Source organism: Odocoileus virginianus, chromosome 2 (assembly GCF_023699985.2).
Source record: "Odocoileus virginianus isolate 20LAN1187 ecotype Illinois chromosome 2, Ovbor_1.2, whole genome shotgun sequence".
Classification (NCBI taxonomy): Eukaryota; Metazoa; Chordata; class Mammalia; order Artiodactyla; family Cervidae; genus Odocoileus; species Odocoileus virginianus.
The window spans coordinates 74,350,613-74,454,374 of NC_069675.1; the positions used below are offsets into that span (position 1 = coordinate 74,350,613).

Below are 103,762 nucleotides of genomic sequence, written 5' to 3' on the forward strand. Positions count from 1 at the left end.
GTCCAGTCAATCAGAAAGTCTGCCCTGAGTATTTGGAATTCAAATCAAGAGAGTGAGAAAAAGAGCCTCTCTATGTAGGCTGTCCCTCTGTGTCAATGCAGACAGGCTACACTGTAACAGAACCAAAAATAGCAATAGAGGTTTCTTTCTCCAATAGTCATCACAGGATGGTCAATAGGTTTTGGGTTTTTGTTGTTGTTGTTTTTGGTCAATAGGTTTTATGTAGCAGCAGCTACTCAAGGACACAGGCTGTTCAGGACAGACATCATTCAAATGTTGCCATCATCTCACCAGAGGATACAGTGACATTTTGGAGGATTTCACACAAGAAATATCAACTGCTCAGCCGGGAAGTGACACAGTATTTCTCCTCACAGTTCATTGGCCAAAAATACTCACATCCCCTTGGTTGCTCCCTTCCTAGGATTCCCCCAACCCTGGCCTATAAGAGAAGTGCAATCCTAACAAATGCCTTGAAGGTTAAAAGTAGAAACTATTTGAACAGCAAATAATATGGGGATAACATCGACTAGCCAAAGATTTGGAAAGATATATTAAAAAAAAAAGAAAGATGGAACCCCTGTGGTTACTTTTTCTGGCACAGATTTATTTAATGAAACTGCAGACAAAAATCACTTGAGCAATGCACCGCAAATGCCTATGCAAGAATTGAAATAACTGCTGCACTTTAACCACACTCACTGGAATTCTGCACACATAGAGCTGTACATTAGTAACAAGGGACAACAACACCTTGAACAAGTCATGTAGTGCCATGCATGTGTGCTAAGTTGCTACAGTCATGTCTGACTCTGTGCAACCCTATGGACTATAGTCCTCCAGAGTCCTCTGTCCATGGGATTCTTCAGGCAAGAATACTGTTGTAGGTTGACATGCCTTCCTCTGGGGGATCTTCAGACCCAGGGATCAAACCCACTTCTCTTAAATCTCCTGCACTGGCAGTCAGGTTCTTTACCACCAGCGCCACCTGGAAAGCCCCCATGTAGTGTGACTGCATTGTAATTATTCACTTATTTTGTGCATTTGTCGGTTTCCAGACTCTACAGTCATGTGTTAATATTGACCTCATTGGGGTTGTGTGAGGATTCAAAATGTTGATCCATTAGAAGCTCTAAGCACAGTCCAGTTCAGTCAGTCGTGTCCAACTCTTTGTGACCCCATGAACGGCAGCATGCCAGGCCTCTGTGTCCATCACCAACTCCCGGAGTCCACTCAAACCTATGTCCATCAAGTCAGTGATGCCATCCAACCATCTGATCTTCTGTCGTCCCCTTTTCCTCCTGCCCTCAATCTTTCCCAGGATCAGGGTCTTTTCAAATGAGTCAGCTCTTCACATCAGGTGGCTAAAGTATTGGAGTTGTGGCTTCAACATCAGTCCTTCCAATGAACACCCAGGACTGATCTCCTTTAGGATGGACTGGTTGGATCTCCTTTCAATCCAAGGGACTCTCAAGAGTCTTATCCAACACCACAGTTCAAAAGCATTAATTTGTCAGTGCTCAGCTTTCTTCACAGTCCAATTCTCACATCCATACATGATCACTGGAAAAACCATAGCCTTGACTCAATGGACCTTTGTTGGCAAAGTAATGTCTCTGCTTTTTAATATGCTGTCTAGGTTGCTCATAACTTTTCTTCCAAGGAGGAAGCATCTTTTAATTTCATGGCTGCAGTCACCATCTGCAGTGATTTTGGAGCCCAAAAAAATAAAGTCAGCCACTGTTTCCACTGTTTCCCAATTTATTTGCCATTAAGTGATGGGACTGGATGCCATGATCTTAGTTTTCTGAATGTTGAGGTTTAAGCCAACTTTTTCACTCTCCTCTTTCATCAAGAGGCTCTTTAGTTCTTCTTCACTTTCTGCCATAAGGGTGGTGTCACCTGCATATCTGAGGTTCTTGATACTTCTCCTGGCAATCTTGATTCCAGCTTGTGCTTCCTCCAGCCCAGGAGTGGCCTTTTCTAAACTCATTGGGTTAACCATTATATCTAGAAGTAAACCAAAAGCCGAGAAGGTAATAAAGAGGTACCAGTCAACTTCCAACTGCCAGCTAGAAGATGGTGCCTCCACTGAGATATTAAATACAAAAGGATCAAGTCTTCTTTACTATGTGTGGGGTAGATTATTGATTTGCCAGTCTACTTGTCTGCTTCTCCCTGGTGCTAGAAAACTATTTCATTTTCTCTACTGCATTTTTTGACAGACATATGCCACTCACCTATGTGCCAGGTGCTGAGGATATCAACAGTTCACAAAATGAATATGACTTTTGTCTTCATGGAGTTTAGGTATGTAAGCTCTGTCAGCTGCAAATTGGCACTTGCCAAGAGCATTTGCCAACAACTGAACAACAATAAGGGAATTAGCCATCTGCCTCTGTGGAGATTGAACCTTGTGCTATTGCAGCTGTTGACCTTCAACCACCCAAAGGAGTTCAGGGTGGAACGAGGCACTCTGTGCTCCAGGAAATCTGGTGGGACAGGTCTTTAGATGGTTGGATGTTTTTAGAAACAGATTTTATGTTCTCAATCCTTGCATCTCCTCATATCTAGAAAAGCACTAAATCCCTTCATGGTGACATCGGAGCCTTGTGACTACAGAAGTGAAAGTGAAAGTCGCTCAGTCATGTCCGACTCTTTGCAAACCCATGGACTGTATAGTCCATGGAATTCTCCAGGCCAGAATACTGGAGTGGGTAGCCTTTCCCTTCTCCAGGGATCTTCCCAACCCAGGGATTGAAACCAGCTCTCCCGCATTGCAGACAGACTATTTACTACCTGAGCCACAAGAGAGGCCCAAAAATACTGGAGTGGGCAGCCTATCCCTTCTCCAGCAGATCTTCCTGACCCAGGAATCAAACCAACATCTCCTGCATTGCAGGTGGATTCTTTACCAACTGAGCTATCAGGTAAGCCCTTTAAAAAGCACTGGATCCCTTCATGGTGACGTCAGAGGCTCGTGACAAGCAGAAAACCTTTTGTAAAAAGGAATGCCTAATTGTATTGAACTCTCCCCCTTCACCAAAATCTTATATATCCACCTTCCACTGTGGACTCTTTGGAGCAATCTCTCAGAGCTAGCTGAGGCTGCTGCCTCCCAGGCTGCAGTTCTCATTTTGCCCCCAAATAAACATAACAGGCAACTCTCAAGTCGTGCATCCTTTTTTTTTAGTCCACAGCTTAAAATATCTCTGAAATAGGGATATTCATCATTTTGCTACAGGGCCGACTAGCAGAGGCTGGGTATATTAATGCTAAGAAACTGGTCAGCTGAGACCCAACTTTTCCGTGAATGTGGGCAAACTAAAGGAAAAGATGCAACCTGTAAGAGAGGAAAAGGAAACATGGGCAGAGGAAAACACGGGGGAAAGACTTGGAGAAAGGGAAGCTTGAAGTGTATCAGGGATGATTAAAATAAGAGGCGGGTGAAATTCAAAGGAAGGAGGAAAGAAAGTTCCAGCACAGATAAAGCTTTCCGGCGCTTTCGCTGGTTCCGGGCCACCGGGTCCAAACCAGGGTCAAGAATCTCGCAAACCTCGCCACACCCAGTCACCCGGAGGGCCTCCGCTTCCCAGTGCAGCGCGCGGCGCTGCGCTATGACATCAGAGGGGGCGGGACTTCTTGTCCCAGTGACGCCTAACTCAGGTTTTGGTAGAAGGTGGTGCCTTCCGGGTGGACAGGTGAGGAGCTTCCTCCCACGTTCTGGGGGTGACTTCATAGGAGGAAGGACGGCGGGACAGGCACGCGGGAGATGCAGCCCTTTCTCTTAATGGCTCTCGCAGACCCCGTGCCGCCCTTAGTCAGACGGCCGGTAGGAGCGTGAATAACGGGGCCTGCGACCTCTTGGGCGCCCGGAGCCCTTTGGCCTGCCGGCCCAGCGGGAACGTAGCATGTGGACCGCTAAGGGCAGCCTGCCTGAAGGGAGTCTTATGGCGGCCCCTTTGGGGGAGTAGGGGGCCCGGACTTCGGACGGCTGATAGGGAACAAGTGACTAGAAGTGGCCAAAGTCTGGGCTAGGGAACCCAAAGGTCTGAGTGCTTGAAGTAACTAAGCCTCTAGCCTTGAGCTAGTCAACTCTGGGGCCGCCCTGGGTGTCAGTTTCCCACCTTGTCCATTGATGGTCTCTTTTGGTTTGGAATCAAGTTTCTCCTCAGGATCAACCGCCTTCCCGCTGCCTCTCAAATTTGTTACACCAGGTATCCTTGAGAACTGACTGTTGCACCAATCTCTGACTTGGCCCTCCTCTGAGCCTGGCGTGCTGCAGTCTATGGGGACGCAGCGTCGGACACGACTTAGCAACTTAACAACCACCACCACCATTTGTTTGAGGTTCACTCTAGTTGGTCTGATGGTTCTCCGTGACGTCAAGGTCAAAATGGCACTTGTTGCCTTGAACTTAAAGAGTGCAGCATTTTGGGAAAACAGTTGTGACTTTTGTTGCCTCTACCGCGTGTGATGCATCATGGTATTTTTCGGAAATAGTCCGTGTCTCATTTTGTCTTATGTATAAAATGGGGTACATTAGTAGCCAGCTGATAAGATTGTTTTCTTAACTGAGATACTTCATGTAACACTTGGAACAGTACTTTGCACATAATAAGCACTCAGTAAATGTCAACCCTTAAAGCAGGACCTGTCCACACCCCTGCACCGATTTCATAGCTCTCTTGAAGTTCTTTGCTGCAGGCTACTGGAGTTTACTGTAATCTCTCACCTTTGAGTTTTTTTATTTTTGCACACCAGACAGGATGCATAATTCCTTAGAGATCCATGCAAACTGTTGAGTGAGTCAATAGTTTGTTCCTTTTTCTTGCTGAGTAGTATTCTATGGTATGGCTTATCATAGTTGGTTTAGCCATTCACTTTTTTGTAATGTCTAGTTGTAGACTGTTACAAATAGAACTGTTGTGAATCTTTGCTTGAATGTTTTTGCGTGAATATGTTTTTATACCTCTAGGACAGATACCCAGTAATACGATTGTTGGGTAACAGGATATGCATTTAGTTAACTCATGTGTTTGTTTTTTTTCTTTAGTAGCTTAATAGGTGAACTACATTGATTGATTTTTGAATGTTAAATATACCTGGAATAGATCCCACATAACTCATCTTCTATGTTGCTAGATTCTATTTATTATATTTTGTTAAGGTATAGATATGAGAGGTGTTAATGTGTAGTTTTCTTTTTCTTTCTTTTGACCTAAATAAAGTTAGAATCCAATTAATATAAGCAGATAAACACCTATGCTTAGCTGAGTAAAGCTTACCTAAGTTGTGCAGATTGTAGCTACACTGTGTACCTGGTTTTTAATCCAGCGTAAGTCTTACTGCTTGTCAAAACTGACCATTAAAGATTGCTTGTAGGTGGTGCCTGAGGGCGGGGCCATCAACTTTTAATAATATATATTAGAACACATTGTCTCCTGTTAATCTGCCCATTGTTTGCAGCACTGAGTTACCCTGGGTTCTTAGGTAAGGAAGAAAGTAAAATTTTTCTTTACTTTTTTTTATTTGGCTGTGTAAGATTCAGAAACATAAGAGTGAAATAAAATAAAAAGATGCTTTACAATATGTACATTAACTGCAGGTTTCTCAGTGGTATTTTACTTGAAGTGTTTAGAGTTATTGTTAGTTTTTTGCTTGTTTTCCAATTTTCATAGACTGTTTGACTTTCATATCTGCTTGCATTCTTGTTAATTCTGTGGCTAAGCTCCTAAGATGTCATTTACTTTGAAGTTAAGTGTTTATGAGTTGAATATAGTTAATAACTTTGGATTCTCTTTCTGGGGCAAATCTTAAATTTAGCCAGTGTCCTCTCTGTCAGCACTCTAATTTAGTACTGTGTATAACAGTTAAATCTAATTGTTTCTAACACTTTATAAATGTCATAAGACCTTTATAAATATATTGTATCTTGTGATAGTTTTAGAGATTGGGCTACAGTGACATTTATTAGTGAACTAAAAATCAATTGAAAAGGTGAGATGATACTTTTATTTACTTAGTCAATGTATGTTAATATAATTTTGAAAGGAGTCCCCACTTCATAAGTGAAAAATTTTCATTCCAGATAGTTTTCCACTATTGACCTTTTGGGCTAGTGATTCTTTGTTGTGGGGGCCTGTCCTGTGCAGTGTAGGGTGTTAAACAGTATCCCTGGCCTCTACTCACTAGATGCTGGTAGTAATACCTCCCCTGATACCAAGTGACAATAAAAACTGTTTTTATTTTTTGCCATATGTCTTCTGGGGGACAAAATTGTCTCCCCTTGGAAGTCACTGCTCTAGAGAGACCTCACAGCCTAAGCATGGAAGTAGGGGGGACAAGTCCTCGAGAAATCTTCTGAGAGAGTATATTGAAACCAGGGGGAAAAATCCTTTCTTCTGCAGTGTCTCTCTTCCAGCCCATTCTTCAAGGTTAACATCATGTCAGTTGGCAGAGGGAAAATACTTAAAAGACCCAGATCCATTTGTCCAGAGAAGGCAATGAAGAGTGAATTTGGAGGCAGTGCATTGATAACTGGCACAAGGAGGAAAGCATTTCAAAAGTGGTGGGGGAGTAAAACATCGGCAAAGCTCTAGGAGCAGAAAAACATGAAGATAACTGAGGAACTGCAGGGACAAGACAGACCAGAGTGCAAGGTTAATGGTAAAGCAGTAAGAGGAGAAAAAGCTTGAGGGGAACTTATAATCTAGACTCTGGATGGCTTTGAGTGAAAGGAGAATAGTTGAAGAGGAGGATAGAAAGACCAATGAAAGTCTGGGACTTGGTCCTATTGATAGAGGCAGAGGCAGAGATGGAGGGCTGATAGAAGTAATTTGGGACTGCATTTTTGTACATATCTTGATTATTCAGAAAATTGTTTTATGGTTATTCAGAAAATTGTTTGTGATGTTATCTGATATTCTATTTTTTTCTACCTACCCATTTCATAATTTAATAATATAATGCTTTAATATCATAAAAATATAACATAAAGGGAAAAAGTCAGAGCTCATCAAAGAGTTCACTCTCCTTCTTTACCTTCTTATCTGGGAGAGTACAAGAGCAGTGAGAGCCTCTATTTCTTCACCAGACTTCACCAGGTCTCACTGTTCAAGCATATAGCTGTAGGAGAATTCAAGCAGAGGGGAAATAAAAGTTAGCCATGGATATTGTCAGTTTAGACTGGAGAGGAGAATGGTGGGGTTTTTGTTTTTTTTGGGGGGGGGTTGTTTTGATTCACACTCCTCTATCGTCTTTAATTTCACCAGACATGTCTCTCTATCTCCCTACTCTGGTGGTTTATTTTTTTTTTTAATCCAAAAATCTAGGGTAGCTAAATAATCATATTTTTCCCATAACTCTTTGTGACATTTCCTTCTAGGTATGTTGAATTTTGTCTTCTTTATTCTCGAATATTGCCTTTGGCTCAAGGTTTTATATTTTAGTGACTCTTCATATTGTTCTTCTCCCCTTACTCAGAAATGGACACAGAAATCAAGGAAGAAATTCCTGTGCATGAGGAATTCATTTTATGTTGTGGAGTTGAAACCCAGGTTCTAAAATGTGGGCCCTGGACTGACCTCATTAATAATCAAAGAGGCACGAGGCCTAAGCTGCTTATTTTCATTATTCCTGGTAAGTTTAAAAATCTGGATAAGATGACTGTATACAGATACATGTGACTATTTCTGATTTTAAAGAGAATTTGATAAATATAAAAATCCTTGTGGAAAGAAATAGAATCATTCAAACCATTGATAATAACCACCCTTAATACTTTAGTGGCTGAACTTTTTGTTTATCTTCTGTGCATTAACAGTATATATAATATACACATTTTAAAATCCTGATGTATACCATACGTAATGTTTTATAACCTGCTTTTAAAATTTTTTAGCAATTCTTAAAATAATTAGAACTTAGTCAAGTATTTCATTTCAAGATGATTATAAGGTAGAACATTTATTCTGAGATTTGTCAACTGGGTGATATGTGAATTTTGCTGAATCAGTGTCAGTCGAATGTTAGGGAAAGACACTTTATTGCACTTTTTAAAATTATGAGCTTGAAAAAATATATATATAGCAGCCTTAAAAATTAAAAATGAAATTTTAAGTATGTATCATTTTATAGCACAATATATCATGTACACAGCTAGGCCTATGGACTATTGTTACATTTCTTTTCTTGTACATTTTTGTTTGTTTTACCTATGTTAGTGTTTGTCTCTTTTATTTGCTTAGTTTTCTATGTTTCAATCAGTAATTTATCCTAAAATTATTCTCTAGAAGTGAAAAAATCTTCTCATATTCTGAGTAATCAGTTTTCTGTTTTGTTTTAGTTCATTTTTGGCACTACTGTGCCCAGAATTCTGTGTTCTTCCACTCCAGTCTAGACTGGTTGCTCTATGGGCCTCCTACACAAGGCCATCCTGAGGACTCCTTTTCACTTTTCTTTTGGGTTGGATTCCTTGTTTCCCAATCCCATATTTTTCTTGGTTTATTTCCCTATTTTTGGTGAACCATACCTGCTAGGAACTTCCTGAGAAGAGGTACATGGGAATTCATCTTTTAAAGGTCTAGCATGTCAGAAAATGTCTTAGAGCTCTAGGTTAGAGATGGTAGTTTCCTTAGAACTTGGAGTAAATTTTCATTCTCTTCCAGGGTTTGGACTGTTTTTGAGAAGTCTTTGTATTTTTCTGATTTTTTATCTTTTATGTGTGAAGTTCTCCCCCTCTGCTGGGAAAAAAACAGATCTTTTTTTAGATCTTTTCTTTGTTCTAAGATTCTGAAATTTTACAGTCAAGCCCAGAGGTGTGGGTGTTTTTCATGTATTGTATTTGGATTTTGGTGGACCTTTTTAAACCAGAAATTTTACTTCAATTCTCAAAGCTCTGTGTTCTTTTTTTAATAGTCTTCTGTTTCATGTTTTGTCGGTGCATAACCTTTTTTTTTTTTTGGCTTCTTGCATTATTAGTAGTTGCTGCGTTCTGTTTTCTGTTTCCATTAGTGTTTGTTTTTTCTCAAATGTTTGATAATCCTTGACTACCCTATCATTTTTAAGAGGAAGACATAAACAGTTGATTGGAAGTTTGTATTCAGGGGTGAGGCTTGTCCACAGGTGGCCAACCATCCTAGTCTGAGGGGTTTTCTAGGACACACGACTTGCAGTACTAAAACCATAACAACAGGATGGGCAAAATAGAATGGTTAGTCACCCTACATTATCCTCACCTTAAGGTAATTGGGTAGGGACCTAGCATTCACTGGAGGATTTCTAGCTTTCAGCATCTGTACCTGTTTTTTGAATTGTTCATTTTTCCCAGGAAGGACTCTTCCTAGCATCCCATTTGAGGGATGGATGCCCGACTGCTGGTGTTAGAGCTGAACAAGGGAAAAGAGGTTGGAATTTCAGTGTTTCTTCTTAGTATAGTGCTTTTGTTCTCAGCTGGGCTATGATTTCTGATCCAGAATCTCTCGTTGGTTTAACCTCTTCTGAAAATAAACTTCCAGTGTTCTGCCACAGTGTAACAGTCTTTTTGAAAAGCAATCTGTCAGCTTTCTATTAAAATTAAAAATACATGTACTCTGCCAGTAGTGAGGGAGAGTTTGAAATTATAGGCATGTGTTCTTTTGATGAAGCAGAGATTTGGAGGCTGTGGTAGAGTGTAGGATTGAGAAAATAATTAGAAATATTATATTGGACTTTAGAAGGGATATCTTTCTGAGGCTAGAATGAAGGAGGTGAAGTTGGTTACTGAAATGGAGAAGTGTGAAGGCATGTTCAGAGGAAATAAAGTAGTTCCTGCCTTTTAACCTCTGTTTTCTCTGTTAAGAGTTGAGGTGATCTGTGGGGAGTAAGGATGGCAGAGGGTGATTGTGACCTTGAGGAAATTGGCCAGTATTAAAAATAGCAAATATTCAGGATGAAAGAAATTATTGACCAAAAACAAGTAGGTAGATTTTGAGTAGGGCTGTGATCAAATACAGGTATATTGGGAGTGAAGTCTAAAAGGGCCGAAGGTCGAGCTGGAAAATGGCTATCAGAGTTGGGATGCTTTGAATGTAAACCATTTCTGGGTAATGAAGAGACACAGACCTGTGATTCTTTAAGTTGTCAGAAACAACAGTATCATCTAAGCACTTGTTACAAATGCAAATTTGGGGGCCCTGTCCTAAACCTAATGAACCAGAAACTCTGGGGGTGGGGCAATCCTTAAGAAGTCCTCTAGTGGATTTTTTAAATTTAATTTTTTGTTGGAGGATAATTGCTTTACAGTATTGTGATGGCTTCTGCCATACGTCAGCATGAATCAGCTATAGGTATACATATGTCTTCTCCCTCTTAAACCTCCCTCTCACCTCCCGCCCCACCCCACCCCTCTAGGTTGTCACAGAGCATCAGCTTTTAGTTTATGCACACCACCAGTCTAGGCTGTGGCTACTTGAATTGGTTGCTTAAGTTGGATATAGGTGAAGTTCTTTGGATATGATCAGGATAATGAATTATGGGACAAAGGTGTTGACTCAGTCAGTCCACCCAGATTTTGAAATCACCTAAGTCTGTGGAATGACAAGTGAAACTGACATCTCTTTTAAGGGTCAGGGTTTTCAGGGAATGTGTAAGAGTGACTAAAAAGTTGATGGATGGAAGTAGATGGCTTCAACCTTAGAGAAAGAGAGATTGTTCCAGTAGGATGAACTAGTAATGGAGAAACAGCTTACTTTATATATACCCACTCAGAGATGTTCATTCACCTACTCACTGGTATAAGGTACCAAGAATAGTGTGTTGCAAAAGCCTTTGCTGTCATTGAGGTGTAGGAAGTGTTAGAGAATAGTGAGGTCTCTGTTACACATGGACGTCACCAGATGGTCAGTACCAAAATCAGATTGATTATATTCTTTGCAGCCAAAGATGGAGAAGCTCTATATAGTCAGCAAAAACAAGACCGAGAGCTGACTGTGGCTCAGATCATGAACTCCTTGTTGCCAAATTCAGACTTAAATTGAAGAAAGTAGGGAAAACCACATGACCATTCAGGTATGACCTAAATCAAATCCCTTACGATTATACAGTGGGAGTGAGAAATTGATTCAAGGGATTAGATCTGATAGACAGAGTGCCTGATGAACTATGGATGGAGGTTCGTGACATTGTACAGGAGACAAAGATCAAGACCATCCCCAAGAAAAAGAAATGCAAAAAAAGCAACATGGCTGTCTGAGGAGGCCTTACAAATAGCTGTGAAAAGAAGAGAAGAGAAAAGCAAAAGACAAAAGGAAAGATATACCCATTTGAACACACTGTTCCAAAGAATAGCAAGGAGAGATAAGAAAGCCTTCCTCAGTGATCAATGCAAAGAAATAGAGGAAAACAACAGAATGGGAAAGACTAGAGATCTCTTCAAGAAAATTAGCGATATCAAGGGAGCATTTCATGCAAAGATGGGCTCAATAAAGGACAGAAATCATATGGACCTAACAGAAGCAGAAGATATTAAGAAGAGGTGGCAAGAATACAGAGAAGAACTGTACAGAAAAGATCTTTATGACCCAGATAATCACAATGGTGTGATCACTCACCTAGGGCCAGACATCCAGAAATGTGAAGTCAAGTGGGCCTTAGGAAGCATCACTATGAACAAAGTTAGTGGAGGTGATGGAATTCTAGTTGAGCTATTTCAAATCCTAAAAGATGATGCTGTGAAAGTGCTGCACTCAATATGCCAGTAAATTTGGAAAACTCAGCAGTGGCCACAGGACTGGAAAAGGTCCATTTTCATTCCAATCCCAAAGAAAGGCAATGCCAAAGAATGTTCAAACTACTGTACAATTGCACTCATCTCACATGATAGTAAAGTAATGCTCAAAATTCTCCAAGCCAGGCTTCAACAGTATGTGAACTGAGAACTTCCAGATGTTCAAGCTGGGTTTAGAAAAGGCAGAGGAACCAGAGAGCAAATTGCCAACATCCACTGAATCTTCAAAAAAACAAGAGAGTTCCAGAAAAGCATCTATTTCTCCTTTATTGACTATGCCAAAGCCTTTGACTGTGGATCACAGTAAGTTGTGGAAAATTCTGAAAGAGTTGTGAATACCAGACCACCTGACCTGCCTCTTGAGAAATCTGTATGCAGGTCAGGAAGCAACAATTAGAACTGGACATGCTATATTATCTAGGGTGAAACAGATCACCAGCCCAGGTTGGGTGCATGAGACAAGTGCTCGGGCCTAGTGCACTGGGAAGACCCAGAGGGATCGGGTGGAGAGGGAGGTGGGAGGAGGGGACAGGGATGGGGAATACATGTAAATCCATGGCTAATTCATTTCAATGTATGAAAAAACCACTGCAATGATGTAAAGTAATTAGCCTCCAACTAATAAAAATAAATGGAAAAAAAAAAAGAACTGGACATGCAACAACAGACTGGTTCCAAATAGGAAAAGGAGTACCTCAAGGCTGTGTATTGTCACCGTCCTTATTTAACTTATAAGCAGAGTGCATTATGAGAAACACTGGGCTGGATGAAACACAAGCTGGAATCAAGATTGCCAGGAGAAGTATCAAGAACTTCAGATATGCAGATGACACCACCCTTATGGCAGAAAGTGAAGAGGAACTAAAGAGCGTCTTGATGAAAGTGAAAGAGGAGAGTGAAAATTTAGCTTAAAACTCAACATTCAGAAAACTAATATCATGGCATCTAGTCCCATCACTTCATGGCAAATATATGGGGAAACAGTGGAAACAGTGACAGACTATTTCTGGGGGCTCCAAAATCACTGCATATGGTGATTGCAGCCATGAAATTAAAAGACGCTTGCTCCTTGGAAGGGAAGTTATGACAAACCTAGACAGCATATTAAAAAGCAGAGACATTACTTTGCCAACAAAGGTCCATCCAGACAAGGCTATGTCTTTTCCAGTGGTCATGTATCGATATGAGTGTTGAACTATAAAGAAAGCTGAGCACTTAAGAATTGATGCCTTTGAACTGTGGTGTTGGAGAAGACTCTTGAGAGTCCCTTGGACTGCAAGGAGATCCAACCAGTCCATCCTAAAGGAGATCAGTCCTGAATATTCATTGGAAGGACTGATGCTGAGGCTGAAACTCCAATACTTTGGCCACCTGATGGGAAGAACTGACTCATTGGAAAAACCCTGATGCTGGGAAAGATTGAAGGCGGGAGGAGAAGAGGATGACAGAAGATGAGATGGTTGGATGGCATCACCTACTCAATGGACATGAGTTTGAGTAAACTCTGGGAGTTGGTGATGGACAGAGAGGCCTGGCATGCTGCAGTCCATGGGGTTGCAAAGAGTTGGATGCAACTGAGCGACTGAACTGAACTGAAAGGAAGAGAGTCCGTTCTGAGAGAGCCAGGTTTAAGATACGGTGAAAAGATAGAAGGAGCATTCATTGAAGACACTGTGGAGAAAGGGAAGCTTAAAACATTTGTTTCTTAATTGTCTCATTGTTTTCTAGTGCTTTGGTCATTTTCAAATCATTTCATTTCCTGGTGTTCTTTTATATTTTCCCTTCTATTCTCCTTGCCACCCTTGGCCCTTTTCCTTGGATTTTGTGCAGGCTGTAGATTGGTGCTGCTCTTTAGTTTGTGGAATTCAGAATTGTATTTTGTCTGGGGGCTAAGTCTATTTGTACTGTGGGAAGAATTAGGATGACAGTATTTCAAAGATTGTTAAGCCACTATAGACCTCGTGTTTAGTCCATCTCAGATAGACTGACATAAACCTTTTATTTTAAATCACTTTGCTTACACACATAGCAAAATTTGTCCATCACTTTTAAGTTAGTAATGGTGATCATGAGGAATTTTTTATTGGAATCCACAGACTGAGGCGCTTTTAATTTAGTTTCATCTTTTCCAATGAACTTTCGTTGTAGAATTTCTGCTATTAACATTCTCGGACTTTAGTGAAATAAGCAAAAGGAGACTGTGTGGGTGTTCACATAGAACATATTGAATCATTATAGTTCTCAAGTGGTCATATGGGGATAGTGGAATCATGTGTCATGTCCTGCATTGTGAGTACACAGGTTGGAGTTGGAGAAGATAAGACTCTGTGGAAAACTCAAAGCCCAAAGTTCTGTCCATGTGACAATGTTCTCTAGATGCTATGCCACTTTAACCTGATATATGGTGGGTTTTGTCCCCTGCGAGGTTAACTATTAAAAGAAGGCAAAGTCTACAATTGCAGTGTTAAGTAGCTAAGGGTTCATTGGCAATTGGAGTCTAGAGATAATCACTACAGCCTCTGTTATATGTTGCTCAGGCATTTTACTATGTGTATGTTCAAGCTGGTGTTTATAACACATTTTGATATCCTTTGATAAAATGTACAACTTGCATTTCTGTACTGGAATGTTTTTGAGCATTCTTACACCTGGACATGGAGATATATATACATATTTTTATACACACACACATATATATCTGATTTTAGTTGTATAAACAAGACCCTTTTAATTTTCTCTGTGGTTTCCTAACCAGGAAGTTTAGTTCATGGTTCACAAAGTGTAACATAAGCCATAACATTTAAGTGGTGAAGTATGCAATGACATTTAAACATTTTGCATTATATTTTCTACCGCTGTCTCTAAGTTGGATCTTTGTCTTACTGGCCATTGTGTTCTCTTTAGGAGCCAAGTTCTTTATTGCTTAAGGGCCTTTGCACCTATTCCTACATCCTAGTATTCTTTTCCTCAAATCTTTACATGGTGGATTTCTTCTCATGTTTTGAGTTTTAGCTAAGTGCCACCTCCTTGGACATTTTTCTCAGGCCATCCTAATCTCCTCTGTCATATGATCCCATTTATTTCCTTCATAGAAGTTATCATACTCATGAGCTGTCTTATCTACCTGCTTAGTTATGTGAATATATTTGCCTACTAGAATATAAATTACAAAAAATAACTATAAAAGAATATACAGAAAATAAGCTATGTACTGAATGGAATGAATGGACATGGAGTGGCTGGCATTATAACTTACTTGCTGGAGATAAAATAGTAAATCAGAAAGATTAAGAGGATTTGATTAGGATCTTACAGTCCTTTAGGGAAGGAACTCAGACAAACCTGGAGATAGGGAGAGAAAATTGTTTGCTAGCAGTTCCATTATTAGTACTCATTCATTCTGGTATTATCTATCCCATCGTTGCGACTATTGTGTCTAAATCATGTAGTTGTTATCTTTGGACTTTCCCTAAAGTTAAACCAGTTTAACATCCTCTACATACTAAAGTTACAGAATTCTGCCTGTTAATCTATTTCACTTAAAAAATTTTAAATGTAGTAATAATAGTAGTAGTAATAAAAATAATAATGACTGTCCATTCACTACCCTTAATGATAATGTCAGCTGCTTTATAGAGCTGTTGTGAGATTAACTAAAACAAGGTATGCAGAAGATCCTAGACTAGGTGATTTTATGTTCTTTTAAGATTCAGTAGTATTATTTTTTTCTATATGCCCTTTCAATTTTCATATATTTATTTATCTGAGCATTTATCGTCTGTGTGATAGATAATACCAGTAACACCTTGGGCAAGCTACTTAACCTCTCAACCTCAGTTGCCTAATGCCATAACATTGAAACAATAATAGTACTAAACGAGTTAATGTATGTAAAACACTTAAATACTGCCTGCCATGTAAAAAGTTATAATCTGCCCATCAGCAGACAAATGGATAAGAAAGCTATGGTACATATACACAATGGAATATTACTCAGCCATTAAAAAGAATACATTTAAATCAGTTCTAATGAGATGGATGAAACTGGAGCCCATTATATAGAGTGAAGTAAGCCAGAAAGATAAACACCAATACAGTATACTAATGCATATATATGGACTTTAGAAAGATGGTAATGATAACCCTATATGCAAGACAGAAAAAGAGACACAGATGTATAGAACAGACTTTTGGACTCTTATGGGAGAAGGCGAGGGTGGGATGATCTGAGAGAATAGCATTGAAACATGTATATTATCAAGTGTGAAACAGATCGCCAGTCCAAGTTGGATGCATGAGACAAGCGCTCAGGGCTGGTGCACTGGGATGACCCAGAGAGATGGGATGGGGAGGGAGGCGGGAGGGGGGTTCAGGATGGGGAACACGTGTAAATCCATGAGTGATCCATGTCAATGTATGGCAAAAGCCACCACAGTATTGTAAAGTAGTTAGCCTCCAACTAATAAAAATAAATGGAAAAAAAAAAGGGTTGATTATTATTATTGTCTTGCCCTGTGAAGAAACCTATAAAGCTTTGCTTTGTTTGTTTGTTTTTTTAAAGACTTTTTTGATGTGGACCAATTTTGAAAGTCTTTATTGAATTTGTTACAATACTACTTCTGTTTTATATTTTGGTTTTTTTGGCTGCAAGGCATGTGGGATCTTAGCTCCCTGACCAGGGATTGAATTTGCACCCTCTGTATTAAACGGTTAAGTCTTAACCACTGGCCCATCAGGGAAGTTCAAAACTTTGCTCTCTGAAAGACATAAAATATTTGAATATTATACTTGACACTTCTAGAAGGTTATACTCAGTAATGTAGAAAATATAAAATATTTCTGTTTGTATAGAAATGAGATAAAATTCAATCAGAATTCCAAGAAGAGTTTTAATAATTTAAGCTGGTGAAAATAATTCTAAGGATCTACCAGTTACTGAAACATTAAAAAATAAAAATAAAAAAACCCAATGTGGTAATCAAGACAGTATGGTGCTGGCAAAGAAGAAAATGAAAAAATATTTGAAATTAGAATTAGCTAACAAATGTAATATTAAAATGCAGAAATATCACTTTGCTGACCAAGGACTTTCTAGTCAAAGCCATGGTTTTTCCAGTAGTCGTGTGCGGATGTAAATTGGACCATACAGAAAGCTGAGCACCTAAGAGTTGATGCTTTTGAACTGTGGTGTTGGAGAAGACTCTTGAGAGTCCCTGGGACTGCAAGGAGGTCCAACCAGTCCATCCTAAAGGAGATCAGTCCTGAATATTCATTGGAAGGACTGATGCTGAAGCTGAAACTTCAATACTTTGGCCACCTGATGGGAAGAACTGACTCATTGGAAAAGACCCTGATGCTGGGAAAGATTGAAGGCAGGAGAAGGGGATGACAGAAGATGATATGGTTGGATGGCATCACCGACTCTATGGGCAAGTTTGAGCAAGTTTCGGGAGTTGGTGATGTACAGGGAAGCCTGGCGTGCTGCAGTCCATGGGGTCGCAAAGAGTCGGACACAACTGAGCAACTGCACTGACTCACTGAATGAATGTAAGAATTCAGTATTGGATCAGAAGACATTTCAAATCTATGTAGAAGGAATGAGTTATGTAATAAATGCTCTTGGGACACTGCTATTCACTTGGAAAGAAGTTGGATTGCTTTGTACTTTACACTCAAAAATATTCCAACCTTACTGAAGATATAAAACAAGGATAAAACATGAGACAGTGTCATCACATCCACCATTGATGTTACAGTAACTCTGTTCGGATACACCCCTCTTCCCTTCTTTCTCCTCTTGCTTCACAGCAGACAGTTAATCAGCTGACCAAAGAACACAAAGATGACACTAGCACCATCACAAAAAGGAATTTGGAACTTGAGTCACTAGGTCAGAATGCAACAGTGGCCATGATAAGGCCATCATATGTTACCATCATGGCTGGACACTGATGGTGAATTTTAATACCTAACATTTATACAGTGAAGAATGTATTGAGCAGTGTTTAAGTACTTTACATATTTTAGTTCGTTTAGTTCTCACATGAGGTAGCATGCTTCTTATCCTGACTTTATGGACGATGACACCAAGGCCCAGAGAGGTTAAATAACTGGCCAAAGGTTACATGGTTGGCCAGTGGCAAAGCCAGGATGCCATTGCAGGTAATCTGACTCTAGAGTCTATACCTTTAACCACTTTGCTACACTGTTTATCTAGGAAACTAAGACATATAGATAATGAAGAAATCAGTAAAATTTGACAAGGGTGACAGAGGTTACATCAGTGCAGCAAAACCCTGTCATGTAATCACAAAGAGGAGAAAACCTAGTAGCATAAAGAAATAGATACATTGAGTGGACAAACATATTGATGGAAATGGTCTAGTATTTACAAAGGCATCATACAGATGATGACTGTAAGATGAAAACCCCATTTCACTCTTTTGCCCCTAAAGATGTATCAGATCAAATGTTTTTTTTTAATTACTTATTCTGTTTCTTTACAGCAAACCCATGTCAAAAATACATTCTGTACATACACAAGAAAGATCTATGTATATTAGTTGGTGTTCTTTTCCTCCAGAAATCAAATCACACGTTTCTTTACAATATAAGTACTTGTGATAAAAGACCAGAAAACTCTTAGTAGACCCTTTAACATTCTCTTTGTGAATGATTCTGACACTGATTGGTTTTTATGCAACTTGGTAACTGCTCACAAGCAAATGTGGAAGGGGCTTACAGGCAGTATTAATGATTTTAGGCAATGCAAAGACACTCAAGGGTGTTTAAGTAGAGTGCTGCTCTGATTTGATTTGAGGTTTGGAGAAATCTCTCCAAGTACCCTGATGCATAGATTCCAGGGGGACAAGAGCAGATAGAAGAGCCTTTAGGAGGGAAGTGGTAAAACTAACAGAATTGGACAAAGATGAGGTGTATTTTGGAAGCAAAGTCAACAGGACCTCTTGGTGAATTGGATGTAAAGAGCAGGGAGGAACCAAGAAAGACTTATGCTGTTAGGACTTGGTTTATGATTGGTGGTTCCACTTATTAAGTAGAGGAACATGGAGGATGAATTTGAAGCCACTGGTGAACAGAGCAGTAGGAGAAATTTTCTAAATGATAATTCCCAGGCTTAAGGTATATATAAAGGATATGAAAATTGAGTTGTACAGGTAATTGTTATTAAATTTGTATGGGAAAGTGTAAGGAGATACCTTTCTTTTTCAGTCTGTACTTTTTCCTGTGTAAGTTTATTGTTTTGGTTAATCTAAAAGTCTGTGTTTCTTTTCCTAGGTAACCCAGGTTTTCCTGCCTTTTATGTGCCATTTGCAAAGGCTTTGTATTCTGCAACAAAAAGACGCTTTCCAATTTGGATTATCAGTCATGCTGGGCATGTCTTAGCCCCCAGAGGCAAGAAGATTCTTACAACCTCAGAAGGTATGTCTTCGTTAACATTTGCTTTCTTTTACGGTAAATGGGTGTTCTTATTTCTAGAAAGCCTGCTAAGGTTAAGAGTTACACCAGTGGAAGCCTCTGCTTGTGGCATTATACCTGTGATGCCACATTCCAGTAACTTTAGGATTTTGGAGGTCATTTTAATCATTATGCAGGTAATTTTTTTAAAGTTTGGGCAAATTAAACAGTTTGGGACTTACTATCTCTGTTTACCAACTAGTAACCAAGTATATATTTATCAATCATGTACTGTAGTTGCAGGATTGTATTAAGAGGAATGGGGAAGTGTTACAAGACATGGTCCTTAGCCATGGTTCTTACTCTAGAGAAGCTCTTATTCCCACATTTGGAGAGTGACTAAGTGATATTCCCTGGCCTGTGATCATGTGGATACTTAGAGGGTAAACAAAGGAGAGAGTACAGGAGTTTTAACAGTTGAGTAGAATTTGAATTTCAAGGGTGGAGGTGGGTGTAGAGGTGTAACAGGCAGAAGGATTAACATGGGGGCAGGAGGAGAGAGTCAGTAGGTACTTGAGCGCTGGGCAGGGCCAGATTCAGAGGAGCCTTGAAAGCTGAGGGTAGAACTGTGTGGTAGATTGCTGGAAGCCTTAAATGGAGGAAGTAGATCAGAGAGCTACAAATTACCTGCTTTTAATTCACGAGTATTCTAGCATGTTCACTCTTCTAAAAAAAAAAATGAGTAGAAACAAGATAAAACAGTTTCTCTATGGGCATTCCCTAAGGGTGTGTGTGTATTCCATCATTGAGAACCTATGGACTGTATATAGCAAGCCAGGCCTCTCTGTCCATGGAAATTTTCAGTCAAGAATACTGAAGCAGATAACCATTTCCTCCTCCAGGAAATCTTCCCCACCCAGGGATTGAACCCACATCTCCTGTATTGGCAGGCAGATTTTTTACCACTGAGCTTCCTGGGAAGCCCATTCCTAAGGCTTCAGTTCAGTTCAGTTGCTCAGTCGTGTCCGACTCTTTGCGACCCCATGAATCGCAGCACGCCAGGCCCCCCTGTACATCACCAACTCCTGGAGTTTACTCAAACTCATGCCGATCGAGTCGGTGATGCCATCCAGCCATCTCATCCTCTGTTGTCCCCTTCTCCTCCTGCCCCCAATCCCTCCCAGCATCAGGGTCTTTTCCAATGAGTCAACTCTTCGCATGAGGTGGCCAAAGTATTGGAGTTTCAGCTTCAGCATCAGTCCTTCCAATGAACAGCCAGGACTGATCTCCTTTAGGATGGACTGGTTGGATCTCCTTGCAGTCCAAGGGACTCTTAAAGAGTCTTCTCCAACACCATAGTTCAAAATTTTTCGGTGCTCATCTTTCTTCACAGTCCAACTCTCACATCCATACATGACCACTGGAAAAACCATAGCCTTGACCAGACGGACCTTTGCTGGCAAAGTAATCTCTCTGCTTTTTAATATGCTATCTAGGTTGATCATAACTTTCTTTCCAAGGAGTGTCTTTTAATTTCATGGCTGCAATCACCATCTGCAGTGATTTTGGAGCCCAAAAAAAATGAAGTCTGACACTGTTTCCACTGTTTCCCCATCTATTTCCCATTAAGTGATGGGACCAGATGCCATGATCTTAGTTTTCTGAATGTTAAGCTTTAAGCCAACTTCTTCACTCTCCTCTTTCAGTTTCATCAAGAGGCTTTTTAGTTCCTCTTCACTCTCTGCCATAAAGGTGGTGTCATCTGCGTATCTGAGGTTATTGATATCTCTCCCAGCAATCTTGATTCCAGCTTGTGCTTCTTCCAGCCCAGCGATTCTCATGATGTACTCTGCATATAAGTTAAATAAGCAGGGTGGCAATATACAGCCTTGACGTACTCCTTTTCCTATTTGGAACCAAGGGTACCGCTTTGTTAATCTGAACTGGGAAAGAGGTGGCTCTGGCTTCATTGCCTAGTTTGCCTCTGTTTCTGGTATGCTTCTTCTATGGTGTGAGCATCTTCTTGTACTTAATCAAGCATCTAATGATAGAGGAAATCATGTGTGGTAGGGGAGGTATGAAGGGATAGGTGATATGGGAACTTTCTGGGCTAATCTGCTTAAATTTTCTACAACTCTAAAACCATTCAAGAAATAAAATCAAAAAATAAAACAAATGCTAGAGTTTTTTTATTATTTTAATATTTGCATTATAGTTTTTTCATTGTATTAGTTTAGACTCCCATAACAAAACCCATAAACTTAGGTAGCTTAAATAGCAGGAGTTTATTTTCTCATAGACTGGAGACTGTAAGTCCAAAATTAGAGTTTCAGTATAGCTGCTGTCTAATGAGAGCCCTCTCCCTGGCTTTCAGGTGATCACCTTCTCTTTTTGTCCTCACTTGACAGAGGGGCAGGGAGGGAGGGAGAGAGAGAGAGAGGAAGGATGAGAAAGCAAGAGTGAGAACAAACCAACAATCTCTCTGGTATCTCTTCTAATAAGGGCACCAATCCCTTCATGAGGGCCCCACCCTCATAACCTCCTCTAATCCTAGTTACGTCCCAAAGTCCCCATTTCCAAATACCATCACACTGAGGGCATGCAGTTGTTCAGCACAAAAATTTTAGGGGACACAAATATTCAGTCTATACAGTCATGAATGGGAATGTTATGTATCCATGTATTAATTCGATGACAAGTATTGGTCAGAGTATATATATAACATTATACCAGAGCAATAGTAGAACATAGAAATTATCTCTTAAAACATTTTTACTAAATATTTGTTCAAGTTTTAGTAGCTGCCCTTCAGTCCATCCTCAGAAGTATTACCTTATAGGTGTTAGAAGCAGGCCCTTTGAAGTCTCAATCCTGTAGAGCAGCAAAGGATAGGTTTCTCTTATAAATGGAAATTCTTTCCACATTCATGAATATCTGCAGGCATGCTAAATTGTTTTTATTTGAAGAAGTAGGTGACAGTTAAGAGGTCATTTCTGTTTTTATCCATGTCCTATTTTTGGCTTTTAACTGATACATATGGTCAAGACACATGGTAGTTATGGCAGAATTTGAGAAATAAAATTACCCTTGTGCATACAGAGTAGATACTCTGGTTCTGTAGTTAGTATGGGATTTGGTTCTCTTTTCTTTAGTCATAGATGAGACTATTCATGGGTCATCTCACTGTGAACATCACAACTCCCTGGCTCTTGACCTCTCCTCTGAATTCCTACATTTTGTGGTATAGATCAGCTTCCTGAAGTGTTAGTATTCCAGAATACTGTGTTAATTTTAAATTGACTTTAGCGTCAGATGCCAACTCTTTTTTTCCCCCACACTACACTGGTTTCTTTTATTTGTTCAAGAACTCATCTTGCAAGCATGGGCTTTGATTCTGGGAGTCCAGATTCACATACTTAGGAAGATAAAAGCAAACTGTGCTCCATGTACATGGATGAAAACTAAAGGCTCATGGTTAGTCACACTGTAATTTTAAGTTTCTGTAGCCTAGCAGCCAGAAGCCACAGGTCCTTTAGGTCCTTCTGGATGCCCCAGAGGGTATCTGCACTTTTCCTGAGTTAGGCAACCTCTTCATCCTTCAGCTTCTGTTTGATAAGACTGGTTAACTCCCGAGCATTCAGGATACATGGAAGACTCAGGAACACTTCATTATCAAAGCCATACATCCCCTTCACTGTTGTTGACACTGGGTGAATCCTGGATAGACTTTTCATCATGGATTCAATAAGATCAGCCACACTTAATCGAATAGCCCAGATGGTGTCACCTTTGAGCTTGATGACTTATAGGCACTTTTAACCACCATCTTATGCACTTCCTTCTAATTTTTGCTGTGATTATCTGTTCCCATTTCTGGATTCAGTTCCTGGAGAGAAATGCCTGCCACATTCATATCACTCCACACAGCCACACTTGAGTCATCATGTTCTCTAGAATTCATCCATAGCTGCTGGGATGAATGCCAAGTTTTTCAGCCATAAAATAGCGAAGTCTAGCAGAATCCACATTACATCCACTGCCAACCACAGGGTGCTTGGGTAATCCACTTGGTTTCCAGGTAACATACATGAGAATATCCACTGGGTTGGAACCACCAGTCAGGACTGTACTTGATGACCTGAGGAATGATGAACTTAGAGACACTGATGTTCCTTTGCAGCAGATTCAGACGACTCTGTCCCTCTTGCTGGCAAACTCCTGTAGTTATGCTGCAATCTTGAAATTTGCAGTGACAGAGTAATCTTTGTCTGCCATAGTCTTTGGTGTCTGAAGGAATAAGCTTGCGTGCTGCAGGTGCAGCATTTCTTCTTTGAGTTTGTCTTCCAAAACACCCACAAGAGCAAGTTTATTAGTCAGAGACTTTCCCAGAATGCTGATGCCACATGCGATACTGACTTGTCCAACACCCACTACAGTAATTTATTGTTTGGGACTGTTGCCTCTTCTGCAACTGATGGCAATCAGTTTTTCTTTAAGGGTTGACATTGTGCCCTGGGGAGAGAAAGTTCTCCAGATGGCTGTCAGGGTCGCAGAAGAAGATTAAGTCAGAAGCCTACATCTCCTAGGGTGCAGGATCTGCAAGGAAGGAGGAGGAGGCAACCTTGGCTGCCTCTGAGCTTCCTCTACTGTGATTCCAACTCTTGTTTAAAAATAGTTGTATTTACTTATTTTGGCTGTGCTGGGCCTTCTTCACCGCTGCGCAGGCTTTTCCCTAGTTGTGGTGCACGGGCTTCTCATTGTGACAGTTTCTCTTATTGCGGACCACAGGCTGTAGGATGCAAGGGCTCAGTAGTGGTAGCTCACTGGCTCTAGAGCACCAGTTCAGTAGTTGTGGCGCACCAGCTTAGTTGCTCTGCATCATGTGGGATCTTCTTGGATCAGGGATCGAACTGTATCGCACGCGTTGGCAGGTGGATTCTTTACCACTGAGGCACCACAGAAGCCAGATGCCAACTCTTTTTTTTTTTCCCCAGATGCCAACTCTTGAGAGTGCAATCTGAGATTTCTTTTTTCCTAATTCTGTTTACTCACTAAATCTTTGAGTACCTGCCTTTGAGTATCTTTGAGCCTGCCTCTTTGCTAGCACTTACAGAAAAATACCTCTGTGCTTAATGTACTTTACATTATTAGTTTAGTATTAGTATTAGTATTATCTCACCACCCAGACTCCCTTTTTAAAGCATTACATGTAAGATTACCCTTATCTTGGCTAATCTCCTCTCTTCAAAAACAGTTTCCACACTGAGTAGTGATCAGGTCCTTGATAGCAAGAACATCCAGACTGTTTCAGCTCTTCAGTTGCTCAGATTTCTTCTGTTACCATTTTCAGTTACTTTGTATTTATTTACCTAATCATGTTCTGTTTAGAATGATAAATTTATAGATTAAGTTCAGTCCCTCTATAAATTCCTTCAAAAATTCTAATTTCATTTTTTTCATAGGAACAGAAAAAATCCTAAAATTTGTATGGAGCCACAAAAGATACCAAATAGGCAAAATAATCTGGAGGAAGAGGATTGAAGTTCAGGTTCATAGTTAAAGTATCACACTTCCTGATTTCAAGCTATATTACAAAGCTAGTGATCAAAACAGTGTGACGGTGTCATAAGAACAGACCAGTGGATCCAAACAGAGAGCCCAGGAAAAAAACCATAATAAAGGCTCAACTAATCTTTGACATGAGTTTGGGTAAACTCCGGGAGTTGGTGATGGACAGGGAGGCCTGGCATGCTGCGATTCATGGGGTCGCAAAGAGTCAGACACAACTGAGCAACTGAACTGAGTCTTTGACACGGTCAACAGGAACACACAATGGGAAAAGGATGGTATCTTCAATAAATAGTATTGGGAAAACTGGATATCCACATGCAAAAGAATGAAAGAGAACCTATATCTTATACCATACACAAAAATGAACTCAAATGGATTAAGTTTAAGATCTGAAACCATTAAACTCCTGGAAGAAAACATAGGAGAAGAACTCCTTGACATTGGTCTTGGCAGTAATTTTTTTGGTTATGACTCCAAAAGCATCAGTAACAAAGGCAAAAGTAAACATTTGGGACCGTATCAAAGTGAAAAGCTTCTGTACAGCACAGGGAAGAGTCAACCAAATGAAAAGGCACCTATAAAATGGAAGAAAATATTTGCAAACCATATATCTGGTAAGGAGATAATTTCTACAGTATATAAGAAACTAATACAACTCAATAACAAAAGCACTGATAGCTTTATTTTTAAAATGGGCAAATTTTCCCAGAGAAGACATACAGATAGCCAACAGGTTTATGAAAAACGCTCAACATCATCAATCATCAGGGAGATGCAAACAAAGGCCACAATGATATATCACATCACACCTGTTAGGATGTCATTTCTCAGAAAGACTGAAGTTAACAAGTGTTGGAGTATGTGGAAAAAAGGTCACTCAAGCAGTTATCTAGGTTACCCAAGGCTTCGTGGGTAGAGGTGACAGTTCTTGCCTGGTTGTTTTGCTAGTAGCTGAGTCATTGCAGCTAGCAATATGTTTATTCAAAGTGGATGTCTCATCAGTCAAAAACTTAATGGCAGGCATGTATACTCACTGTGCGAGGTGATGGATGTATTACTTGGTCTGGTTGTGATCATTTCACAGTCTATATGCATATTAAGTCACCACCTTGTACACTTTTAAAAACAGTAATGTACAACCTAACTATATGCAGATTTTGTCAGTCATACTTCAGTAAAGCTGGAAAGAAAAAAAACAATTGTTGAAGCTGGACCATGAATATGTAGAGGTCTATTATACTATTCTCTGGACTTGTGCATGTTTGAAAACTTTCACTCTTACAAAAAGAGTTTAAAGAAAGAAAAAGAATTATAGAATCTTAAAGTTGAAAGTGGGTGCTCATGCTCAGTCGCTCAGGCGTGCGGACTCTTTGCAACCCCATGGACTGTAACCCTACAGGCTCCTCTGTTTGTGGAATTTTCTAGGCAGAGTGGGTTGTCATTTATACCTCTGGAGGATCTTCCTGACCCAGGGGTCAAATCCACATCTCTTGAGTCTCCTGCACTGGCAGGCAGATTCTTTACCATTGCACCACGTGGGAAACCCCTAAAGCTAAAAGTGTCTTCATTAAATTCCATCTTAAACCCTTATTTTTCAAGGAAGGAAAGTAAGGCCCAGCAGGGCTAAATGACCTTGTGTTGGTGAATGGTAGAATCTGGACAGGAGGCCAGCACTTCTGATCCCGAGGTCAGTGCTTTAGTCCTGTGGTAGCTCATCCCAGGTGGCTGGTACAGTGAATAGCCCTTCCGTGGTCACAGATTGTATCCTGGTCTGCTATCCTTTTCCTGCTGTGACTTGTAAGGAGGACTGGGTAAATGGAGTATTGATGAGATTATGCAACTTGGCAAATGCTTGCCTAAATCCCCCAAATGCTTTTTTTCATAGTATCTTTCTCTTTTTACGTGTATGTGTGTATATATTTTTCTGTGAATGCAATTTACTTGCGAGCCTTTTACACTTTGCTTAAGTACTAGGGTATGCTTTGAAAGGCAAGTAACTATGGATTACCTAACAATGAGAGATTTTGTGAAGTGAAATTGAATATATAGATTTCATTGCCTTGATTAAAAACATCTATTTCCACAACTATCACCTTCAAATGTTACTGAAAGTGAATCAAATGTGTGGTGTACATTTGCTTTACCTTGAAATAGTTGAAAAGATATGTATTTCATTGTTCTATTTCTTCATATATACTCAAAGAAAGTTGGGGGTTTATTACAGCAGTTTTTCCTGTCAGGAAATTTATATGTCTGCTTAGAATGTGCTTTGGCTATCTTTGTGTTGTGTTGCAACACAGAGGTGTTAGAAGAATTCTTAGGAAACAGGCTTGCTTTACATACTAAATCTCAAAATGCTGCCAACTGGCCTGTTCTCTTAAGTCTGGAACAAGAAGAGATAACCACGGATAGGAGGAGATAGGAAGTAGTGAAAATACCTCATAGTACTCTTCTTTCATGGTGTTGAAACTTAGTGATGATTAGCTAGTGTGTTATATTCCTACATTCTGACCTCAGTGAGAAATACCATCATAATAGAAGCTCCGTATTGAATTACATATTGAGAAGAGTACCCAGCTCAGCTATCACAGTAAGCCCTTAAGTAATACTTAAAGACAAAAACGTTGAACAGAATGTGAGTAGCAACTTTGAAAGCTGAAAATAGACTGAAAGAGTAACCCTCCATCAGTGGTTCTCAATTTTTGGCAGTTGTCAGAATCACTTGGAGGATTTATTGGAACACAAATTATTGGGTGCCACCTCCGGAGCTGTTGATTTAGTATATGTGGGGTGAGACCTGAGAATCTTCCACATTTCTAACAAACTCCTAAGTACTGTCTATCCTGGTACCACATTTTCAGAAGTCCTGTCACAGATCTTCACCAATAAAGATCTCCTGGTGGGGAAAACTAGTAGAAAGTATCTGTTGTTATGTTTGAATTTGCAGGAAATGTCTTTAATTCTTTATTTTAAATGACATCTGATTATTTACAACTTTATTTTGAGTATACTTATTGCTTAGCTTATGCTGCTGTGTGCTCTTGGAGTTAATGACTTAGTAATTAGAGCCTGGGTCCTTTGCTACTAATGAGAACAGTGCCATCTAGAGGCATTAGCCCAAAGGGCCACCACAGGGCCAAAAGAAACTGGTTTCTAGAGGAGGGTGAAAGGGCAAATTCATCCATCCTCAAGGATTTATCAACAGCCTACTAGATTATTGTGTGTGGTTCTACAGAGGTATACGAAGAAATGAGAATGCCGCCTTTTAGTGAATTTCCACCTGTGTTGTGAGTAACCCAAAAGTTCTATAAAGGGCAGATGGGGGTCTGAGCTTCACCAGTCGCCCCCATCCCCGCCCCCTCACCATTCAACCAAAGCAGTTGTGCTTTCATCCGTTTTACATACTGGAGGCTGTGTTTGTAAATGCACACTACAGTCAATTGATTTGGATAGGTAGGACAGATATATTATTCATCATCCAAGATTATTGTTCTAAAGTACAGGTTTTCTGACAGGCAGAATATGTTGTGAAAAATACATAACCACTGAGAGAAAAGACATAAGCTCTAACCACACATCAAATGTTAAAAGTATGTTTTGCCTCATATTAGCACATGTTAAAATTATGAACAGTTGGAAATAATATTCTAGTTGCGCCACATTATCACAGTCATAAATTGAGTGTAATTGGGAGAACAGATGTTCACCAATGTCAGAAGGAGGTGATTCAAGGGGGAAAAAGTGTGAAAAGAAAATTTGAGGAATTAAGAGTATAAACTCTTTCTGGCTTTGATTTACTATGGAGTCAACTTACTTGGTGGCAGATTCATTATCAACTATTTTAAGTCATTTGTTCAAAACGTGTAACATAAAAGCTAGAAATCAGGGTTTAGTTTCACCTGATAAAACATGAACTAAAAAAATTACACAGTCTTTCAACTAATGATGAATTAGGGTGATGTTTATCCAGAGAATCATTAAACCACTCCCATTCCAGTACCCAAAACTGAAAGAAATAGAAAAACCAGTAGAACTTTTTCTTGCCAGGACTGATTGGCAGAGGAACATGGAGGTTACAGGGAACAACTACATGTTCTCAAGGCAAGGACAGTCAGTCAAGTCTCAGGACTCACAAGAAATAAACAAGTCAGTCAATGGTAGAAAGAAGCAGAAAACCAAAAGATAGAGCAGGAAGAAATGTTGAGAATCAAGCGAATTATTAGATTCTCATGAAGACAGAAGAAAGCAGACAGGAGCAGGGAGCCAAGCTTTGTAGCTGAGGTCCGTAACACAGATGGAATCGTTGTCCTTCCCTCTGAGATCCCTGGGTATCTTCTCACTGCTTATGCAATGGAGTCCAGACTCCTGGGTGATGTCCAGGGTCCTACTTGATCTAGTCTCAACCTTCCTTTCTAACCTTATATGTTCTACCTTTCCCATAACCACAAACAAGCACAGAACTCATCTCAGTGTCCAAACTTATATCTCACACTTTTATGCCTTTGTGTTATACTATCATGAATTTAGAGTAAATTTCATTTCTCTTTTTAGTTATGTATAGATAATGCTAAGCAACACATAATAATGTTTTGTGTGTTTTTTAAAGCTTGACCTAGAGAGCAAGCTGTACATTCATCTTGCTTATTGTTTAAAATATGAAGTGCTGTTTTTAGCCCTTAATCTCCATGTGTAAACTGTTTAATTAAAGTTATTACTAAGGTATAGATTTGGAGTAATGATGGGGGCAGGATAGGAGATTTCACTGGTAGAGAAAATGCTGATGTAAGATTTAGAGAGTTTTAGTCTGCAGGCTCAGTCCTAGCAGCAGGCTCATGTAGCGCTAATCTTTGGTCTTGTTAGTTCTGTGGTCATTGGTGACTTGTAAATACTGTTTGTGTGACAATATATAGTAAAACTTAGGCACTTAGATTCAGTGCATATAAATATGTATGTGGATGTGTTGTTAAAATATGTGTTGTTAAATTTAGACCATTGTGATAGTGTTCAAATGTGTAGTTAAAATTACAGTTATAGTAGTGTGAATGTAATAAATGTATTTTCCAGGTATCTCTCTTGGTTTATGTGGAGAAAGGCACAGTAAATTTTATGAATTCAAGGGGGTGTTACTTTCCTATTGTGATCCAATAAAACTCTATTTTCTTAAGGAAATGCTTGAGCTATACTTACTTCAGTATTTTGTAATAGTATTTTTATCTACTTCTGTTTCCTCTTATTAGACTGTGAGCTCCATGAAGAAAAGGGAATGTATTGTATTTACATCTGTGTTTTCAGTATTTTCATGGGCCAGTTAGTCACTGATTTCTGTCATAATAGTCAAGTTAGTTCATGTGAAATGAAACAAAATAATAGTTACCAGTGTACCTGAAGATATACAGGATGCATAGTATTTTGATCCAAAATTGACAGAATTTTAGTAACTGGATCGATCAGTTTGAACAAATAGATGAAAAGTAAACATGAAGTATTGATATTACTTAATTCCTCAAAGAACAGATTATACATACCTTTTGAAATAAACTTTATAATCAGTAAATGAGCTATGAAGTGGATTTCATTGAGATGGGTCTAAGAAATAGGCTCAGATTCTAAAAGGGAGTTGTCAATATCCTATTCAGGGCCATATATTGATAAAGAATTGGTGAATTGGATTCAGTTCAGTTCAGTCGCTCAGTCATGTCCGACTCTTTGCGACCCCATGGACTGCAGCACGCCAGGCCTCTCTGTCCATCACCAACTCCCGGAGTTTACTCAAACTCATATCCATTGAGTTGGTGATGCCATCCAACCATCTCATCCTCAGTCGTCCCCTTCTCCGCCAGCCTTCAATCTTTCCCAAGAGCAGGGTCTTTTCCAATGAGTCAGTTCTTTGCATCAAGTGGCCAAAGTACTGGAGTTTCAGCTTCAGCATCAGTCGTTTCAGTGAATATTTAGGACTGATTTCCCTTAAGATGGACTGGTTGGATCTCCTTGCAGTCCAAGGGACTCTCAAGAGTCTTCTCCAACACCACAGTTCAAAAGCATCAGTTCCTTGGTGCTCAGCTTTCTTTATAGTCCAACTCTCACATCCACATATGACTACTGGAAAAACCATAGCTTTGACTAAACAGACCTTTGTTGGCAAAGTAATGTTTCTGCTTTTTATATGCTATCTAGGTTGGTCATAGCTTTTTTCCAAGGAGTAAAGCATCTTTTAATTTCATGGCTGCAGTCACCATTTGCAGTGATTCTGGAGCCCCCAAAAATAGTCTGTCACTGTTTCCATTGTTTCCCCATCTATTTGCCATGAAGTGATGGGACTAGATGCCATGATTTTAGTTTTCTGAATGTTGAGTTTTAAGCCAACTTTTTCACTCTCCTCTTTCACTTTCATCAAGACACTCTTTAGTTCTTCTTCACTTTCTGCCATAAGGGTCGTGTCATCTGCATGTCTGAGGTTATTGATATTTCTCCTGGCAGTCTTGATTCCAGCTTGTGCTTCTTCCAGCCCAGCGTTTCTCATGATGTACTCCACATATAAGTTAAATAAGCAGGGTGACAATATACCGCCTTGATGTACTCCTTTTCCTATTTGGAACCAGTCTGTTTTTCCATGTCCAGTTCAAACTGTTGCTTCCTAACCTGCATACAGATTTCTTAGGCGGTAGGTCAGGTGGTCTGGTATTCCCATCTCTTTCAGAATTGTCCACAGTTTGCTGTGATCCACACAGTCAAAAGCTTTGGCATAGTCAATAAAGCAGAAATAGGTGCTTTTCTGGAACTGTCTTGCTTTTTCGATGATCCAGCAGATGTTGGCAATTTGCTGTCTGGTTCCTCTGCCTTTTCTAAACCCAGCTTGAATATCTGGAAGTTCATGGTTCACATACTGTTGAAGCCTGCCTTAGAGAATTTTGAGCATTAGTTTGCTAGCGTATGAGATGAGTGCAGTTGTGCGGTAGTTTGAGCATTCTTTCGCATTGCCTTTCTTTGGGATTGGAATGAAAACTGACATTTCTCAGTTCTGTGGCCACTGCTGAGTTTTCCAAATTTGCTGACATATTGAATGCAGCACTTTCACAGCATCATTTTTTAGGACTTGAAATAGTTCAACTGGAATTCCATCACCTCCACTTGCTTTGTTTATAGTGATGCTTCCTAAAGCCCACTTGACTTTGCATTCCAGGATGTCTGGCTGTAGGTGAGTGATCCCATGTATTAATTCAGACAGTCTTCAATTTAGAAACAGTTCGTTCCAAATATACTTAGTTGACTGTAACTTGGAGTACATTTTCCCTATAATAAGAATGCTATAAATCATTTCCATGTTATCCTGATTTTGATACAATTGAATGTGATTTTTTTGCAATGTTTTATGGAGAGTAAGCTAATGATTCCTGGAATTTTTTCAGAGTATATTAATAATAGAGAAAGTATACAGTCAAGTATATAAATATTCTTTTGGCTTTTAGTTTTTGCTAGTAAAGTAATATCCAGAGAGCACGTTGAAATTTTTCATTATTGATTGTTTATTTATACAAAGTACTTTCCCCATTAGTCTCATTACTTCAGAAAACACTAAATGGTGTGTTTATCTTGGCAATCTACTGAACAATTCCCAGAGTTAAAGACAGACTTACCTCTGAAATATTCCTTTCAGTAGTGATTTGAATTATAATCATCCTTAAATATGGAGAAGGCAATGGCAACCCACTACAGTACTCTTGCCTGGAAAATCCCATGGATGGAGGAGCCTAATAGGCTGTAGTCCATGGGGTCGCTAAGAGTCAGACATGACTGAACGACTTCACTTTCACTTTTCACTTTCATGCATTGGAGAAGAAAATGGCAACCCACTCCAGTGTTCTTGCCTGGAGAATCCCAGGGAAGGGGGAGCCTGGTGGGCTGCCATCTCTGGGGTCGCACAGAGTCAGACACGACTGAAGCAACTTAGCAGCAGCAGCATCCTTAAATATGTTATAGGGCCTTATTTCTAGGATCAATGACATTTTTAAATGTTTATTGTATTTAGCTCATTTTCTTTCTCTTTGCTCTAACCATGTAAATGTTTTTGGTGTCTATTTGAGGGAGGCCTTAAACGACAGGAATTGGAATGATAGCAACCGTAAGTTTCATTTCTGAAATAGCTTATGCCAGACCCTTCCTCTGTGCTTTAAAGTGTTATGCAAGCAATATTCCTCAGAGGCTAAAACTGCTATCTCCTGTTTATATGTAAAGAGACTTCAGAGGTTGAAGGATTTGCATGAGTCACTTAGTGAGGGGCTTAGCTGGAATTTAGAACCAGATTTATCTTGTCTCTGCTGCTCCTGATCTTTGTACTATACCATACTGTCACAATGAAAGGACGACATCAACATTTTCAAAAGCTATCTATTTTGAAAAATAAAGAACTTGGGTCGCACATGTAGGTGTTTGTTTTGGGGTATCAGAACAATGTGATCACTCCTGGGTAGAGTGATCAGAGAAAGTTTATGAGCATAGTGAGTATAAAGAACTCAAATAGAATATTAACTAAATCAAAATTTGGATTTGGAGACATCAGAGGACCTATGAAAATCAAATTCTGTCTCTTCCCAATTCTGTTTTATGTTGAACTTCCTTGTTAAATGGAGAATGAATTCTAGACTGACCTGGAAAGAAGGATCAGAGCAAAACACAGGTTATCGGGGAAATCGCCTGTTTCCGTAGTACTGCTGAAATAGGGAACTAAGCCTCCCTAATCTAGCAAAAGGGTTTTCAGTAACTGTATGCCGGGCATTGGAGAAAAAGATAAGCAAGACATGAATGGTACAGCAGTAGTAAATTAGGAATCATGTGGTGAGACAGACATGGAATGTTGCGGAAACTGAAAGAGATAAGGCTACTTTACTCCTCATCAACTGAATCATAAAAAGGCTTCCCAGAGGAGGTAACACTGAAGGATAAAAAGGAGTTAACTAGATTCAGAGGGTGCTGAACACTGCAGGAAGAAAAACCAGCATGTACAGATGAAACTGAAGAGCAGTTCTTCAAAGTGAGTTTTAGATACTTTTATTAGTGTTTGCATCAGTACCTTATAGGAATCATGAAGACTTTAGGATTCCAATTATTCAAATTTTAGAAAGCAATTGACTACCCTGTGAAATTTTGAAATATACTACACCCTGTCATTGAGGTTAAAACCCCGATACATGTTCATTCTGTTCAGTTCAGTTCAGTCTCTCAGTCATGTCCAGCTCTTTGTGACTCCATGGACTACAGCACACCAGGCCTCCCTGTCCATCACCAACTCCCGGAGTTTACCCAAACTCATGTCCATTGAGTCGCTGATGCCACCCAACCATCTCATCCTCTGTCGTCCCCTTCTCCTCCTGCCCTCAATTACATGTTCATAGGGAAAACCTATTGAAGTTTTCTCTGCTCATAGAGTATCAGAGCTGGCAGCATGCTCTGAGATTGTCTAGTCAGTTCATATTTTCATTCAACAATGATATTTACTGGGTGCTATTCACAGAGGACACAGAAATGAAAGATGGACCTTGCCTTCAAGGAGCTCACAGTCTAAAGGAGGAAATGAAAAGACAGTTATACAAGTATAATAAAATGCTAAATAAGAATGGGATACGAGTTAAACACAAAGGAAGGCTCATTCACTTTTCCTAAAAATTAGCTAGATAAAATTTTGATGAGATCTTGAAGAATGTAGAAGAAGAAGAAATCTAGAAAGGAAGAAAGAATGTTTTGGGTTAGGACTGTGCTGGTTAAAAGGAACAGTTTGAAACATTTCTACTTAAATGTTTCAGTCTTGATTTCTCTAAACAAGCAAAGATTATCTGAAAGCAGTGTCATGGATTTTCTTGGCTGTCTATATAACTGAGCCTAACCAGTGGTTTTCAATGTGTGGTCCTGGGACCAGCAGTATCAGCATTTTCTGGAAATGTAGAAATGCAAATTTTCAGGCTCTTGCCCAGACCCACTGAATCAGAGACTCTGGTGATGGGGCCTAGCAATCCGTGTTTTAACAAGTCTTCCAGAGGATCCTGATGCATGCTAAAATTTGAAAACCATTGGCCTAAACTACAGTATCTGGTCCCATCACTTCATGGGAAATAGATGGGGAAACAGTGGAAACAGTGACAACTTTACTTTTCTGGACTCCAAAATTACTGCAGATGGTGATTGCAGCCATGAAATTAAAAGACGCTTATTCTTTGGAAGGAAAGTTATGACCAACCTAGATAGCATATTAAAAAGCAGAAACATTACTTTGCCAACAAAGGTCCATCTAGTCAAGGCTATGGTTTTTCCAGTGGTTATGTATGGATGTGAGAGTTGGACTGTGAAGAAAGCTGAGCGCCAAAGAATTGATGCTTTTGAACTGTGATGTTGGAGAAGACTCTTTAGAGTCCCTTGGACTGCAAGGAGATCCAACCAGTCAATTCTAAAGGAGATCAGTCCTGGCTGTTCATTGGAAGGACTGATGCTGAAGCTGAAACTCCAGTACTTTGGCCACCTGATGCGAAGAGTTGACTCATTGGAAAAGACCCTGATGCTGGGAGGGATTGGGGGCAGGAGGAGAAGGGGATGACAGAGGATGAGATTGTTGGATGGCATCACCGACTCGATGGACATGAGTTTGAATAAACTTCGGGAGTTGGTGATGGACAGGGAGGCCTGGCGTGCTGCGATTCATGGGGTTGCAAAGAGTTGGACATGAAGGAGATCAGTCCTGGGTGTTCATTGGAAGGACTGATGCTAAAGCTGAAACTCCAGTACTTTGGCCACCTTATGCAAAGAGTTGACTCATTGGAAAAGACCCTGATGCTGGGACAGATTGGGGGCAGGAGGAGAAGGGGACGACAGAGGATAGATGGCTGGATGACATCACCAACTCGATGGACATGGGCTTGAGTAAATTCCGGGAGTTGGTGATGGACAGGGAGTCCTGGCGAGCTGCGATTCATGGGGTCGCATAGAGTCAGACATGACTGAGCGACTGAACTGAAACTGAAACTGCAGTAGTTCAGGGAATAATTGAGAGTCATGGGCTTCAAGGATGGAGACCTGGGTTTGAATCCCACTGGTCCCATTTCATAGCTATGTAACTGCCAATCTGTTTCCTAACATCTGAGCTTTGGTATTTTCTTATATAAAATGAAGATAAGAATATTCCTTTCCAGGGTTGTTGTGAAGATTGATAGATATAATTTAAGTGAAACACCAACATTGTGGCTTGCACATGGTAGGCTTTCAATAAATGATAGCTACTACTATTGTTACTGTTTTTTCTTTTTTGTTAAGATATTTCCCCTGGTGAAATGATTGCTTTCACTTACTGAATGAAAAGTACTTATATATTTCCTTTCAGATTCAAATGCTGAAGAAGTTAAGGACATCTATGGACTCCGTGGTCAAGTAGAACACAAATTAGCTTTCCTGAGAACTCAAGTGCCAAAGGAAATGAAGCTTGTGATCATTGGCCATTCCATAGGCTCTTATTTTTCCCTTGAGATTCTGAAGCACGCACCTGAGCTCCCAGTAAGTATGCCTCCAGAGGTGACTGTCGGTACTGGATTGTGCACTTGCACAAGTCCTCTCAGAGCTCCTTTGCTCTTTGTCTCTTCTTTAAGAGACTTCTTCTTCTTTAAGAGACTTCTTCTTCTTCTTTTTTTTTTTTTTTTTGGTTCATTCATTTTATTTTTTTATTTTTTTTTCATTAAGTACTTCTTCCTTTATTATTTTTTTTTTTTTTTTTTTACTTTCTTTTTTTTTTTTTTAATTAGTTGGAGGCTAATTACTTTACATCATTACAGTAGTTTTTGTTATACATTGAAATGAATCAGCCATGGATTTACATGTATTCCCCATCCCAGTCCCCCCTCCCACCTCCCTCTCCACCCGATCCCTCTGGGTCTTCCCAGTGCACCAGGCCCGAGCACTTGTCTCATAAGGTGAGGGTGGGATGTTTCGAAAGAACAGCATCAAAACATGTGTATTATCTAGGGTGAAACAGATCACCAGCCTGGGTTGGATGCATGAGACTTCTTCTTTAAGAGACTTCTTCTTCTTCTTCTTTAAGAGACTTCTTCGATAAGTAGAACATGGAGAGGGATCCTTGGTGGCTACCTTTATCCTATCTCTGCAGTACTGTGGGCCCGTGTTGAAAGTATATTCATACCTTTCCCACAGTGTTTCAGAAATAATGCTGGAGGAGATTGGGATTTTCTGAATAAATGCCTGTGTTTTAAAAAATTAAAACATAGTAAATTCAAAAAAATAAGATCGTGGCATCTGGTCCCATCACTCTGTGGCAAGTAGAAGGGGGAAAAGTGGAAGCTGACAGATTTTTATTTCCTTGGGCTCCAGAATCACTGAAGATGGTGACTGCAGCCATGAAATTAAAAGACACTTGCTCCTTGGAAGGTAAACTGTGACAGACCTAAACAGCGTATCAAAAGGCAGAGACATAACTTTGCTGATAAAGTTTCATATAGTCAAAGGTATGGTTTTTCCAGTAGTTGTGTGCAAATGTGAGTTGGACCATAAAGAAGACTGAATGCCAAAGGATTGATGGTTTCAAATTGTGGTGCTGAGAGACTTGAGAGTCCCATGGACTGCAAGGAGATCAAATCAGTCAATCCTAAAGGAAATCGACCTGAATATTCATTGAAAAGACTGAAGCTGAAGCTCAATACTTTGGCAACCTGATGCAAAGAGCCGACTCTTTGGAAAAGACCCTGATGTTGGGAAAGATTGATGGCAGGAGGAAAAGAGGGTGAGGATGAGATGAGTTGGATGAGGATGAGATGGTTGAGATGGGATCACTGACTCAGTGGACATGAGTTTGAGCAAATTCCAGGAAATAATGAAGGACAGGGGAAGCCTGGTGTGCTGCAGTCCATGGGGTTGCAAAGAGTCGGACACGACTGAACGACTGAACAACAACAACAGATAGTTAATTTATAATATTTTACTTGAGCAAATGCCTTTTAATCTAGGGTAATCTGGAGTTTTTAAGTTACATCTAACCTGCTTTCATTCATAAAGAAATATTTAAAAGCAGTCACCAGCTAAGACTGAGGCAAGAATCTTGTCTAGGAAGAGAATTGTATAAATACTCATTTTTGCTCTTGTTTAGTCACTAAGTCATGTAGCGACCTAACATAAACATAAAGACCTGTTTAAAGTGCCAGGAAAGCTAGCGAACTATACAACACTTCAAAACAAAACAAAACCTCATACCTTTACTGACATATACCGTTGAAATGATGCATTAAATGCAATTCACTACATAAATTATTTCCTCATTCAACAAACTTACATATTTAGCACTTGCCATGTAACAGACCTCATGCTGTGTTTTGACAACATCCCAGTGAATAAAATAGTCTGTGAGGCCAGTCTGTGAGGCTTCAGAACCTGAAGCCTAATGGAAAACACAGACTAACCCATAGGTATGGTACCTACTGTCTTATGTGAATAGAGAGTGTGTGGGAGCATGAAGGAGTGCTATTTAACCTGGTAATCTGAAGGCAAGACAGGAAGTGATTCTTTCCTGGAATCTCCCTAGCCTGGGAGATTTTCACTCCATGTGATAAAACATCCTCAGTGGCATCTCAGTTCAGTTCAGTTCAGTCGCTCAGTCATGTCCGACTCTTTGTGACCCCATGAATCATAGCATGCCAGGCCTCCCTGTCCATCACCAACTCCCGGAGTCCACCCAAACCCGTGTCCATTGAGTCGGTGATGCCATCCATCACCATCTCATCCTCTGTCATCCCCTTCTCTTCCTGCCCTCAATCTTTCTCAGCATCAGGGTCTTTTCAAATGAGTCAGCTCTTTGCATCAGGTGGCCAAAGTATTGGAGTTTCAGCTTCAACATCAGTCCTTCCAATGAACACCCAGGACTGATCTCCTTTAGTCTCAGAGCTCACTAGAAATTTGCTCCTTTTCCCACTGGCTTAACACACTTAACTTCTTACTTATAATTGCCATTGGGAAAAGTACAACTGTAGCCTCTTGGGGTGTAGTGTTTCATACCAAATGGGGGCTGTTAATTTCTCACATTGGGTATAAGAAAGTGTATATTTCATTTTAAGTGTGAATTCAATCAATTCTAGATCACATTCCATTCACTGTATTATTGCTTCTACTCTATTTTTTCCCCCCCTAGATAAGGCATTTCAGTCAGAAAGCAGGCTTCCCTTCTGTTTTTAGCATTTAGCATGGCTTCTAATCTCTGTTATGTCTCTGAAGCTCCTCTGGTGCCATGCTATGAGGTTACTATTTTCATAATATCCAGTCTGAGCCCTTAGCAGTTCTCTTTGCACGATTGCTATGACTCCTTGCTCTGGAAACAAGACACCTAGGTTCAGACAGTTGCTGTCATACTTTGCTTATGTGACCTTGGGCAAGTTATTGAGTCTCCCTGTACCTTTGTTTCCTCATCTGTAAAAGGGGGGTAGTAATATGTTCTTCAAAGGACTTTTGTGAGAAATTATATAAAGAATGGTGGCTCAGACGGTAAAAGCGTCTGCCTACAATGCAGGAGACCTGGGTTAGATCCCTGGGTCGGGAAGATCCCCTGGAGAAGGAAATGGCAACCCATTCCAGTACTCTTGCCTGGAAAATCCCATGGACGGAGGAGCCTAGTAGGCTACAGTCCATGGGGTAGCAAAGAGTCAGACACGACTGAGCGACTTCACTTTCACTTTCTTTGATATAAAGAATACCTAGAACTTAAAAGTTTTATATAAGTATCAGCTATTATTATCATAGTGGAAATAACTGGAAGCACTGGCTCAGTCATTAGGTTAACTACTGTGTTAGTAATCTCAGCTCAAAACTTAACAGTATAAAGCACTACACATTTATTCTCTCCCAGTTTCTGTGGATCTGGTCACAACTTGGCTGGGTCCTCTGGTTCAGGGTCTCTCACCAGACTGTAATCAAAGTGTCTTCCAGGGCCATGGTCTCATGTGAAGCACTGAATTGAGGAGAATCTGCCTCAGTTCACTCCTTCAAGCTTGTTGGACTGAGGGCCTTGGTTCACCACTGGCAGTTGGGTAGACGCCACCCTCAGTTCCTTAGAATGTGGGCCTCTCTAACTTGCCCCATCAGAGCAAGTCTGGGAGAAGAGCCAAAGAAAGAGTCTGCTGGCAAGATGGAAGTCACAGACCGTAACTTAATTGCAGGAATGATATCTCACCACTTTTACAGTATTCTCTTTGTTAGAAACAAATTACTAAATCCAGCCCAAACTCAAGGGGAGTGGAGTATACTAAAGCATGAATATTAAAAGGCAAGGATCACTGGGGGCCAAGTCAGAGGCTGCCCACCCCACCACTACCCCAGTTAGGATTTCACTTGTGTGATGTACTGTCAAGCTTGTGGATATATAGGCATATGTATAAATTAAAATACCAAATACATTTCCTGGTGTAGGAAGTAACTTGGTCCTGTCAAGTAAAATGTAGCAAACTGATATGAAGTATAATTTTTGGTTATTAGTTGTTCCAAGTGTTTCATAAGCTTTAAAACCATTTTTTAAAGTGTACTTGCATGTTTGAAATAATAATAGCATTATTATTTGTGATGGTTAGTTTTACATGTCAGCCTTATTGGTCTAAGGGATACTCAGATAGTTAGTAAAACATTTCTGAGTATGTCTGTGAGGACCAGAGAAAATCAGCATTTGAACTGGACTGAGTAAAAAAGATCTGCCCTGACCATGGTGGGCGGGCATCATCCAGTCTGTTGAGGGCACAAATAGAGCGAAAACTCCAGGAAGGGCAGATTCTTTCTTTCTCTCTCCTCGAGTTCAAACAGCCATCTTTTCCTGCCCTGTGACATTGTAGTTCCAGGTCTCAAGCCTTTGGCCTCAGCTATTCACCTGGTTCTCAGGTTTTTGAACTCGGACTGAATTATACTACTCACTTTCCTGGTTTCCAGCTTGCAGGTAGCATGTGGTGTGGGACCTCTTAGCCTCTCTGAGTGTGTGAGCCAATCCCTATAATGAATGTTTGGAGTCTGTTTCTCTGGGGAACCCTGACAAATACACTATTCTGTAAACATAGGAAAGAAAATATCCACTTCTGAGTCCTTCGATTTGTTCACTTAGGGATCTTTCCTTTCAGTTTTTGTTGGTTTGCTCCACATCCATTCTGCGTGTAATGTTTAATTTTTCCTGTGCATATTTGAAAATAGTTGTTGAGCACATTTGTTTTGAACTTCTCTCTCTTTTTTGTCTTGTGTTCACATATCTGTTGGGAAAGTAGTAGTACCATGCATCTCTCAGTTAATGTAGCTTCTTGCAGCTTCCTCAGCTCTATCACTTTCTCATTAAGAATCTGCTTTCAAAAAAAAAAAAAAAGACTCTGCTTTCAGGTGTTCCTGCCCTTGCAGGAATAGTGGTGAAAAGAGAAAAGGCAGATGAAACATGAGCTTAACCTAGTCTAATTGTGGAGACATAATTCATGCTGTGATTATAGAGTTTCCAGAGAAACACAAAAGGCTGTGTTTTCTTATAAAGGGTGTACTCTAGAAAATAGTGCGTGCAATAAATTGTCCATAAAGGTTACCCAGGGAGGAGGGTGAACATCTGTATGATTTTTTTAAAATTATTATTCAAAAGCTTTATCTGGTTTCAATTAACTGCACTGTTCAAGTCCTCCCCCCAATACACACCCCTCTTTAAACACCTGGCCCAGCTAATATTCGTGGTGTGATCCCTGCTGAAGTGTTGAAATTTCAGTGTCTCTGGCCTAATCTCAGACGGCACAGTGCCTGCATGCCTGAAGTTAGCATGATACGCTCCATTTAAGATGTATTTGACAATCAAATAAGTTTGTATTAGCCAGAGTGTTGCAATCCCTAATCATTTTGCCAAAAATAAGTTAGCTGTTATGTTTTACAACATATGAAGTGTGATAATGAGAAACTTGTGTTTCCATCTCTTATGTTATTTTTACTGGAATATTTGACTCCCATAAGATTTTTGAGGACATATGTGTAGTTTAGTAGCTGGTTTATTTGGTTTTATTTTGGTTCAGTTCTTTATAATATTTTTGTAACTAATGATAGGAAACTATGGTCATAAAATCATTTTTAAGAGACTTACTGTATATTTTACACATAATGTCTGACCTGTTTTTTAATATACTGAAGGAAATAATTGACTCATTCTTAAAAATATCATATTAAAAATTGTGTTTGTTTCTTTAAGCAAATTTGGTAGAATTATAGAAAGTCTTAATATATTTTGACATGAATGTCCAGAATAAAGAATTTTTAAAAGAAACTTGAGAAAGCAGATAATTGGAAGATTGTTCAATAGCACTGTCATGACTCAAAATAATAAACATAATTTCAGATTAGTAGGCTCTTTAGAGACAGTCTAGTCCCATCTTTAATTTTATAGGTAGAAATGGAGAGAAAAGTACCTTGCCAGGATTCAGCCTTGACTCTATCTTAATCTAGGGGTAAGATATGATTACAATAACTGTGGATATATTGTTGTTGTTTAGTCTCTAAGTCGTGTCCAGCTCTTTTGTGACCCCGTGAGCTGTAGCCTGCCAGGCTTCTCTTGTCCATGGGATTTCCCAGGCAAGAATACTGGAGTAGGTTACCATTTCCTTCTCCAGGGGATCTTTCTGATCCAAGGATTGAACCCATGTCTCTTATATTGGCAGGCAGATTCTTAGTACTTAGCCACCAGGGAAGCCCAGCTGTGGGTATAAAGTCTAAAGAAGATACCTGATGGTTCTCTAAATCTTTGGATAGTGACAGAGCCTCCAGATAGTATAGAATGTTCCTGGAGTATACACAGCTAGCTCTGTGCAACTCATTACATTGTAGCTCATGGAGTAGTAGATCCCATGAATGAAAAAGAAAAAAGTATTAGTCACTCAGTCGTGTCTGACTCTTTGTAACCCCATGGACTGTAGCTCACCAGGCTTCTCTGTCCATTAAATTCTCCAGGCAAGAATACTGGAGTGGAGTGCCATGCCTTCCTCTAGGGGATCTCAAACCCAGGGATCGAACTCTGGTCTCCTGCATTGCAGGCAGATTCTTTACCATCTGAACCACATGAATAGTGCTCTAGCAATGTGGGGCAGAAGAGGTGACATGGGAATAACATGTAATCATCTCACTATCTAGAACTTTCCTTTAAATCAGTCCTCTGTATGTTCAAAATGTGCCATCTGATTCTTCCAAAAAATTGTATAAAGTTCAAGGTTGGGAGTTGAAAGCCCCCAGTTCTTAACTGGGCACTAAGTCATGAAGTGAAATTCAAGTAATTTAACTTTTATTTTCCTCTAACAATTTATATGGCATTTAATGATAATACTTCCTCCCTTTCCAAGGGTACCAGATCCTTCAAAACTTAATTTTTTATATTACTTCCTTGGGGAAAATGCACAATACCATAGAGCTTCCTTTGTCTATCTGGTTGGCAAAAATACCTTCTCTCTAAATGAAATTTCCAGACTACTTAAACTTACTCTTTAAAGCCCCAGACTATTTTATCCATTTGGGTAAAAACTTCTCTAAAACATATTTTTAACTTATCTGCCTTCTTCAACAATGTATGTTGATTATGGAAGAACTTTTCCCTAATGATTCAAGGACATCATTTTGACACTATTATACAGTAAAATACAGTTAAAGGGATTCTGCCTATGTCCTGAAATTTCTTAGATGACAGTGTTTTTTAAGAAAGAATCCTCACGTCTGTTTATTTTTTAGTTATTGCATCTCCTCTGTCAGTGTTAGGTACCATTTCTCCTCCCTACTTATACTTTGTTGCTACTGATTTGCTGCAAAGAGAGAAAACAGATAATCACAGAATTTTTTTTCAAGTAATAATCACAGAATTTTTTTTCAAGTAAAAAATGAACACATCTTAAATGAAGATACAAGAGTAAAACTGGTAAAATTAAGTAAATGGATTTTGACATTTCTTAGAGAAATAATGAAATAGCTGACTTTCTTTGGTCTATTTTGAGTACCCCAGTGATGTATGTAGATAATCAAAATTTTAGTATTTTAGTGAGATACTCAAAACTCACCACAAGTACAGCTAAGAAGCTTGAAAAACTTTACCAAGAGTTAAAATAGCATATTGGATCATCTCATCTGTGTGTTGAATCAGAAATACATCTCATCTAAGTTAGGAAAAAAATAAATTCAGATACTCTGAAAGAAATGAGATCATTGAGCTTATGGTATACTTACACTATTCTGGTGAACCTGCTTGTCTGCAGTTAGACATGCTCATGAGAAACATTTCTATGATTACACTAAGTTGTGTTCAACAGTCAAGATAATCCAGAGGTGGGGGAAGAGTAGGAGATAATTCCTTTCTTAAAGTAACTGTTGTCAAGAGTCCTGTCCCTAGATTAATTGATAAGCAGAAGGCAAAATGAAGTATTATGAGGCTCTGAGTGTTTTGAAAAGAGAGGTGACTTCTAACTGAGAAGATCAAACAAAAGCATCATTGAAGAGCAGGTGTCTGAGCAGAGGAAGGATGAGTCAGTATTTAGAAATAGAATCTGATGGGGTTTTTTGGGGCAAGGTGGGAGCTGCTATCCATTCTAAGCAGTAGGAAATGTATGGGGGGAAAAAGAGAGAGAGAGAAACGGTTTTTATCCCTGGGCGCTGTAGGTGGTCAGATTTGGATGCAGCACAGTGTGCATGAAGGGAGCAGTGGAGCAGGAGAACCTAGGCTGAGAGAGTGCAAGTCCAAGAGAGTTTGGACTCTATTTTCTGGACAGCATGGAGCCACTGAAGGACCTGTGATAATAATAGTCATGCATTGGGTAAATTAACTTCTCAGTGAAAAGAAAATGAAATGGAGAGAGAGTATAGAATCAAAAGAGAACAACCAAGTGAATAGGCAAGTTGGCTAGTTCAGATGAGAAATAATGAAGGCAATAGACAGGATTCACCCAGGGACATTGTTAAAGAGAGAAAAGAAATAGGTCATAGATGTATATTGGGGAAGTGATTTCATTTGGTGGAAAGGAGGATGGAGAGGAGGAAGCAGAGAAAAAGGCAAAATTTATAATAATTTTCCAGACAATTGGCTGCACTCCATTAGTGGATCCTGAATTCACTTCAGTGGTTGGAGCCTGTGGATTAGTCAAGATCCAGTATACTGTGCCTTACACAGTGTCAGTGGCTTTTACCAATAAAGATTTGTTTATCACTCTTTGAGGATAGGCTGCCCTCGTGTCATTCTCTCCATGCACTCTTATTCCAGAAAGCAGGTTGATGAGATAGCTTCTCATGGCAGAGAATAAAGAGGAAATAGTGAGCCACACTTTGCATTTTAAAACCCCTGCCTGGAAGTGACATTTGTCACTCCTCATACTACACAGGACAGAGAAAGTCACATGAACAAGTCTGCCAGCAGGGAGGCCATGGAATACAATCCTCTTCAGAGAAGGGAAACATATATTTGTAAACAATAAAATGGCATTTAAAAATAATAAAAGTAAAATAAAGTAAAATAGAATAGAAAATATTAATTTTATTGTTATAAAGGTATGTATTATGGAATGTTTATTTCACTTTTTATGAGTATGTGTTGAAATCCTAGGTTACAATATAGAATGTATATCTTATTGTGGGTCAAGGTAAGAAACTTGAAGGTCATTAACCTCGACTAGGGTATGCCACAGAAGTGAAGAAAAGAGAAAGGAGAATGTCTGGAAAGGCATAGGTATGTGGTAGATTAAAGACGATCATCGATTCTTTGCTATTCCTTTCTCAGGAGGTGAGTCTCCTTCCCTTCCCCTTTGAATTCTGGCTGGGTATGTGATCTGGCTTCACCAATGGGATACAGAGGAGATGATGTTCTGGTACTTCCAAGCCCAGGCTTTAAGGGGACTGGGAGCTTCCATTTTCTCCCTCTTGGAAGCCAAATGCCAAATTAGAAGTTTAGCAACCCTGAGACCACCAAACTATGAGGAAGCCCAGGCTGACCACACAGAAGGGGATCATGAGGCCCCAGAACTGAGTGAAACCTTCTTAAACTTTCCATCTGCTATGGGAAGCAGCCAAGTAAGTGACCCAAGTCTAAGCCATGTGGAGCCAAAGTCTAGCTGAGCCCTGTTTGAATTCCTGACCCACAGAATCAGAAACAACACATTTGAGGATGGTGTGTTAGGTAGGAGTAGATAACTGGGATAAGGTAAAGCAGTTGAGTGTAACTACAGTTGAAGAGAAGGAAAAATTAAAGCTTCTGGTATTGGTAACTGGAAGGTCATTGATAACCTAGAAGAGAACATTTTTAGTGAAATAATGGGAGAAGGAGGTTGAAGAAAGTTAGGTGATCCAGGAATTGGCCTGTGAAGTGGAGAAGATAAGATGATAAGGAACAAGTTGGTCAAGGAAACAGCTTTTCCCTGTAAGTGGGAGAGAATCTGCTGGTGGGAATAACCCATGCAGAGAGAGAGATGCTGAAGATGAAATAGAAATGTTTATTTGAACAGATTTCCTCCTCTTTGTCCTTGAAGCCTACACACTTGAATACTTGGATTTTTCTCAATCTTCATATCCTTGCAAAAGGGTTTTTGTGCCTTGGGCTTGGTTCTTCATTTGAGCCCAGAAACTTGAAACAGTTAAAAATTGAACTTACTTTCATTACAGTTTATCCAACGTTCATTTGAAATTTACAAAACATGTTCACGTGTAACGAAGTTATTAACAACCCAATCTTTTCCCATTTTACAGGTAAGGAGAACAAAGTTCCAAGCAGTTATGTCTTATCCATATGTTAGTTAGCTGGTAAATGGCAAAACTAGGACTTTATATTCTGTTCTCTAGCTTTCCTATCATTGGCCTTCAGGTGAATTAGTTAGGAAAGTTATGATTATAAATAATTAGAACAAGTTGCTTTGACAAACCATCAAAACCTATTTGACCTAAACTTAAGGTTTCAGCTGTTATTTATTTAAGACTTGAGTTCTTCAAATACACAAGGAGGGTTTTAGTGGGAAGTGGGTGAATGCTTTTGAGGGAAGTAAGAACTGGGAGAAGCAAGGATATGGCTGAATGTCTGGATCATGGAAGATCAAGGGAGTTGGTACTGAGGCACAGGCAAGGGCACAAATTAAACTCTGAAGACAGTGAAGCAGAAACCTAGAATTGAGCTGGGGCAAAAGGAAGGATAGAATGTGAAAGGAATTGGAAGATTCTGCAAATATAGTGCACAGTAGTTCTACAGTTGTGCCTACATGACCCATTAGTGAACCCCGGTGCAAGAAAACCACAGGGGTCAGGCAGTCAACAACTACTCTGGCTTGTGAAAGACTCATAAACCCCCTATTCTGGGGAAGGTTTGTGCAGAGTATGATGAAATGCTATTTTTCTAATCATGTATGTATATTTTAAATACATAGTTGTTGTCTGTTTGTGTTCACACACACACGATATCTTTTCTGAATTACCCACAGACTGCCTTGTTGAAAACTAGACATTTGGAAAGTTTCAGCTTCAGCCATTTTTCAGTTATCTGCATATTAAAAGAAAAGATCCTGAAATTGCTTTCAAAGTGGAAAAATTGTGTGGGCTTTTTTCATCTTTTCATAACTCAAAAACTATTTAATATATTTTTCTCAAACTTTGCAAAAAAAAAGAAAAAAATCACCTTTGGGCTGAAACCAAGCATGGAAAATTTCACCACAAAGGGCTAATTTTTTGGAAAGCTGCAAGAAAGTGAAAACAGGAGTTTATAATAGAACATTCTTCATGCATGTTAATACTTAGTACTTTATCTAATGCATTTCATCTGAGAATTTCTGAACACTTTTCAGATTTAAAAGTTGAGTCATTTTAGTGTTTGTGGTCCATGATAGGCTATCAGATATGGAAAATTCTCCGCATCCTCTTAAAAGTTCAGTATATATTAGGAGTTAGTGAGATATGTTTACTGTCTTACTACAGATAGAGCAGATGAAGTGAAGTGGATACTAGCCAGAGAAAGCCTTACATTTACTGCTTAAACACAGTTTATCACCACCTCTTCCTGGGGCTTCCCAGGTGGCTCAGTGGTAAAGAATTGGCCTGCCAATGCAGGAGAGTCAGGAGTTTTGATCCCTGGGTTGGGAAGATCCCCTGGAGGAGAAAATGGCAACATACTGCAGTATTCTTGCCTGGAAAATTCCATGGAGAGAGGAGCCTGGCTGCTACAGTCCATAGACTTGCAAAGAGACGCTCCTGAGCAACTAAGCACTCTTCTTGTTCTAGGAGTAGTTGTGAGTAGAATATATATTTGATGACATAAGGCTTTAGATTCATCTCTCTGAGCCAGCAGTTCTCAAAGCAGTATCAGCATCATCAGGGATTGGATAGAAATGCAAATTATTCAGCACCACCTAAGAATCTTAAACTCTAGGCCTGGAACCACCAATTGTTGTTTTTAACAAGTACTGTAGGTGATTCTGGGGTTTCCCTGGTAGCTCAGATGGTAAAGAATCTGCCTGCAATGCCAGAGACCTGGCTTCAATCCTTGGGTCAGGAAGATCCTGTGGAGAAGGAAATGGCTACCACTCCAGTATTCTTGCCTGGACAATCACGTGGACAGAGGAACCTGGCGATTCCTTGGGTCACAAAGAGTTGGACATGACTAAGCCCACACACATGCAGGTGATTCTGGTGCATGCTCTAGTTTGAGAACTAGAGCTTTCTTCAAAAGCTTGGAATGTAGAATGTTCAAGATGTTATGGACAATTAAATCTGTACTTGGTCTCTTCATGACATGCCATCTCTGTCTTCTCATATCATTCCTTGGAAGCAGGAGGAATATTTATCAAGTTCTCTAAAAGAAACATCTTCTTTTCTGTATTTCATGTGTTCTAGTTCTTTGCACCTAGGATCTTATCCACAAGTACAGCTAGTCCCCTTGAGTAAAGGTGTCGATACAGGGAAATAGCATTACCACGACAGATTTTCTCATTTCAATGATTCAGGCCTGGAATGGGACTGTATTTCATTCTCATTTCTTTGAAGTCTTAAATTCCAAGATTTAAGCAGCAAGGTGGCAGAGGTCTGTCAGTGGGTGCTGATTTAAGCCCTGCTTCTCTGTGTAAGTTCTCAGTCATATGCTTCACAGAGACTCTCTGCATTCCAGCACACTCCACTGTCTATATTTTTATATGTTTAGGCAATGAAGTAATTATATATGTGGCATTGTAACAGATTTTGAGAATATTCTCCTGGTGACAGAAGAGGACCTTTGTCTAATCACTGGTGCCCCAGCTTGTAAGGGTGAAACTTAGGCATAGCCTGGGCGGGGTGTTTAAGCAGTTTAAGGTGTATTTTTCAGTTACAGTCCATTCTGGTAGAAGTGTGAATATTATCATCTAAACTAATATTAATGGAAAGGAAAAAGAGACATCTTTTAAAATTGATCACTTAAAAGTTTTATTATGAAAAATTTCTAACGAAAAAAAAATGTGTACTAAATATCCAGATAGCCATTATCTGAATTAACATAGCTACTAATATTTTCTCTTTACCTATTTTTTTTCTTCAGATATTTTCAGATAAATTAAAGCCCTCATATTTCACCCTTAAAAACTTCACTGTGCATCTTTTAAGAAGGATTTTTTTCTTATATAACTACCATGTCATCACACCTAACAAAATTAATGGTATTATCATATTCAGATTTTCTTAGTCCCCAGAATGCTGTTTTACAGTTGGTTTGTGAGTCCTTCCTTTGAATTAAAGGCTTCTCTTTCCAGTCATAAAAGTTAATATATTTGTAAATTTCAGGAAGGTAAGGAAAAAAAATTTTTTTTAAGTGTACTGTTATTTATTAGGATGTATTTAAGATATCTAATTCCCTTGTAGATATTTAGTATAATTAAAGATTAAATTCTTATTAGCCATTTTACTATAATTATTTATTATATTACTATAATTATAATTTAAGAACCTTACTTAATTCCTTCAACAGCTCTTGAAGGAGGCTATTCTTTTCCCATTTTATACATCAGAAAACTGAGACTTAGAAGGACAGAAGTAACTTGTTCAAAGTTAGACAGTTTATCGGGGATGTGCTAGAATTTGAACCAACATTTGTTTGACTCCAGAATCCATGTTCTCAGCCACTAACTGGTCTTATTATTAAAAAAGAATTTGTGGACATCAGGAAAAAGAACAGCAGCTTCTCAGATAAAGGTACAAAGGACATGTACAGATAATTCACTAAGGAAGAGTTAGAATAAAGTCTACCCAGAAATGTGTACTTAGCACAATGTATGACACAGTGCTTAATAAACTAGTATATGGTAGTAGTTAATAGTGACCCTATTGACTATGGTAGTACTTGATGTTTGATGAATGTACCTCAACAGTTATCAAAATGAGTTACAGTATTTTAAAGAAAAAGTTCAGTGTTGTGTATGTCTACCACTGTATGCATTTTTAGAAAGTCTGAACAGGTAAATACCATGTGGCTTACAGTGGTTGTCTCTGGGGACGGTAGAAGTAAGGGTGTATAGGAAGTGGAGACTATATTGTTTCTACTTTTTACAGTGATCATGTATTACCAGAAAAAAAAAAAATTCCTATGAAAAGTGTTCATAGCCTTTGAGCCTACTAATTCTTTTCTTTGGAATCTATATTAAGAAACTAATCTCAAAAGTAAAGAACACACTCGGGTACAAATATTTATTGTATCAAAAATTGTAAACATCCTAATGTCCAACTGTGAGGGAAAGTTTGGATATGGAATGTGCAATTATTAAAAGTATATTTTCAAAAGACATTCTAAGACATGAAAGATAATTGTAGAATATTAAGGATGCTCTAACAAGAAAGAGAATGTAGAGCACAACTATATATCAAGAGATAACATGCATTTAAAAGCTTGAAAATGAATACAGAGGTTGTGTTTGAGTGTTGTGTTTTGGAGTGATTTTCACCCTTAAAATTTTCTTTTAATGGCACACATTTTTGTAATAATTTAATGGTTATATATTTTCTTTCCTTTTTTAAAAAGCAGTTTGATTTTATGACTTCATAACATAAAGTTGGCTCAGAGAGGTAAAGTTTTTGGTAACTTGTTCCACAGCAAGAGATAACAGTCACAGGGGGAAAGAAAGGGTAACATCAACTTCATGGTTTCTCTGCAGGAAAACCCACCCCTGAAACCAATAGCGGCTCTCAGTCAGCAGTAGCATCTTCAGCAGTAGCAGCCATCCTAGCTTTTTAACTCATCCTACTCCATTCAGTTTGAGCAAGCTCTGGGAGTTGGTGATGGACAGGGAAGCCTGGTGTGCTGCAGTCCTTGGAGTCGTAAAGAGTCAGACACGACTGAGCGACTGAACTGAGCTGAACTGAACTCCACTCAATTAGTTAGGCTTTTTCCATTCCTTGCAATTCTTTTTTTTTAAATAAACCCTGCCTTCTCCCCCTTCACAAAATAATATGGGTTGTGGATTGGTATATATCTTGTTGGCTTGCCTCATGATTGTTATTAATTTTTCAATGTGATAACAAAATCACAGGTTGGGATCAGCATCATTGTTCAATCCTACTGCTGGGGTGAAGCGGACCTATTTCAAATCTCATCAGACTGTAAGTTTCATAATGGCTAGGACTTTAAGAGGCCCTGGGGTGTGAGCGAGCAAGTGGCACATACTAAGTCAAAGTTGTTGTCTTTGTGAATAACCTGGCAGTTGGATGGATACAGGTCTGAAAAGCATAGCTCATGCCTTGCTACGTTCAGACCTTATTATGCCAATGAACTGGATGTTCACAGAAGTAGAGATTCTGAGCCCCAGTGGATGGAGCTTAGCAGTCAGTGAAGAGATAACATAGAAGAAAATGGAAACAGATGAGCAAAATTCTGTGAAATTGGTTTTTTGTGGCTATTGTTTATTCCAGTCAGAAGATTCTTTGCAGGTCTGTCAGTTTGTGGAGATGAGAACTATGAATGTGATGGTTAAGAAAGGAAAAGACTCTTTAATATGGTTTCCCTGTGTGTATGAGGCTGGTCTACCCTCCCTTCTTGCTATTATGGAAAATCTGTGAACAATATGCAATGTACGCCTCAAAAAATTCCCTGAAGTGGAAAAAGCCTAGCAGGCACTAAATGAAAGATGCTTCACAAGAACGAAATGTGGTTGTTTTGAGATCTGACGATCTGAGCCAGTTCAGACCAATTGTGTTTGGTTGGAAAGAAGCTAGATTTTATCAGGTATCGGGGAGATATACTGACAAATGGATAAAGACTGAAGGCCAGCATCGTTTCTGACAACCTGTTCCTCGGAAACCAGACAGTAGATAATTTTCCATTGTCAGTCACACAGAGACCAGAGGAAACAACACACAAATGAAGTCTGTAGACAGTCCAGAAACTCCACTGCAACCAATCATTGTATCTCCTCACCCGCATAGTTGTGGGCGCTTCTGTGTAAGTCAAGCCGAGTGTTAGAGAGTCAGCCTTTCCCTCTTTCATAACTTGCTGCCCTCAGAAAAGTGCTGAGGAGCTTCCTGTGCCTGCTTCAGGGGCCTTCAGTCATGTCATATGAGTGCTGAGTGGCATGGCTTTCAGGAGCGGTTTCATAAAATCTTGGGGCCGATTCTGATCATCAGGTACCAGGGGAGTTCTCAAGGTCCTCTGAGGGAGGTGGCCTCAACTTGTCCCCTTTGGTCATAGTCCCTACGCCTGCCCTGTACATACTTAGTACTCCCTCCTAACTATTATTATCTCGTATTAATAACTCATATGTCCACTTCCTGTTTTTCCTACCACACCTAACAGATGGCTTCTATCCACCATTTCAAGTCATCTCAATGCAAACTTCTTTGTGAACTCTTTCATGATTCTTCCCAGTCATTTTTACTGTCCTTCCTTTATAACCCTTTTTCTCAAAATTCTTGTGTATTCCAACTTACATTATAGGTATTGCATATTTACATGATTCTCCCCATTAGATTTTTGAGCTTATTTTTTAAATTGAGGTATAACTTTCACATAATAACTTTTTTTCTCTCGCTGCTTCAATCTAGCTGTTCTTTCCTATTTCCTAGTTCAGTAACCCTCTCTTCAGCTATGAATATACTTCTTTTAAATCCATCTGTTGAATTCTCAGTTTCATTCATTCTATTTTTTGCTTATAGAATTTCCATTTTATTGTTTTCATAGTTAACTGTTTCCTAAAATTCTACATCTTGTCACTTAATTTTGTGATCATGTTAATCACAGTTATTTTGAAGTTCATGTCTGACTTTCTCCTTTCAACTGTCAACAGTGTTTTAAAGTACAATTTTATTCTTAAAAAGTAAGAATTCAGGTGACATATTTGAAATAAAAATAAATGAAAACTGTATCTGATAATTCCATTGTTGAAGTGTCTTATAAGTTTCTTTTCTGCTTTCTCCTTCTTTGTTTTCAGTTATGTTGTCTCAGTATGTTTGTATATTAGGGTTCTCCAGAGATACAGAACCAATAGAAAGTGACTAACTATAAGGAATTGGCTAACACAGTTATGGAGGCTGACAAGTCCTAAAAACTGGAATCAGTAAACTGGAGACCCAGGAGAGCTGATGGTGCAAGTTTTGAGTCCAAACACAGACCAACTCAAGACCGAGGAAGAGCCAGTATTTCGGTTGGAGTCCAAAGATAGGAAAAAGCCAATGTCTCAGCTCAAAGACAGCCAGCAAGCCAAAGGAATTCTCTCTTACTCAACCTCTCTGCTTTCCTCAGACCTTCAACTGATGGGGTGAGGCTCACTAACATTGAGGAGGACAGTCTGCTTTACTAGGTCTTACTGACACAAATGTTATCTCATCCAAAACACCCTAGACACACCCAGAATAATGTTTGACCAAATATCTGCTAACCCCATGACCCAGACAAGTTGACACTGAAAATAAACCATCTCTGCTTGTTAAGTTTTTCTTCAGTTGAATACCTGACATTATATTGATATATGAAAAATTATTAAGACAATATGAGGCTTCTGTCTTCCTCCAGAGAGGATTTACTTTTGCTTTTGACTAGCAGTTATAGTTAGGAGAAGGCAATAGGCAACCACTCCAGTACTCTTACCTGGAAAATCCCATGGACGGAGGAGCCTGGTAGACTGCAGTCCATGGGGTCTCGAAGAGTCGGACACAACTGAGCGACTTCACTTTCACTTTTCATTTTCATGCATTGGAGAAGGAAATGGCAACCCACTTCAGTGTTCTTGCCTGGAGAATCCCAGGGACATCGGAGCCTGATGGGCTGCTGTCTGTGGGGTCGCACAGAGTCAGACACGACTGAAGTGACTTAGCAGCATCAGCAGTAGCAGTTACAGTCAGGCTTCCCAGGTGGTGCTAGCAGTAAAGAAACCGCCTGCCAATGCAGGAGACTTAAGAGACGTGGATTCAATCGTGGGTTTGATCCCTGACTCAGGAAGATCCCCTGGAGGAGGGCATGGCACCCCACTCCAGTGTTCTTGCCTGGAGAATCCCATAGATAGAGGAGCCTGGCGGACTGTGGCCCATAGAGTCACAAAGAGACCAAAGTGACTTAGCACAGCAATTATAATGAGGATCAGCCACTTTAATACATTGAGGAATGGGGCTGAATCAGGGCTATCTTTGCGAGGCCTGGTACACCACTGCTTGTAAGGGGTAGCCAATTAGTAGTTCCTACTGAGAGCCCTTTTCATACTGTTCATGGGGTTCTCAAGGTAAGAATACTGAAGTGGTTTGCCATTCCCTTCTCCAGTGGACCACATTCCGTCAGACCTCTCCACCATGACCAGTCCATCTTGGGTGGCCCCACATGGCATGCTTTAGTTTCACTGAGTTAGACAAGGTTGTGGTCTGTGTGATCAGATTAACTAGTTTTCTGTGATTATGGTTTCAGCGTGTCTGCTCTTTGATACCCTCTTGCAACATCTACCATCTTACTTGGGTTTCTTACCTTGGACGTGGGGTATCTCTTTACGGCTGCTCCAGCAAAGTACAGCCGCTGCTCCTTACCTTGGACGAGGGTATCTCCTCATGGCCGCCCCTCCTGACCTTGAAGATGGAATAGCTCCTCTTGGTCCTCCTGCGCCCACGTAGCCGCTGCTCCTTGGTCGTGGGGTTGCTCCTCTCGGCCGCCGCCCCTGACCTAGGGCATGGGGTAGCTCCTCTCGGCCGCCGCCCCTGACCTTGGGCGAGGGGTAGCTCCTCACAGCCTTGCTTCTGCACGGTTCGTCACAGCCAGCACATCTATTTCTGCTTTATTGACTATGCCAAAGCCTTTGACTGTGTGGATCACAATAAACTGTGGAAAATTCTGAAAGAGATGGAAATGCCAGACCACCTGACCTGCCTCTTGAGAAACCTATTTGCAGGTCAGGAAGCAACAGTTAGAACTGGACATAGAACAATAGACTGGTTCCAAATAGGAAAAGGAGTACCTCAAGGCTGTATATTGTCACCCTGCTTATTTAACTTATATGTAGAGTACGTCATGAAAACGCTGGACTGGAAGAAGCACAAGCTGGAATCAAGATTGCCAGGAGAAATATCAATAACTTCAGATATGCAGATGACACCACCCTTATGGCAGAAGGTGAAGAACTAAAAAGCCTCTTGATAGAAGGGAAAGAGGAGAGTGAAAAAGTGGGCTTAAAGCTCAACATTCAGAAAACTAACATCATGGCATCTGGTCCCATCACTTCATGGGAAATAGATGGGGAAACAGTGGAAACAGTGTCAGACTTTATTTTTTTGGACTCCAAAATTACTGCAGATGGTGATTGCAGCCATGAAATTAAAAGACACTTACTCCTTGGAAGTAAAGTTATGACCAACCTAGATAGCATATTAAAAAGCAGAGACATTACTTTGGCAACAAAGGTCCGTCTAGTCAAGGCTATGGTTTTTCCAGTGGTCATGTATGGATGTGAGAGTTGGACTATAAAGAAAGCTGAGCACTGAAGAATTGATGCTTTTGAACTGTGGTGTTGGAGAAGACTCTTGAGAGTCCCTTGGACTGCAAGGAGATCCAAGCAGTCCATCCTAAAGGAGATCAGTCCTGGCTGTTCATTGGAAGAACTGATGGTAAAGCTGAAACTCCAATACTTTGGCCACCTCACGCAAAGAGTTAACTCATTGGAAAAGACCCTGATGCTGGGAGGAATTGGGGGCAGGAGGAGAAGGGGACGACAGAGGATGAGATTGTTGGATGGCATTACCGACTCGATGGGCATGAGTTTGAGTAAACTCCGGGAGTTGGTGATGGACAGGGAGGCCTGGCATGCTGTGATTCATGGGGTCTCTAAGAGTTGGACACGACTGAGTGACTGAACTGAACTGAACTGAGAGCTCAACATGCCTTCTCTTTAATGGGCACCAAACGCCTAGATTTTCACCCTTGAGCCACAGAAGATTTCCAGAAACTCTTCAATTTCTTGGCCGTATAGCCATTGCCTGCAAATTGGTAAATGACTAAGAACTGTTTCAGCATACTTCTCAGAATTTCCTTTGTCTCTAGAATTTTGGCTCTCCAGGTCTCTTCTGCCTTTGATACTTTCAACGACACTTAAAAAAAAAAACCTAAAAACCTTTTTCCAGGTTTTCTAACTGTTCTTGGCAGGCAGATGGCTCTGCCGTAGGCTAGTTTGCCTACCCCATCACCACCATTACTGCTTCTGCCTAGCTTCCCATTCTTCAGGCTTTCCCTTGAGAAGTATGCCATTTTGAGTTCTTTGTTTTCCGTGTGACCTATTTTTTCTCTGGACAGTTTTGGAATCTTCACTTTATCCACATTATTATGTTTTGTGATGATATTCCTTGGGCTGTTTATCCTTTTTAATCCGGAAGCTGGCATTCTTACATCCTGAAAACTTTTCTCATATTTTTTCCTACTTGTTTTCTGATTGTTCACATGTTAAACCTTAAGAAAAGATTCTGTTGATGGATTTCATTTTCCATTGTTCATCTTTCACTCTTTTAAAGTTCTCTATGATGAGAAATGGATAATTTCCCAACCTTATCTTGGAATCCATCTAATTAAACTTTTGATTTCAGCCTTCATACAGATAATTTCTTGTTCCTTGTTCCCTTTTTGTGGAGTCTTTTTTGACTTTGTGGGTGTTTCTCTCTCTCTGAGGAAAGCAAATTTTGGGGGTTTTGCTGTATCATGCATTGTCTATATTCATTCTAAATTTTCTTTATCACTTTTTGCTTATGTTGATTATAATAGAAGCTTCCTCAAATGTCTGACATTCTTTTGTTATCTGTTCACATTTAGGAATGAAGCACTGGAAATCCTAGGAGGTTTGTGTGGGTGTGGGCCTTGTCAACTAGGCAGCTTCACAGCAGCGTGATGGGATAGGTGTCCTGACTTTTGTGTGTGTGTGTTATTTCCCAGTGTCACTATCAGTGCATTCTTTCTCTAGAGCCCTTCAGTTTCTCCCCTAAAATCTTCAAATCTCCTGCCCGAAAGTATCATCATTGAAGTGAGACCGTGTGAGAGGCTGGTGAAAGTGTCAGCATGCATGTTGGGCATTCCCTCAGACTCCTTTCCATGAACAGCCCTTTACCCTGCTTTTCCCTACGCCTGGAAAGCTCTCTCCTTTAACTTGCGTACAGATGAGGCAGTGGGCCTGGGGGCACTGCCCCTCAGCTTTTCGTTTGTTCAATGTGCTGTGTCCTTGCACTGTCATGGAGTACCTGGTGGGGACTCGAAGGCACCTGCGAACCAGGAAAGAAGCCCTGCCGTCTTAGAGGTCATAGTCTGCCAGGGGAGATGATAATGAACATAGAAATTATTATGTTCAAAGGTGAGAGAGACGACCTTGGTAAAAACAGTGGAGCAAGATAAAAGAATTAGAAGTGCCACGGCTGGGGGATAGAGGGCAGTGGTGGACTGTACTACGTTTTTTATAACCTTGTATGGAAATAATTTTAAACTTACCAAAGAGTTACAAGAATAAGAACAGTACATAGAACACTATATACACTTTATCCTGACTTACTGTTATTATTTTACCTCATTTTCTTTGTTATTTGCTCTCCCTCTCCTGCCCCCCTACACAAACACACACACACACACACACACACACACACACACACACGTATATGAGGGAATGGGGAGAGTCAGTGTATGTGTGTTGTGTGTGCATGTGTATACGTATATATAATGTATATATCTCTGAACTAGTTGAAAGTGAAAGTGAAGTCGCTCAGTCGTGTCCAACTCTTTGCAACCCCATGGACTGTAGCCTACCAGGCTCCTCCATCCATGGGATTCTCCAGGCAAGAATACTGGAGTGGGTTGCCATTTCCTTCTCCAGGGGATCTTCCCAACCCAGGGATTGAACCCGGGTCTCCTGCATTGCAGGCAGACGCTTTAACCTCTGAGCCACCAGGGAAGCCCTGAACTAGTTGAGAGTTTGTTAAATATATTATGGCCCTTTGAAGTGAGCAATTTTTTTTTTTTTAAAGCTGGTGACTAAAATTTAAAGTTGGTGACAGAGTATGTGATTCCCATTTTCATCATGCAGTATTTCCAGACACCATGGGGCATTTTTAATTGATAAATTAGTGATATTTGGATGTCAGGTGCAGCATAATAAGAGCTGGCAGGAATGTGTAAAGGCTTAGGAATGCAGGCCTGTCCTGGTAGGGATGGTAAGGCCTTTCCAGAGGCACTTGGCCTCTCTCTGCGCTCTGCAGGAGCAGAGGCCTCAGAAGAGCAGTGAGGCCAAGATGAGACTCAGGAGCCAGAGTGGGGCGCAGCTAAGCCTAGGAGATAGTGTGGCTACACAAGGGGGGCTGGTCTGCTCAGGGAGCTGGTGTGTCTGGGTGACAATGGGAGCCGGAGCACCCCCTTCAGAGACTTGTGAGGGAAAGGATAAAATAGGTACATCTCTGATACATTATTATTTTTTCCTGAATTGAAAGGAGGACAGATTCTTACCTATTTCATGATCAAAGCTGGTACTGGGGTTTATGGACTTCCTTCAGTTATTTGGACCTAACCTTTTGCTGCGAGTTAACAGCTTGTTTTCCCAAGTTTTAATCTCTATCTCATGGGGTTTTAGCTTCACCAGTTGTTGGACCTGCCTACCGCCAGATAAAATGGGATATGCTTTGCCATAATGCGTGACTGTCTTTTGACTTCTGAGAAGCTCGGAGGGTTTCCTGGGACAACTTCGGTGGCAGAAGTCCCTTGTCTGGTGCTGTGTGCTGCCCCCAGCACGTGCCCTGCCATGGGGCCTTCCCTAGTCTGAAACCCTGTGATGGAGACTGTTGCCTTGTCTTCGTACAAGTATACAGTGGTATTTTAGTGTGTGGAACTGAAGTGTACATGTTTCACAGCATCTTTCATCAAAGTTAACCAGGGAAGAATCTTTTTTACTGATTTCCCTGGCTGACCCCGAGTTATTGTCATCAGCACTTTGCTTATGCGGGTATTCAGTGAATGTTTGTCAAATAATTTCTCTTTCCATGGCCCTTTTCAAAGGTTTCTAGGCCATGATGAAGAAGAGGTTTCTTGTGCCCATTTTATGTTTCTCTTGTACTTTTATTTCCGATAGCCTGGTGCCTATTGTGTGTTTGCCATAATATCTCTCCCATTAGACTTCAAGTTCTCTAAAAGCAGAGACTCTTTGTTTTGTTCACTGTTTTGTCTCCAGCTCTCATCACAGCATCTGGTGTATTGTAGGTGCCAATATGTCTTTAATGAATGAACAAATGAACAAGCCAGAAAACAATCAATAAACCCAACGAATAACTCCTGCCTCCCTCTCTAATGGTTCAAGCTTTTAAAGACTGGAGTTTCTAACTTAGAAAAGCCCCAACTCCATCGTCAAGTAATTCAGAATTTTGCTTCCTGACCTGAATAGGGTATTCCAACTCTAAGCTTAAGGAATTGCTAAGTAAGATTTTTGGTCAGCAAAGCCATTCTTTCAGATCCTATGTAGCTTTGCTGTTATTAACCAAGAGAAAACTGATGTTGCCAGAGGCCACAGTGGTGTTGTGAGAATATCAGAGCTGTAGATGTGAGGGTAGCTTTGCAGTTGTCGCCAATCACTGAATTCTGGGGCTACCTGGAAAACACTGTTCAGTTCAAAATAACAGGGGCTCTGGGATAGATTGCTGGATTCCAGAGCAGCTTGAGCATCATTAGTTTTCTGTTTTAGGTCTTAGTGATTCTGAATCTGAAAGACTCAAAAGGAAGAGATTCCAAGAGATTTGAAGCAGAGGAGAAGAGCGTTTTACATTCAAAATAAAATAAATCTGAAGTGTATAAAATGACAGAAGCTTAAAAAGCATGGGTTGTAGGAAGATTTTGAAGCTATGTTTCAAATGTGTAAGTGTAATCATATGTAAATATCAATGCAGATATGCAAGTGTTCCTTGTAATTTGCAGCCCTGAAATGTAGATTAAAAGCATGAAATGACTTTTTTTGTTTTTTTTATATTCAGGTAATTAAAGTGTAGAAAGATTTGTAGTAGAAGATCTGAATATAATTCACATGAATGAAAAATAGTAAAAGTGCTCAGTCTCATGAATGTCATCTGTCTTATGCAAAATATTGCAGTGGCGTAATTTGTTTTCAGTATCAACTTTGAAGGGTCTTCCTTCTTAGGATTTAGGGTTATTTCTGAAGTTGAATGGTTTGGAACACTTGTAAATGTTGGCCTATCTCTAACAGTAATGGTAGCAGTTGTTTCAACTACAAAGAGTTATATCACCAAACAATAATAATTATTAAGAAATTCTTTTGTCTGCAAGTATATGGTGTAATTAATGGCTGCCATAGGCTTCCCAGGTGGCTCAGTGGACCAAAGCAGGGGACGAAGTTTCAATCCCTGGATCAGGAAGATCTCCTGGAGGAGGAAATGATAACCTGCTCCAGTATTCTTGCCTGGAAAATTCCGTGGACAGAGGAGCCTGGCAGTTTACAGTCCATGGGGTCGCAAAGAGTCAGACACGACTTAGCAACTAAACAATAACAACAATGTGCTCTGAAGTTACCCTGCTTGGATTCATCTTTATCACTTTGTAACTAAATCTCAGTTTTCTCATCTATGGAAAAAGAAACTTACTTGATAAGGTTACATATTAAATGAGATTATGTATATAAAATACATTAGCATAGTTCCTAGAAGATAGTAAACTACCATTACTGCTGTTATTCTAAGCACTTTCCTGCTGTGGGGCGTATTCATGTCTTACTGATGTATGAAATTAAGACAGAATATAAGATCTCAAAAAGCAAGCTCTTGATCAGTAAAATAGAATGGAATTTTCAGCTTATCAACTGCATCATGCTCATGCTCAATCGCTCAGTCCTGTCCAACTCTTTGCGACCCCATTTTTTTTCAGGCAAGAATACTGGAATGGGTTGCCATTTCCTCCTCCAGAGGATCTTCCTGACCCAGGGATCAAACCTGCATCTCCTGTATTGGCAAGTGGATTCTTTACCACTGAGCCACCTGAGAAGCTATAAACTGCAAACATATGATTCAGTAAGCTGAATAGCCTTATCCTAAGGAGAGGAAAACATGGCCTTTGCGGAGAAGAGATAAACTAGGATTATTCCTAGGTCTATGTTTTGACTACTAGCAACTTTATCTTTGAATGCTGCCTGGTTTTTATTGTATGTTCTCTAACATGTCTTAACGATGTTGGCAGTCATATGAAAGGAAAAGCTGTGTGCTATGTGTTCTTGTTTTCAACTTGTACGGTAGGAAGTACCCTGCCATCATCACAGCAGGTGGGCTCAGCTGATAAGCAAATAGGGAAAGTAGCAGTGATGCCATTCTTCTCCTTAAGATATTGAAGTACCGTTCATCTTGGCTTCATTTAGTCATAAAAGATAGACATCATTGCTGCACTCCAGAAAAATGAGTACATCTGTCATAAGCTATCTGAACAGTATAAGTGTATTGAATTTTTTTTTTTTTTAGAATTTACTCTGTTTAAAAATAAAATGCCTTTTTTATGAAACAAATTGTATACAAACCACACCTGAACTTCATGCTGCTTACCTTATGGCTATACTTCAAATTGTTCCCTAACTTCCTTTCTGGAAAATCATTAATAATAATAGTAAATTCAGGAAAAATAAACATCAAAATACTGTCTCCAGTCCCCCAAACATACCCTGTATAAAAAGTCCCAGTGTGTATATTTACTTTCCTATACTAGTCAAGAAAACGTGGTTGTGCTTCATTACCAAATATTGACTCTGTTAGATTTCAAGTGTGAATGTGAAATATATGAAAATGTTTCCTTAGAGTAGAATGAATTGGCCAGCCTAGAAATTCTTTCTTTAATGAGACAGTAACATAAGAAAATGTTTTGTTATGTACACAAATTTGGAAACTTTCTCTGCCCAGCTGTGTTATAAAATCAGGTATATTTCCTTGACCTCAGTGATTTTCTTTTTCTTTTTTTTTTTTTTGCCAATAGGTTTCTCCATGAATAAAAGAAATTTTTATTACTATGCCTTACCCTATCACATTTGGACTATAAATTTCATTGAAATTATCATCATGATGTGTAGGAAAAGTCTAAGTTTCACCCGACAGGTAATAACTGTTGCTCTCCAAAGGCAAGAGAGGAAAACCAGCCTAGTCAACTAAACATTAGTTGTGATAAACAATCTTTGGTCTTCTTATATTTTTAAGAGGTAATGATGCATTCAGAATGCACATTAGAACTTCCTTATTGTTTCGGTACATTCCCATGATTTCATAGTGCACTTTAAATCTCAGCTTGTTATTGATACAGATCAACAAAATGTAAGCCTGTAGTTATTCCTGTATTTTTAGAGCTTTTCTTTGCATGTAGTTTTGTTTAACACGGGTCACAGTAATGGATCGTTTATACAAAGTAATGAATTGCTTCCCGTTTGTGCCAGCTGATTTGATCAGTCCGAAGTTCCTTAGGTGCTGTGGGTTACATAACTAGTATGGAATCTGTATGGTACATGTTTTAGTATGACAGTAACTGTATTAACCATTTATATTCTCTAAATCTTTGAGGACATTTTACTAAACACAAGGAAGCTGATTATTTTGAAGTGAATAAACTTGAAACTAAAATAAACAATGAGTTACCTTACAGAGCACATTTACCAGACTTCTTGGAAAACAGATTATTTTCATTAGTTAATTGTTCTGGCTTACTGTGGATTGGCCAGGGGAAAAAAAAAAATTCTTTCTAACTTTCCCATTTTAAATGTTTGTCATGTGTTTTAGCGTATTTTCCTGCTTTTATGAGCAGAGTACAATAGAACACAATTTAGTTTTACTTTCCTGAAGAATTTGTAGCACCTGAAAGGACTAGTTCTGAATATTTTCTCTTATCTCTGGTGCCATTATAAATGCAGAAGGTTTAGAGGGTTAGGATTAAATGTACTGACCTCACGTTATTCCCTAGAATTATTTTTTTAACCAAATCCCTGATAGTAGTTGGTTTGGTTATTTACTAACATGGTTAAAAGTTACTTGGAGGGAAAAATTAGATTAGAGTTGAATTGTTAAATTGTAGTTAGTGGGGATTGCATTATTCAGTGATGTCTAATTTTCAAACAAAATTACCTTTGTGATTTCAGGATAAAAAGTCCAGAGAACATATGAGCCCCAAGGCTTAGAATGTCTCCTTTGAAGCTTGCTAATTCCCTTTTACTCGCAATTCCAACATTTCAAAGAATAAACAGAATTAGAACACCCTCATTATTAGCACATGCAGATCTACTTAACGTTCATTATACCATAGTATTCCATTAGATAGATATATCATAGTTTATGTAACCAATCATAATTATGGACATTCATCTCCAGTCTTTTGCTATTCTAAATAATTCTGTTCTCCAGTTTTCCCAGCTGCATTTCAGTTCAGTTCAGTCACTCAGTCATGTCCGACTGTTTACGACCCCATGGACTGCAGCACACCAGGCTTCCCTGTCCATCACCAACTCCCAGAATTTACTCAAACTCATGTCTCATTGAGTCAGCCATCCAACCATTTCATCCTCTGTCGTCCCCTTCTCCTCTCGCCTTCAGTCTTTCCCAGCATCAGTTCTTTGCATCAGGTGGCCAAAGTATTGGAGTTTCAGCTTCAGCATCAGTCCTTCCAATGAACACCCAGGACTGATTTCCTTTAGGATGGACTGCTTGGATCTCCTTGCTGTCCAAGGGACTCTCAAGAGACTTCTCCAACACCACAGTTCAAAAGCATCAATTCTTCGGTGCTCAGCTTTCTTTATAGTCCAGTTCTCATATCCATACATGATTACTGGAAAAACCATACCTATGACTAGACGGACCTTTGTTGGCAAAGTAATGTCTCTGCTTTTTAATATGCTGTCTAGGTTGGTCATAGTTTTTCTTCCAAGAACAAGCATCTTTTAACTTTATGGCTGCAGTCACCATCTGCAGTGATTTTGGAGCCCCACACAATAAAGTCTGTCACTGTTTTCATTGTTTCCCCATCTATTTGCCTGAATTTATGTATCAACTTTTTTCCCCCCTCCTCCACTGATACTTTTATCATAAATTTAATTCCTGTATATGTTCAGGTCTGTTTCTAGACTCATTTCTGTTCCTTTGAGCTGTGTGATCCTTTTCTGATCATACAGTTTTAACTATCATGGCTTCATAATGTGTACTGTCAGTAAAGCTGATCTCCCCTGTTTCTCTTCTTTTTCAGAATTCCTAGGTTTAATGTATTTCATTTTCCAGATGAACATTAATATAATTTGTCAAATTTCAAAATAAAGATCATCTTATTTAGTATTTAATTGGGATTGACTGAATTGAATTGATCAGTTAACTTAGTGGGAGAATTCATATCTCCTTTGCCATGGAAAAACAAATGTCCCTTTGGATTTTAAAGTTCTCTTTAGATAAGTGTAGTACATTTCTTTTTATGTTGGTGTTTAGCTATTATTTTTATACATGAGATTTTGTTAATATTTTAAACATAAATGAAAAATAGTCATTTTACCTTCCAATATTTCTGTTGTTCAATTGCTGTCATGTCTGACTCTTTGCCACCAATATTTCTAACTCTTACTTTTTTTTGATCTTGAGAAATTTCACTGATACAGTACTTCTAGGACACTAGTAAGGATGCAATAGCCAAAGTAATCTTATTGAGATGGAAGTCAGACCCTTCAAAAGCTTTTCAGTGACTCCGAGTGGAAACCAAAGGCCCGTTAGACCATCCATCCGCTGCTGCCCCTGTGATTATGGCGGTCACAACTGAGCTGCTTTCCTTTCACACACTCTGCTCCAGCTGTACTGTCCTCCCTGCTTTTCTCTTTTTGTAAATTATTTATTTATTTATTTGGCTGCACTGGGTCTTAGTTGCAGCACTCAATGTCTTTAGATGTGGCATGTGGGATTTAGTTCCCTGACCAGGCTCCCTGCATTGGGAGCACAGAGTCTCTGCCACTGGACCATCAGAAAAGTCTCTCTGAAGCAGCAAATTAGGTTCTATCTTATGGCCTATGCACTTGCTCTTCCCTCTCCCAGAAAACCTCTTTTTCCAAATATCTTCTGCTCATTCCGTAACTGCCTTTGCATAAATGTCACCTTTCTCTGAAGCCTTCACTAAACACCTCGTTTAGAGCTACAGCTCCACTTCCAGCAGTTTCTAGTCTTTTTTCATTATCTTCTGTCTTTCTTACCCTGCTATAGGACTTGAAACTTACTAGTATCATCTCTTAATTACTTAATAATTATATTTTTATAAATGAAACTCATATCTATATCCAATGCAGAGAGCCAAATATACTCAAGGCATTTTTGAAGAACAAGAAAATGGGGTTTAACTTACTCTACCAAATACCAAAATCTAAAGCTTTAGTAAATAAGACATTGCGCTCTGGGCACAGAGTTAGAAAAGTAGGTCAGTAGAACAGCTTAGAGAGCCCAGGAAAGGACCTTTCACATAGAGGATTTGCTACAGCAGTGTCACAGCAGAAAAGCAGGGGGGGACTGCCTCTGCAGGTAATAGTGCTGGGACAGTTGAGTGACCATATGGAAAAAAGTTGTTAGACCCATATTTCACACCACACGTAAAAATCAGTTTCAGGTAGAGTATGGACTGAAAAAGTGAAAGACTAGGCCATCAAACTCATGGAGATATTACTGAAGAATATTGGCTGCCAAGGAGCCTGCAGTGACTGTACTGTGGCCAACCTGGCTTCCTTACCAGATCAGGTTCCTATAGCTCCAGGTGGGACTAACAAAAGAGAGCCCAGCTGAAGCTCAGAAGTTATCTTTGCTGCCACTGCAGCTGCTAAAGAAACCTGCTCTCCAGCCTCCAGGGAGAACTGTTCTGCGCAATGGGGAAGGAGGCCCTTCTTAGCCCTTCAGCTGGGAGGACCCTGCAGGGCAGTACCAAAGATTGCTCCATATAAACCCACCCCTGTGTGCAATCTCTCAAGTCCTAAGAGCAGCAGAACATTTGTAGCTCTTATAGGAATTAAAGGACTCATGACACTAAAATTACCCAAAAGACAGGGGAAGAAATCTGAATTTGAAGGTATAAAGTCAGTGGTTAACGGTAGCACCTCTCCAGTTGCTAAAAGATTTTTTTTGTTTCTCCCTCTCAGACTCTTAAAAAAGCATGCTGTTTGGTATCCAAGTGAAATGCTAGAGCCCTGAATCAAACTGTTACCATTAGACAACATGACGAAATTTATTTTCTGTGTGGAGCTCCAGACACCCACCAAAGTGATTGTACTTACAAAAACTGAAGAGGATAGGCTAGCAATTATGCCATAATAAGTGTTCTTGTTGATCCACATCGGTAGTACTTGGTATATTGTTAGATTTCTTAATTTTTGCCACTCTGAAGGATATATTCCACATGTCTAAGAGAGACAGCAGCCCTGTTTGAACCATTGGGAGCAGTCCTGAAGAATATCTCTGGACAGAAAGGTGAAGGTGAAGCAGTAGCTTGCCTACTATATGTGGACAATGAGAATAGGGAGACCTGTTCAGGAGCCCTAGAGATGTCAGAAGCTGTTCGGTTCCTTACTGATACTTCCTGAGACTGATGATAACTATCATTGGGATGCTTGTGCTCTGTACTCTGCCTACCCTGTGTCCTCAATGCAGTCATCATCATGGGTGGGTCAGTAATGCTGTATCCCTATGTGATGCTAGAAGGGGACGAAGAAGGTGACCAAACACCTGTAAAGCCCTGGGATTCCAAAGTTGATCTCATTCCTCCTCTGTGTTCAAATGCATTGAGTTGGAGTTCACTTTGGAAGTGGCATCCAGGGAGAATAATTCCTTTAACTGACTTTTCTTATCCAGTCAGACTTCACAGAGACCCCGTAACCTTTGTGTGACTCTCTATATAACCTTTGTGTAAACCCACTGAAACACAGTCAGCTGGCTCTGACTGTAGGACTCTGGATCATCCCTGATGTTCTGGAACCCACAATGATCTGCATCACAAGCATCCATGAATGCTCCATAAGGCCTTGATTCAGTACAGTCTATCCAGCTTCTCCTCTGATTTGTACTTGAGAAGATGCCAAGGTCACAGAAACTCAGTGTTCATTCAGAAAGCACATCATGAGCATTTTGCAATGTGTTGTTACCAATCCAGCATTTTAAAAATCATCTGAAAAGGCTATGGTTCTCAGCTCCCAAAGAACATCTTTTATTTAGTCATCACGCAGGCCTCAGGGAACAGTATATTCTTACTTAGGTGACAGAGAAGGACATCTAGAAGAGATCAGATTATTGTGACTGGAAAAGAAACAACGAAAAGATCTCAGATATTGTTGAGAGAAAAGGAAAAGCCTGTGGAAATAGCTAAGCCCTTAACTGCTAGATATGACCAAGGAAAAATAAGAAGATATGATTAGAAAGAAGGGTCCTCCACAGTTTTTACCCTCAAATCCCTGTTCTATCAGTGAGAGGGACATGAAGGCAGAGTGACAGGTGTTACCTAATCAATGTAAGGTTTGGTCAGTGCCATCAAATAGATTATTATGAAAAAAGACTGTCGATGTTAGAAGGCGAAAAAGAGACTGAGTCCACAAAACCCCACCTTTACTATCAGGTCCTACCAGGAGAAATACATCCAGTTCATCCAGAAGGAGGAATGTAAATACTTAAAAAATAGTAAATCACTGATGCCCAAAATCAAAGGAATAGACTCACAAGTAAAGTTAAACCCAGCCCAAGGCTTAAATCCACATTGTAGAACAGATAAGAAGCAGCATTATCTAATTTCTGAAAAATCTAATTTCTAAAATATTTTTTGAATGAAAAAAATAATATTTTCATGATTTGAGGTTGTAGACGAATTTCTTAAACCAAGGACAGAGAACCGTAACTGTAAAAGAAAAGACTGTTAAATTCAATTGTATCAAACGTAAGAGTTTACCTCCATTAAAAAAAAAAAATAAGAAAAGGAATGAACAGGCAAGTCAAGAACTACAACAGGACAAAAGACTGGTATCTAAATTAAAAATACCTTCTACAAATCAATAATTTAAAAAGACATTCTAATAGAACAATGTGAGATTTAAATAAGACATTTTCAGAGGATATATAGAAAATGTTCCCAAAACTTAAAAAGACATAAAAACCTTAAATCAGAGCCATAACGAAACACCTCCAAATACCAGGTTGGTCAATTACAATTATAATTACAAGGTTTACCAGAACCAAATATTCGGATATATAACACTATGAACCCTAATGTCTGATGGTATGTGTGTATACTTAGTCCCTCAGTCATGTGTGACTCTTTGCTACCCTATGGACTGTACCCTCACAGGCTCCTCTATCCATGGAACTCTTCAGGCAAGAACACTGGAGTGGTTTGCCATTCCCCTCTCCAGGGGATCTTACCAACCAGGAATCAATCTCAGGTCTCCTGCATTGCAGGCAGATTCTTTATCATCTGAGCCACCAGGGAAGCCCATGTCTGATGGTAGGGGAGTGCACTGGTACAAGTACTTTGGAAAACTATTTGGAACTCCCTACTAACCCTGCAACTAACATGTGCAACCATATGTCCTCATATTTCTACTTTGAGATGACATAGTCAACAGAAATACATGCCCAAGAGACATGTGTAAAAATATTAGCATATTTTTTAGTAACAACCCAGATACCTATCTGTAAAATCAGTTGTGTTGTGTTCTTACAATGGAAAACTAGGTAGCAAAGGTAATGAGCTATTTCTATATGCATCAACAAAGATGGATCTTATAAACAATGTTGATTGAAGGAAGTAAAATAAAAACACACTGCATGATTACATTTGTTTCAAGTTCACTAACAGACAGAAATTAACTATGGTATTAAGGGATAGGTGTTAGTCTGCTCGAACTGCCTAACAAAATGTCATAGACTGGGTGGTCTAAACAACTGACATTTATTTTCTCAGTTCTAGTTTGGAAGCCCAATATCAGCATGCCAACATGGTCAGTTTCTGGTGATACTTCTTCCCTGGCCTACAGATGGCCATCTTCTCTCTGTGTGTTCTCCAGACCTCTTTTCCATATGCTTTTGGGAAGAGTGCAAGCTCTGGTGTATGTCCTTCTAAGGACACTAATCTTATCCATGGATTTAAAAGGGGCTCACTGGTAAAGAATCTGCCTGCCAGTGCAGGAGACAAACAGGTTCAATCCCTGGATCAGGAAGATTACCTCGAGAAGGAAATGGCAACCTGCTCTAGTATTCTTGCCTGGAAAATTCCATGGACAGAGGAGTGTGGCAGGCTACAGTCTGTGGGGTCAGAAAGAGTTGAACATGACGGAGCAACTGAGCATGCATGCTTTATTGAGGTTGAATCAGTTGTTAAAAATATATTTTATCCTGAGCTTCCCTGGTGACTCAGTGGTAAAGAATCAACCTGCCAACGCAGGAGACACAGGTTCAGTCCCTGATCTGGGAAGATCCCACATGCTGTGGAGCATCTGAGTTCTTGTGCCGCAGCTATTGAGCCAGTGCTCTAGAGCTTGGGGAACCACAGCTACTGAAGCCCTTGTGCCCTAGAGCCCGTGCTCCACAACAAGAGAAGCCACCACAATGAGAAGCCTGCACATCACAACTAGAGAGTAGCCCGCACTTGCCACAACTAGAGAAAACCACGCAACAAGAAGACTCTGCACAGCCTATATAAAACACACACACACACACACACACACACACACACGAGCCTGACAGACTACAGTCCGTGGGCTGTGCGGAGTCGGACATGACTGAAGTGACTAAGCAGCAGCAGCATGTATACATATGCTCCTGTTGAAGATTATCTTTGGCTGGTAAGATTACAGAATAGATGAGCTTTTTAAAAGTGAACTATCTCCAAATATGAATAAAAGAAATTCTGACTAGAATAGAGTATTTTTTGTAGTTTTAATCTCTTTGGGCATCATTAGTCAAATTGGTAAACCACTAAAATGGTAAATTCATTTCTACTTTCAGCAATCCTTCAAAGGGAGTGGGAGTTGCTGTCATACTCAAGAATTTATCTAGGTATCTGACTTCCTCCTCATCCTGAAAATTAACCCCTTCAGCTTGAGGGACATCTTTATATCTTACCCAGATTGGTTGAGGGCTGAGAAGGCAGTGGATGGTACTTCTCAGTCTGAATAGATTGTTAGCCATGTTCTAAAACCTAGTCATTTGTGGATATTATATAGAAGAAATGAGAAAGCAGTAACTTATCCCTTAGGAAAACTTCTCATCAAAATTTTTTTTTTTTTTATTATAGGTAATTCGCTCCATTCTGCTCTTTCCAACAATTGAGCGAATGTCTGAGTCACCCAAAGGCAGGTTTGCCACACCTCTTTTGTGCTGGCTTCGCTATGCTCTCTATGTTCCTTGCTACTTACTGCTTAAACCATGGCCTGAGAAAATCAAGTCCTTGGTGATCAGAATGGCCCTTCAAATGATGGACATACCAAGGGAATTTTCTTGTCTGAATACGTTGGAACCGTTCTGCCTTGGTAAGCACATTTTAAAATGTATATGTTTATTCTTATATCAGAAAGTGTTAAGAGAATAACCTCAGACAGTAGGTGAGTCTCAAACAAGATATTATTTGTTATATTTTTCTCCCCAAAGTTTAAAACTAGAAACAAAATGAAAATAGTGAGGGATATTCTAAATGACAGAGAAGCCTCATCAGGCTTTAATTTTAAACCTTATCCTTCTGATTCTCTACTGTAGCTTCAAGACAACGAGAAAGAATTCTTCTCTATCTACTATATATGGAGTCCTTACAGGAATCCATGGTGTTGCCTGTTAAGCTCAGTGTATAAACTACAAAAATCAGCACAAGGAAACGAGGCCTAATATCCCCATAGAGTGAATAGACTATGATTTTGCTTTGCTCTTTAGAAGTTTTTGGAGAGATTTAAGTTATAAAAGTAATAAATAGTAGTCATGATAATATAACATTGGAGGCTTTACTGATTATAGTTTCTGAATATGCCAGGGAATGTTTTTGGTACTTTACTGTTTAGCTTCAAATGTTATTTTTTAAATGTAATTTATCTTTTTAGTTAGTACTAATTTATACTATATTTACAAATGATTTTAATAATAAAATTATGCTACCTCCATAGGCTACAAAATGGAGATAATAATATCCTGTACCTCAAAAGATTATTACAGGATTAAATGTGATAATGTATGCAAAGTGCCTATCTGATATTTTATTGATAATAAGCCTCCAATGAATGATACAGCAGCAATTGCAGCAGCAGCTAATAGGACTGTTCTAAGCTTTTACCTACAGTCCTCAGAAGAACTAATGAAGTTCAGGTATTCCTGTCCCCATTTTACAGATGAAGATACTGAGGTGTCAGAGAAGTTACATGGTTTGCCTGAAGTCACACAACTAGTGGGTAGTGTTCAAATTCCAGCAATATGCCACTGTGTTAAGCTTCCTTTCACTGTAGCTGCTGCCGCAGTCTCTTTGCTCCAGTCAAGCATAAAAGCAGGACTACTGTCTAAAGTTTATGGTGCTCACCTGCATTGATTCCCACAATTTCATGTGCATGGTGAATTCATAAACAGGTCACACCCCTACCTTTATAGTTATACACCCACAGATGATGCAGGACGTGTTTTCCTAAATAGCAAGAAGCAGTCGTCACAAATACAAAGTTCAGTCTATTTTCTGTATTTATGGATTTGCCCCCCCAGCCATGTTCTACCAACACCTATTGTTTATTATAGGCTTAGCAAGGCAGAGGCAGATAAGATAGGGAGAAGGGAAGCCAGGCTTGGAACAGTCATAAAAATCACCGAAGATTGAAGTTGGAGATGTCCCTTGAGGACCTGCTGGCCCAGCCCCTTATTTTTCCCTCATAGAAGAGAAAGAAATAGCCTAGTAAGTGAAAATGGCAATGACGGTAAGTCAGACACCCTCAGTGGAATACCTAGAATTACCACTTTAAAATCTACATAAGGAGACATATTTAAAAAAAAAAACAAAAACACTATAAGTAAATCAACATAGAATTCTAAAACATTCAGTAACACATAGACAGGGCAGAGAAAGAACATAGAGAAAGAGAAAACAGATAGCTATCAGAAAATAAATAATAAAATGGCAAACAAGCTCTAACATTACCAATAGTTACATTAAAGTAAATGGTCAAAATGCACCAATTAAAAGATAAAAATTGGCAACATGAATTTAAAAACATAACCTGAGTATATGCTATCTTCAGAAAATATAGTTAAAGCATAATCATATAGGTAGGTTGAAAGTAAAAGAATGGGAAAAGATGCATCATGCAAACATTAATCAAATGAACCAGGAATGATTATATTAATATCAGATAAAGTGGTCTTCAGAGCAAAGAAAATTACCAGGAATGGAGAGGGACATTACATAATGATAATAGTAAAAGAGTTAGTCTACTAAGGAGTCATAGTAATTCTAATATGTGTATGTACAAAACAAGTGTGCTGCAAGATACCTGAAGCAAAAACTGATACAACTGAAAGGAGTAATGGACAGATCCACAATTATAGCTGGATATGTAAATACCCCTCTCAACAATCAGTAGAATGATAGGACAAAAAGTTAGCAAGGATATAGATGAATTCAGCAACAGTATCAACCAACAGTATTTAATTTATAGAAAATGGCAACTCACTCCAATATTCTTGCCTGGAAAATCCCAGGGGCAGGGGAGTCTGGCGGGCCACAGTCCGTGAGGTCACAACGAGGTGGACACGACTGACACAACTGAGCCACTCAGCACGCACGCACATAGACCGCTTCACCCCAAACATCTGGGTTTCTGATAGACATTAGATAGCCCTGTGCTTCCCTTCTGCCTCTTTAGCGGTATTCTCTAAACCCAAATCAAGACATGGGATGTTAAGGAAGTTTTCCTTGTTTTCTTATATATAGTGATTATATAACACATTACATAAGACATGTGATGTGTTTAATATTTTTCTATTAAAACAGATACCTATGTAAAGATTTTTTTTCAGTTTTTCTACACCACAATTATAAATACCCTCTTGAAGAAGTAGGCTCCATAAGTTGTGCTCAAGAGAAAAGAATCTTCCTTTCAGCTGCAGTGATTGACTCCTCCTGAATCTTCGGGAGCCCTGAATGCAGGCATCAAGGAGCAAGACAGTTTGGGCATAGGACACGTTCCCCTCCATGACTCAAGGCAACCAGAGGCTTCCATCTACACTGTTGCTTGGGGGAATTGTGGGATTTCTTTCCCATAGTACAGTTACACGATGTGCAAAATAGACAGTAAACCAGACTAAACACTCAGCCACATTGCTTCATCTCTGTTCCAAACAACCAACTTGCAAACCAACTTTTGGAGCACAGCCCTTGTATTTCTGACATCCCTTCCTTCTCTGATTTTCTGTCCTCTTCCTTCTATTGATAGACCTGGCTTTCTAACATCCAAGTAACCAGTACTTTAGTAGTCTCTTTTTTTCCCTCATTACTCACCCCATCTATAATAATTTTGGGTAAAGAGAAAGAAGGCAAGAATTACCTGTGTTCTTTCTGCTTTGTGTTCTTGGTTTATTCTCTACAAAGATGCTTAGTTCAATCTTCTACTCATGACAGTAGGCTAATCCTTAACCAAGCATCTCCATCATCCTAGCCAGCATCTTTTTACCTCTCCCCTTTGGATACCAATTCACCCTTGCCTCTTCTCGTAATAGCTACCACAGAACCTACCTTTACCCAGTCTTGCCCTGGCCATCCCACTAGTGATTCCTGTTACCTTGCTTAGGACAAATGGAAGAAGGTCCCAGCTGAGAGAGGATGATACCCATAAATCCCTGACCCTTGAAAATGATTAGTGTATTCCTCCTGAGCTTTTATCCAATGAATGGTGAAGATTAATCAATATTTCAACCAACCACTTGAGTTGATGACATGATTTTCATTTTACACAAAGAGAGGGCTCATGGGGGAAAGGAATACCAGATCTGAGATTATTCACAGTGGTCAAATCTATACCCTCCAGACCTACTTCTCTGTAGTTTGACTATCACCCAGACAATGACCTCCAGTATACCAGTCTGACCAGTTTACCTCCTAAAAGGAGGACTTGCGGTGTTTGCACATTATGTAATGTCTGTGCTTCAGTAGAAATCTTACAGAAACAAACGGAGGAAATTTGCCAGTCCAAGTGGTGGATAATAAATCCTGACCTATCTGGATAGAAACAGATTTTCTGTATCCTTTAGTTTATACACATATTTTTTTTGTGGTAGCAAGGTCTGAAAAGTTCAAGGAACCAAACTGTTCAAATATTTCAAATGCTGTTGTCCTTTTGGCAAAAATGGTGGTTCTTATAGGCTGAGAATCTGTGTATTAGCCCTCTTTACCAGATTGAGTAAAACCTCCTTTCCTATCCAGCATTCAAGATAGAGTGGCCCTAATTCAGTTAGTGTACTTCATAAACTTCACCATGTGTTCATCGGTTCAATTTATGTAACTCGATTGTTTTGCATATTACTTTTAAAGAAAATGTATGGGTTTTTTTCCTTTAATTTTAATTCTGTAATAGTTGCTACTATGTATTTTCTTTATGATAGATGTTCTTCTGTTTCATGAGAAATAGACTTCTCACTGAGACAGCTAAATTGGATTTTCTGATCAAAGCTAAAAGCAAATATATTTTAGCTTAGCAGTATCACAGGTCAAGATAATTAACGTTAAAAAATATTCTAGAGTCTTATTGTTAGTTAGACCAAATTGATGTCTTAATTCCTTTCACTTATCTAATTAGAAAAACATAGTGCAGACAAAGGGCATTCCTGGTAGATTACATTACTTTTGTTGCATGCATTCTTGTAAAAGAGACTTTGTAATCTTTCCTTTCCTTAATCAATATGTAAATAACTTTTAAAAGCATGTACAGTTACATGAATTGAAAACTATTCAATGAACTGCTGACACATAAGCTTCACTCAAGAATCACAAATTTCTTCTCAGAATATTTTTGACTTAATCACAGAATAATATTTTGAATAAGACAAAACCAGACTCGCATGTTACCTAGTCTCTCATTTTTGTGTGTAACTTAGGAAAATCCATTAAAAGCCAACTTAAGCTTTAATTATTCATGGAAGTTTAGCCTTAAATTCAGCAGTGAAGGAAAAAAACTTTGTGTGTATGTGGTCAGTATTAGGATTTAGGCAAAAGGTGATTAGATATGGTACTAAAATATCACCTCTGGTTTAGAGTTAAATGACTCAGTGAAGGTTTTTAATATTTTTTTCAATAGATGTTTATGTGTATGTGTGTGTATATATATATATACACACATATATATATATTTAAATTATCTACCCCTCTAAAAAGTTGTATTATTTTTTAAAAATCATACGCCTTGAGTTGTGTGTTTACTTTGATGAACTCTGTCACATTGATAAGTCTATCTGTTTATAAATCATATCAACCAATACCTGTCAACTTGGCTTCCCCATGTCAGCATCTAGACTCTCTTGTGACATCAGCTCTTGCTCTACCTCAAGGAAGGCAGCAGGTTTTTCCTCCTGACCCTACCCCCAAACCTTCCCCTAAAAAGAAAACCACCAGCCCAATCCCTACCCATTTATTTTATTTAACAACCCTACTGACACTTGCCATGAACCAAGGACCTGGATAATCACTGGAGAGAAAAAATGAAATATAACTGTTGAGATAGATTTATATATATATATAATTACCCTAACATTATATTTATATTTATATTTACATTTATATTTATATTTATATAGCATGTTAGAGGAAATCAATGTGAGGAATTTTAATACATCACAGTTAGGACTGGTATGAACACAGATACAGGGCAGAAATGGTACTGAGAAAGGGAGAAACTAGTTCTACCTAGGTAAATAAGGGAGAAGACAGATGAATTTGGACTTGAAGATGACTTGGGAATTTTCAAGATGGACAAAATGGCATTAAGGTAGGTGATTAGGTTAATTAAACAGAAGGCAGCCTTCTGCTGCAGATTATGTTTACTTGGAGAATTTAGTGATAGCATTTAGCCTGTGACATGAATGTCCTATTGGTCTTCCGGTTTTAGCCTGCCTTTGTTTCGTTCCTTCACCACTCCACTGTGAGTTGAAGTCCTGTAGTGATATTTAAACACTAAGCAGATTTCAGAAGATGATGGTAGCAAATAAAATAGAACATTAGACTCAGTGAGGGTTTTTACACCTGTATTTAGATTTGTTATGAAATGAAAGTAAATAAGTACCATTCTTCTAAATCATTCTCCTCCCTTCATGTTTTGTTTCCATTACTCCTACTGCTAGATATTTCCTCCACTGTGGTGCTTGAAACTCTGATTTCTGCTGGGTTTCCAGGAATGCTGTCGACAGTCATTGCCAGGAGAAATGTGTTTTCCCCTTAGGAAATTACACTTCTATCTGGTATTATTGTTTTTGACCACTGTGTTGTGTTACGAGCATTTCTGAGGGAAGAAAAGGATGGCTTCCTTGGAGCAGTTACTGGAAAGGAAACTTGTATTCTGCTTTCTAAAAGCAAACAACAAAAAAGTGTACTTAGATGGGAAATTACCAGGAAAAACAAAAAAAAAATGAGAATAAAGGTGAAGTACATCCCCTGATGAAAATTTTGCTTTTTAGAAATATAATATTCCTTACACATTTTTTGAATTTTTATACATTTTACTAATTCAAGAATAACACTGCAGAAAAGTGCCTGAAACATAAAAATGTTTACCTCCACAAATGATCAGAAAACAAACTCCTATGTAACTTCTACCTACCTCAAGAATCACCATTGCCTGGATGTCACAAGCCTCTTTTATGCCCCCTGCATATCCCAAGTCCACTCCTGAGCTCATTCAGGTTGTCAGCAGGATCTAGTTCACTTGGCTTTTTGATTGTAGTCCCCATCTTCTTGCTGGTTGTCAGCAAGGGTCCTCTCATCTCCTCGAGGTTAGTTTCATATCCTTCTCACATGTGCTCCGTCTTCAAACCATCAGCGGTGCATTTCATCCTCTTAGGACTTTGAATCTATGACTTTCTCTTCTGCCACTAGCCAGAGAGAACTCAGATTTTGAAGGACTCATATGATTAGATCAGGCCCACTGAGATACTCTCCCTTAAAGTCTCCACTTTATAACATAACCTAGTCGTGGGAGCAATATGTCATCTTACTCACAGGTTTCACCCACACTCAGAGGGGATTGATTATAAAAGGGCAAGGATCGTTTGTGTTGTCTAAGATTTCTGCCTACCAGAGACCACCTGTTTCGTGCTGTTCTGAAATGTCACCTTTGTCGAGAATTAAATAACCATATATGTGTAGTCATATCTGGAAGAATTTATTTAAAATCAATATTATTTCTTCTTTGAGTGTTTCGTAGAATGGACCAGTGAACTTATCTTGCCCTGGGGTTTTCTTTGTGGAGAGGCTTTTAAGTTACAAATTTAAGAACTATTGAAGTTACCTATTGTCATGCATGCTTAGTCACTCAGTAGTGTCTGACTCTTTGCAACCCCATGGACTGTAGCCAGCCAGGCTCCTCTGTCCATGGGATTTTTTTCCAGGCAAGAATACTGGAGTGGGTTGCCATTTCCTCCTCCAAGGGATCTTGCCAACCCAGGGATCAAGCCCACGTCTCCTGCATTGCAGGCAGATTCTTAACTGCTGAGCCATCAGGGAAGCCCCTATCTGTTGTCAAGTGAGCTTCAAATTTGTGTCTGTGTACGGACTGTTTCATCTGAGTTTTTAAATTGCATGGCAAAGTCCACAAAATTACCTGATTATTATTACTTTGCCAACAAAGGTCCGTCTAGTCAAGACTATGGTTTTTCCAGTAGTCATGTATGGATGTGAGAGTTGGACTATAAAGATAGCTGAGTGCAGAATTGATGCTTTGAACTGTGGTGTTGGAGAAGACTCTTGAGAGTCCCTTGGACTGCAAGGAGATCCAACCAGTCCATCCTAAAGGAGATCAGTCCTGAGTGTTCATTGGAAGGACTGATGTTGAAGCTGCAACTCCAATACTTCAGCCACCTGCTGCAAAGAGCTGACCCATTGAAAAGACCCTGATGCTGGGAAAGATTGAGGGCAGGAGGAGAAGGGGATGACAGAGGATGAGATGGTTAGATGGCATCACCGACTCAATGGACGTGAGTTTGAGTAAACTCGGGGAGTTGGTGATGGATAGGGAGGCCTGGCGTGCTGTGGTCCATGGGGTCGCAAAGAGTTGGACATGACTGAGCAACTGAACTGAACTGATCCTTTTGATGTCTGTAGTATCTGAAGAGTTGTCATTTCTCATTCCTGATATTGGTAATGTTTTATGTATTCTCACATTTTTTTCCTGAACATTCTGGCTGTAGAGATTTATCAGTTTTATTGAACCTGTTTTTAGTTTCATTTAGTTTCTCATTTGTTTTTCTAGTATCAATTTGATAAATTTCTGCTGTGAACCTTATTATTACTTTATTCTGCCTCCTGACTGGAGTCAGACCAGCTATCTTTTATATCAATATACACAAGTATGTTAAGTCCTTTATTTAAGAGAGAGAGACTTTAAACTGTGTTTCGATCCACTTATGATTTCAAGAGACATACTTAAAATGACAAAAGATTAAAGATAAAAGACAAATAGGAGGATGATGCCAAAAAGAAAGCAAACTAGCAGTAATAACACCAACCAAAGTGGAATTCAAGGCATGGAGAATCAAATGAAAATTTGTGTAGCAGTACCAGAAAGTCTTTACCACTGAGCTTCCAGGGAAGCCCACAAATTTGGATTATCACTGGCTTTCTTCCTTCTTTCCAGATATTTGTCATCTTGAAAATGGGGGTCACTGTACCTATTTTGCATATAATAGGTATAATAGGACTGACCGTCATTAACAACTGACTCTTAAAGATCATTTAAACCTATTTTAAAACAAACATTCTTTATAGTTGTGGCCATTCTAAAAAAAAGTTACCAAGATGTTTTAATGTTTGCAACTGTGTGTGGTTTCCCTGATGTGCATGATTTATCTGTTAAAATGTGTGATTCTAATCCTTAAATCATAAAAATACCTTGATCGGGTACAGTGACACACATCTGCTGGGATATGTGACATTAGACCATCATACAGCTAAACGTTGCTGCTGAGAAAGCCAGGTGAAGGTAAGAGAGAGCCTTCCACAGGGCATGCCCTTGTTTCCAGAGTCAGTGCATGTCACTGACTCACACGCCTCTCTTGGCCTCCCTGACATTTCACATCACATAGCACTTGCCAAAAGAAAAGGGTGACACAGGAATTGACTACAATTAATTTGACATTTGTGTTTGTTCTATATATTCTAAATGTTTGTCTTTTTTTTTTTTTTTAATGTAGTTAACGCTGCCTACCTTGGGAGCCAAGAAATGAGGGAGGTAGTAAAGAGAGACAACGAAACCATCAAAGAACATTTACCTAAGGTAATCACTTTAGTGCTGTAGTACTTACTGAGGATGAAAGGCTAGAGTTGGTTAGAATTTGTAAGACCTCAAGGGTTTGTAAATTTCAGATCATGTTCTAGTTAACGTTAATGTAGTCCTTGAAAGTTGCATAGAAAGTAAGTAAAGCTGACTGCATAGTTGATTAAATATGTTTTACCACCTGTTTTTGTTGGGTTTATTTTTAGAATTAATACTTCTCTCTAGAGCTTTGTACTGAAAATACTCACAATAATATTTATGGGGAAAAAATTTATTTTAAAATATAAGTGAAACATTGGAAAAGAACTGACATTCCTGTGATCTGATGACTCAGTGAGCCCGTCTTTCTTCTTCTCCAATGCACTAGTGTAGGAATGCCCAGTTCTGACATCAAGACGAGTTTTCTATACAAGCAGGTGCGGAAAGGGATCGATTGAAATAGTTTGCCCTTTTAAGTTGCTGCTGTAAGTGATAAAACCTTAATACAAGCGTATTTGGAAGTACCACTTTCTGAAACTGTGAGGGGCCATGGTTTAGGAAGTGTCGAAGCATCCTAGAATTTAGATGGACCTGGTACTCCCCTGTCATTGTTTGCCTGTCTGTCCATTCTGAATAGGATAGAGTTGTGCCATCTAACATGATAGCCACTAGCCACATGGGGTTTATTCATGGCTCCTCTGAATTGAGCTGTGCCATAAGTATAAAATAACACACTGGATTTCAGAAACTTAGTACCAAAAAAAAAAGTAAAATATTTCATTAATGTTTATATATTAATTACATGTTGAAAATGGTAATATTTTAGATACACTGGGTTAAATAATATATTGGATTGGCCAAAAATTTTGTTCAGATTTTTCTGTGTGATGTCACAGAAAAAGCCGAATGAACGTTTTGGCTAATCCAATATACTATTAAAAGTAATTTCATCCGTTCCTTTATATGACACTTTAAAAAATGTTGTTATTAGAAAATACACTAAGCATTTTTTGTAAAATATAGTTAACCAGAGTTTTTTTGGTAATTACCTGCGTGCCTTCGTATTTCTGTTGGACTGTGCTAATATAGAACTTTGTAGTCAGTGCTGAACTGTGACATCTGCTGGATGCAATGAAATGAGCCCCACTGAGTGGGGCTAACAGGGCCCAGGAACCTACAATCTGCAAGTAAAATCTTAGATACCCTGCTATGTTTAGAATCTCTCCATAAACTTTGAGACATTTGACTTAAACTTGCCTACAGTTAATTCATATTTCTATAACCTCCCAATAAAGTTATCTTAAAGCAAGAAATGTATATGTTCTTAAAAAAATATTTTTAGAATATTGATCTATCGTAGCTTCACCCAGAGAGGACTTTTGAAAGTGCCAGTCTGTTTGTCTTATGACCACAGTGGTCATCATATTTCTAAAATAGCAGTTGGCTGAAGAGTGAAATTTTGAAGACAGAGGATACCCTCACTAGCTGAATGGGGGAGGTTGGGGCCTCACAGGGACCCTCTTTCCAGGGCTTGCAACTGTTTCCAGTCCCTGATGTCTGTGAAAATGCAAGAAAAACAGTATTTTATTTTTTATTTAAATTATAAGTGAATTTGTTTCAAAGCCTCATTTAAGTTCACAAGGCTAGAAGTTCATGAAAACAACTCAATTCCCAGTTAAGAAGAAGACTGGCAGATGCTCATTTCCGAAATTGACACTTGCTGAATGACTCGACCCGTCATGTGTCATATTCTGTCTTACCACCTGTGGAAGCCAGCTGCTGCGAAGTACTCATCATTCCTGGATTCTGTTTGTATGTTGTGCTCAGAAAGAGGTCAAAGGAAGGTGCTAACTTATTCCCGTCCTAAGTTAAATCCATATGCAAGTGTAATCATTCCCAGATAGAGGGCCGCTCATGGTAATGGTGTCAGGACTGTACTTTGCAGAAACTTTTGTGGGAGAAATATGGAGGTATAATGGTAGATGGCAGGCATTTCAAGGTTAATGTTAACACACAGTCACAGGGCTAAACCTTTCCAGCTAGAAGGAATGGTTTTATTTTGTTTTTAAGATAGCATTGAATGTATTCATGAAACTTGGGAAAGCAAGGCATGTTTAGTTTAATGATGCAAAACTACCTGCAGTTAACTGACTACCCTCTCTACCAACCACATTTGAATTCTCCCCCAGAATAATACAGTTCCAATTGCTAAGTGAAATGAGGTATAAAAAGACAGGAAGTTTATTGCCATTTTTTTGTTTCTGTAATGAAAAAAAAAAAGGAAACATGCTGTAATTTAATATCGGTTACAAGTTGAGTCAACATATGTCCCAGTCTGCTTGAGAAAGTAAAGAAACGAAAGGGCACATGGTTCTAGCAAAATAGTGGGCATTTCCCCACGCCTTCCAAACAATCCTGATAATTAGTCAGACTTGAAAATCAATTCCCAAGATTAGACATATCCCTATTTTTTTTTAATGTTTATTTATTTATTTGGCTGCATCAGATCTTAGTTGCAACACTTGGCAGGATCTTTCATTGCAACATGTGGACTGTGTTAGTTATGGCATATGGGCTTTAGCTGCTCCACAGCACGTGGGATCTTAGTTACCTGACCAAGGATCGAACCTGCATCCCCTGCATTACAAGATGGATTCTTAAGTACTGAACCACCAGGGAAGTCCTCATATCCCTGTTTTAGGTCATTGTAGTCACAGATACTCTGTCCCATCTCAGCCCAAACATAAGCATTCAGAAACGTCTTTCCTGTTCAGGACTGCCCATTTTGAGGATGTTTTGAGCCACACATTTTGTTGCAAAAATGATTCAATTTTTATCTGTTATTCAACTTTTAAAACAGTTCTGGAAAATCTATTTTTGTGCCATCCAGGCAGGAAGCCACAGTAAAATTTGTCTAAAAACAGTCACTTTACTGCCTCATGTGGATGGCCTTTGGACTCTTTCTCCTCCTCTAGAGCACTGTCATAATCAGCAGGCTTTGTATCTAAATTCAAACTTTTTACCACTGCATTTCCCTATGAGGAGATCTTTTTAATCTTCTTGACGCTAATGGGCCTTTTTAACTCTGAGAAGTCTCCAGAGCTGACTGTCTTCCTTCTTTCCTAGGTCTGGAGACTTTCCACCCAGAGCCAGCTGTGCTTCAGCACTACCTACGATTGTTTCCTTTTCCGGAAGCAAAGATAGCAGACTCGGTTGTCTCCCAAAGAGTAGAGCAGGGCCTGTGGCATCACAGGTTGTGTTCTTCCCTCGCCTGACTACATTCTGCCTGTCCTTTAGGACTTGTCCCCATTGTCCTCTTTAAGAGGCCTTCCCCTGCCCCGGGTTTTGGTTAGAAGTCCCTCCCCTCAGCACCCCTGGCTCCATGTGCAGAGCTATGATATCGCATTTCTCACACGGCATTTAAATAATCAGTTCCCACCCCCACCCTCTCTGAAGGTTTTTCTCATCTCGGTGTCCGTGTGGCCTAGCAGTGCGTCATATTTGAACAATCAGTTAATGTACACTAGACAGATGGACAGGAAAGCTCTGAGAGTATAGATTCTAAGCCTTTTTTGTGCCATGGATCTCTCTGACTGTGTCATAGATGGACTCCTCAGAATAATATTTTTTTAAGTGCATGAAGTATATTTTTTACCACAAAAAGTTATATTGAAGTATCACTATCCAAATACATTAAAAGCATATTTGTGATGTATATTATGTGCATCTTTACTAACAAAATAAATGAGATATACTATCAGTCAGAATTACTATTGTAAATTTGTAGTGATGTGCATAAAAACTTTTAGTTTACCTACAACCAGTGTACTGTAATGTGAAGATTTCAGTAATTTTATAGATGACAAACAATAGATATTTCTAATCCTTCTGAAATCATGGTTAGAGGTTAGCAAAAAAGGATGCATTCTTTTTCCTATCCAAGTTCACATAACCCTCTCCCTCCAACTGCTACTGCATCCACCTATGAACGTGTGTGGACCTGTGGACCCCAGGTGAAGAAGCTTTGCTATGAGGTCCTGGAGAAGCTTAGGCAACGTGGTATTAACTCTGGCTTGGTCACTGGCCTGAGAATAAGAAGCCATGGTGTGCTACACTAAAGAGACTATTTTGAGTTGTTGGGAAATTAAAGGGTTTAAGAAGGAGGGTAATAATCAAGGTGATGTTCAGGAGGTTTGACAACCATATCTCTTAACCACTGACCCATCAGAACATACGCCATCTGTGAACAGTCAGTCAGTTCAGAGGTACCAGTTCATATCAGTTAGCCCAAGGAATGTGGCTAGATTAACTAGTGAGAGGAATTATTTGGAAAAATGCGTATCAGAATGTTGGAAAAGAATGAAATTTGAGGTGGGAAAACCGTTTAGAAGACTTTTCTAAGAACTGAGGCAAGGGAGTTGGGGGTAAAGATGGGGGTAGAATTTGGAAAGATCCAGGAAGTAGAATCAAAGACACTTAGCGCTCATTGTTTATGAAAGCATGGCGATGGAGTAAGATTATTTCTCTGCATTTGGATTTTGTAACGCGGTAGGGAATATGGGAGGAGAAGTGCCAGCAAGTTGCAGGAGCTGGTTGAGAAAGTAGTTTCTTCTGGTCCTTTCGTTTGATATACCTGTGGGACACCCGGGGACACGTGTCTGGCAGGTAGCTGGATATATGTGGATAGGAAGCCTAGAAGAGGAATCTGGGCTGAACTTTGATTTGGGAATGATGAGGATATATTTGGAGTCATGAGCACGGGTAATAGTAACCCAAGGAAATATGTAGAATGAGGAGAAAAGACATATAAAGGCTGATCCTTGGGGAACACAGCTAAAAAACTGGGAGGAAAGAGAGGAGCAGTGACTAAGACAGGAGTGGGGGCGGGGGAGGTACGGGAATGAGAGCCAGGATGGAGTAAACCAAAGCAAGAGCGTCAACTGTACGTTTTCGCCACCCCAGTCCCAATCCTTCTGGGAGCCCCCGGGGTATGCTCTGCATTATGAGGCACCTGGCGTGTCTGAGGCAAACAGGAGGTCAGCGTTCCCTCGCTCTGTCATTGTTCTCAACTACAAGGGGATGTATGTCTCTTCCACAGAAAAGTGAATTAGTGTTTGGTTTACAAACTTGAAGTTTTCATTTAAAACTCACTTAGGAGGGAAATTCTAAACTGCCGTGACCATCCTTGGCCTAGGCTCATGGAAACAGCTGGTGTGTGCTACTGCCAGACGGAATTCAAGCATCACTATCAGTCAATAGGGCTCTGAAATCGTTCCCAATGAGAGCACACGAGACGCTGCTTGCTGACCACAGTGGGCAGCGATGAGAGGACTGCCTGCAAATGGTGCTGCCCCTGCCCCCAGAGGGCCAGCCTGGGGCCATGGTGTGGCTGGGAAAGGGGCCGAGGGTCCTCAGGAGCAGGGACCCGCCTCCACTACACTCGCCCCATCCTGCTTAGCCCACCTGAGCCCAGAGGCGCATGTTGCCTTTGGGAACGAACAAACCTCGCGACTGTTCTCTGCAGACCTGGGCATGCAAATCCTTCGGACATGCCCATGTCCCGCTTAGCTGAGCCTAGGACGTGCTCCCTGGACCCTGCTAACCAGGACTGCCTTTCCGCCAGCCTCAGCCTGAAACTGATTGTGTTAGTTCTGCCTATTCAATCTGAAGCCTGTTCAGAATACCATAATCATCCTGGAAATAGATAGTCTGTTTGGGTCTCAGTCATTTGGACCCGGAGCCCTCCATCTGAAGCACTTTTGTGTCAGCACACCCTGGAGCTTTTCTGGTGGTTTTCTAGAGGAGCGTGATCCAGAGGAGGATGAGCATATGGGAAGCAGGGTCCTGAGAGTCACCACCTGAGGTCCACGCTCCAGCTCCACCGCTTGCTTACCTAGGTGACCTTGGTTAAGTTACTAGACTTCACTGTGTCCCCTTTTTTCATCAATAAAATGGTTTAATAATAGTATCTATTCTTATACAGTTGTTCCAAACCTGTAATGCTACATATAATTCATATAAAGACCTTGCATATACTAAGCATTGAACAAAAGTTTATTATTATTATAAAGTTAGTCATATCCTAGGTATACCTCTGAGTACTTTGAAAAGACTTTACCTAACTTGTTCTCTCCATACCCACCCCCTTCAGGGCTTCCCTGATAGCTCAGTTGGTAAGGAATCCTCCTGCAATGCAGGAGACCCCGGTTCAATTCCTGGGTTGGGAAGGTCCGCCAGAGAAGGGATAGGCTACCCACTCCAGTATTCTTGGGCTTCCCTTGTGGCTCAGCTGATAAGAATCCACCTGCAATGCAGGAGACCTGGGTTCAATTCCTGGGTTGGGAAGATCCCCTGGAGAAGGGAAAGGCTACCCACTCCAGTATTCTGGCCTGGAGAATTCCATGGACTGTGTATAGTCCATGGGGTCACAGAGAGTCAGACATGACTTGAGCAACTTTCACTTTCACCCATCCCTTCTGATGTTTTCATTCTGTAATGAAAGATTTTTGTAATATTAAATACTTAGCCAGTCCCATTCTGACCACTTCTTCCTATAAGATGCCTAAGGGAGATGTTGTGTGGGAGCAGCAGTGAAGGAAAACACAGTATTACTTAATCCTTACAGAACTTCCGGTCCTCTGGTGCCTAGAATTCAGGTAAGCTGGCCTTGGCCATTCCTCTAAGTTAGTTAAGCAAGGCCCTTCTCATCTGCCGGTTTCCTGAGGCATATAACCAGGGAGAAATAGATGCACAGGGAGATAAGTTTGCTGCCGGTGCCGAATACTTTGTTGCTTCACCAGAGGAAGATAGACGCCTTGGGTCAGCTCCTCACTCCAGTCCCACGTAAGGAAGAGATGGAACTAGGTATCGATGCCCCAGTGACTTCCACTTGGGAACGAGCAGATTCTGGCCCTTTACACGTGAGTCGTGCAGACACAAGAGAGCCCCACTTTGCAGGGTTTTCGATGCATGATTTTTCCAGTTTCTTGGAGAGTGGCCCAGTCTGTAACCTGCTTGGCCCTCCTCCAGTGCCTGCAGGGGGAGCAGGGCTCAGTGCTCCCGAAGGATCGTGTGTTCCCCTCTGTCCTCGGCCACATTTTGTAATCCTCAGGGATTTTAATTCTCATTTTTTTTAAGAATGATAATTGATCCAGTTCTAGATGAAGGAAAGAAAGGAAGCAAGCTAAATTGGACAATGAATTTTCTAAACTCTCTCCCTTTCTTCAGCAATTGTTCAGGTTCTTAAAAATGGTTGCTCAGCCTCTTATACAGAGTGAAGTAAGTCAGAAAGAGGAAAACAAGGATTGTGTATTAGTGCATATATATAGAATCTAAAAAAAGGGTACTGATGAACCTACTAGAGAATAGACTTATGGACACAGCAGGGAAAGGTGAGGGTGGGATGAATTGAGAAAGTGCCATTGACATATACACACTATCATATGCAAAACAGATGGTTGGTGGGAAGCTGCTATATGACACAGGGGGGCCAGCCTGCCGCTCTGTGATGACCTAGAGGGGTGAGGTGGGGGCAAGGGAGGGAGGCTCAGGGGGGAGGGGATATACATACATGTATATATAATACATATATTTTATTATACATATTATATATTATACATATATATTATATTATTTTATATTATATACATATACATACATATTATATATATAATATATAAATAATTATGAGTGATTTGCATTGTTGTATGGCAGAAACCAACAACATTTAAGCAATTTTCCACCAATTAAAAAAATTTTTTAAATGATTGCTCAGAAAGACTACAGTGAATTGGTTAAAGCTTTGTGATTGTTATTCTTCTGTTCCCAAGAGGGATGGGATTTTTAAGTAACTGAAAAGAGATGCTTGTATTACAAAATAGGTTTCCTTTAATGTTGCAGGGTCAAGGCTTAGGTGTCTGACTTTAGGGGGAGGATAGAAAGAGGAGCCTGTTGTTCTTGTCCAGCAATTCCTATGACGCCTGCAGTCCTAGTGAATTACTGCTTAGAAAGAAGGAATTTGGATAGATTTTTTTCCCCTGATTTTATTGAGATATAATTGACATATAACATTGTATTAAAGTGTACAACATAATGATTTAATATATGTATATATTGCACAATGATTATCACAGGTTTCGTTAACATCCATTACCTTAGTTACAATTTTTTTCTTGGGATGAGAACTTTTAATGTCTACTCTCTTACTGACTGTCAATATACAGTATAGTGTGAACTGTAGTCACCATGCTATACATTACATCCCCACAACTTATTTATCTTATAACTGGAAGTTTATAGCTTTTGACAACCTTGACCTATTTCCTTCACCTCCTAACCTTTTAAGACTCCACATATAAGTGAAATCATACAATATTTGCTTTTCTATGTCTGATTTCACTTAGCATAATACTCTCAGGGCCCATCCATATTGTCACAAATGGCAGGATTTCCTTCTTTATTTATAGCTGAATAATATTTATTATCACCATACAGAGATTTGTGTGTATGGCTTTTCTTTGTGTTTAATATCTTAAGATGTTGATATATCATTGAAAGTGATTTTTGTTACTTATTAGTTAAATCAAACATATAAACTTGTGTCATAAGGTGGAAGGTGGTTTTTAGTATGTCTTCTGTTCTTACAATAACCCCTCTATTAGTAATGCATAAAAGCCAACAACTCCATGTATACTAAAACAAAACTTGGCTGCGTCCCTCGGGTCAGAAGTTGCGTTTTCCTCCTACAGCACTTTGTTCATGCCTCTCTCTACCTGTTATGTTCAAGGGCAGCTTGTACCTGCCTGTGTTCTTGCCTACTCTGGAGCTTCTCTAAGGCAGAGCTCTCTTACTTCTGAATTTCAAGCACTTAGCCAGTGCCAGGTGGGATATAAATTTAGAGTCATTTTGGGTGGAAATGCTGTGAATCTGTCAGATTCAGCAGTAAAAAGCGAAAAGAAAAAAATACATGAGAAAAGACAACTGTGGCTCCTATGTGGGGGCAAGCTTTAACAATTCACAGGGGCATTTTAGCAGGGACATACCTCCTTAGAGGCAACAGAAGAGTTAAAGGAAAATGTGTCTCAGAGTACAGAGATGTTAGTGACCATAATTCCACCTTATTGTGGAAGGTACCCAGAGAAAAGCAAAAGCACAGTCCTGGACAATCAGAATCTAGAATTGAGAAAATTAAACTTTCTAGTTAATAGAGAAATGATTACTTAACATAACAATTTAGAAATACAATAATTTCCATCTCTAATAATGTATACTCTTGAACAATTCCCATGCATATCAAAGCAAGTGCCAAGGAGAAATACTATAGGAAATGATGTGTTTTCCTGTAAACATTTGATTTAAACATCCTACTGATAGCCTGAGATTCTTAGTTAACAGTAAGTATTTTCATAGTATTATGACATGCAGCACCCTAGAAGAACTACATAGACAACCTGTCGGAGACTATCATATTCAGTTAGGTTTCATAACCAGTTTAAGATTTCTCAGTCTTCAAGTTTGTGTTTTCATACCGTGGTTCTGTTTATTCTTAATCGTAAACAGTAATATAAGATTCTGACTAGTAATGCTCTCTCTGGATTTATAACTGAATTTTTCATTGGGTTATATTAATTAATTGTTTCAACTTAAGCACATTGGCTCACTAAGCCTAAATTTCCTTGTCTGTAAAATAGGATTAAAATACCTTCTTCAGAATATTATTGTAAGAACTCAGTGAACACAAAACTTAACATAGAGCCTGGCAAATTATTTTGTTTTCTTCAGGACATCATTACTTGTTGCGATTCAGTTTTCCATATCAGTGTATTAATAGTAATGGTATACAGTCTTATTTTTTCTTTTTTTTTCATTTATTTTTATTAGTTGGAGGCTAATTACTTTATTGTAGTGGTTTTTGTCATACATTGACATGAATCAGCCATGGATTTACATGTATTCCCCATCCCGATCCCCCCTCCCACCTCCCTCTCTACCCAATCCCTCTGGGTCTTCCCAGTGCACCAGGCCCAAGCACTTGTCTCATGCATAATGGTATACACTCTTAACCACTATGCTTTGGTGTCTGGTTATTTCCTTCTTTCTACTTCACCTGTCCTTCCCCATCCCCCAGCACTACCTCCACACACCCCATACTTTTCCAGTTTCCTGTTTAGGGCTACAGGTGCAGAGTCCTCTGTTCAGATCTATTGCCTGTGACTTAAAATCCAGAGAGAACAGGAAGTATCTTGAGCCAATATATGTAAAGGCATTAGAAATAACCACGTGTTTGATTTATAAGCCAAGATTTCCTCACAGAGCAATTCATTGAATATAGCCTGAAGAAGAACTTAAGAAGCAAAACCACCTTGCCCCACTATCACTTAGAAATGTAACCAGTGCTCACTTTTGCAGCACATATACTAAAAATAGAAATGTAACCACATACAGCCCCCCTCAAAATAATTATAGTCATGGAGGACTGAGAGATAAATTCAAATGAACATATGAGGAATCTATGATCCTCATTGTTAATGCTGTCTTCAACACTGACATCACTTTGTGTTGAGATTTCTAGTACATGCCTTGGGCAGTGCTTACTCCATTACTACTTGGACAGGACTTGTCTCTTGATACCTGAAGGTAGGTGTATGTCCCTGTAATCCATATTTATTATTCCTGCTCAACTGTCTGACACCTTCATGCATGAGGAAAGAGATGGTGTTTCCCCAGTGCTGGACTTCTCAATGGAGACATTTCAAGTTATAATTGCCTCACTGAAAAGTAAATGCATCATAGAAATAGTCTTTGAAGAGGTAGGTGGAAAGCAAATTGCAGGTGCCACCATGATGCTGTTCTCCTTATCAGAGACTTCATTGGGAGCGATCTTTTTTGCATTGCTTTCCTTCTCACTGACCTTTTGTGTTAGGGTTTTTCACACAACCTCACCACCATAGCCTGTACAGGTATTAGGACTCCCAAAGTACTCTTCTTGGTGAGAGAAGAGAGCACTCTGGAGCAGAGGAACAGACAGACCTGATGGCCACGAACCCAAGCCTGAATTTTGAATTTCCAGATTTTTTTGTTGTTTTTTTAATTTCCAGATTTTTTAACACAGTATGTTTAAACATACTCTGTTTAACAAAGTATGTTTAAACATACTCTGTTTAACAAAGTATGTTTCATACTCTGAAAAAGTGCTGAACAACTGTGCATAATGACTGTTCCAGATGCTGTTTCCTGGATATAATTTAAAGAATTCTTGGTGCTAAGAATAGGGAGTGGTTTAGAGGGAACCTGAAGTTATTAGCCCTATTAGTAGGTCATTAATGCCTGCAGACACCTTGTACTCCCAACAGTATTTCAAGGGAAAGCTGTGGTAGGGTGGTTGCTGAGAAATTTTGAGGAACTTATTTGTCCACAGCCGGCCAGAATCATCACCTACTGGTTGTGAAGTTGCAGCATTTTAGAGCCATAGAGAGACCAGCACCAGGGAAAAAGAACCTGGCAACTCTTGTTCTCTAGGAAACAAAAGCAACTTCATACTCTGCTAAGAATCCTGGCAAAATGAATTCTGGTTTTGGTACTTTGGCATGCCCAGAAATGATTGTAGTGAGAAAAATAGGAGAATAAGAAGAGTAAGTTAAGTGAGAAATCTATGAGCCACAGATCCTTTGCAGCTTTCAAGACTAAATCCCAGGTGACAGCCAGAATAATCTCTATGAAGTGACTCAGAATAAGTCTACAACTCAAGGTTGAGTTGTTAGTAATTGACTCTCTGGAGTGCTACATTAAATATTCTCCCCTTTAAAGTGTTTCTTAATTAACCATCTCTTTGAATGTTGGTTATGCCCTAATGTTACTATACTAAAGGCTGGTATTTTTTTTTCTTTTTTTTTTTCCACTTATTTTCATTAGTTGGAGGCTAATCATCTTACAACATTGCAGTGGTTTTTGTCATACAGTGAAATGAATTAGCCATGGATTTACATGTATTCCCCATCCCGGTCCCCCCTCCCACCTCCCTCTCCACCCGATCCCTCTGGGTCTTCCCAGTGCACCAGGCCCAAGCACTTGTCTCATGCATCCAACCTGGGCTGGTGATCTGTTTCACCCTAGATAATATACATGTTTCGATGCTGTTCTCTTGAAACATCCCACCCTCGCCTTCTCCCACAGAGTCCACAAGTCTGTTCTATACATCTGAGTCTCTTTTTCTGTTTTGCATATAGGGTTATCGTTACCATCTTTCTAAATTCCATATATATGTGTTAGTATACTGTAATGGTCTTTATCTTTGTGGCTTACTTCGCTCTGTGTAATGGGCTCCAGTTTCATCCATCTCATTAGAACTGATTCAAATGAATTCTTTTTAATGGCTGAGTAATATTCCATGGTGTATATGTACCACAGCTTCCTCATCCATTCGTCTGCTGATGGGCATCTAGGTTGCTTCCATGTCCTGGCTATTATAAACAGTGCTGCGATGAACATTGGGGTGCACGTGTCTCTTTCAGATCTGGTTTCCTCGGTGTGTATGCCCAGAAGTGGGATTGCTGGGTCATATGGCAGTTCTATTTCCAGCTTTTTAAGAAATCTCCACACTGTTTTCCATAGTGGCTGTACTAACTTGCATTCCCACCAACAGTGTAAGAGGGTTCCCTTTTCTCCACACCCTCTCCAGCATTTATTGCTTGTAGACTTTTGGATGGCAGCCATCCTGACTGGCGTGTAATGGTACCTCATTGTGGTTTTGATTTGCATTTCTCTGATAATGAGTGATGTTGAGCATCTTTTCATGTGTTTTTTTGCCATCTGTATGTCTTCCTTGGAGAAATGTCTGTTTAGTTCTTTGGCCCATTTTTTGATTGGGTCATTTATTTTTCTGGAGTTGAGCTGGAGGAGTTGCTTGTATATTTTTGAGATTAATCCTTTGTTGCTTCGTTTGCTATTATTTTCTCCCAATCTGAGGGCTGTCTTTTCACCTTGCTTATAGTTTCCTTTGTTGTGCGAAAGCTTTTAAGTTTCATTAGGTCCCATTTGTTTATTTTTGCTTTTGTTTCTAAAATTCTGGGATGTGGGTCATAGAGGATCCTGCTGTGATTTATGTCGAAGAGTGTTTTGCCTATGTTCTCCTCTAGGAGTCTTATAGTTTCTGGTCTTACATTTAGATCTTTAATCCATTTTGAGTTTATTTTTGTGTATGGTGTTAGAAAGTGTTCTAGTTTCATTCTTTTACAGGTGGTTGACCAGTTTTCCCAGCACCACTTGTTAAAGAGGTTGTCTTTTTTCCATTGTATATCCTTGCCTCCTTTGTCGAAGATAAGGTGACCATAGGTTCGTGGACTTATCTCTGGGCTTTCTATTCTGTTCCATTGATCTATATTTCTGTCTTTGTGCCAGTACCATGCTGTCTTGATGACTGTGGCTTTGTAGTATAGTCTGAAGTCAGGCAGGTTGATTCCTCCAGTTCCATTCTTCTTTCTCAAGGTTACTTTGGCTATTCGAGGTTTTCTGTATTTCCATACAAATTGTGAAATTATTTGTTCTAGTTCTGTGAAAAATACCATTGGTAGTTTGATAGGGATTGCATTGAATCTATAGATTGCTTTGGGTAGTATAGCCATTTTGACAATATTGATTCTTCCAATCCATGAACATGGTATATTTCTCCATTTGTTTGTGTCCTCTTTGATTTCTTTCATCAGTGTTTTATAGTTTTCTGTGTATAGGTCTTTTGTTTCTTTAGGTAGATAAACTCCTAAGTATTTTATTCTTTTTGTTGCAATGGTGAATGGTATTGTTTCCTTAATTTCTCTTTCTGTTTTCTCATTGTTAGTGTATAGGAATGCAAGAGATTTCTGTGTGTTAATTTTATATCCTGCAACTTTACTGTATTCGTTGATTAGCTCTAGTAATTTTCTGGTAGAGTCTTTAGGGTTTTCTATGTAGAGGATCACGTAATCTGCAAACAGAGAGAGTTTCACTTCTTCTTTTCCTATCTGGATTCCTAAAGGCTGGTATTTTTATAAGATTGACTTCACCTCTCCTTATTCCAATATGGATTTAATGATCCAAGGAGAAAATTAACCCAGTGGGCACTAACATTTATTTCCCATATCCTCCTCCCTCCTCTACTTGATCCCCTCCAGAGGTCTCTCTCCGTCATCGCAGCCAGAGTAAGTTTCCTACCACACAGACTCAGTCATGTCACTTCATTGTGTGAAGTCTTTTGTTAGCTCCTGTGGACTTCAGAACAAGGTCCAACCTCCTTAGTGGAGCTCAGAGGCTGTTCAAGGACTTCATTTCTCTCCACCTCCTCTCCCACCACCCATATTCTAACCAGTTCTAATTACTTCCAATGTCCAAGTGTGCCGTGCTCCTTCATACTTTTTATTTGCTCGGTATGCTCTGCACAGGGCGCCCTCCGAGATTGAAGATTCAGCTTGGGCCTCAGTGCCTGGGGAACCTCTCCTGCCCACTGGTTCCCACCAGACGCCCTCATCCGGGCTACTTGCCTTGTATGCGCGGCGCCTCCAATCCTTCCGCCCCCTTGTTATCTGTTTTCCAGGTACCTAGTACAGAGAAGATGCTCAATAAGTATTTGCCCGACAGGTTAATGATTAAGCATTTGAATGAGTGAGCAAATTTGGTGTATTGTGGAAGTATAAGTGACTGTAACTAGCCACTTAAGGGCTGGAGTTGGAGTCAGGCAGAACTCTTTTTTTCCAGTGATGACAGATGTCAGAGGGGCCAAAAAATTAGGGTTGTGTGTGTGTGTGTGTGTGTGTGTGTGTGTGCAGAAATTACCTGTATGTAACTTTCTGAATAAGATTTCACTTTTGTTGCCTTTTTTTTTTCCCAAAAAATGCAGAAGTAGAATATAGTTTTTTGATGAAGAACAGCAGCTTAGGGCTCAATGTTGAGATAAAGATGTATGTGTATATATATACTTATAGATGTATATGTGAATATACATATACATACACACATATATATTTATGTGTGTATATATGATCAAGTGCCCATAAACATATGCACATATGTGTGCCTATATACACATATGTGTGTGTGTATGCATATGTGTTGGAGAAGGAAATGGCAAGCCACTGCAGTATTCTGGCCTGGAAAATTCCATGGACAGAGGAGCCTGGTGGACTAAGGTCCATGGGGTCGCAAAGAGTCGGCTGCGACTGCAAACATAAATATGTGTGCATACATGGATGGGTGTGTGTTTGTCTATCAGAGGCTGGGGCAGATCCAATATTCAATAAGCATCCTAGGAATGCTTCCTCAAAGGAAGCTCTCTCTCCATCCCACCTGCTTGTTCTCACCTAAAGGATGATTATAATGCCTCCCCCCAAATCAGCATTCTCTCCCTGCTCCATGGAGCCTGTTTGTAGAAATGTCACAGACACCCTCAGGGTTCTGATCACAATTCATCTGCTGCACTGAGAAACCTGAGTCCATCTGATTCCTCTTTGTGTACATTCAACAAACATGTCCCATGTGCCTAGCATATGGCTGTATGAAAACTTTTATTCGTAATGAATGGTTGTAAGTCACTCAGTGATCATGTATGTCTCAATAACTCTTCCTTGCCCCTCTCGGCACACTTTCCAGTGTCCATCCCAACCACAACGTATACTACTTTGCTGGCGAATCCTTTCAGTGGATCATGGGCAATGTATCACACAGGACTCTCCCTACATGGGTTTCTTAACATCAGATGCCAAGATTCACTCCCATAAACCATGAAGGCTCACTGCCTTGAGAGAGCCACTCTCCGCAGCAAGCTTTGGGACTAGAGTACAGGGCCAGCTGCCAGGGCTGCTTTCAAAGCGTCGTAGGTTGCTTGGGTCAGATCCATGCTGGGAGGGGAAATCTAATAAAGTGTTTTTGTCTTGTCTTCTAGCTTATATTTTACTATGGTACTACAGACGGTTGGTGTCCAAAAGAGTACTATGACAACATAAAGAAAGATTTTCCAGAAGCAGATATTCGACTCTGTGAGAAAAAAATACCTCATGCGTTTATCCTCAATTTTTTCCGGGAAGTGGCCGACATGGTAGCTGACTGGCTAAAGGATGATCTGTCCAAAATGTAAATACTGACACAAGGTGCAAACACCGATAGCTAGTATGTAGAGGTGGTAGGTATACTGCCTCTTAGTAGTAAGTAGTATACTTAATGGGTAAATGTCTAATCTTAATATTTGATGTTAGAAGAGGAAAAAAAGTGAGACCCTCTTGGCTTAAAAAACTCAGTTCCCAGCTCCCCGTGCTACAGACTGCAACAAACACAGCTGACCAATATTCCCTAGAATTAACAACACATTCCCAAGACTCAGGGAACACACTGATCTAAACAAAGTCTTTCATGTGTGCACGAAATGCCCGATGGTACCATCAGCTTAATTTTGATAGGCAAGATCATTGCACAAAAGGAAATCTAAATTTTTTATTTTAATTTACAATGTAGAATAGCACCTCCCCACCCCCCGACCGCAGAGAAAATTGTGAAAGAACTACGAGAAAATGTAAAGGACCAGTGAATGTCAAGTGCATAGTCAGACATGTGAAGCATATGAAATTATGAGAAGACACTCATCCAGGAAGTGACAAGCAGTGGAGCTTGGCAGTGGACCCGGGTCTCTTTTAAGGACAGAAGCTGAAGGTCAGCCCAACTAACTTTGCACAGATCTTGGCTGAAATCACCAAAATCAGACTGGATAGCAGGACAGCCTGCACACCCTGCCTCTTACTACCTTGCAGCTTGTCTCAGACCACCAAGTCAGCCTTCTGTCTGGCTGCTGGTGCACAAGCCCAGCGGAGCCCGTGGCAGGGGACGCACTGTCTGTCTCCTCCCCTGAGGCGAGTGACTTCCTGACGTGCCACAGTAATGAGCGAATAAAGCTCGTCAGACGTTCCTCTGGTAACTAAGACTAATAAGCGTTACTGAAGGATCCCAGCTGTACCTTCCTCCACAGCCAACCAGTAAGTCCTGGATGGGCGCTCCCTGCAGGTTTCCGTTCTCCAGAGCCAGCATGGGGTGACACTGAGCTGCCCCCATGAACCTCTTGCCTGCCACAGGCAACTGCCCATTCTGTGATTTTTTCAATCAAACTCCACTGCAGACCAGCAATAAGCCAAGTGCTATAAAGACCTTGAAGATAGACTGTTAGCTACATTAATGATTCTTTTCTTCTGAAAATCTTCCAGGAAGTAAATTTTGAAAGGGCATCTTTAAATTGCTGAATAGAGGATCATCATAAATGAGTTCTCCAGTTAGTTGGAAAGAAATTGTTTTACTAATGAGCCAAAAAAAAAAAAACCCATTAAATTATGTGAATTCACCCTCTCCGGACACCTTGAGTTCCAATAAAGAAGCTTGTTCTCTAATCTAGAGCTTGCTAACAGTATTGCTTCCTTCCCTAAATTGATTCAATCCTGGGACCTTAGGATTTACTTAGCCAGTAAATCCCACTGACTGCGGAGATGGTTAATGATAGATAGAAACATTCCATTTTTTCTCCTGGAGGAAATCCCTCATGGTGTTATTTCGTAAGGACAAGGGGATGTTGTCCTTCTTCTCAAAACCTAAAGCCCTCTGATGAAAGATTCAGCTCTGATATGCTGCCAACCCAGTGGTGAATGTCGAATGAGATATGATCCTTTGGCCTGGCTTCCACATCAGAGCAAATGACGTCTCAGAGGGGAGGAGCCAAGCTCCAGGCAAACAGTGCTCTCAGCCCCAGAAAGGGGCCAGTAGATGTATAAGCCATTGGCAGAAGGCTGCATACATAAAGTCCTTTTTGGCAGCTGTGTGGAGAGGCCTTCTAGAAATCTAATGTTAGGAGCTGGGTCTCAGGACTCTGAAGTACCTTGCATACAGGAGATGCTCTATAAGATACTGAAGCACTTAAGCAAGTACTAGGTAAATCATGCTACTAGAATCAAGAATAACACACCCAGTGTTTCTGTTAGCCTTATTTTACAATGTTACTTCATGTTTCAGAAATCCACATGTATGAAATTATACCTGATAAACCAAAGTTTACCAGAGCTTAAAAAATAATAAGTAAAATGATAAAGTAAAAGATACTGGCTTGTAATTCCTGTTAATCATCTAAGCACCAAATGAATTTTCAAAATAAATATTTTACCCACACTTTATGATCTTGCCTGGCCTGACCTCTGTGTGTTGGGGAGGAGGGGTACAGGCTTCACGTTCTCCTGAGGTAGACTCAGGTCATAGCCTCTCAATTAAGGGCTTCCCAGGTGGCACTAGTGGTAAAGAAGCCATCTGCCAATGCAGGAGACTTAAAGAGATGGGGGTTCAGTTTCTGGAAAGATTCCCTGGAAGAGGAAAAGGCAGTCCACTCCAGTATTCTTGCCTGGTGAATCCTGTGGACAGAGGAGCCTGCTGGGCTATAGTCCATGGGTCGCAAAGAGTCAGACACGACTAAAGTGACTTAGCACACATGCACACTCTCGGTTAAATTGAAAGCCACTTTTTCAGTGCTGCTTTTAGAGAGGGAAGAATCAGATTTTGGAAGATTGAAGCTCATTTCGTTTCATTAAGAATTAAACAAAAGTGTTCATGCATGTATATGAGGTGATAAGGTATGTGAACTCTGGAGGCCTTACCATCTGTGTGATTTTGGACAGCTTCATCTAATTTCTCCATGCCTCAGTGTCCTCATTCATAAGATAGGATTAATAATAATACATACCTCATATTGTTGGAAGAATGGGATGATTAAATGAAAGTATTTAGCACAGTGCCTGACAAAGAGTATCTTCTCAATAAAGATCGGCTGTATTACTGATTATTAAATATCATCATAACATAAAATAAACAAAAGACTAAAGTTGGTAGGCAATGGATTTCATCCATTTTCCAGAAGCATTGCTGCCTGTGTATGCCAGTCAGTCACTGGGATGGTCCTTGTTAAAAGGTTTAATAATCTGCTCTGGGGTTATCTAGTGCTAAGTAAAAGTCCTACACTGGAAATCATGACTGGTTGTCCCCAGTATGCTCTGGACCACGAGGGAGAAGCTCCAGAGGCTGCCCCTCTGGCTTTTTGTGGCCGGACATTCAAGGCAACAGCCCACTTACCATAGGCCTCTCCACTCAACCCTTGAAGAGCCAGTGACCTCCAAAGGCTTGATTTTTCTTTATCCTACCTTATATGAAAATTAGGTTTAATTCCAGACTTGAGGGAACACAACAACTTAATGTAATACCTGATTCTGGATTAGATGTTATATAAAAAAAAAAACAAAAAAACAGTGTTGGGACAGTTTGCAGAACTTCATTGCATGGGATCTAAAGTTTTTAAATGGGAATAAGAGATCAATGGTAATTTTCTGATGTCAGCGGTTTTATTTTAAATAGGAGAACGTCCTTATTTGCAGTGAAGACACATTAAAATGTGTCGGAGCCATAGGACATTGTGTCAGTTTACACTCAAGTAGTTCAGAGGGAAAAAATGTTCTTTGTTCTTGGAACATTTCTGTATGTTTGAGCCGATTTTGAAATGTATACAAATAATGATTTGGGGGGCGCTGGGGGAAGCTCTCTCCTTCTGCATCTGTCTCTTATTGCTTCTTTTCCAGAAAGTGAATTACTTCTTCTAGGAAGTAAACGAAGACATAAAGACTGTGTTTCAAATCGTGGGTCTTTCATTTATTAGGTGTGTGATGTTCTGAGGCTTCACCTCCCCTCCCCCACTGTCCTCACCCTTGAAAGCACTTGCATTAGCTTTAGGAGCTTGGAAGGGTTTTGTTTGTCTTTAATGGGGTCAGGTGAGGTCTTGCATATAGTATTTAGCACCCTGTCTGGTAGATGTTCTATGAAATGGTACCCAAAGGGCGACTGCACACTTGTTTGTCTTGCACTCTCTTCCCTGTGGTTCTGTGCAGGACCCTGCAATTCCCCATTTCTGCGTCGTTTCACCCAGCCTGAGACCTTCTACCTGTCTCAGCGTTTCTGATTCATATTGATAAAGGAGGGGGCCACTCCCCCACCTGACACAGCTTTCTGACCCCAAGCCATACAGGCCTCCCACACACAGCCCCAAGCACCCAAACATCCCCTCAAGCAACTTACAAGTCCTTTAGAAAAGATGCAAGAGGCAAAATGTTCTTGTTTTTTTTCATTTTCTGGGGTATAGTTACTTTACAGTGCTGTGTTTCTGCTATACAAGGAAGTGAATCAGCTGCCTCTCCTCTCCCTCTTGGCTCACCACCCGCCTCATCCCCCCTCCAGGTCATCACAGAGCACAGAGCCCAGCTCTCTGTGCCACACAGCGCTTCCCCCTAGCTAGCTGTCTTACACGCAGTAGGGTATGTATATGTCAATCCCAATTCATCCCCCGCCCCCCACAACGTCTACATATCTGTTCTATCTGCGGCTCTATTCCTGCCCTGCAAATAGGTTCATCTGTACCATTTTTCTAGATTCCTTATGTATGCGTTAATATGACATTTATTTTTCTCTCATTGACTTACTTCACTCTGTATGACAATGTTTCTTAAATGACAAGAGACATCATTTTGTTCCTGGCCTCCTCCTGCTGGAAAGAAGAGACATCCCCTGGGCTCTTCCCTCCCTTGGCGGGGTTGAGCTCAGGGAGTGGGCAGTGCCTGGGACCACGTGCGCTCTGTGAACAAATACACCTCTGAGGCCTTGAGGCTGGAGCCCCTCCTGCAGGAGTGCTGAGGACAGAAAAGATTTCCCTTTCCAAGGGGCAGAGGTTCCTGTCTGCCTGCTGGAGGTGCTGGTGAGCCATCACATTGGCCTAGGTGGGGAGCCGCCGCTGTGGGATATGGGCCTGTCCTCTTGCAGCAGACCGCAGGCCTCTCACGGGTGGAGCCACAGAGGGCTCCAGGTTGCCCCAACTCTGTAAAGAGAAACACCCTGTGGGGGACGGTGGGTGCTGTTCCTGGTGCCAGAAGGACAGGTGGAAAGGTGGAACTTAGGTGGGTTTGGAACATGCTCCTCGCCCTGCACTTAGAGCATCTCACGCAGGCCTCATGACCTCATGTGCCCATGCAGGTGCCAAGCAGGGGACTCGGTCAAGACCTCAGAGCTGTGCCCCAGGGCCACGTCCTCACCCCTTCCTCACCACAGCATCCTGCTGCCTCCTGGAGGAAAAGAGCAGGCAGGCAGCCTGGCAAGAGTGGAGGGTTGGGAAAGGGAGGCCCGCCTGGGAGGGCATTCGAGGGCCAGGTTGTCAGCGGAAGTGAAGAGGAAATGGTTGGTAATGACTGGGTAGCGTTAAAAGTTTGGAAGGTGAGACAGGGAGGGGTTTGGGGTGGGATGTCTGAGGCACCAGGCAGTAGGGGGGCGCAGGGGGTCAGAGCTGAGGCTCAGTTCCACGTTCTGGTCTCTGCAGCTCGGTCCAGGGCCACCCAGTGCTCCAGAGACGCTCCCTTCTATCTGCTCCTCAGAAGTGCCCTGTGCCCTGAACCCCTGGGATCCACTGCTCCACCTTTGAGAGTGCCCAGGCCGCGACCCCACCCCCGGGAGGCTTGACCCCAAATACCAGCTGCTTCTGCCCCCCAGAGCCCTCTCTCCCTCGCTCCTTCCATCAGAGCCCCCTTGGCCCCCCTGGCCCCATCCCTCGTGAAGCACTTGCTGTTATTGCAGGAACTGAATTTTTATCCTCCCTGCCCCACTATTAACACTCCTTCCTGCCCCTGAAAGGAGAGTCCGAGGAGATGGGCCTTGTACCTAGTCACTCCCTATGCTCAGGGCTTATAGCGTAAGGCCTGTCACACAGACGAGTCAATAACTTGTTTTCTAAGTTAATAAAAAGTTGTTGCCATACTTAATATGCAAGCTCTCAAGAAATAATAGTTCCCTCAGTCAGTCGGACTTGTCAGAGGATCACGTCGCTGGGACTCCTTCTCCCTCAGAACTGAGTGTGCAAATGGAACTGTGACAAGGACTTGTTTATCCCTTAAGCACTTCCCCAGCCTCACTGTGCACCGCTGAGTCAGATTCCAGGACACAGGCTGGCCACTCTCAGCAAGGCCACTGCATGCCGTGGCCCATTCTTCGGCCGTCCGGCTGCAACTGTTACTTCCATTCTTCTGTGATTAGAAAACCTCTGGACTTCGGGTATTAGCAACGACCAAATGTGTGGTTATTATTTGTTGCGAGCTAACCCCGTGCGGCACCCCAAGTGGGAATTACAAGCAACAATACACGAGTCCCGGCTCCGGGACAGCAGAGCGTTTTCATTTTGCATCGCATTCCTCAGACGCTCTGGCAGGGGGGCTGTGCTGACCTCCCCACGCTGCGACAGACTCCCTTGCTGGGTGAGTCTATGGGAAAATTCCTCTTCCCGGGATGGGAATGTGACCCTGTGACTGGGCGGCCAGGACAGCCAGGCGCGCGGGTGCACCTGCAGGGCCTCCCCCCCGCACCCACAGGGGGACCCCTCCCACCTCTGCAAGTCCACGCCGCGCGGGCTTCGCACCACAGCTGGGCTTCCTCCCGCTGGCCGCCGCTGCAGGGCCAAGCACCTGCATGTGATTAGGGCTCGGCAGACACCCCCAGCCTCACGGTCGGTGGCTGCGCTCCGGTGACCGTCACAACGGACGAGCTTCTCCCCAGATCCCTGTTCCTTCTGAGCAGAAGAGAGCTTCCCTGGGATACAGGAGCATAAGGCATCCACAACCAGATCGGGCAGCTCCGCTCTGAGGGAGGCAGCAGGTGGTGGCATCTTGGCCTTGGCCTGCCTTGAGATGAGCAGGCTGTGGGCACACCAGGGCCGGGGGCCTGGGGGAGTAGAGAAGTCTGTCCTCACCTCCTTTTAGCAGCGGTCGTTGCAGGGCCTTTAGACCATCTCTCATCAGTGTTTGGGAAATACGATAAAATTTTAAATGTGGCTCCTGACTTTCCCTTCTCCCTGTAACCTAGCCCTTCTCAACTGAAAATGTACTCCTCTAACCACAGAATTCCAGGATAGGTTAAGCGGAGAGTGAAAAATACAAAAATGAAAACTGACTGAGGGTTGTTATCGAACTAATGTTAAGACTTTACCTTTTTCAATGGCAGAGTCATGAAGCCTATGCGTTTACAACAACCTGCCAAATGAGTTAGTTACAAGGTGAACATTTTTTCTGCCAAAGAAACTCCTTGGAACTTACCTAGTGGTCCAGTTAAAACCCTGTGCTTCCAATGCAGGGGGCACAGGTTCGATCCCTGTTTGGGGAAGTATTAATAAGATCCCACACGCCCTGCAGTGTGGCCAAAATGTTTTGTTTTTTTTTTAATTTTTTTAACTTAGAGGCCCCTTTATTTGGTAATCATGAAAGTCAGAAACAAAAAGGGAGCTTTCTCAATTTACCTTTCACCAGAGAAAGACACATGATATGGGGATAGGCATTAAAATCCCACGAGAACACTGGATTACAGTGGACTTGTGCTCCATCACTGCAAAAAGGTGAGTCACACTGGCCCAATCCATATCCCAGAGAAGGTGATCCTGGTCACAAGGCCAAGTCCTCATCCCACAACCGCTGCTCTATCACTAATTCCCCAGAAATACTTAGGAACGGATGAAATCAACAGCTTTTTCATTCAACTATAAGAAACAGCTGAGAGAGGAAGGCTGTGTGGTCCATCCTCCTGCCCAGTCTAGGAGAACTGCTGAAGCAGCCGAGACAACATCACCAAGCACAGATCTCTGTACTTGTACAGAAGAGTACCGAGAAGCAGTACCCCGTCAAACTCGCTGCAGGACTTTGTGGTTTTCCTGACGCATGTTAACTGGCCTTGCAGAGGAAGCTGTAGCAGTTGGGCTTCTGCTGCTAGGATTCACAACTCTGCAGCCTCCAGGGTGGGAGTGCTTGGGTTTCTAGATCCAGCAGCAGCCCAATACATCTGTAAACAGAGAATCTGTTCACTCACTCTGTGCTTGGAATGACAATCATCAATTACCAATGCCAGCGCTCATTTTCCAGAGAGAAGGTGTTTTCCTCTGTGTTTTGGTCTTTTCTACCCTGAACCCAAGCCTGATTCTTCTCCCTTCCCCTGCAGCGGCTTCATACCATGTGTGGCTGCAGTGTCCTCTGCAGTGTCATACCAGTCACAAAGA

General features: G+C 40.3%; 1 protein-coding gene, 1 long non-coding RNA gene, 1 other non-coding gene and 1 pseudogene across 9 annotated transcripts; 1 reads left to right on the forward strand and 3 right to left on the reverse strand.

Annotated features, from left to right (window-relative positions):
• Nucleotides 1–586: 586 nt before the first annotated feature.
• LOC139029912 (uncharacterized) lies at nucleotides 587–3,573 on the reverse strand. The gene is made up of 2 exons (XR_011482209.1): nucleotides 2,241–3,573; nucleotides 587–2,010 (listed from the first exon to the last, which is right to left on the reverse strand). It is a non-coding gene; the product is annotated as an uncharacterized lncRNA (long non-coding RNA).
• A 40-nt stretch (nucleotides 3,574–3,613) lies between these two features.
• LDAH (lipid droplet associated hydrolase) lies at nucleotides 3,614–97,823 on the forward strand. 7 transcript variants are annotated; one of them, XM_070451238.1, is made up of 7 exons: nucleotides 3,614–3,701; nucleotides 7,486–7,641; nucleotides 19,064–19,207; nucleotides 36,117–36,286; nucleotides 70,473–70,707; nucleotides 79,595–79,677; nucleotides 95,564–97,823. In XM_070451238.1, exons 2-7 carry the CDS (start codon nucleotides 7,488–7,490, stop codon nucleotides 95,753–95,755), a joined length of 978 nt encoding a protein of 325 aa, XP_070307339.1. In that variant the 5' UTR covers nucleotides 3,614–3,701; nucleotides 7,486–7,487; the 3' UTR covers nucleotides 95,756–97,823. The 7 variants fall into 7 exon arrangements, 5 of the variants coding, with proteins under 5 accessions (XP_070307339.1, XP_070307330.1, XP_020753930.2 ...); XM_070451229.1 differs by lacking the exon at nucleotides 3,614–3,701 and adding an exon at nucleotides 3,773–4,217; XM_020898271.2 differs by lacking the exons at nucleotides 3,614–3,701; nucleotides 95,564–97,823 and adding exons at nucleotides 5,470–5,493; nucleotides 82,783–85,695.
• LOC110140022 (L-lactate dehydrogenase B chain pseudogene) lies at nucleotides 22,762–23,617 on the reverse strand (annotated as a pseudogene).
• TRNAC-GCA (transfer RNA cysteine (anticodon GCA)) lies at nucleotides 58,057–58,128 on the reverse strand. Its single transcript has one exon. It is a non-coding gene; the product is annotated as a tRNA-Cys (tRNA).
• Nucleotides 97,824–103,762: the final 5,939 nt, after the last annotated feature.

Bases quoted from the DNA above. Each gene is read 5' to 3' on its own strand.
- LDAH (XM_070451229.1), top strand. From the start codon at position 4,139: ATGGTCTCTTTTGGTTTGGAATCAAGTTTCTCCTCAGGATCAACCGCC. The intron at 19,208-36,116 runs GTATGTCTTCGT...ATTTCCTTTCAG, and splicing joins GATTCTTACAACCTCAGAAG to ATTCAAATGCTGAAGAAGTT. The intron at 70,708-79,594 runs GTAAGCACATTT...TTTTTAATGTAG, and splicing joins GTTGGAACCGTTCTGCCTTG to TTAACGCTGCCTACCTTGGG.